This window comes from Lolium rigidum, chromosome 6, assembly GCF_022539505.1.
Source record: "Lolium rigidum isolate FL_2022 chromosome 6, APGP_CSIRO_Lrig_0.1, whole genome shotgun sequence".
In the NCBI taxonomy this organism is placed as follows: domain Eukaryota; kingdom Viridiplantae; phylum Streptophyta; class Magnoliopsida; order Poales; family Poaceae; genus Lolium; species Lolium rigidum.
The window spans coordinates 120542546-120686724 of NC_061513.1; positions in this window are offsets into that span (position 1 = coordinate 120542546).

The window sequence follows — 144179 nt, forward strand, 5'->3', positions numbered from 1 at the left end:
GGACCATGGGCAAGTCGTGGCCCTACAAGAAGGTAAAGAAAAACCACGAGGCGGAGTCCTCATGGTCCGGCGACCCTCCTCGATGTAACCTCCAATACGTCCCCATGGATGTGGCGCGTTCGGGACATGAGAAGAGGCTCTTCGCTGGTTGGAGCGACGACAACCTCCTCTATGGCTGAAACCTCTACCTGCAGAGGGTGTCGGTACCGTCGGTTCCACTGGAAGGGAGTGAGCTACACGAGTAGGTTTGGTGTTGTCGGGCGCTCCTCCCGCCCGATCTGCATCCCGACCCTAGAAACGCCATCAAATTGTACGCATGGGACACCTTCGGGTACTGCGAATTGTTTTCATGGGCGGCGAGGACATCACAGGCGAGAAGACGAGGGATGATATCGAGGACTACCTCAGCCTCCTCGCGTGGGAGCACAAGAAACTCGCGGCCGTGAAGACGGAGGACGAACCCCCTTCTAGTTACCCGACGTCCTGTGCGAGGAGGCTCTCAAGCTCTCCATGGATGCATCGGAGCTAGACTACCTAGCCAAGTGGGACGGCCTCGCAAGGTAAGCGCAGTGGTCCGCGCTCGCGCAGGGGCTCCCTGCCATGCTGTCGGGGACTCCACAATGTCAGGCTGCACCGGTGTCGACATGGGCTCTCTGGCTCGTGCCTGGATCAGCCCCTCTAACGCCAGTCCTTTCAGTGGCAGCATCCCTAGTTCTGGCGAGCGCAAACCCTAGATAAGGTTTCTATCTAGTTATTTTTATTCTTAAGTTCTTTTTTGTTTTTACCTGCATAAAAGTTTTCAATATATTAAATCATATAGTAAGAATTATATCTTGCCACTGGCCTAATTTTAATCTGCGGATTGACTAAAAGGAACCAAATTTTGGAGATGGCATCGAGGATTGAGGGCATATCCAGGGGCCCGACGCAAACAGACGAAACCGCGCGGTACGAAAATGCGTCCGCACCTTGCCCAGCAGCCCGACGCATAATGATCGGCCTGTCCACGAGGACGCAAGCGCGACCCAAATATGCTTCGTGAATGCGTCTCCGCGGACGCTGCGCGAACGCAACTCGCGGCCTTGTATTCTTAGGTAGCCCCGCACGTCACGTTTTGCACCGGCGCGACTGATGTCTACGCACGCTTCTATTCTTGTAGACAGTGTTGGGCCTCCAAGTGCAGTGGTTTGTAGAACAACAACAAGTTACCCTTAAGTGGACCACCCAAGGTTTATCGAACTCAGGGAGGTAGAGGTCAAAGATATCCCTCTCAAGCAACCCTGCATTTACGATACAAGAAGTCTCTTGTGTCCCCAACACACCTAATACACTTGTCAGATGTATAGGTGCACTAGTTCGGCGAAGAGATAGTAAAATGCAAGTGCTATGGATGAATATGAGTGGTAATAACAATCTGAAAATAAATATGGCAACAAGTAAACATGCAATAAAACAGTAAATAAACGGTGATTCGATGTTTGGAAACAAGGCCTAGGGATCATACTTTCACTAGTGGTCACTCTCAACAATGATATCATAAAGGAATATAAATATAAACACTTCACTATGCTACTCTGAAAGACTCTCCGGCTGGATAACGAACTGTAAGGGTACATTGCTCCTATGTGGTTTTGGTAATTAATGACAACCCCTATGGACTAATGTTTTCATTGAGTTTATAAAATTGAAAGGAATATTCCATAGGTACTACTTGTAGTCCATGTGTTGGATTCATGTATTGATGCCATGAAGATAAAGATATACCTTGAGTATTGGCATCAAGATCATCGATCTGAAGGCATATATATGATATGATCAATAAGAAGAAATGAAGATGGAGTTCTTATGTGGAACTCAATATTAGCCATGCTCTAGCTTATGTGATAAGCAATGAATGATCATGATCTTGAGTGCTTGATTCCAAGTGAAGAATTCAAGTTATGGCTCTAAGTTGGTGTCATGATAGTCTCATGAGTTGAGCTATGGTTGACTAAGATTTAGAGCATGCAAGCAAATGAAGAATTCTTTATTCACCTCAAGATAGTATGATAGAGCATGAGAAGATACAAGGTTGACCAATACAAAGAGTGAAGAATAGATTCAAGTTTGGTCAACACATGAAGCATGAAGAATGTGCCACGAGAAGTCATGTGGTATGACAAGCCGTGTCAATTATGCTTTATGAACTAACCCATCATATATGTTCCCTTGTGTTTTCTATGTGGGTTAGGTATCTTTCCATGGGCATGCATCAGAAGTGAGATCTCATATAGCCCATGAGAGGATGACGTCAAGTGGTGATCGTCATCAAAAGGTTGAGTTGGGCAAGTTCAAGTTGAGCATTGATGCGTGCAATCGACACGTCCGTTGGGAACCCCAAGAGGAAGGTGTGATGCGTACAGTAGCAAGCTTTCCCTCAGAAAGAAACCAAGGTTTATCGAACCAGTAGGAGCCAAGAAGCACGTTGAAGGTTGATGGTGGCGGAATGTAGTGCGGCGCAACACCAGGGATTCCGGCGCCAACGTGGAACCTGCACAACACAATCATAGAACTTTGCCCCAACGTAACAGCGAGGTTGTCAATCTCACCGGCTTGCTGTAAACAAAGGATTAGATATATAGTGTGGATGATGATGGTTGTTTGCAAAGAACAGTAAAGAACAATTGCAGTAGATTGTATTTCGGATGTAAAGAATAGGACCGGGGTCCACAGTTCACTAGCGGTGTCTCTCCCATAAGATAGCAGATGTTGGGTGAACAAATTACAGCTTGGGCAATTGACAAATAAAGAAGGCATAACAATGCACATACATATATCATGATGAGTACTATGATATTTAATCAGGGCATTACGACAAAGTACATAGACCGCTATCCAAGCATGCATCTATGCCTAAAAAGTCCACCTTCAGAGTTATCATCCGAACCCCTTCCAGTATTAAGTTGTAAACAACAGACAATTGCATTAAGTATGGTGCGTAATGTAATCAACACAAATATCCTTAGACAAAGCATCGATGTTTTATCCCTAGTAGCAACAACACATCCACAACCTTAGAACTTTCTCGTCATCGTCCTGCATTTAATGGAGGCATGAACCCACTATCGAGCATAAATACCCCCTCTTGGAGTCACAAGTATCAACTTGGCCGCAGCCTCTACTAGCAACGGAGAGCATGCAAGAACATAAATAACATATATGATAGATTCATAATCAACTTGACATAGTATTCAATATTCATCGGATCCCAACAAACACAACATGTAGGATTACAAATAGATGATCTTGATCATGATAGGCAGCTCACAAGATCTAACATGATAGCACAATGAGGAGAAGACAACCCTCTAGCTACTTCTATGGACCCATAGTCCAGGGGTGGACTACTCACACATCGATCCGGAGGCGATCATGGCGATGAAGAGACCTCCGGGAGATGATTCCCCTCTCCGGCAAGGTGCCGGAGGCGATCTCCTGAATCCCCCGAGATGGGATTGGCGGTGGCGGCGTCTCTGGAAGGTTTTCCGTATCGTGGCTCTCGGTACTGGGGGTTTCGCGATGGAGGCTTTAAGTAGGCGGAAGGGCAGGTCAGGGGGCCACACGAGGGCCCCACACGCCAGGGCCGCGCGGCCAGCACCTGGGCTGCGCCGCCCTGTTGTGGCGGCGCCTCGTGGCCCCACTTCGTATGTCCTCCGGTCTTCTGGAAGCTTCGTGTAAAAATAGGCCCCTGGGCGTTGATTTCGTCCAATTCCGAGAATATTTCCTTACTAGGATTTCTGAAACCAAAAACAGCAGAAAACAGCAACTGGCTCTTCGGCATCTCGTCAATAGGTTAGTGCCGGAAAATGCATAATAATGACATATAATGTGTATAAAACATGTGAGTATCATCATAAAAGTAGCATGGAACATAAGAAATTATAGATACGTTTGGGACGTATCAAGCATCCCCAAGCTTAGTTCCTACTCGCCCTCGAGTAGGTAAACGATAACAAAGGTAATTTCTGAAGTGACATGCTATCATAATCTTGATCATACTATTGTAAAGCATATGAGATGAATGCAGCGATTCGAAGCAATGATGAAGATAATGAGTAAACAAATGAATCATATAGCAAAGACTTTTCATGAATAATACTTTCAAGACAAGCATCAATAAGACTTGCATAAGAGTTACTCATAAAGAAATACATTCAAAGTAAAGGCATTGAAGCAACATAAAGGAAGATATAAGTTTCAGCGGTTGCTTTCAACTTCAACATGTATATCTCATGGATAATTGTCAACATAAAGCAATATAACAGGTGCAATAGGTAAACATGTAGGAATCAATGCACACAGTTGATACAAGTGTTTGCTTCTGGGATAGAAAGAATAGGCAAACTGACTCAACAATAAAGATAGGCCCTTCGCAGAGGGAAGCATTGATTACTATTTTTGTGCTAGATCTTTTCATTTTAAAAACAAGATTTTTTTTGTCAACGGTAGTAATAAAGCATATGTGTTATGTATAAGACATCTTATAAGTTGCAAGCCTCATGCATAGTATACTAATAGTGCTCGCACCTTGTCCTAATTAGCTTGGATTAACACTGATTATCATTGCATAGCATATGTTTCAACCAAGTGTCACAAAGGGGTACCTCTATGCCGCCTCGTACAAAGGTCTAAGGAGAAAGCTCGCATTGGATTTCTCGCTTTTGATTATTCTCAACTTAGACATCCATACCGGGACAACATAGACAACAGATAATGGACTCCTCTTTAATGCATAAGCATTCAACAACAGATTAATATTCTCATAAGAGATTGAGGATTAATTGTCCACACTGAAACTTCCACCATGAATCATGGCTTTAGTTAGCGGCCCAATGTTCTTCTCTAACAGTATGCATACTCAAACCATTTGATTGTGAGAACCGCCCTTACTTCAGACAAGACGAACATGCATAGCAACTCACATGATATTCAACAAAGGTAAAAGAGTTGATGGCGTCCCCATAAAACATGGTTACCGCTCAACAAGCAACTTATTAAGAAATAAGACACATAAGTACATATTCTTCACCACGATAGTTTTTAAGGCTATTTGTCCCATGAGCTATATATTGTAAAGGCAAAGAATAGAAGTTTTAAAGGTAGCACTCAAGTAATTTACTTTGGAATGGCGGAAAAATACCATGTGGTAGGTAGGTATGGTGGACACAAATGGCATAGTTATTGGCTCAAGGATTTGGATGCACGAGAAGAATTCCTCTCAATACAAGGCTAGGCTAGCAAGGTTGTTTGAAGCAAACTCAAGTATAAAAGGTGCAGCAAAGCTCACATATGAACATATTGTAGCTATTATAAGACTTTACATTGTCTCCTTGTTGTTCAAACACCTCAACCGTAAAATATCTAGACTCTAGAGATCAATCATGCAAACCAAATTTTAACAAGCTCTATGTAGTTATTCATTAATGAGTACAAGGTACATGATGCAAGAGCTTAAACAAGATCTATATGAGCTCAACAATTGCCAAGTATCACATTATTCAAGACATTAAATCATTTACCACATGCGGCATTTTCCGTTTCCAACCATATAGCAATGAATGAAGTAGTGCAAGTTTCGCAATGAACATTAAAGATGAAGCTAAGAACATATGTGTTCATACGAAACAGCGGAGCGTGTCTCTCTCCCAAACAAAGAATGCTAGGATCCGAATTTATTCAAATAAAAAACAAAAATAAAAACAAACAGACGCTCCAAGTAAAGCACATAAGATGTGACGGAATAAAAATATAGTTTCACTAGAGGAACCTGATAAGTTGTCGATGAAGAAGGGATGCCTTGGGCATCCCCAAGCTTAGACGCTTGAGTCTTCTTAAAATATGCAGGGATGAACCACGGGGGCATCCCCAAGCTTTGACTTTTCACTCTTCTTGATCATATTGTATCATCCTCCTCTCTTGACCCTTGAAAACTTCCTCCACACCAAACTCGAAACAAACTCATTAGAGGGTCAGTGCATAATTCATATATTCAGAGGTGACATAATCATTCTTAACACTTCTGGACATTGCACAAAGCTACTGAAAGTTAATGGAACAAACAAATCCATCAAACATAGCAAAACATGCAATGCGAAATAAAAGGCAGAATCTGTCAAAACAGAACAGTTCGTAAAGACGAATTTTAAAGTGGCACCAGACTTGCTCAGATGAAAATGCCCAAATTGAATGAAAGTTGCGTACATATCTGAGGATCACGCACGTAAATTTGCAGATTTTTTTGATTTTTCTACAGAGACTACTGCTCAAATTCGTGACAGCAAGAAATCTGTTCCTGCGCAGCAATCCAAATCTAGTATTGGCTTTACTATCAAAGACTTTACTTGGCACAACAATGCAATAAAATAAAGATAAGGAGAGGTTGCTAAAGTAGTCAACAAATTGCAAGACTCAAATATAAAACAAAATGCAGAAGTAAAATAATGGGTTGTCTCCCATGAGCGCTTTTCTTTAACGCCTTTCAGCTAGGCGCAGAAAGTGTGTATCAAGTAACATCAAGAGACGAAGCATCAACATCATAAGTTGTTCTAATAATAGAATCATAAGGTAACTTCATTCTCTTTCTAGGGAAGTGTTCCATACCTTTCTTGAGACGAAATTGATATTTAATATTACCTTCCTTCATATCAATGGTGGCACCAACAGTTCGAAGAAAAGGTCTTCCCAATATAATGGGGCAAGATGCATTGCATTCAATATCCAAGTCAACAAAATCAACGGGGACGAGGTTATTGTTAACCATAATACGAACATTATCAATCCTCCCCAAAGGTTTCTTTATAGCATGATCAACAAGATTAACATCCAAATAACAATTCTTCAATGGTGGCAAGTCAAGCATATCATAAATTTTCTTAGGCATAACAGAAATACTTGCACCAAGATCACATAAAGCATTACAATCAAAATCATTGACCCTCATCTTAATGATAGGCTCCCAACCATCTTCTAACTTTCTAGGAATAGAGGTTTCAAGTTTTAGTTTCTCTTCTCTAGCTTTTATGAGAGCATTTGTAATATGTTTTGTAAAGGCCAAATTTATAGCACTAGCATTGGGACTTTTAGCAAGCTTTTGTAAGAACTTTATAACTTCAGAGATGTGACAATCATCAAAGTCTAAACCATTATGATCTACAGCAATGGGATCATTGTCCCCAATATTTTTAAAAAATTCAGCAGTTTTATCAATTCAGCAGTTTTAGCAGTTTCAGGCAATTTTGCACGCTTTGCACTAGGAGTAGTAACATTGCCAACACCAATTATTTTACCATTGATAGTAGGAGGTGTAGCAACATGTGAATCATTAACATTACTAGTGGTGGTAATAGTCCAAACTTTAGCTACATTATTCTCTTTAGCAAGTTTTTCATTTTCTTCTCTTTCCCACCTAGCATGCAATTCGGCCATCAATCTAATATTCTCATTAATTCGAAATTGGATGGCATTTGCTGTAGTAACAATATTATTATCAATATCCTTATTAGGCATAACTTTCAATTTTAAAAGATCAACATCAGAGGCAAGACTATCAACCTTAGAAGCAAGAATATCAATTTTATCAAGCTTTTCCTCAACAGATTTGTTAAAAGCAGGCTTTGTGTACTAATAAATTCTTTAAGCATGGCTTCAAGACCAGGGGGTACACTCCTATTATTTTTGTAAGAATTCCCATAAGAATTACCATAACTATTACCATTAGCAGAAGGATATGGCCTATAGTTGTTACCAGAATTATTCCTATAAGCATTGTTGTTGAAATTATTATTTTTAATAAAATTCACATCAACATGTTCTTCTTGGGCAACCAATGAAGCTAAAGGAACATTATTAGGATCAACATTAGATCTACCATTCACAAGCATAGACATAATAGCATCAATCTTATCACTCAAGGAGGAGGTTTCTTCAACAGAATTTACCTTCTTACCGTGTGGAGCTCTTTCCGTGTGCCATTCAGAGTAATTTGTCATCATATCATCAAGAAGCTTTGTTGCCGCCCCCAAATGATGGACATAAAGGTACCTCCAGCAGCTGAATCCAATAGGTTCCGCGAAGAAAAATTCAATCCTGCATAAAAGGTTTGGATGATCAACCAAGTAGTCAGTCCATGGGTTGGGCAATTCTTTACCAAAGATTTCATTCTCTCCCATGCTTGAGCAACATGTCCATTATCTAATTGCTTGAAATTCATTATGCTACTTCTCAAAGATATAATTTTAGCGGGAGGATAATATCTACCAATAAAAGCATCCTTACATTTAGTCCAAGAATCAATACTATTTCTAGACAGAGATAGCAACCAATGTTTAGCTCTTCCTCTTAAGGAGAAAGGAAACAATTTTAATTTTATAATGTCACCATCTACATCCTTATACTTTTGCATTTCACATAGTTCAACAAAATTATTAAGATGGGCAGCAGCATCATCAGAACTAACACCAGAAAATTGCTCTCTCATAACCAAGATTCAGTAAAGCAGGTTTAATTTCAAAGAATTCTGCTGTAGTAGCAGGTGGAGCAATAGGTGTGCATAGGAAATCATTATTATTTGTGCTAGTGAAGTCACACAACTTATTATTCTCAACAGTACCCATTTTAGCAGTAGTAAATAAAGCAAACTAAATAAAGTAAATGCAAGTAACTAATTTTTTTTTGTGTTTTTTATATGGAGAACAAGACAGTAAATAAAGTAAAACTAGCAACTAATTTTTTTGTGTTTTGATATAATGCAGCAAACAAAGCAGTAAATAAAGTAAAGTAAAGCAAGACAAAAAACAAAGTAAAGAGATTGGATGTGGGAGACTCTCCTTGCAGCGTGTCTTGATCTCCCCGGCAACGGCGCCAAAAAAAGAGCTTGATGCATGCAGTCAACACGTCCGTTGGGAACCCCAAGAGGAAGGTGTGATGCGTACAGTAGCAAGTTTTCCCTCAGAAAGAAACCAAGGTTTATCGAACCAGTAGGAGCCAAGAAGCACGTTGAAGGTTGATGGTGGCGGAATGTAGTGCGGCGCAACACCAGGGATTCCGGCGCCAACGTGGAACCTGCACAACACAATCACAGAACTTTGCCCCAACGTAACGTGTGAGGTTGTCAATCTCACCGGCTTGTCAGTAAACAAAGGATTAGATGTATAGTGTGGATGATGATGGTTGTTTGCAAAGAACAAGTAAAGAACAATTGCAGTAGATTGTATTTCAGATGTAAAGAATAGGACCGGGGTCCACAGTTCACTAGCGGTGTCTCTCCCATAAGATAGCAGATGTTGGGTGAACAAATTACAGTTGGGCAATTGACAAATAAAGAAGGCATAACAATGCACATACATATATCATGATGAGTACTATGAGATTTAATCAGGGCATTATGACAAAGTACATAGACCGCTATCCAGCATGCATCTATGCCTAAAAAGTCCACCTTCAGGTTATCATCCGAACCCCTTCCAGTATTAAGTTGTAAACAACAGACAATTGCATTAAGTATGGTGCGTAATGTAATCAACACAAATATCCTTAGACAAAGCATCGATGTTTTATCCCTAGTGGCAACAAGCACATCCACAACCTTAGAACTTTCTCGTCACTCTCCCGCATTTAATGGAGGCATGAACCCACTATCGAGCATAAATACTCCCTCTTGGAGTCACAAGTATCAACTTGGCCGGAGCCTCTACTAGCAACGGAGAGCATGCAAGAACATAAATAACATATATGATAGATTGATAATCAACTTGACATAGTATTCAATATTCATCGGATCCCAACAAACACAACATGTAGGATTACAAATAGATGATCTTGATCATGATAGGCAGCTCACAAGATCTAACATGATAGCACAATGAGGAGAAGACAACCATCTAGCTACTGCTATGGACCCATAGTCCAGGGGTGGACTACTCACACATCGATCCGGAGGCGATCATGGCGATGAAGAGACCTCCGGGAGATGATTCCCCTCTCCGGCAGTGGTGCCGGAGGCGATCTCCCGAATCCCCCGAGATGGGATTGGCGGCGGCGGCGTCTCTGGAAGGTTTTCCGTATCGTGGCTCTCGGTACTGGGGGTTTCGCGACGGAGGCTTTAAGTAGGCGGAAGGGCAGGTCAGGGGGCCACACGAGGGCCCCACACGCCAGGGCCGCGCGGCCAGGCCCGGGCCGCGCCGCCCTAGTTGTGCGCGTGCCACCTCGTGGCCCCACTTCGTCTGTCCTCCGGTCTTCCGGAAGCTTCGTGTAAAAATAGGACCCCGGGCGTTGATTTCGTCCAATTCCGAGAATATTTCCTTACTAGGATTTCTGAAACCAAAAACAGCAGAAAACAACGAATCGGCTCTTCGGCATCTCGTCAATAGGTTAGTGCCGGAAAATGCATAATAATGACATATAATGTGTATAAAACATGTGAGTATCATCATAAAAGTAGCATGGAACATAAGAAATTATAGATACGTTTGGGACGTATCAAGCATCCCTAGCTTAGTTCCTACTCGCCCTCGAGTAGGTAAACGATAACAAAGATAATTTCTGAAGTGACATGCTATCATAATCTTGATCATACTATTGTAAAGCATATGAGATGAATGCAGCGATTCGAAGCAATGATGAAGATAATGAGTAAACAAATGAATCATATAGCAAAGACTTTTCATGAATAATACTTTCAAGACAAGCATCAATAAGACTTGCATAAGAGTTACTCATAAAGCAATAAATTCAAAGTAAAGGCATTGAAGCAACACAAAGGAAGATATAAGTTTCAGCGGTTGCTTTCAACTTCAACATATTTATCTCATGGATAATTGTCAACATAAAGTAATATACCAAGTGCAATAGGTAAACTTGTAAGAATCAATGCACACAATTGATACAAGTGTTTGCTTCTGGGATAGAAAGAATAGGCAAACTGACTCAACAATAAAGTAAAAGATAGGCCCTTCACAGAGGGAAGCATTGATTACTATATTTGTGCTAGAGCTTTTCATTTTGAAAACAAGAAACAATTTTGTCAACGGTAGTAATAAAGCATATGTGTTATGTATAAGATATCTTATAAGTTGCAAGCCTCATGCATAGTATACTAATAGTGCTCGCACCTTGTCCTAATTAGCTTGGATTAACACGGATTATCATTGCATAGCATATGTTTCAACCAAGTGTCACAAAGGGGTACCTCTATGTCGGCTTGTACAAAGGTCTAAGGAGAAAGCTCGCATTGGATTTCTCGCTTTTGATTATTCTCAACTTAGACATCCATACCGGGACAACATAGACAACAGATAATGGACTCCTCTTTAATGCATAAGCATTCAACAACAGTTAATATTCTCATAAGAGATTGAGGATTGATTGTCCAAACTGAAACTTCCACCATGAATCATGGCTTTAGTTAGCGGCCCAATGTTCTTCTCTAACATTATGCATACTCAAACCATTTGATCATGAAAATCGCCCTTACTTCAGTACAAGACGAACATGCATAGCAACTCACATGATATTCAACAAAGGTAAAAGAGTTGATGGCGTCCCCGTAAACATGGTTACCGCTCAACAAGCAACTTATTAAGAAATAAGACACATAAGTACATATTCTTCACCACGATAGTTTTTAAGGCTATTTGTCCCATGAGCTATATATTGCAAAGGCAAAGAATAGAAATTTTAAAGGTAGCACTCAAGTAATGTACTTTGGAATGGCGGAGAAATACCATGTGGTAGGTAGGTATGGTGGACACAAATGGCATGGTTATTGGCTCAAGGATTTGGATGCACGAGAAGAATTCCTCTCAATACAAGGCTAGGCTAGCAAGGTTGTTTGAAGCAAACTCAAGTATAAAAGGTGCAGCAAAGCTCACATATGAACATATTGTAACTATTATAAGACTTTACATTGTCTCCTTGTTGTTCAAACACCTCAACTCGAGAAAATATCTAGACTCTAGAGATCAATCATGCAAACCAAATTTTAACAAACTCTATGTAGTTATTCATTAATGAGTACAAGGTACATGATGCAAGAGCTTAAACAAGATCTATATGAGCACAACAATTGCCAAGTATCACATTATTCAAGACATTAGACCATTTACCACATGCGGCATTTTCCGTTTCCAACCATATAACAATGAATGAAATAGTTCAAATTTCGCAATGAACATTAAAGATAAAGCTAAGAACATATTTGTTCATACGAAACAGCGGAGCGTGTCTCTCTCCCACACAAAGAATGCTAGGATCCGATTTTATTCAAACAAAAACAAAAACAAAAACAAACAGACGCTCCAAGTAAAGCACATAAGATGTGACAGAATAAAATATAGTTTCACTAGAGAAACCCGATAAGTTGTCGATGAAGAAGGGATGCCTTGGGCATCCCCAAGCTTAGACGCTTGAGTCTTCTTAAAATATGCAGGGATGAACCACGGGGACATCCCCAAGCTTTGACTTTTCACTCTTCTTGATCATATTGTATCATCCCCTCTCTTGACCCTTGAAAACTTCCTCCACACCAAACTCGAAACAAACTCATTAGAGGGTCAGTGCATAATTCATATATTCAGAGGTGACATAATCATTCTTAACACTTCTGGACATTTCACAAAGCTACTGAAATTTAATGGAACAAAGAAATCCATCAAATATAGCAAAACAGGCAATGCGAAATAAAAGGCAGAATCTATCAAAACAGAACAGTTCGTAAAGACGAATTTTAAAGTGGCACCAGACTTGCTCAAATGAAAATTCCCAAATTGAATGAAAGTTGCGTACATATCTGAGGATCACGCATGTAAATTGGCATATTTTTCTGAGCTATCTACAGAGAGGCAGGTCGAAATTCGTGACAGCAAGAAATCTGTTTCTGCGCAGCAATCCAAATCTAGTATTGGCTTTACTATCAAAGACTTTACTTGGCACAACAATGCATTAAAATAAAGATAAGGAGAGGTTGCTACAGTAGTAACAACTTCCAAGACACAAATATAAAACAAAATTGCTGTAGTAAAATAAAAACATGGGTTATCTCCCAAGAAGTGCTTTCTTTATAGCCATTAAGATGGGCTCAATGAGTTTTAATGATGCACTCCCAAGAAATAAGAGTTGAAGCAAAAGAGAGCATCAAGAAGCAAATTCAAAACAAATTTAAGCCTAACCCACTTCCTATGAAAAGGAATCTTGTAAATAAACAAGTCATGTAGGCATAATGCAACAAGCATAGGAAAACTAGACAAGCGCAACTTCAAGATTTTCAGCATATAGAGAGGTGTTTTAGTAACATGAAAACTTCTACAACCATATTTTCCTCTCTCATAATAACTTTCAGTAGCATCATGAACAAATTCAACAATATAACTATCACATAAAGCATTCTTATCATGAGTCTCATGCATAAAATGTTGGAGATATCCCCAAGAGGCAATAATAAAAGTGGTTATTATATATCTTTATGTTTATGATGAATGTTTATATACCATGCTATAATTGTATTAACCGAAACATTGATACATGTGTAATATGTAAACAACAAAGAGTCCCTAGTATGCCTCTTAACTAGCTTGTTGATTAATAGATGATTAGTTTCATAATCATGAACATTGGATGTTATTAATAACAAGGTTATATCATTATATGAATGATGTAATGGACACACCCAATTAAGCGTAGCATAAGATCACGTCATTAAGTTATTTGCTATAAGCTTTCGATACATAGTTACCTAGTCCTTTCGACCATGAGATCATGTAAATCACTTATACCGGAAAGGTACTTTGATTACATCAAACGCCACTGCGTAAATGGGTGGTTATAAAGGTGGGATTAAGTATCCGGAAAGTATGAGTTGAGGCATATGGATCAACAAGTGGGATTTGTCCATCCCGATGATGGATAGATATACTCGGGCCCTCTCGGTGGAATGTCGTCTAATGTCTTGCAAGCATATGAATAAGTTCATAAGAGGCCACATACCACGAGTACGAGTAAAGAGTACTTGTCAGGAGACGAGGTTGAACAAGGTATAGAGTGATACCGATGATCAAACCTCGGATAAGTAAAATATCGCGTGACAAAGGGAATTGGTATCGTATGTGAATGGTTCATTCGATCACTAAGTCATCGTTGAATATGTGGGAGCCATTATGGATCTCCAGATCCCGCTATTGGTTATTGGTCGGAGTGAGTACTCAATCATGTCCGCATAGTTCGCGAACCGTAGGGTGACACACTTAAAGTTGGATGTTGAAATGGTAGAACTTGAATATGGAATGGAGTTCGAATATTTGTTCGGAGTCCCGGATGAGATCCCGGACATCACGAGGAGTTCCGGAATGGTCCGGAGAATAAGATTCATATATAGGAAGTCATTTTATGTGATTTAAAATGATCCGGAAGGTTCTATGGAAGGTTCTAGAAAAGTCCGGAAGAAACCACTAAGGAAGGCGGAGTCCCGGAGGGACTCCACCTCCCATGGCCGGCCAACCCTAAGGGGAGGAGTCCCAAGTGGACTCCCCAAAGGGGGCCGGCCACCCCCCACATGGAAGGGGGGATCCCACCCCAAGTGGGATTCCCACCTTGGGTAGGTTTTCCTATCACATGGAAGGTTTTGGGTTCGGGTCTTATTCGGAGACTTGTAGTCCAACACTTGGGGCTTCCACCTATATAATGAGGGGCCAAGGGGAGGGGCCGGCCACCCAAACACCACAAGGTGGCCGCACCCCTAGATGGCCGGCGCCCCCCTCTCCCCAAACCCTAGCCGCCCCACTCCTCCTTCTTCCCCGCACGCTTAGCGAAGCTCCGCCGGGATTCTCCACCGCCACCGACACCACGCCGTCGTGCTGCCGGATTCAAGAGGAGCTACTACTTCCGCTGCCCGCTGGAACGGGGAGGTGGACGTCGTCTTCATCAACAACCGAACGTGTGACCGAGTACGGAGGTGCTGCCCGTTCGTGGCGCCGTGATCAAGATCTTCTACGCGCTTTTGCAAGCGGCAAGTGAACATCTACCGCAGCAACAAGAGCCTCATCTTGTAGGCTTTGGAATCTCTTCAAGGGTGAGACTCGATAATCCCCTCGTTGCTACCGTCTTCTAGATTGCATCTTGGCTTGGATTGCGTGTTCGCGGTAGGAAATTTTTTGTTTTCTATGCAACGTTATCCTACAAGGTGGTATCGCAGCCGTGTCTATGCATAGATGGTTGCACGAGTAGAACACAATGGTTTTGTGGGCGTTGATGCTTTTATTGTCTTTAGTTTGAGTACTTTGCATCTTTGTGGCATAGTGGGATGAAGCGGCTCGGGCTAACTTTACATGACCGCGTTCATGAGATTTGCTCCACGCTCGACATGCAACTTGTATTGCATAAGTGGCTTTGCGGGTGTCTCGTCTCTCCAACTATAGTGAAGATTCAATTTACTCTTCTATTGACAACACTAGTATCACCGTTGTGGTTCATGTTCGTAGGTAGATTGGATCTTACTCGAAAACCCTAAACCACGTAAAATATGCAAACCAAATTAGAGAACGTCTAACTTGTTTTTGCAGGGTTTGGTGATGTGATATGGCCATAATGTGATGATGACTATGTATGAGATGATCATTATTGTATTGTGGCAACCGGCAGGAGCCTTATGGTTGTCTTTAAATTTCATGTTGAGTAGTATTTCAAAGTAGTTGTAATAGTTGCTACATGGAGGACAATCATGAAGACGGCACCATTGACCTTGGTGCTTCGCCGACGATGATGGAGATCATGCCCGTTGATGATGGAGATCATGTCCGTGCTTTGGAGATGAAGATCAAAGGCGCAAAGACAAAAGGGCCATATCATATCACATATGAACTGCATGTGATGTTAATCCTTTTATGCATCTTATTTTGCTTAGATCGCGACGGTAGCATTATAAGATGATCCCTCTCACTAAAATATCAAGATAATAAAGTGTTCATCCTTAGTAGCACCGTTGCCAAGACTTGTCGTTTCGAAGCATCTCGTGATGATCGGGTGTGATAGAATCAACAAGTGCATACAACGGGTGCAAGCCAGTTTTGCACATGCGGATACTAAGGTGGCCTTGACGAGCCTAGCATGTACAGACATGGTCTCGGAACACGTGATACCGAAAGGTAGAGCATGAATCATATGATTGATATGATGAATACTTTGAGTGTTCGCCATTGAAGTTACATCTTGTCTCGTGATGATCGGACTTGGTGTGGTGGATTTGGTTCGTGTGATCACTAAGACAATTCGAGGGATATTGTTTTGAGTGGGAGTTCACCTAGTTTTTAATTTTGTTAAATTAAAATTTGAACTCAATTTGTCATAAACTTAGTCTAAACTATTGCAAATTATGTTGTAGATATGGCGTCCCCAATCAATTTTAACCAGTTCCTAGAGAAAGAAAAGCTTAAGAGCAACGGTAGCAACTTCACCGATCGGTTCCGTCATGTGAGGATCTTCCTCAATGGCGGAAATCTGCAATATGTGCTTGATGCACCGCTAGGTGACCCTCCTGCAGAAACTGAAACCGATGAAGTAAAGAATGTTTACGCGACTCGGAAAACTCGGTACTCTCAAGTTCGAGTGTGCCATCTCGTGCGATCCGGAAGCCGATCTTCAAAAACGTTTTGAGCACCACGATCCACATGAGTTAGTCAATGAGTTGAAAACTATCTTTGAGACTCATGCGGCCGTGGAATGCTATGAAGCATCGAAACACTTCTTCAGCTGCATGATGGAAGAAGGCAGCTCCGTTAGTGAGCACATGCTCGCCATGACCAGGGCATGCGAAGAAACTCAGTGATTTGGGAATAGTGATTCCTAACCGATCGGGGATTAATCGTGTCCTTCAATCACTGCCACCTAGTTACAAGAACTTTGTGATGAACTACAATATGCGAGAACATGAACAAAGAGTTACCTGAACTCTTCTCCATGCTAAAATCTGCTGAGATTGAGATCAAGAAAGAGCACCAAGTGTTGATGGTCAACAAGACCACCAGTTTCAAGAAACATGGCAAGTCTAAGGGAAAATTCAAGAAGGGTGGCAAGAAAGCTGCCACGCCTCCTGTGAAACCTAAGACTGGCCCTAAGCCTGATGCTGAGTGCTATTACTGCAAGGAGAAGGGACACTGGAAGCGTAATTGCTCCAAGTATTTGGCGGATCTGAAGAGCGGCCTTGTCAAGAAGAAGAAATAAGGTATATCTGATATACATGTTATAGATGTTTATCTTACTGGTTCTCGCACTAGTACCTGGGTATTTGATACTGGTTCGGTTGCTCATATTTGTAACTCGAAACAGGAACTAAAGAATAAACAAAGACTACTAAAGGATGAAGTGACCATGCGCGTTGGAAATGGATCCAAAGTCGATGTGATCGTCTGTCGGCACACTTCCTCTACATCTACCTTCGGGATTAGTTTTAAGCCTCAATAATTGTTATTTTGTACCCGCGTTGAGTATGAACATTATATCCGGATCTTGTTTAATGGAAGACGGTTATTCATTCAAGTCCGAGAATAATGGTTGTTCTATTTTTATGAATAATATCTTTTATGGTCGAGCACCTGAAAAGAATGGCTTATTTCTGTTAGATCTCGATAGTAGTGATACACATATACATAACATTGATGCTAAGCAAATTAAATTGAATGATAATTCTACTTATATGTGGCATTGTCGTCTTGGTCATATTGGAGTGAAACGCATGAAGAAACTCCATACCGATGGATTACTTGAATCACTTGACTTTGAGTCACTTGATAGATGCGAAGCATGTCTAATGGGAAAAATGACTAAGACTCCATTCTCTGGTATTATGGAGCGAGCTACAGACTTATTGGAAATCATACATACCGATGTGTGCGGACCAATGAGTGTAGCATCGCGCGGTGGATATCGTTATGTTCTAACCTTCACAGATGATCCGAGTAGATATGGGTATATCTATTTCATGAAACATAAATCCGAAACTTTCGAGAAGTTTAAGGAATTCCAAAGTGAAGTAGAAAATCAACGTAACAAGAAGATTAAATTTCTACGATCCGATCGTGGAGGTGAATATCTGAGTTATGAGTTTGGCATGCATTTAAAGAAATGCGGAATACTTTCACAATTGACACCGCTGGGAACACCACAACGAAACGGTGTGTCCGAACGTCGTAATCGAACTCTCTTAGATATGGTTCGTTCTATGATGTCTCTTACTGATTTGCCGTTATCATTTTGGAGTTATGCATTAGAGATAGCCGCATTCACTTTAAATAGAGCACCATCAAAATCCGTTGAAACGACGCCGTATGAATTATGGTTTAATAAGAAACCTAAGCTGTCGTTCCTTAAAGTTTGGGGTTGCGAAGCCTATGTAAAAAAAAGTTACAACCGGACAAGCTAGAACCCAAAGCGGAGAAATGCGTCTTCATAGGATACCGTAAGGAAACTATAGGGTACACTTTCTATCACAGATCCGAAGGCAAGATCTTTGTTGCTAAGAACGGAACCTTTCTTGAGAAAGAATTTCTCACTAAAGAAGTGACTGGAAGAAAAGTAGAACTCGATGAGATTGAAGAATCTCTGCTCGTTGATCAGAGTAGCGCGATGCACGGAAGATGTTCCTGTGCCGCCTACACCGGCAACAGAGGAAGCTAATGATAATGATCATGAAACTTCAAATGAGATAGCTACTGAACCTCGCAGATCGACAAGGGAACGTGTGATACGCGTACAGCACGCGTCCGTTGGGAACCCCAAGAGGAAGGTGTGATGCGTACAACGGCAAGTTTTCCCTCAGAAAGAAACCAAGGTTTATCGAACCAGGAGGAGCCAAGAAGCACGTTGAAGGTTGATGGCGGCGGGATGTAGTGCGGCGCAACACCGGGGATTCCGGCGCCAACGTGGAACCTGCACAACACAACCAAAGTACTTTGCCCCAACGAAACAGCGAGGTTGTCAATCTCACCGACTTGCTGTAACAAAGGATTAGATGTATAGTGTGGATGATGATTGTTTGCGAGAAAATAGTAAAACAAATATTGCGAGTAGATTGTATTCGATGTAAAGAATGGACCGGGGTCCACAGTTCACTAGAGGTGTCTCTCCCATAAGATAAATAGCATGTTGGGTGAACAAATTACAGTCGGGCAATTGACAAATAGAGAGGGCATGACAATGCACATACATGATATGATAAGTATAGTGAGATTTAATTGGGCATTACGACAAAGTACATAGACCGCTATCCAGACATGCATCTATGCCTAAAAAGTCCACCTTCGGGTTATCATCCGAACCCCTTCCGAGTATTAAGTTGTAAACAATAGACAATTGCATTAAGTATGGTGCGTAATGTAATCAATAACTACATCCTCGGACATAGCATCAATGTTTTATCCCTAGTGGCAACAGACACATCCACAACCTTAGAACTTTCTGTCATCGTCCCAGATTTAATGGAGGCATGAACCCACTATCGAGCATAAATACTCCCTCTTGGAGTTAAGAGCAAAAACTTGGCCGCAGCCTCTACTAATAACGGAGAGCATGCAAGATCATAAACAACACAAAGGTAATATATTGATAATCAACATAACATAGTATTCTCTATCCATCGGATCCCGACAAACACAACATATAGCATTACAGATAGATGATCTTGATCATGTTAGGCAGCTCACAAGATCCAACAATGAAGCACATAAGGAGAAGACAACCATCTAGCTACTGCTATGGACCCATAGTCCGAGGGGTGAACTACTCACTCATCACTCCGGAGGCGACCATGGCGGTGAAGAGTCCTCCGGGAGATGATTCCCCTCTCCGGCAGGGTGCCGGAGGCGATCTCCTGAATCCCCCGAGATGGGATTGGCGGCGGCGGCGTCTCAGTAAGGTTTTCCCCGTATCGTGGCATCTCCTGAATCCCCGTATCGTGGCTCTCGGTACTGGGGGTTTCGCGACGAAGGCTTTAAGTAGGCGGAAGGGCAGGTCAAGAGGCGACGCGAGGGGCCCACACACCAGGCCGGCGCGGCCAGGGCCTGTGCCGCGCCGCCCTGGCATCTGGCCACCTCGTGGCCCCACTTCGTCTATCCCTCGGTCTTCTGGAAGCTTCGTGCAAAAATAGGACCCTGGGCGTTGATTTCGTCCAATTCCGAGAATATTTCCTTACTAGGATTTCTGAAACCAAAAACAGCAGAAAACAACAACTTGCTCTTCGGCATCTCGTTAATAGGTTAGTGCCGGAAAATGCATAAATATGACATAAAGTATGTATAAAACATGTAGATATCATCAATAATGTGGCATGGAACATAAGAAATTATCGATACGTCGGAGACGTATCAACGTGCCACTCCAGATTGGTATGATCCTTGTCTAAATGTCATGATTGTGGACAACAATGATGAAGACCCTGCGATGTATGAAGAAGCGATGATGAGCCCAGATTCCAACAAATGGCAAGAAGCCATGAAATCCGAAATGGGATCCATGTATGATAACAAAGTGTGGACTTTGGTAGACTTACCTGATAGCCGCAAGGCTGTCGAGAATAAATGGATCTTCAAGAGAAAAACAGATGCTCGATGGTAATATTACTGTTTATAAAGCTCGACTTGTCGCAAAGGGTTTCCGACAAATTCAAGGTGTTGACTACGATGAGACTTTCTCACCTGTAGCGAAGCTAAAATCGGTGAGGATTTTGTTAGCAATAGCTGCATTTTTCCATTATGAGATTTGGCAGATGGATGTCAAAACGGCGTTCCTTAATGGAGACATTGAGGAAGAGTTGTATATGGTACAACCCAAAGGTTTTGTCAATCCTAAAAATGCTAACAAAGTATGCAAACTTCAGCGTTCAATTTATGGACTGAAGCAAGCATCGAGAAGTTGGAACCGACACTTTGATAAGGTGATCAAAGACTTCGGGTTTATACAGTGTCATGGAGAGGCCTGTATTTACAAGAAAGTGAGTGGGAGCTCTGTAGCATTCCTGATATTATATGTAGATGACATATTATTGATTGGGAATGATATAGAACTATTAAGCGAGTGTAAAGGGTTATTTGAATAATAGTTTTTCAATGAAAGACCTTGGTGAAGCATCGTATATATTAGGCATCAAGATTTATAGAGATAGATCAAGACGTCTAATAGGGCTATCACAGAGTACATACTCGGACAAGATTCTAAAGAAGTTTAGAATTGACGAAAGTAAGAAAGGATTCTTACCTATGTTACTGTGCAAGGTCTTGAGTAAGACTCAAGGTCCGAGCTACGGCAGAAGAAAGAGAAAGGATGAGTCGGATCCCCTATGCCTCGGCAGTAGACTCTATCATGTATGCCATGCTATGTACTAGACCGGATATAGCACATGTTGTTAGTTTGACTAGCAGATATCAAAGTGATCCAGGAATGGAACACTGGACAACGGTCAAAAATATCCCGAAGTACTTGAAAAGAACTAAGGATATGTTTCTTTGTTATGGAGGTGACCAAAAGCTCGTTGTAACCAGTTACACCGATGCAAGTTGGAACACTGATCCTGATGACTCTAAGTCACGATCGGGTACGTGTTTATATTGAATGGTGCTGCGATAAGCTGGGCAAGCTCGAAGCGGTGCACGGTGGCGAAATCCTCAACGAGAATCGGAGTACATAGCGGCTTCGGAGGCTTCATCAGAAGCGGTATGGATGAAGAGGTTCATTGTAGAGCTCGGTGTGGTTCCTAGTGCATTGGACCCACTAGTCATCTACTGTGACAACATGGGTGCCATCGCCAATGCACAAGAACCAAGGTCACACAAGAGGCTGAAGCATATCAAGCTGCGTTATCATTCGATTCGCGAGTACATCGAAGATGGAGAAGTAAAGATTTGCAAAGTACACACTGATCTGAATGTAGCAGATCCGTTGACTAAAGATCTCCCTAGGGCAAAGCATGACCAACACCAGAATGCCATGGGTGTTAGGTACCTTACAATGTAATCTAGATTATTGACTCTAGTGCAAGTGGGAGACTCGTTGGAGATATGCCCAAGAGGCAATAATAAAAGTGGTTATTATATATCTTTATGTTTATGATGAATGTTTATATACCATGCTATAATTGTATTAACCGAAACATTGATACATGTGTGATATGTAAACAACAAAGAGTCCCTAGTATGCCTCTTAACTAGCTTGTTGATTAATAGATGATTAGTTTCATAATCATGAACATTGGATGTTATTAATAACAAGGTTATATCATTATATGAATGATGTAATGGACACACCCAATTAAGCATAGCATAAGATCACGTCATTAAGTTATTTGCTATAAGCTTTCGATACATAGTTACCTAGTCCTTTCGACCATGAGATCATGTAAATCACTTATACTGGAAAGGTACTTTGATTACATCAAACGCCACTGCGTAAATGGGTGGTTATAAAGGTGGGATTAAGTATCCGGAAAGTATGAGTTGAGGCATATGGATCAACAGTGGGATTTGTCCATCCCGATGACGGATAGATATACTCTGGGCCCTCTCGGTGGAATGTCGTCTAATGTCTTGCAAGCATATGAATAAGTTCATAAGAGACCACATACCATAGTACGAGTAAAGAGTACTTGTCAGGAGACGAGGTTGAACAAGGTATAGAGTGATACCGATGATCAAACCTCGGACAAGTAAAATATCGCGTGACAAAGGGAATTGGTATCGTATGTGAATGGTTCATTCGATCACTAAGTCATCGTTGAATATGTGGGAGCCATTATGGATCTCCAGATCCTGCTATTGGTTATTGGTCGAAGTGAGTACTCAACCATGTCCGCATAGTTCGCGAACCGTAGGGTGACACACTTAAAGTTGGATGTTGAAATGGTAGAACTTGAATATGGAATGGAGTTCGAATATTTGTTCGGAGTCCAGGATGAGATCCCGGACATCACGAGGAGTTCCGGAATGGTCCGGAGAATAAGATTCATATATAGGAAGTCATTTTATGTGATTTAAAATGATCCGGAAGGTTCTATGGAAGGTTCTAGAAAAGTCCGGAAGAAACCACTAAGGAAGGCGGAGTCCCGGAGGGACTCCACCTCCCATGGCCGGCCAACCCTAAGGGGGAGGAGTCCCAAGTGGACTCCCCGAAGGGGGCTGGCCACCCCCCATGGAAGGGGGAATCCCACCCCAAGTGGGATTCCCACCTTGGGTAGGTTTTCCTATCACATGGAAGGTTTTGGGTTCGGGTCTTATTCGGAGACTTGTAGTCCAACACTTGGGGCTTCCACCTATATAATGAGGGGCCAAGGGGAGGGGCCGGCCACCCAAACACCACAAGGTGGCCGCACCCCTAGATGGCCGGCGCCCCCTCTCCCCAAACCCTAGCCGCCCCACTCCTCCTTCTTCCCCGCACGCTTAGCGAAGCTCCGCCGGGATTCTCCACCGCCACCGACACCACGCCGTCGTGCTGTCGGATTCAAGAGGAGCTACTACTTCCGCTGCCCGGCTGGAACGGGGAGGTGGACGTCGTCTTCATCAACAACCGAACGTGTGACCGAGTACGGAGGTGCTTGCCCGTTCGTGGCGGCTGTGATCAAGATCTTCTACGCGTTTTGCAAGCGGCAAGTGAACATCTACCGCAGCAACAAGAGCCTCATCTTGTAGGCTTTGGAATCTCTTCAAGGGTGAGACTCGATAATCCCCTCGTTGCTACCGTCTTCTAGATTGCATCTTGGCTTGGATTGCGTGTTCGCGATAGGAAATTTTTTGTTTTCTATGCAACGTTATCCTACATAAAATTATTACTCTCCACATAAGCATAGTCAATTTTATTAGTTGTAGTGGGAGCAAATTCAACAAAGTAGCTATCATTATTATTCTCATCAAGTGTAGGAGGCATAGTATCATCATAATAAACTTTATCCTCCATAGTAGGCGGCACCAAAAGACCACTATCATTATAATCATCATATATGGGAGGCATATCATAATCAACATAAACTTTCTCCTCAATACCCGGAGGGCCTAAAGAGATCATTTTCATCAAAACCGACCTCCCCAAGCTTAGAATTTTCCATAGCATTAGCAACAATGGTGTTCAAAGCATTCATATTAATAACATTCCCATTAGCATGCATATAAAGTTCCATGGGTTTTTTAATTCTCTCTTCAAACACATGATGTCCTAATTCAAGATAAAGTTCATAAAGATCTCTCATATTTTTGTTGTTTTCCATTATGCCTTACTAGTGTAAACAAGAAACAAAAAGATGCAATTGCAGGATCTAAAGGAAATAGCTTCGAACACACACACAACGGCAACAGAAAAGTACTTAGTTACCTAGGACCGGAGTATGAGTGCCTTTTACCTTTCCTCCCCGGCAACGGCGCCAGAAAAGTATGCTTGATTGCGCGTAGTTAACACGTCCGTTGGGAACCCCAAGAGGAAGGTATGATGCGCACAGCAGCAAGTTTTCCCTTAGTAAGAAACCAAGGTTATCGAACCAGTAGGAGCCAAGAAGCACGTTGAAGGTTGATGGCGGCGGAGTGTGGTGCGGCGCAACACCAGGGATTCCGGCACCAACGTGGAACCTGCACAACACAATCACAGAACTTTGCCCCAACGTAACAGCGAGGTTGTCAATCTCACCGGCTTGCTGATACGTCCAAAACGTATCTACTTTCCCGAACACTTTTGCTATTGTTTTGCCTCTAATTTGTGTATTTTGGATGCAACTAACACGGACTAACGCTGTTTTCGGCAGAACTGCTCCGGTGTCTCGTTTTTGTGCGAAATCCAACTTTCGGGAAAATCCTCGGAATTTATGCGAAGGCCCTATTTTCCCGGAATAATGACAGAGCCGGAAGGACAATTAAGGTGGAGGCCCGAGGGCCCCACACCATAGGGCGGCGCGGCCCGGGGGCCCGCGCGGCCTCGTGGTGTGGCCCCCTCGGCCGGCCTCCGACGCCCTCCTTCGGACTATTTATCGGCCTCGACCTAAAAACGCACGGAGAGAAGTCGAAGTGGCCGGAAACCCTCCGAACGCCGCCACATCGCGAAACTCCGTCGCGGGAGCCGAAGTCTCCATTCGGCACTCCGCCGGGACGGGGAATTGGAGGAGATCATCGCCGCCATCACCGCCAACGCCTCTACATCAACCAGCCATGTTTCCCCCATCCATGTGTGAGTAATTCCCCGCTGTAGGCCGAAGGGGATGGTAGGGATTGGATGAGATTGGTCATGTAATAGCATAAGATTGTTAGGGCATAGTGCCTAGTGTCCGTAATTGGTACTTTGATGATATTGTTGCAACTTGTTATGCTTAATGCTTGTCACTAGGGCCCGAGTGCCATGATCTCAGATCTGAACATGTTATTGCTTCATCAAGATATTCATTGTTTATGGTCTTACCTATAAGTTGTATACACATGTCGCTGTCCGGAACCAATGGCCCCGAAGTGACAGAAATCGGGACAACCGGAGGGAATGGTAGCGATGTGAGGATCACATGTGTTCACGGAGTGTTAATGCTTTGCTCCGGTACTCTATTAAAAGGAGTACCTTAATATCCGAATAGTTTCCCTTGAGGCCCGGCTGCCACCGGCTGGTAGGACAAAAGATGTTGTGCAAGTTTCTCATTGCGAGCACGCACGACTATATATGGAACACATGCCTATTGATTGCTTTGTACTTGGACACCGTTTTATTATTATCTGCAAATGCCCTGCTATGATTGTTACATGAGTTTCTCTCATCCATGCAACGCCCGTCATCCGTCCCCGTGCCTACGGTATTTTAATCCTCGCTGTTTACTAAAATCACTACTGCTGTCTCTGTTACTCACTCATCGTTATTTCACTACTGCTACTCGCTATAAAACTCATTACTATCGATAAACCCTTGCGAGCAAGTTCGTTTCCAGGTGCAGCTGAATTGACAACTCCGTCGTTAAGGCTTCCAAGTGTTCTTTGTCTCCCCTTGTGTCGAATCAATAAATTGGGTTTTACTTCCCTCGAAGACTCGTTGCGATCCCCTATACTTGTGGGTCATCAAGACTATTTTCTACGGCGCCGTTGCCGGGGAGCATAGCTTTATTTGGAAGTTCACTTGGATTAATATTGTTCGCTGCAAATTCTCCATCATGGGTAAACCTCGCGATACTAAGATCGCCATATTACCATCCACTACAAGAAAAGGTACAATTCCGAATACCTCTCGCTGCTCTTGATTCACCATCCGTGATTGATAAACTTGTTTCACCGCCACATGCTTCGCATGCGGGTACTTCATCTGAATCTGAAAACTCTCATAATATTGATAATGTTTCTGCTGTGCTTGATGATAGTGGTTCATTGGGATCTTTTCTAGATGCTACAATTGCTAGGTCTAGACAAATTGAAAATACTCGAAACTCCTAATGCTACTACACCTGTTAGTTCACTCGAACTTGATTATTTTAGTGATGATCCCGATGAAGATTATGTGGAGCTTAATGATGATTTTATTGAAAAATGCAATGCTACTACTGATGCAAGAAAAATTAAAAAGTTGCTTGCGGAACATCGTCGTTAGATATAAACTGTCTCCTGATCCTAAGTTTGCCACATCTCCCATAAACATTAGGGATAAAGATTATGATTTTTCTCCTGATCTATCTCATATAGCTATTGTTGAGAAAACACCCTTTTGTGGTACTGAAAAAGAAAGTGCTGTTGAACACATGACTGAGTTATCTACTTTGAGTAGCTTGTTTTCTGATGATGTCAAGATGCGTACTTACTTTGTTGCTAAAATCTTTCCATTCTCATTAAAGGATGACGCTAAAACTTGGTATAATAATTTGCCACCTAGTTCTATTAAAAGTCCAAAAGAATTGCTTGATGTTTTCTTCCGCAAATACTTTCCTGCTAGTGCTCAACATATTGCTTTGCAGAGAATTTATAATTTTGACCAGGGAGATGAAGATAAATTGCCTGAGGCTTGGGCGAGATTTTGCTCTCTTATTAGAGCTCGGCCTGAGCATGATCTGGAAAAGCATGATTTACTTGATATATTTTATAGTGGACTAACCATTGAGTCTAGGGCATACCTGGATAGTTGTGCTGGTTGTGTTTTCAGGAAAAGAACTCCGGATGACGCTGAAGAATTATTGGCTAAAATAAGCCGGAATCATGATGATTGGACTACGCCTGAACCAACTCCAACGCCAATATTGAAGAAGAGGGGTTTAATTAAATTGAATGATGAAGATATGAGGGAAGCCAAGAAGTCTCTCAAGGAGAAAGGTATTAAATCTGAAGATGTGAAGAATCTACCTCCTATAGAAGATATATGTGAGATAATTCCCCCTTCATCCATGATTGAGGTAAACTCCCTTCAACGCTTTACTAGGGAAGATATTCCGTATTCGAAACCTCCCGCACAATGCTTAGATGAGTTTGATAATTATATTGTTAAGCAAGAAAATTTTAATATGAGAGTAGAGAATCATTTAATGGAAAATTCTCGAGCTATTAGTGAATTGCATGATATTGTGGAGAGAACCTCCAATGATGTTAAGATGCTTGTTAAACATTTTCATATGATTCAAACTCAAATTGATCAACTCACTAAAGTGCAAAATGACTTGTTAGGGAATAATTCTAAAGAGAAACATGCTTATGAGGTAACAACTAGAGGTGGTGTCTCTACCCAGGATCCTCTATATCCTGAAGGGCATCCCAAAAGAATTGAACAAGATTCTCAACGCATTGAACCTAGTGCTCATTCTAAGAAGAAAAAGAAGAAGAAACATAAAAATGTTGTAGAATCCTCCGAACCCGTTAATGATCCTAATAGTATTTCTATTTCGATGCGGAAACTGAAAGTGGTAATGAACATGATAATGATAAAGATAATGATAAGAATGATACTCTCGATAAAGAAGAGGTTGAAGAAGAACCTGAAAAGCATGCTAAAAATAAAAAGTATACTAAAGAAGATTTTATTGCTGAGAAACATGGTAATGAAAGTGAACCTTGGGTGCAAAAGCAAATGCCTTTTCCTGCTAAGAAACTAAAATCAAAGGAAGAAGAACACTATAATAAATTTTGCGATTGGATGAAACCTTTATTCTTGCAAATCCCTTTGATTGATGCTATTAAATTGCCTCCTTATTCAAAGTATATGAAAGATATTGTTACTAACAAAAGGAAAATCCCCAATGAGGAAATTTCCACTATGCTTGCTAATTACTCTTTCAATGGCAAAATACCAAAGAAGTTGGGCGACCCGGTATACCTACTATTCCTTGTTCTATTAAGAATAATTATGTTAAAACTGCTCTATGTGACTTGGGAGCCGGTGTTAGTGTTATGCCTTTTTCTCTTTATAAGAGACTTTACTTAGATAAGTTGATACCTACTGATATATCTTTGCAAATGGCTGATAAATCCACTGCTATTCCTGTTGGTATATGTGAGAATGTTCCTGTTCAAGTTACTACTAACTGCTTAATATTAACTGATTTTGTTGTGTTGGAAATGCATGAGGATGATAATATGTCTATTATTCTTGGGAGACCTTTTCTTAACACCGCAGGGGCTGTTATTGATTGCAATAAAGGAAAAGTTACTTTCAATGTTGATGATAGGGAGCATACCGTTTATTTTCCCGAGAGGATTGAGAAAGCGTGTGGAGTTAATACTATTTCTAATGTGAGGACTATCAAAGTGGGAACTATTGATTGTCCTATATATGAGCCTAAAGAAGAATATCAAACTCTCGTGATTGGATCCATATCAATACAATTCAAGGTAACATGATTGATTTGAGGTTTATTTCTTCTTATGCTATGTAAAATTTATTTGGTGGCAAGACTTGATCAACCTTGTTAACGAATACCTTTTATATGCATAGAGGAGGTAAACAACATATCTTTCTTCCTCCACTTGCTCTAGTTGCTGTAGCATTTTTAATTTGCAAAGTTCCTTAGTTATTTGAAGATTTCAAAATTTTTCCTGGCCAGTAATAATAAACTAAATACCCAGAAATGTGCGTTTTTCAAAGTTTTCAAAAATTCACAAAAATTATACCGTTGGTCCTATTTTTCGACGAGGCACCTGGGAGCACCAGAGGATGACCTGTGGGGCACCAGAGGGCGCCAAACCACAGGCCGGCGCGGCCAAGGAGGTGGCCGCGCCACCATGTGGTGTGGGCCCCCCTTTGCCCCACTTTGTCATCTCTTTCTCCCAGCACCTTCTCTCTCCCGAAAAAACTCGTACCAAGTTCCTCTCTCTCGCGTTTTTGCTCCAGAGCTCCATATTTCTCGATCTCTTTGCTCAGCCCAGATTTCTGTCTGAAATTTGGCACATTTGCTCTTCGGTATGTGACTCCTCCACCCATCCAAGTAGAATTTTGTTTGGTTGAGTATATCTTGAATATTTTGCTGCTGTAGGTAACATGTTTAGTGAGCTTGCATGCTTGTTCTAAGTGGTAGAAACTAGTTTTGATGCATGATTAGTACTCTAGCAAGTTCCTATGGTAGTTTCCCTCAATTATATGTCACCAAATCAAATTTTTATATTGTTTGTTGAAATTTCAGAAAATGGAGTGGAATAGATATCACTTGAACCAGCAAGAATTGGAAGTCCAACAAGTTATGATAGTCAATCGTGAAGAGGGAGTATACCCCTCTTACTACCCGTGCGCGGATTTCATGAGAAGCGCGGGGATATTTGAAGATGTTCAAACTCTAATTTCTCGTGCAGGGCTGAGTGACTTTGTTGAAGGAGAGCCAAGACAATATGTAAAATTAACTATGTCTTTTGTGCAGGACTTCAAGTTCAATTGGTCGCGATCTAACCCCACGGTCCAGTATAAAATTTACAATAAAGCTGTCAACTTGCCATTTAATGCTTTTTGTGCAGCAATTAGAGTACCGCAATGGGGGTCATGCGAGAAGATAAGGGGATCGCCGCAAGAACTCTCGGATCTCTACAAGATGATTTGTGATGGAAGGAGTTTCTCAGGTGATAGTGGTAAAATCACTAGTATTCAGCTCCCGGCTATCCGCTACTTTGCTTATTTTATTACCAAATGCGTTCTTGCTAAAAGGATTGGTGGTAAACTTTCTATCCCGGATTTGGCTTTTCTAGCTGCGGCACTGCAAAATAGTAGGACTTATAATTTGGGGGCATTGATAGCCTATAGACTTGCTACTAACCGTGAGAAAGGTGGAATTTGTGGAGGTCTCATCGCCTCTCGTTTACTATCTTTTCATAATGTAGAACCTCATCATTTTGATATTCCATTCTCCATAGAAAGACTTGACATAGCCTCTATGATTAAACATGAATTTGTTTCTGATTCCTCCAACTTGGGTAACCTGTATTACAAGATGGTATTTTATAAGAAAGTCTGGAGAATAACTAAGAAAACTGAGAAACTAGTAAGATTGCCTGCGCCTGTTTTGTCTAACCTTTATTCCAGGGGAGATTGGTCGGTCACAGAAGGTGCACTGGATGCACATATAGAGAGAGGAGGTCAACATGCAGGAGACGACACGGAGGTCGAGGAGCACCTCGACTCATCATCCGATGCAGCAAGTTCCTCGCATCAACATGGTGGATATGCGGAGCCTCCACGCTTTTCTTCTGCACAGGAGCTTTACTATGACTACTCCATGGACTACCCACCGGCGAGGAACAACGACCCTCGTTGGGGTTGAACTCCACTTAGGCCAAAAGCCTAAGCTTGGGGGAGGTATACCGGCATCACTCATTCTTTGCATATTATGGTTGCTGGATACTTGCACATACTTGTTTTGTTCATTTGAGTGGTTTTCTAATGAGAGGAAGATAATATTTGGGGAAGTGCTGCCTGAAAACAGATTCTGGAACGTTACCGTAAAAATTCTCAAAAATAGCCAGAGCGTCATTTTGAGCTGCCAATTTTTGTGCAGGTTCCCCAGGTTGTTATCTAACTTTCATTAGTTGAACACTTTTTGATCTGAGCAACGTAAGATTTTTGTAAAAATCGATTTCTGTACTGCTGTCAGGTTTTGGCAGATTTCTGCCATCTCGCTTTTCTGTGTTTCTTTTAGTTTGCTATTTCTTGTTTTCGCTTTGTTTCCTTCCCAAAACGAAAAAAGACCAAAAATATTTCTGTTGTTTCTCTTCACCATTTGTTTGCTTTGGTTTCTTGCATTTTTTTCACTTTATTTGCTATTGCTAGTTTGCTATAAGAAAACCCAAAAAGATTTTGCTTTGTTTGCTTGTTTCCTTTTGTTCTTGTTTGCAATTTGAAAACACCAAAAATATTTGCTGTTCTTCTTTGGTTTGTAAAGTTCTTTATGAGTTCAATGGTCTTCGGTGGCTGGAGCGTGGTTTTCATTTCATATTATCCAAGCTACACAAGTGAAAAGGCAATAATGACGATCTACAACAAGTGGATTGTGGTGAGAGGCTGGTATGAATCCTATTTGTTTTCATTTTTGTACATATACTCATCCATGTGAGCATGCTTAGTTGGTTCATGTGAGGTATATGTTATTTGAGAAAGTCTAGTAGTTCATGATCTCTCATGTTTGGCTCCAATTTATTAATATGAGTAGCATGTCATGTATGTTTGTTTGCATTGTTTTATTCATAAGTAAGTATGGCATTGTGGTATCCTCCTCTGAATTATTCATTTATATCGACTTGGCACATGCTCACGCATGCATATGACTGAACAAAAAAGTCAATTAAGCCTCGATGATTTATATTGCTTCAGAGTTCTTGTATCACTTTTATGCCTCCGTTAATTTATTTTGCCGCAAGCATGATTATGACAAGCTGCTCTCTTGATTTGTCGCTCCCTAGTCTATTGCTAGCCTTCACTTGTACTGAGCGGGAACGCTGCTCGTGCTTCCAAACACCTGAAAACCAAGTTGTTCCAAAGTGTCCACCATAAATACCTATGCATGGCATTTCAAACCATTCCAAGTAAATTCTCATGCGTTATCTTTAAAACTTTCAAAATGCTTCTCAATTTGTGTTTATGTTTCATAGCTCATGAGGAAGTATGTGGTGTTTAGCTTTCAACCTTGTCATTTACTTTTGACGGACTCTCATATGGACTAGTGGCACATCCGCTTATCCAATAATTTTGCAAAAAGAGCTGGCAATGGGATTCCCAGATCCCAAATTAATTAACTTAAATAGACACTCCTCCATGGTTTGTGATTGATGGACGGCACCCGAAGGATTCGGTTAGCCATGGCTTGTGTAAGCAAAGGTTGGGGGAGTGTCATCATCATAATAAAACTAAAATAAAAAGGCACTCCTTCATGGTATGAGATTGTTGGCAGTGCACCGAGGATTCGGTTAGCCATGGTTTGTGCAAGAAAGGTTGGAAGGAGTGCCAAATAAATATGCAATAATTCATGGGAGCCGCTCTTGAAAGTCCGGTTGGCGAGGTAGTTAGTGTACCCATTACCATTCGTTGACAACAACAAACACCTCTCAAAATAATTTTACTCCTGTCTTTATAAAAATAAAAAGCTCTAGCGCATGTTAATCCCTGCTTCCCTCTGCGAAGGGTCAATCTTTTACTTTTATGTTGTGTCTCCATTATTTCTTTGAGCACTATCTTGAGAGCACAACTGTCATTCTTAGTATAATATGCTTGTCTCAAAATATGATTGATTGTGGTATAACTTTGATGCATTTATCTTTGACAATCACTACTTCTAGTCTTTCTATGAACTCCAAAAATGCCCGGGCATTTATGTTTTGCCAACCAAATACAGGCAAGCGAGATACCACTTTATCATACTCTCTTATGAACATTGCAATCTTGCTTATATACATGATTCATGATGCTTCTTATTAATTGTTGGTACCTCTCCATGGTTGACATAGCTGTTAGATGATCTTATTTGCATGTATCTCATTATGAACTGCTTAAGTATTAGCCATTGCATGAGAATATATACATCATATGAGCAAATGTGTTCGTGAAAGTTCTTTTATCGCTCAGTTGTTAACTGAATTGCTTGAGGACAAGCAATAAGCTAAGCTTGGGGGAGTTGATACGTCCAAAACGTATCTACTTTCCCGAACACTTTTGCTATTGTTTTGCCTCTAATTTGTGTATTTTGGATGCAACTAACACGGACTAACGCTGTTTTCAGCTAGAACCGCTCTCGGTGTCTCGTTTTTGTGCAGTAAATCCAACTTTCGGGAAAATCCTCGGAATTTATGCAGAAGGCCCTATTTTCCCGTAATAATGACGGAGCCGAAGGACAATTAAGGTGGAGGCCCGAGGGCCCCACACCATAGGGCGGCGCGGCCCGTGGGGGCCCGCGCGGCCCCGTGGTGTGGCCCCTCGGCCGGCCTCCGACGCCCTCCTTCGGACTATTTATCGGCCTCGACCTAAAAACGCACGGAGAGAAGTCGAAGTGGCCGAAACCCTCCGAACGCCGCCACATCGCGAAACTCCGTCGCGGGAGCCGAAGTCTCCGTTCGGCACTCCGCCGGACGGGGAATTGGAGGAGATCATCGCCGCCATCACCGCCAACGCCTCTACATCAACCAGCCATGTTTCCCCCATCCATGTGTGAGTAATTCCCCCGCTGTAGGCTGAAGGGGATGGTAGGGATTGGATGAGATTGGTCATGTAATAGCATAAGATTGTTAGGGCATAGTGCCTAGTGTCCGTAATTGGTACTTTGATGATATTGTTGCAACTTGTTATGCTTAATGCTTGTCACTAGGGCCCGAGTGCCATGATCTCAGATCCGAACATGTTATTGCTTCATCAAGATATTCATTGTTTATGGTCTTACCTATAAGTTGTATACACATGTCGCTGTCCGGAACCAATGGCCCCGAAGTGACGAAATCGGGACAACCGGAGGGAATGGTAGCGATGTGAGGATCACATGTGTTCACGGAGTGTTAATGCTTTGCTCCGGTACTCTATTAAAAGGAGTACCTTAATATCCAAGTAGTTTCCCTTGAGGCCCGGCTGCCACCGGCTGGTAGGACAAAAGATGTTGCGCAAGTTTCTCATTGCGAGCACGCACGACTATATATGGAACACATGCCTATTGATTGCTTTGTACTTGGACACCGTTTTATTATTATCTCGCAAATGCCCCGCTATGATTGTTACATGAGTTTCTCTCATCCATGCAACGCCCGTCATCCGTCCCCGTGCCTACGGTATTTTAATCCTGCTCGTTTACTAAAATCACTACTGCTGTCTCTTGTTACTCGCTACTCGTTATTTCACTATCGCTATCGCTATAAAACCGTTACTATCGATAAACCCTTGCGAGCAAGTCTCGTTTCCGAGTGCAGCTGAATTGACAACTCCGCTGTTAAGGCTTCCAAGTGTTCTTTGTCTCCCCTTGTGTCGAATCAATAAATTGGGTTTTACTTCCCTCGAAGACTGTTGCGATCCCCTATACTTGTGGGTCATCACTTGCTGTAAACAAAGGATTAGATGTATAGTGTGGATGATGATGGTTGTTTGCGAAGAACAGTAAAGAATAATTGCAGTAGATTGTATTTCAGATGTAAAGAACAGGACCGGGGTCCACAGTTCACTAGCGGTGTCTCTCCCATAAGATAGCAGATGTTGGGTGAACAAATTACAGTTGGGCAATTGACAAATAAAGAAGGCATAACAATGCACATACATATATCATGATCAGTACTATGAGATCTAATCGGGGCATTACGACAAAGTACATAGACTGCTATCCGAGCATGCATCTATGCCTAAAAAGTCCACCTTCGAGGTTATCATCCGAACCCCTCCGGTATTAAGTTGTAAACAACGAGACAATTGCATTAAGTATGGTGCGTAATGTAATCAAAACAAATATCCTTAGACAAAGCATCGATGTTTTATCCCTAATGGCAACGAGACATCCACAACCTTAGAACTTTTCGTCACTCGTCCCAGATTTAATGGAGGCATGAACCCACTATCGAGCATAAATACTCCCTCTTGGAGTCACAAGTATCAACTTGGCCAGAGCCTCTACTAGCAACGGAGAGCATGCAAGAACATAAATAACATATATGATAGATTGATAATCAACTTGACATAGTATTCAATATTCATCGGATCCCAACAAACACAACATGAAGGATTACAAATAGATGATCTTGATCATGATAGGCAGCTCACAAGATCTAACATGATAGCACAATGGGGAGAAGACGACCATCTAGCTACCGCTATGGACCCATAGTCCAGGGGTGAACTACTCACACATCGATCGGGAGGCGATCATGGCGATGAAGAGACCTCCGGGAGATGATTCCCCTCTCCGGCGAGGTGCCGGAGGCGATCTCCCGAATCCCCCGAGATGGGATTGGCGGCGGCGGCGTCTCGGCAAGGTTTTCCGTATCGTGGCTCTCGGTACTGGGGGTTTCGCGACGGAGGCTTTAAGTAGGCGGAAGGGCAGGTCAGGGGGCCACACGAGGGCCCCACACAACAGGTCGGCGCGGCCAAGGCCCAGGCCGCGCCGCCCTAGTGTCTGGCCACCTCGTGGCCCCACTTCGTCTCTCCTTCGGACTTCTGGAAGCTTCGTGCAAAAATAGGACCCTGGGCGTTGATTTCATCCAATTCCGAGAATATTTCCTTTGTAGGATTTCTGAAACCAAAAACAGCGAGAAAACGACAGAATCGGCTCTTCGGCATCTCGTCAATAGGTTAGTGCCGGAAAATGCACAATAATGACATATAATGTGTATAAAACATGTGAGTATCATCATAAAAGTAGCATGGAACATAAGAAATTATAGATACGTTTGGGACGTATCAGCAGCTTCTAGTGAACCTTCTTTCCAGAGACTGCAATAAGGGTACAGTTCTTTTCTTTCTTCTACCCATTGGTGTAACAACAGAAATGTTCCCCTCCAAAGCAGATGGCCCAGCAGAAGTAAGCACATTATCCTGAGACAGGGTGATCTCATCACAGATAACCACATTATCCCCACCCTTGACTACACATAGACCAGAAGAAATTGATTTGCCCCATATGTCTGTAGACACATTGCTCAACCTATCAAAATACAGATAGGGCACCTTCTCTTTTACCAATTGTACATATAATGAGGGTATCACATAGTTAAGAAATCGCTTCCTTTGCATGTCAGGAGGTGGAGGAGGACCAATAAATAAAGTGACAACCCCAACATGCAGTACATTGTGAGCCGTCCCTTGCATTTGCTGATTTGCCCCATTAAACTCCATCATATTCACTGAAAAGCTAGAGCTATCAGACAGATTGAGAATCATAGACTCAGGTGCCTCTTGCCCCTCTTCTTCCATGTCCTCATGTTCATTCTGCCCCTCATTAGGCATATTGCCACCACCATGCTGCCCAAGATCAGCCTCCTGCTGCACTGCATCCCATCCAACCTCTGGAAACAGTGGATTAGCAAAAAGATTATGATTCTGCAGCACATGACCAGGAAGAGGATGTGGATTCCCATCTGGTGGCATCTGATCCTCATCAGCAAGCAAAATATCAGCAAAATCAGCAGTCAAGATGTATAAAGTGGCTATCCAAGACTCCTTCACTCCTCCTACCGAAGAAAACTTCCCAAACACCACATCCCTAGGCACAAGTTGTGGAGAAGGAAAAGATGCATACACAAGTACTCTTTCTAGCACTGGATCATTATTATTCCAGGTATGATACTGGCCAAAAGTAGCCACTGCACTTGCAATATCAAGATCGTTGCGTTAATCAGGTGCATCCCTAGAAACATCAGCCACCCTCTTCGAAAACCCAACACCGCTCGATGATTCTGCGGCGCCTCGCCGACCTGCAAGAACCTTACTATGCGATTCTGAAGCTGAAACTGTCCATGTTGAACAAGCGCACTGGCCGAGTTGGGGCTACTCATCTCAAACATGCCTACGCCAAACAAACTAGGCTTCGATGATACGACATTGCGCTGCAAAGGCCCTACCAAGAAGTTATGCACCTGATCTCTCCAAAGAGCAGCAGCTTGCGGCGGTGGCGGAGACTCCACCGTGGCGATGCAGAAAGCTTGATGACGAGCAGGTGGGTCTTGCGCCGAGTAATAGAAAGTACGTGGAAGGCGTGTAGGGCTGCCATCGATGACCTGATGCCCCCATGGCAGCCAGGGCAGTGGATCAGCTTCGAACACCGCCATCATCTCGGAGGAAGAAGGTGGAGCGGCAGGGTCTGGTGGTTGCTTAGGGTTAATGCGCTGCTTATTTTGTCCTGACTCTAGGGGATTTCGCAATAAAGAAGTAGGAGAGGAAACGGCGAACTCCTTTGTTTCCTTAACGACTATGGAATTTGCACTTTGTTTGGGAATCCATGTCTGAGACGACTTTCTCTGATTTATCAAACAATTTTCCCTTATGTGCCCATAATTAAAGCAAACTCTGCATCTTATATCATTGGTACAATCAGATGTGGCATGGCCCATGTTTAAGCACCGCTCACAGGCCCAAACTTTATATTCCATGCCATCTATCATCTTATGAAAGGCCTCATCTCCCTTAGGTACTTCCACCGGCCCAACACTTGCATTGTCCTTCAAATTTGCTTCCTTCCGCAATTTCAATTGAGTAGCCGACTCAACAGGTGCCTCTGACACAACAAAAGGTTTACTATATCCCAAACATGCTTCATAACTAATATCTGTAGCAAACTTCAAATTTCTTTGCAGTAGCATGGGATTTAGCAATATTGGACTGTGATGCTTTTTTCTGCAAGGCAGCTAATCCCTTCTGAACCACACCTCTTGAAGGACTAACCAAAGTTCAATCTGCTTCACATTGTAAATTCCAATGTCTATACTCCCATCTCCAATTGGGCCCACCTCTAACCCACAGGTGAAAGAAACATTGAACTGAGCACAAGCAAACCTCCTCAACTTCAGTATATGAAAACCCACCTCCTTGGTAGAGACACAAAAATAGAACACCCTATCCTTGATTAAAGCCACTTTTAATTCACCACAGAAACCACCAATCACTGACTCCAGAGCAATGCTAATTAAATCCTCTTCCATGCAAAAATTAGCTCTTCCAAAAGAATCCACCATTAAGAAATGTCCAACCTGAGGGGAAGGATGTACGTCAACATTGAATTTACTTCTAACATCCTTTGCAAAATTGATGCCATGAGAGAAATTGAGTCCCATAAACAAAGATGCATGTACAGAGTTAGCAAAGGAACTTGAACCAGAGGAAGAATCAAACTCAGCTGCCATAGGAGTTAGGGGTTCCTCCACTAAAGAAGAGGATGAAGAGATATTAGCCTCCTTAACACATATGTTTCCATCCGTTTTCGTTTCATTTCCAACCTACGCCACCGTTGCCGGCTCAGGCTTCTCTCCACGTCGACATCCTCGTGGCTCTAACGTCGGCACCGTGTTCCCTTTCTACTTTGGGCTATTCGGGATTACCCGAACCTGAACTCAAAATTGAAGGTACCCGAATTGTCGGGTAGTGATATGTCTCAAACGTATCTATAATTTCTTATGTTCCATGCTAGTTATATGACAATACTCACATGTTTTATATACACTTTATATCATTTTGATGCATTTTCCGGCACTAACCTATTAACAAGATGCCGAAGTGCCAGTTCCTGTTTTCTGCTGTTTTTGGTTTCAGAAATCTTACACAGGAAATATTCTCGGAATTGGACGAAATAAAAGCCCACGGTCTTATTTTCCACGGAGCCTTCCAGAACACCGAAGGAAAGACGGAGAGGGGCCAAGGGGGCCCCACACCACCTGGCGGCGCGGCCAAGAGGGGGGGCGCGCCCACCTATGGGGTGGGCCCCTCGAGCGCCTCCCGACTCCGCCCCTTCGCCTATATATTCTCTCCGTCGCGAAAACCCTATGACCGAGAGCCACGAGAAAAGTTACTGAGATGCCGCCGCCGCCAATCCCATCTCGGGGGGTTCTGAAGATCGCCTCCGGCACCCTGCCGGAGAGGGGAATCATCACCGGAGGGCTCTACATCACCATGCCCGCCTCCGGATTGATGCGTGAGTAGTTCATCCTTGGACTATGGGTCCATAGCGGTAGCTAGATGGTTGTCTTCTCCTCTTGTGCTATCATGTTTAGATCTTGTGAGCTGCCTATCATGATCAAGATCATCTATTTGTAATGCTACATGTTGTGTTTGTTGGGATCCGATGAATATGGAATACTATGTCAAGTTGATTATTGATCTATCATATATGTGTTGTTTATATTCTTGCATGCTCTCCGTTGCTAGTAGAGGCACTGGCCAAGTTGATACTTGTGACTCCAAGAGGGAGTATTTATGCTCGATAGTGGGTTCATGCCTCCATTGAATGCGGGACGATGTGAGAAAGTTCTAAGGTTGTGGATGTGCTTTGTTGCCACTACGGATAAAACATCAATGCTTTGTCTAAGGATATTTGTGTTGATTACATTATGCACCATACTTAATGCAATTGTCCATTGTTTGCAACTTAATACTGGAAGGGGTGCGGATGCTAACCCGAAGGTGGACTTTTTAGGCATAGATGCATGCTTGGATAGCGGTCTATGTTCTTTGTCGTAATGCCCTAAGTAAATCTCATAGTAGTCATCATGATGTGTATGTGCACTTGTTATGCCCTCTCTATTTGTCAATTGTCCAAGCTGTAATTTGTTCACCCAACATGCTATTTATCTTATTGGAGAGACACCACTAGTAAGCTGTGGACCCCGGTCCATTCTTTTACATCCGAAATACAATCTCATCGCAAACTCGTTCTCTGCTCGTTCTTTGCAAGAAAACATCATTCTCCACACCATACGTTTAATCCTTTGTTTACAGACAAGCCGGTGAGATTGACAACCTCACTGTTAAGTTGGGGCAAAGTATTTTGATTGTGTTGTGCAGGTTCCACGTTGGCGCCGGAATCCCTGGTGTTGCGCCGCACTACACTCCTCCACCAACAACCTTCACGTGGCCTTCATCTCCTACTGGTTCGACATCCAATCTCTTTACTTTGTTTATTGTCTTGCTTTACTTTACTTTATTTTCTGTCTTGTTTGCTTTCTTTATATCAAAAACACAAAAAAATTAGTTACTTGCATTTACTTTATTTAATTCAGTTTGCTTTACTTATTTTTATTACTGTTAAAATGAATACTCCTGAGAATACTAAGTTGTGTGATTTCACTAGCACCAATAATAATGATTTTATATGCACTCCTATTGCTCCACCTGCTACTACAGCAGAATTTTATGAAATTAAACCTGCTTTACTAAATCTTGTTATGAGAGAGCAATTTTCTGGTGTTAGTTCGATGATGCTTGCTGCCCATCTTAATAATTTTGTTGAACTTTGTGAAATGCAAAAGTATAAGGATGTAGATGGAGATATTATAAAACTGAAATTGTTTCCTTTCTCCTTAAGAGGAAGAGCTAAAGATTGGTTGCTATCTTTGCCTAAAAATAGTATTGATTCATGGACTAAATGTAAAGATGCTTTCATTGGTAGATATTATCCTCCTGCTAAAATTATATCTTTGAGAAGTAGCATTATGAATTTTAAACAATTGGATAATGAACATGTTGCCCAAGCATGGGAAAGAATGAAATCTTTGGTAAAGAATTGCCCTACCCATGGACTAACTACTTGGATGATCATCCAAACCTTCTATGCAGGATTAAAATTTTCTTCGAGGAACCTATTGGATTCAGCTGCTGGAGGTACTTTTATGTTCATCACTTTGGGTGCTGCAACAAAGCTTCTTGATAATATGATGATCAACTACTCTGAATGGCACACTGAAAGGACACCTCAAGGTAAGAAGGTAAATTCTGTTGAAGAAACCTCCTCCTTGAGTGATAAGATCGATGTTATTATGTCTATGCTTGTTAATGGTAAATCTAATGTTGATCCTAATAATGTTCCTTTAGCTTCAATGGTTGCTCAAGAAGAACATGTTGATGTGAACTTCATTAAAAATAATAATTTCAACAACAATGCTTATAGGAATAATTTTGGTAACAACTATAGGCCATATCCTTCTAATAATGGTAATGGTTATGGTAATTCTTATGGTAATTCTTACAACAATAGTAGGAGTGTACCCTCTGGTCTTGAAGTCATGCTTAAAGAATTCATTAGTACACAAACTGCTTTTAATAAATCTGTTGAGGAAAAGCTTGGTAAAATTGATATTCTTGCTTCTAAGATTGATAATCTTGCTGCTGATGTTGATCTTTTAAAATTGAAAGTTATGCCTAATGAAGATAAAGATATTAAGTCATTTGCTACAGCAAACACTATCCAAGTTCGAATTAATGAAAATATTAGATTGATGGCTGAATTGCATGCTAGGTGGGAAAGAGAAGAAAAACTAGCTAAAGAGAATAGTGTAGCTAAAGTTTGGACTACAACCACCACTAGTAATGTTGATGCTTCACATGTTGCTAAAACTCCTACTATCAATGGTAAAATAATTGGTGTTGGCAATGTTTCTACTCCTAGTACAAAACGTGCAAAATTGTCTGAAACTGCTGAAACTGTTTGTGATAAAAGTGCTGAAATTTTTCAGAATATTGGGGACGTTGATCTCATTGCTTTAGATCATAATGGTTTTGATTTTAATAATTTTCATATCTCTGAAGTTATTAAGTTCTTGCAAAAACTTGCTAGAAGTCCTAATGCTAGTGCTATAAACTTGTCCTTTACAAAGCACATTACAAATGCTCTCATTCAAGCTAGAGAAGAGAAATTAAAACTTGAAACTTCTATTCCTAGGAAGTTAGAAGATGGTTGGGAGCCCATCATTAAAATGAAGGTCAATGATTTTGATTGTAATGCTTTATGTGATCTTGGTGCAAGTATTTCTGTTATGCCTAAGAAACTCTATGATATGCTTGACTTGCCACCATTGAAAAATTGTTATTTGGATGTTAATCTTGCTGATAATTCTATAAAGAAACCTTTGGGAAGGATTGATAATGTTCACATTAAGGTTAACAATAACCTTGTCCCCGTTGATTTTGTTGTCTTGGATATTGAATGCAATGCATCTTGTCCTATTATTTTGGGAAGACCCTTTCTTCGAACTGTTGGTGCTATTATTGATATGAAAGAAGAGAATATTAAATATCAATTCCCTCTCAAGAAAGGTATGGAACACTTCCCTAGAAAGAGAATGAATGCACCTTTTGATTCTATTATTAGAACAAATTATGATGTTGATGCTTCTTCTCTTGACGTTACTTGATTTACACTTTCTGCGCCTAGCTGAAAGGCGTTAAAGAAAAGCGCTTATGGGAGACAACCCATTATTTTATTTCTGCAATTTTTGTTTTATATTTGTGTCTTGGAAGTTGTTACTACTGTAGACCTCTCCTTATCTTTACTTTATTGCATTGTTGTGCCAAGTAAAGTCTTTGATAGTAAGGTTGATACTAGATTTGGATTTCTGCGCAGAAACAGATTTCTAGCTGTCACGAATTTGAGTAGATCTCTCTGTAGGAAACTCAGAAAAATCTGCGAAACTTCATGAGTGATCCTCAGATATGTACACAACTTTCATTCAATTTGAGCTTCTTCATCTGAGCATGTTAAGTGCCTCTAAAAAATTCGTCTTTACGGACTGTTCTGTTTTGACAGATTCTGCCTTTTATTTCACATTGCCTCCTTTACTGTGTTTGAATGGATTTCTTTGTTCCATTAACTTTCAGTAGCTTTGGGTAATGTCCATAAGTGTTAGGAATGATTGTGTCCTCTCCGAACATGTGAATTTTTGATTATGCACTAACCCTCTAATGAGTTTGTTTTGAGTTTGGTGTGGAGTAAGTTTTCAAGGGTCAAGAGAGGAGGATGATATAATATGATCAAGAAGAGTGAAAAGTCTAAGCTTGGGGATGCCCCCGTGGTTCATCCCTGCATATTTCAAGAAGACTCAAGCATCTAAGCTTGGGGATGCCCAAGGCATCCCCTTCTTCATCAACAACTTATCAGGTCACCTCTAGTGAAACTATATTTTTATTCCGTCACATCTTATGTGCTTTACTTGGAGCGTCTGTATGTTTTTATTTTTGTTTTTGCTTGAATAAATTTGGATCCTAGCATTCCTTGTGTGGGAGAAAGACACGCTCCGCTGTTTCATATGAACACTGGTGTTCTTAGCTTTACTTTTTGTGTTCATGGCGAGGTTGATTCGCTTCGTTTATTGCTATTTGGTTGGAAACAGAAAATGCTTCATGTGGTAATTGGTATATGGTCTTGAATAATTTGATACTTGGCAATTGTTTTGAGTTCTCAAGTAGATCATGTTTAAGCTCTTGCATCATGTAGTTTAAACCTATTAGTGAAGAACTATCATAGAGCTTGTTGAAATTTGGTTTGCATGATTGGTCTCTCTAAAAGTCTAGATATTTTCTGGTAAAAGTGTTTGAACAACAAGGAGACAGTGTAGAGTCTTATAATGCTTGCAATATGTTCTTATGTAAGTTTTGCTGTAGCGGTTCATACTTGTGTTAGCTTCAAACAACCTTGCTAGCCAAAGCCTTGTACTGAGAGGGAATGCTTCTCGTGCATCCAAAACCTTGAGCCAAAACCCATGCCATTTGTGTCCACCATATCTACCTACTATGTGGTATTTCTCTGCCATTCCAACGTAAATTGCTTGCGTGCTACCTTTAAAATTTCATTCCTTGTCTTTGCAATACATAGCTCATGGGAAATAGCTTTAAAACTATTGTGGTATTGAATATGTCGCTTATGTATCTTATTTCTTATAAGTTGCTTGTTGAGCGGTAACCATGTTTCTGGGGACGCCATCAACTGTTACACCTTTGTTTAATATCATGTGAGTTACTATGCATGTTCGTCTTGTCTGAAGTAAGGGTGATTTATCATGATCAAATGGTTTGAGTATGCATATTGTTAGAGAAGAACATTGGGCCGCCAACCAAAGCCATGTATCATGGTGGAAGTTTCAGTTTGGACACTAATCCTCAATCTCTTATGAGAATATTATCTGTTGTTGAATGCTTATGCATTAAAGAGGAGTCCATTATCTGTTTTCTATGTTGTCCCGGTATGGATGTCCTCAAGTTGAGATTTATCAAAAACGAGAAATCAAATGCGATCTATCTCCTTGGACCTTTGTACAGGTGACATAGAGGTACCCCTTTGTGACACTTGGTTGAAACATATGTAATGCAATGATAATCCATGGAAGTCCGAGCTAATTAGGACAAGGTGCGAGCACTATTGGTATTCGATGCATGAGGCTTGCAACTTATAGGATGTTTTATGCATAACACATATGAATTATTACTACCGTTGACAAAATTGTTTCTATGTTTTCAAAATAAAAAGCTCTAGCACAAGAGTAATCCATGCTTCCCTCTGCGAAGGGCCTTTCTTTTACTTTATGTTGAGTCAGTTTACCTACTTCTTTCTATCTTAGAAGCAAACACTTGTGACAACTATGTGCATTGATTCTTACATACTTTCTTATTTGCACTCATCATATTACTTTGTATTGACAATTATCCATGAGATAAACATGTTGAAAGTTGAAAGCAACTGCTGAAACTTAAATCTTCCTTTGTGCTGCTTCAAAACTTCTATTAAGAATCTATTGCTTTATGAGTTAACTCTTATGCAAGACTTATTGATACTTGTCTTGAAAGTACTATTTATGAAAAGCTTTGCTATATGATTCAGTTGTTTAGTCATTATCTTTACCATTGCTTTGAATCACTTCATTCATCTCATATGCTTTACAATAGTATTGATCAAGATTATGATAGTAGCATGTCACTTCAGAAATTATCCTTGTAATCGTTTACCTACTCGAGGGCGAGTAGGAACTAAGCTTGGGGATGCTTGATACGTCTCAAACGTATTTATAATTTCTTATGTTCCATGCTAGTTATATGACAATACCCACATGTTTTATATACACTTTATATCATTTTGATGTATTTTCCAGCACTAACCTATTAACAAGATGCCGAAGCGCCAGTTCCTGTTTTCTGCTGTTTTTGGTTTCAGAAATCTTACACGGGAAATATTCTCGGAATTGGACGAAACAAAAGCCCACGATCTTATTTTCCACGGAGCCTTCCAGAACACCGAAGGAGAGACAGAGAGGGGCCAAGGGGGCCCCACACCACCTGGCGGCGCGGCTAAGAGGGGGGGCGCGCCCACCTATGGGGTGGGCCCCTCGAGCGCCTCCCGACTCTGCCCCTTCGCCTATATATTCTCTCCGTCGCGAAAACCCTATGACCGAGAGCCACGATACGAGAAAAGTTACTGAGACGCCGCCGCCGCCAATCCCATCTCGGGGGGTTCTGAAGATCGCCTCCGGCACCCTGCCGGAGAGGGGAATCATCACCGGAGGGCTCTACATTACCATGCCCGCCTCCGGATTGATGCGTGAGTAGTTCATCCTTGGACTATGGGTCCATAGCAGTAGCTAGATGGTTGTCTTCTCCTCTTGTGCTATCATGTTTAGATCTTGTGAGCTGCCTATCATGATCAAGATCATCTATTTGTAATGCTACATGTTGTGTTTGTTGGGATCCGATGAATATGAAATACTATGTCAAGTTGATTATTGATCTATCATATATGTGTTGTTTATGTTCTTGCATGCTCTCTGTTGCTAGTAGAGGCTCTGGCCAAGTTGATACTTGTGACTCCAAGAGGGAGTATTTATGCTCGATAGTGGGTTCATGCCTCCATTGAATCTAGGACAGTGACAGAAAGTTCTAAGGTTGTGGATGTGTTGTTGCCACTAGGGATAAAACATCAATGCTTTGTCTAAGGATATTTGTGTTGATTACATTACGCACCATACTTAATGCAATTATCTGTTGTTTGCAACTTAATACTGGAAGGGGTGCGGATGCTAACCCGAAGGTGGACTTTTTAGGCATAGATGCATGCTAGATAGCGGTCTATGTTTTTTGTCGTAATGCCCTAAGTAAATCTCATAGTAGTCATCATGATATGTATGTGCATTGTTATGCCCTCTCTATTTGTCAATTGCCCAACTGTAATTTGTTCACTCAACATGCTATTTATCTTATTGGAGAGACACCACTAGTGAACTGTGGACCCCGGTCCATTCTTTTACATCTGAAATACAATCTACTGCAAACTCTGTCCTCTGCTGTTCTTTGCAAGCAAACATCATTCTCCACATCATACGTTTAATCCTTTGTTTACGGCAAGCCGGTGAGATTGACAACCTCACTGTTAAGTTGGGGCAAAGTATTTTGATTGTGTTGTGCAGGTTCCACGTTGGCGCCGGAATCCCTGGTGTTGCGCCGCACTACACTCCTCCACCAACAACCTTCACGTGGCCTTCATCTCCTACTGGTTCGATAACCTTGGTTTCTTACTGAGGGAAAACTTGCTGTTGTACGCATCACACCTTCCTCTTGGGGTTCCCAACGGACGTGTGCTTCACGCGTTATCAGGTAGCAAAAAAAATCAATGAATTTCAGGTGTTAGTTTGTAAAACCCAAATTTAATTTAACTCAAAATATCTGACCCGAAATTTCAGGTAAACCGGAACGCCAAGCATGAAACTGAACCATAGCCATCCTAATCCGTTCATCCAACACAACACATTCTCTCAAGGTGAATAAAACATGTAACTTTAATGTTGTTTTCACCAGAAATCAAGACATGGTTTTTTTAAATCCCCAACTTGGTTGCTCCTACCCAAATAGTAAAAATTAATAAATAGCAAATAAAATCAAAGAATTTTTCGTACAATGAACATGAACATGTGTTTTAGCAACGCTCCAAAATTCTCCGAGAAAAGATGCATGGAGTGGTATGTCCAAGAAAAGAAAAATATGAGTGGTGTAAACAAGAAATCTCAATGCTCCAAACAAGACCACTTTTAATTTTTTGCATGAACCAACAAACATGTCTTTTCTATGCAAAATGGTGAAACTAGTTAGAACTCATTCTCATGCTCATTGTCATAAAAAATCAGATTCTTTTATTTATTTATTTTGTAAACCTTTTTTAAAATATTTTTATAGAAGCAGGAGTGTATGAGCTTGGGTTCAAATGTGAGTTTTCGTGGTTAAACTGTGTTTTGTTTGAGCCAAATTTTGTTTCACATAAGAAAATATATTCCACCAATATGTCAAACCAACTCACAACACAAAACTGGTGGACCAATCCACATTTTTTCCTCTCTTCAAGTGGGTCTCGATCCCCCTCAAAACTTCACTTATCACTCACCCCTGAACCCTAAATCGCAGACACTCTATCATTCAAGGCGAGAGGAACCTCATATGGACGACTAAGCCCTATCAAAGGAACAAGGTAACATGCTAAAGGACCATTATAAATTTTGATATTAATATATTCTCTTTATCGAAAAACTTTGACATCGCCATGAATCCGTTTGGGAATTTACCATGCTAGTTTTGTTATTTCGCAATCAAAGCTTCCTTTGCCCTTTGCCGCTTCAACCCTCCTCAACCACCCTGCACCATCACTCAATTACCACCCTTCTCTGATAATCAACCTGAAGTAATACAACCAAAGACCATCAATATTTCCACATCCTCTTCTTGCTCCAATTTTCAACCATGTACTCTCGTCCATGATGTTGCCAACTGAGGAGGGAGGAGGTTGAACCTCTTCCAAGTCTGAAATAAATGTGGACTACTCCCTTCGTTCCACAAAGTTGTCTAAGATTTGTTAAAATTTAGATATATATATAGACACTAAATAGCGAAAATGCAAATCTGATCTTAGGTGCATATGCTCCCTTTATCTAAAAATAAATTTGAAATTGTTCAAAAATCCAGAGATTTTTTTTGGCATGTATATGCACACATTCTATGTGGGCATGCAAAGTTCTGCTGAAAATTGATATTTTTGTGCCATGTGTAAAAAAATGACAAAAAATGTCTCGACAAATGTTTTATTTTAGCACCAAAATTTATCCTTTTTACACCGGTTGCACATGCGACATTTTATTTTATATTTTTTAAATTTGTTCCAGATGCATTTCAAAAAAAGGGAGCATATGCATATGGGAGTAAAAAAAGAGCCATCGGGATGTCTCGCCTGCACCTCCGTCACCATTAAAGCAAAGCTGCGACGCTTCGATCGTGTGTCAATCAAGCGTCGGACCCGCCACTCTCCACCTCGCTTTGCGCTCTGCCCGGCGCGTCCAAAGTCCCCTGTGGAGAGGGGACGGGCTCGAGGCGCCAGATAGCATATTGGGCCGCGCCGGTCGAAAATGTCTTTGGGGCACGAGACTGGGGCCGATAAGAGCATCTCCACCGGCGCCCCCCATAGCGTCCCCGATAGCATTTTGGGGGCCGACAGCGAAAATGGGCTCACACCGGTGCGCCCCAAACGGCGCCGGCTAATTTTGGAGCCCAATAGAATCGCCGGCAACTCCGTGCTGGCCCCTTCTCCAAAGGCGCGAATCGGGCACGCCGGCACCTCGCGGCACGTCGGAAAACGAGCGTGGACTCCGCCTGGCAGCCAGACACACCGATTTCCCACCTCCTACACACACCCGAGCCGACTCCCACCCCTCTAGATCGCCACCGTCACCGTCGTCGCCACGCTCCCTGCTTGCAATAGACACCGCTGACTGTCTAGGAACCGCCGTCTATCCATACGGCCGCCACCCCCTCGACCAGCGACCGCTGTTTCGCCCGAAACAGAGCTCGCCGCCACCGCGATAGTATCGCCCCGCCCGCAAGGTGTTCATCCGATTTCCGCAATGGACATCGACGATGAGATGATGGTGCAGTTGTTCACGGAGGAGCAGAACGCTCAGGCTATTCGGCGGCAACAGCAGCAGCTGATTCTGACGAACATGCTGCGCGTTTTCCAACCTTTCTTCGTCGTGCCTCGGTGCGGCGGCTCAAAGCCAGGCAAGAGGAGGAACATCAACCGGCATCGTGAAGCCGATGCAATGCTGCTTGACGCCGACTACTTCAATGACAACGCGACTCATTCGCCAAAGGAATTTTGACGCCGGTTTAGGATGAACAAGGAGTTGTTCTTGAAGATTGTCCACGGCGTCGGGGAGTACGATGAGTACTTCATGGCCAAGAAATATTGCACAGGTTTGTGGGGCTTCACCTCAATTCAGAAGTGCACTGCCGCAATGCGCTGTCTTGCATACGGAGCTCCTCCAGATACAACCAATGACTACCTACGGATGGCAGAGTCGACATGTACAGAGACTCTCTACAGGTTCTGCCGAGCTGTCATAGCGGTGTTTGCTAAAAACTATTTGAGATCACCAAGACAAGATGATACAGCTCATATCCTATAAAATAATGCAGCAAGAGGGTTTCCTGGGATGCTCGGAAGCATTGACTGTATGCATCGGGGCTAGAAGAATTGCCCTTTTGCTTGGCAGGGGATCTACAAGGGGCATACTGGTGAGTGCAGTGTCATTCTTGAGGCGGTGGAAGACCATGACCTTTGGATTTGGCATGCATTGTTTGGCATGGCACGAACAAATAATGATATCAACGTGCTGCAGCGCTCTCCCATATTTGTCAGGCTAGCTGAGGGTCAAGCTCCTGCTGTGAACTTTGAGGTAAACGCCACGCATACAACAAGGGGTAATATCTAGCTGATGGTATCTACCCGAAGTATGCTACAAGCAGCGTTTCGCCATTGTCAGGTACCCTGCTCTCACTTGGTCTGAGGCTCAGATGTGGGAGGTGATGAACGCATGTCTGATCATCCACAATATGATCATTGAGAGTGAGCGCGACGCACCTATGCAGGATGATCATCCATTTGATTATCAAGGGCCACTAGCTGAGGTAGAGCATGTACCCCAAGAATTTGCTGCTTTTCTTCCTATGCACAATGAAATTTGAGATGCAGGTGTCCATGCAGAGCTGAAGGCGGATCTAGCTGTGCATTTGTGGGCGAGGAGAGGAGCCGCCAACAATGCATGATTTTATTTCTATTTGTTTGCATGTATGAATAATTTAAGTACTATTTGTTTGATTGATTGTATGAATAATTTAATTATATTTATGTGATTGTATGAATAAAATGTGATTGATATGTTGTTTCAAAATATTGTAAAAAGAAAAAAAATTGGGGGCCGCCGTTTGGGAACAACGTCCCCAAATGGAGGATGCAGTGCCGGCGCCCCCCATACATCAGTGTCGGCGCCGCTGTCGGCGACTATTTGGGGGCCGCCGGTGGAGATGCTCTAAAATATCCGGCCCGCCCCAAAAACCTTTGGGAGCCGCTTTGGGGAACGCGACTGGAGATGCTCTTAGTTCTCTCTCATCTTTTACGAGTCTCCACCCTATTAACTGAAGGAGATGAATGATGATTGGTGTTTGAGGTGGATGAGAGAAATGGGGATTGGAGGATGGAGCTTGGGAGTGATTTACGGATAATAATTGCATTAACTAACAATATTGTAGTGTAGATGCACACTTTTTTGGAGATTAATGTTGACCTAGAAGTACACTTATTCGATACACTTATTCGGGAATGGAGGGAGTAAGTAACGGAGGGAGTAAGTGCATTGATGTATCACACATTGGTACCTATTTTTCCAAGGTGAAAACTCTTTATCTGGCTTTTACTGTTTAGCGTCATCCTATTCTTGAAAGCATTATCTAGGGAGATAATGACTTTCTCATGGGTAATGATATTGGTTGGAGTGTTGGACATTACTTGTTATACCTTGCGGAGTTAACGATTTTGGTTTGACATTCATTTGTTATACCTTTATTATTTTGGCAGATTTTTTTTTGGCAAACCACTTGTTAACCTATGGTTCCCATTGTAAGCAGCATTTTTTGACTTCCCATTTCTTCATTGCTATAGTTTGGTTTCTCCGGGATTGATCATATTTGCTCAACATATTTCGCGAACGTACCCGAACAATCCAAGCAATAATGTGTGTCCATCGTCTGCTTCTCCCGCGAGCCACGGCGCTGTGGCCGGGTGGACCGACGTGGGAGTGCAGACGTGAGACCGCCCGAGACGGCCGGCCACGCCTACCGCCTACCGGAGTACCGGTACGTGCATTGCACGTCGCTCCGCCGAACGTTCCATCCGCGACGGACGGCCATGGCCGCGGCTTTCGGCGCGCTCGACTCGTTGATCGGCACGCGGGGCCTCCGGCGGCGCGCGCTGCGTCCGAGATTTTTTTATTTTGTAATTGTTTAGCCTCCTCTTTTTTAAAAAAAATAGTGGAACCAGTAATTAGCTTTGCGCATGGGCAGACGCACGTAACAGCTCCCCTTCACCAACCCTACCTAGCATACTTTTGCAGTACTGTAGTCTGTAGGCTGCAGTGGGTGTGGGCAGCCCGGCCCGAACGGCCTATCCGGGCCAAGTTTGCACGTTGGGCTAGGCTTGGGCCTAAAATCTTGGCCCGGTAGTCGGGTCATGGACCTGCAAAATATGCATTTTACCGAAGATCGGGCCGGGCAGCCTGGGCCGGACTTTTTCGAGCTTCGGTCTAGGCTCGGGCCTAGACTTTTAGTTTCGGGCTTTTTAGGCCTAGCCTGGCCAAAAAAATGCCTAAGTATAGGCTAAAGACACGAACCGAAACCTACCGCGTGTAGAGTTTAGGGCTTATTTGGATCGCAGGATTTAAAAAGCACGAGAATAGGTAAAATGCAGAAGTCGATATGATTGCGAGTGTAAAACAAATGATTGTAAAATAAAGGATACCTTTAGAGTAGTCATTTAAATAGAACACATGAAAATTGTCTCGATCCTACGCGAAGGAGAGTAAGAAAGAGATAACGGTGGAGGTTAAAATTGCTATTGGATTGAGATGTAGAAATGCATTCCATATATCAATTAGTGTCATTCCATTGATCCAAATGGCTTCCTAAGAAAAAAAAACATATGGATTGGATTTCTCGAAAATTCCTTTGAAGTCCATCATTCTGAAGGGGCTCTTAGAGGTTGCTTTTCCCCTCTCCCCTTCTTGTTCTCCATCGCCCCTTGATTTGCCAGAGAAGGTCCGACTCACATCCTACTTCTCTCTAGTTGTACTGTCAACCGGCGTGCAGATGGATGCCTAGCACGGGATGTACATAGTAGATGTAGGCTTAGGTGTAGGGTTAGGTCGTCTAGGGTTAGGATTTAGTTTACGTTTGCTCTTGTGGTGTTTGGCGCGATATAGTTATAGAGCTCGTCCTTGGCGTCAACAAGAGGTGTTAAGACATAGAAGATCTAGTCCCTAGTCGATGTCCGTGGTGGGCGGTGGGGAAATCAAGTCTGGCCAGAGCTCCTCCTGCCAATAAGCTCGCGGTCTGGTGTGAGATGGGTCGTCCATGATCCGCGACTCTCTCTTCTCAGGAGAGGATAACCAAAGCAGAAATGTGCGGCAGTCTACACAATAGGGAAGTTCGCCCGCTGCACATTTTCAGGAGTGTATCCTCAACGACACTTTAACAACCTTGTGATTTTCTGCCGTCAACTCTTATGGCTGAATGGCACTGCTCTGAACTTGGTGTATGCAGTAGATCTTCGGATCATTTGCCGGCTCAACTCTCATCCTACCTCCCGCATAGTGTGACTTAGGGGCGGCATGACTAAGGGGAGGCTCTTCTTTGGTTTCGCCAAAAGTGGTTTTGTCCCTCGTGGCGGAGTAGCTGGCTGCGATTGGAAGCTTCGACATGATTGCTTTCTGATCTTTGTTGTAGGGTCATGCTTGCAATAGTTAATGGCTTGGTTGTAATTATGTACTGTAAAATGTAACACCGCTACTCTTACTTAATGCAGCATTTGGATCCTTTGAGGCCCTTCTTTGTTAAAAAGGAGAAACCTACTATGTCCGTGGCAAAAGTGGAATTGCGTATATGAACGAAACAGTCTCTACATGCGTCGAAGGAAACCGGGCAGGGAATGAAGATCATACTTCTATCTTGGAAGGAGGCTCCTCATATTTATCCCTTCTTCGATGTTCTGAACAAGACAAATTCTTTAATTAACACGCCATATGGAGATTATTAATTATTCTATCTCCCTCCCAACTGAACTCCATAGGGCTTACAGAAAGCTGTTGTGCTGGACTCGGGCATCATTATGCAATCACAATATCTTGATGAATCGATGTCATAAACAAGAGTGCTCAAAGGTGATCGTGAACATGCGTGCTTATGTCACTACAGGAACGGCCGGAGACGCCGACGGCCGGCTGCCCTCGGCCTAGCCACGCCTGGCCCTCGGCGTAGGCTACGCCGACGGCAGCCCTCGGCGTATGCCCTCGGCGTCTAGGTCCCTCGGCGTAGGCTTCCATGCCGTCGGCGTAGGCCCGGCCGTCGGCGTACGCCGCCTACGCCGACGGCCCTCCTCACCGTCGGTGTAGCCGCCGTCGGCGTACGTTCCCGGCGTGCCGTCGCCGTTAGCGGCGAGCGTGAAGACGCCGAGGGCATTGCCCTCGGCATATGATGCGACGTGGCAAGCCGAGGGAAGTCTGACAGCTCCCATACGCCGAGGGCAACCCCCTCGGCATAGACTTTTAAATTTTTTCAAAATTTTCAAATTTTTATTTTTTTACACCATTTTTTTCTTTTTTTTTACTTATTTATCTTTCACCCTATACACTTTTAACTCTAAGTACAATTAATCTTGGGTCAAATTACAATCATGGTTAAACTTCCCAGTCGGTCACCCATCCTCACACTACTCCAGCCTCAGCACGCTTAACTTCTTGGTTCCATTCGGATGAGCTTTCATTAATGAATTGACACCTCTTGCTGATAATAATAGCATATCAACCATATTAACCCTTGAACCGTGATGCACACCTCTTTATTTTTGAATTCCAAACAATTGCTTAAGTAAACAATGGTGAAACAATGAATATATAAGTAATAATAATATTGAATTCAAATAACAATAAAATGATTTTATTTTTTGTCTTTTTCTATTTAATATGGAATAATTAATATCGGAAAATCGGAATATCGAAATTCCACAAATAATATGTCTAAATCGATCAGAAAAATGAGAGGAATCTAAATATAACATCAATATCATTATTTGAACCTAAAAAATTAGAGGAATCCAAATATGACGCCTAGTTTGCCATCTGGCCAAAATGGCCCCCTCGGGAGATGCGAAATGGCCGTACCTGGCGTGTTGGTGCACCGTTAGTCAACACGCTAAACGGACAAAAATTAGCACATAAAGTGATGTGTTATAGACCTAAAAACATTTTTCGCGGAATTTATTGAGCGACGGAAAGTGTGGCCCTAGTTCAAATCCGGTCAGTTTCCAACGGATTCGGCGGGACACCGCAGGAAGCCGAGGGGATTCCCAGATGGCTAGCGCGCGCATATGGCATGCGATAGGTGGTGCGTAGGAGGTATCCTACCACTGCGCGGAGGTCTCGCGCAATTTTAACATGCACACCATGTAGCCGCTTTACAAAAAAAGGCCGTTCCGGCACCCCGAAAATGGAAACACCGTCGCCCGTGGGTCGGATTGGAAATCCGCGACCGGGGCCTTGCTTCCCATCCTAAGACCCACGCACGTGCCAAATATGGCCTCGTTCCGACAAACTATGTGGTGCCACGGGCCGTTTCCTACTCATTTTCCCTAAAAGCCATAGAACTCCGGACGTGATAGCCCTATTCGTGAAGGGTTTTTCAGGATAATTGCCGTATCACAATTCCGTCTTTTGCAGTGGTTACTAGGACACATAAAATGAAGCCACGCGGCTCCGCGTGACTTTTTGACTTCGTTTACTTTGCCAACTGTGCAAAACGGGGCCGCCGGGACATGCGATACGGCCGTACCGGACGAGCGGGTGCACCCGTCCGCCAACGCGCTAAACGGAAAACATTTAGCACATAAAATGACGCGTCGTAGACCTAAAAACATTTTTCGCGGAATTTATTGAGCGACGGAAAGTGTGGCCCTAGTTCAAATCCGGTCAATTTCCAGCGGATTCGGCGGGACACCGCAGGAAGCGGGGGGATTCCCAGATGGCTAGCGCACACATATGGTATGCGATAGGTGGTGTGTGATGGCGTGTAACTCACACGTTCGTTGGGAACCCCAAGAGGAAGGTATGATGCGCACAGCAGCAAGTTTTCCCTCAGAAAGAAACCAAGGTTTATCGAACCAGGAGGAGCCAAGAAGCACGTTGAAGGTTGATGGCGGCGGGATGTAGTGCGGCGCAACACCGGGGATTCCGGCGCCAACGTGGAACCTGCACAACACAACCAAAGTACTTTGCCCCAACGAAACAGGTGAGGTTGTCAATCTCACCGGCTTGCTGTAACAAAGGATTAACCGTATTGTGTGGAAGATGATTGTTTGCGAAAAAACAGTAGAAACAAGTATTGCGGTAGATTGTATTTCGGTATAGAGAATTCGACCGGGATCCACGAGTTCACTAGAGGTGTCTCTCCCATAAGATAAACGAGCATGTTGGGTGAACAAATTACAGTTGGGCAATTGACAAATAAAGAGGGCATGACCATGCACATACATATTATGATGAGTATTGTGAGATTTAATTGGGCATTACGACAAAGTACATAGACCGCTATCCAGCATGCATCTATGCCTAAAAAGTCCACCTTCGAGGTTATCATCCGAACCCCCTCCGGTATTAAGTTGCTAACAACGAGACAATTGCATTAAGTATTGCGCGTAATGTAATCAGTGACTATATCCTTGAACATAGCACTAATGTTTTATCCCTAGTGGCAACAGACACATCCATAATCTTAGAGATTTCGTCACTTCCCAGATTCACGGAGACATGAACCCACTATCGAGCATAAATACTCCCTCTTGGAGTTACAAGCATCTACTTGGCCGGAGCATCTACTAGTAACGGAGAGCATGCAAGATCATAAACAACACATAGACATAACTTTGATAATCAACATAACAAGTATTCTCTATTCATCGGATCCCAACAAACGCAACATATAGAATTACGGATAGATGATCTTGATCATGTTAGGCAGCTCACAAGATCCGACAATGAAGCACAATGGGGAGAAGACAACCATCTAGCTACTGCTATGGACCCATAGTCCGGGGGTAGACTACTCACTCATCACTCCGGAGGCGACCATGGCGGCGTAGAGTCCTCCGGGAGATGATTCCCCTCTCCGGCGGGAGTGCCGGAGGCGATCTCCTGAATCCCCGAGATGGGATCGGCGGCGGCGGCGTCTGCGGAAGGTTTTCCGTATCGTGGCTCTCGGTACTGGGGGTTTCGCGACGGAGGCTTTAAGTAGGCGGAAGGGCAGGTCAGGAGGCGGCACGAGGGGCCCACACCATAGGGCCGCGCGGCCAAGGGGGGGGGGGCGCCGCCCTAGGGTTTGGCCACCTCGTGGCCCCACTTCGTCTCCTCTTCGGTCTTCTGGAAGCTTCGTGGCAAAATAGGACCCTGGGCGTTGATTTCGTCCAATTCCGAGAATATTTCGTTACTAGGATTTCGAAATCAAAAACAGAGAACATGACAAGCGGCACTTCGGCATCTTGTTAATAGGTTAGTTCCGAGAAAATGCACGAATATGACATAAAGTGTGCATAAAACATGTAGATAACATCAATAATGTGGCATGGAACATAAGAAATTATCGATACGTTGGAGACGTATCGGCATCCCCAAGCTTAGTTCTGCTCGTCCCGAGCAAGGTAAAACGATAACAAAGATAATTTCTGGAGTGACATGCCATCATAACCTTGATCATACTATTTGTAAAACATATGTAGTGAATGCAGCGATCAAAACAATGTATATGACATGAGTAAACAAGTGAATCATATAGCAAAGACTTTTCATGAATAGTACTTCAAGACAAGCATCAATAAGTCTTGCATAAGAGTTAACTCATAAAGCAATAATTCAAAGTAAAAGCATTGAAGCAAAACAAAGGAAGATTAAGTTTCAGCGGTTGCTTTCAACTTATAACATGTATATCTCATGGATATTGTCATCATAGAGTAATATAATAAGTGCAATATGCAAGTATGTAGGAATCAATACACAGTTCACACAAGTGTTTGCTTCTTGAGGTGGAGAGAAATAGGTGAGCTGACTCAACAATGAAAGTAAAAGAATGGTCCTCCATAGAGGAAAAGCATCGATTGCTATATTTGTGCTAGAGCTTTGATTTTGAAAACATGAAACAATTTTGTCAACGGTAGTAATAAAGCATATGTATCATGTAAATTATATCTTACAAGTTGCAAGCCTCATGCATAGTATACTAATAGTGCCCGCACCTTGTCCTAATTAGTTTGGACTACCGGATCATCACAATGCACATGTTTTAACCAAGTGTCACAAAGGGTACCTCTATGCCGCTTGTACAAAGGTCTAAGGAGAAAGCTCGCATTGGATTTTTCGCTATTGATTATTCTCAACTTAGACATCCATACCGGGACAACATAGACAACGAGATAATGGACTCCTCTTTTATGCATAAGCATGTAACAACAATTAATAATTTTCTCATATGAGATTGAGGATGTATGTCCAAAACTGAAACTTCCACCATGGATCATGGCTTTAGTTAGCGGCCCAATGTTCTTCTCTAACAATATGCATGCTTAACCATAAGGTGGTAGATCGCTCTTACTTCAGACAAGACGAACATGCATAGCAACTCACATGAAATTCAACAAAGAGTAGTTGATGGCGTCCCCGAGTAAACATGGTTATCGCACAACAAGCAACTTAATAAGAGATAAAGTGCATAATTACATATTCAATACCACAATAGTTTTTAAGCTATTTGTCCCATGAGCTATATATTGCAAAGGTGAATGATGGAATTTTAAAGGTAGCACTCAAGCAATTTACTTTGGAATGGCGGAAAATACCATGTAGTAGGTAGGTATGGTGGACACAAATGGCATAGTGGTTGGCTCAAGTATTTTGGATGCATGAGAAGTATTCCCTCTCGATACAAGGTTTAGGCTAGCAAGGTTATTTGAAACAAACACAAGGATGAACCGGTGCAGCAAAACTCACATAAAAGACATATTGTAAACATTATAAGAATCTACACCGTCTTCCTTGTTGTTCAAACTTAATACTAGAAATTATCTAGACCTTAGAGAAACCAAATATGCAAACCAAATTTTAACATGCTCTATGTATTTCTTCATTAATAGGTGCAAAGCATATGATGCAAGAGCTTAAACATGAGCACAACAATTGCCAAGTATCACATTACCCAAGACATTTATAGCAATTACTACATGTATCATTTTCCAATTCCAACCATATAACAATTTAACGAAGAAGAAACTTCGCCATGAATACTATGAGTAGAAACTAAGGACATACTTGTCCATATGCTACAGCGGAGCGTGTCTCTCTCCCATAAAGTGAATGCTAGGATCCATTTTATTCAAACAAAACAAAAAACAAAAACAAACCGACGCTCCAAGCAAAGCACATAAGATGTGATGGAATAAAAATATAGTTTCACGGGAGGAACCTGATAATGTTGTCGATGAAGAAGGGGATGCCTTGGGCATCCCTAAGCTTAGACGCTTGAGTCTTCTTAGAATATGCAGGGGTGAACCACCGGGGCATCCCCAAAGCTTAGAGCTTTCACTCTCCTTGATCATGTTGCATCATACTCCTCTCTTGATCCTTGAAAACTTCCTCCACACCAAACTTAGAACAACTCATTAGAGGGTTAGCGACAATAAAAATTAACATGTTCAGAGGTGACACAATCATTATTAACACTTCTGGACATTGCATAAAGCTACTGGACATTAATGGATCAAAGAAATTCATCCAACATAGCAAAAGAGGCAATGCGAAATAAAAGGCAGAATCTGTCAAAACAGAACAGTTCGTATTGACGAATTTTATCGAGGCACCAGACTTGCTCAAATGAAAATGCTCAAATTTAATGAAAGTTGCGTACATATCTGAGGATCACTCACGTAAATTGGCATAATTTTCTGAGTTACCTACAGAGAAAACAGCCCAGATTCGTGACAGCAAAGAAATCTGTTTCTGCGCAGTAATCCAAATCTAGTATGAACTTTTCTATCAACGACTTTACTTGGCACAACAAAACACTAAACTAAGATAAGGAGAGGTTGCTACAGTAGTGAACAACTTCCAAGACACAAAATAAAAACAAAGTACTGTAGGTAAAAACATGGGTTGTCTCCCATAAGCGCTTTTCTTTAACGCCTTTCAGCTAGGCACAGAAAGTGTGTATCAAGTATTATCAGAGGGTGGTGCATCATTATTATGAGCTCCCCCATCCGTAGTGGCACTAAGGGCTTTGTCAATTTTAGGCCTATAATAATACTTCTTTGGTTTAGGCACTTTAGAGACATACATAAACTTTTGCTCCTTACCCACATAAGCTTTCTCCTTATATTTAAGAGAAGAAAATGTTGAACCTAAGGTTCCCATAGCTTTTTCAAGTTCGTCAATCCTATTGCTTTGATCGTCATGGACAACACAAGTTCCTAGGATACTAATTCTTTCATCAATTCCTCCTAAGGATTTGTCAAGTTCATCAGTTTTATCAAGTAACATTTCCAATTTAGCTTCAATACTTGGAAAAATTTTCTCTAAGGTTTCCAATTTTTTCATAACATCTTCAAGAGAGGTTTCAGTTTTAACTTCATCAACAGGGGGTATTCCAAATAGACTCTCAATAATGCAGCTAGCTTCTAATGCAGGAGTACTTAGGAAGTTACCTTTTGCGAGACTATCAAGAACATACCTATTCCAGCTAGAGATACCAACATAAAAATTCCTGAGTAAAATAGTGGTGGAGTGTTTCTTAATGCACCTATTATGGGCATCACTAATTCTATACCAAGCATCTCTTAAACATTCCCCCCCTCGTTGCTTAAACGTACGAAGTTCAACTTCAGGATTACTCATTTTAGCAGTAGTAAATAAAGCAAATTAGATAAAGTAAATGCAAGTAACTAATTTTTTTGTGTTTTTGTTATAGTAAACAAGATAGCAAATAAAGTAAAACTAGCAACTAATTTTTTTGTATTGTGATTTAGTGCAGCAAACAAAGTAGTAAATAAAACTAAGCAAGACAAAAACAAAGTAAAGAGATTGGGATGTGAAGACTCCCCTTGCAGCGTGTCTTGATCTCCCCGACAACGGCGCCAGAAAAAGAGCTTGATGGCGTGTAACTCACACGTTCGTTGGGAACCCCAAGAGGAAGGTATGATGCGCACAGCAGCAAGTTTTCCCTCGGAAAGAAACCAAGGTTTATCGAACCGGGAGGAGCCAAGAAGCACGTTGAAGGTTGATGGCGGCGGGATGTAGTGCGGCGCAACACCAGGGATTCGGCGCCAACGTGGAATCTGCACAACACAACCAAAGTACTTTGCCCCAACGAAACAGTGAGGTTGTCAATCTCACCGGCTTGCTTTGTAACAAAGGATTAACCGTATTATGTGGAATATGATTGTTTGCGGAAAAACAGGTAGAACAAGTATTGCGAGTAGATTGTATTTCGAGTATAGAGAATTGGACCGGGATCCACAGTTCACTAGAGGTGTCTCTCCCATAAGATAAACAACATGTTGGGTGAACAAATTACAGTTGGGCAATTGACAAATAAAGAGGGCATGACCATGCACATACATATTATGATGAGTATTGTGAGATTTAATTGGGCATTACGACAAAGTACATAGACCGCTATCCAGACATGCATCTATGCCTAAAAAGTCCACCTTCGGGTTATCATCCAAACCCCCTCCGGTATTAAGTTGCTAACAACGAGACAATTGCATTAAGTATTGCGCGTAATGTAATCGGTGACTATATCCTTGAACATAGCACTAATGTTTTATCCCTAGTGGCAACGAGCACATCCATAATCTTAGAGATTTTGTCACTTCCCCAGATTCACGGAGACATGAACCCACTATCGAGCATAAATACTCCCTCTTGGAGTTACAAGCATCTACTTGGCCAGAGCATCTACTAGTAACGGAGAGCATGCAAGATCATAAATAACACATAGACATAACTTTGATAAACTTTGATAATCAACATAACAAGTATTCTCTATTCATCGGATCCCAACAAACGCAACATATAGAATTACAGATAGATGATCTTGATCATGTTAGGCAGCTCACAAGATCCGATAATGAAGCACAATGGGGAGAAGACAACCATCTAGCTACGCTATGGACCCATAGTCCGGGGGTAGACTACTCACTCATCACTCCGGAGGCGACCATGGCGGCGTAGAGTCCTCCGGGAGATGATTCCCCTCTCCGGCGGGGTGCGGAGGCGATCTCCTGAATCCCCCGAGATGGGATCGGCGGCGGCGGCGTCTCGGAAGGTTTTCCGTATCGTGGCTCTCGGTGCGGGGGTTTCGCGACGGAGGCTTTAAGTAGGCGGAAGGGCAGGTCGGGGAGGCGGCACGAGGGGCCCACACCATAGGGCCGCGCGGCCAAGGGGGGCGCGCCGCCCTAGGGTTTGGCCACCTCGTGGCCCCACTTCGTCTCCTCTTCGGTCTTACGGAAGCTTCGTGGCAAAATAGGACCCCGGGCGTTGATTTCGTCCAATTCCGAGAATATTTCGTTACTAGGATTTCCGAAACCAAAAACACCGGAAAACGAGCAAGCGGCACTTCGGCATCTTGTTAATAGGTTAGTTCCGGAAAATGCACGAATATGACATAAAGTGTGCATAAAACATGTAGATAACATCAATAATGTGGCATGGAACATAAGAAATTATCGATACGTTGGAGACGTATCAGCATCCCCAAGCTTAGTTACTGCTCGTCCCGAGCGGAGTAAAACGATAACAAAGATAATTTACGGAGTGACATGCCATCATAACCTTGATCATACTATTTGTAAAGCATATGTAGTGAATGCAGCGATCAAAACAATGTATATGACATGAGTAAACAAGTGAATCATATAGCAAAGACTTTTCATGAATAGTACTTCAAGACAAGCATCAATAAGTCTTGCATAAGAGTTAACTCATAAAGCAATAATTCAAAGTAAAAGCATTGAAGCAACACAAAGGAAGATTAAGTTTCAGCGGTTGCTTTCAACTTATAACATGTATATCTCATGGATATTGTCATCATAGAGTAATATAATAAGTGCAATATGCAAGTATGTAGGAATCAATACACAGTTCACACAAGTGTTTGCTTCTTGAGGTGGAGAGAAATAGGTGAACTGACTCAACAATGAAAGTAAAAGAATGGTCCTCCATAGAGGAAAAGCATCGATTGCTATATTTGTGCTAGAGCTTTGATTTTGAAAACATGAAACAATTTTGTCAACGGTAGTAATAAAGCATATGTATCATGTAAATTATATCTTACAAGTTGCAAGCCTCATGCATAGTATACTAATAGTGCCCGCACCTTGTCCTAATTAGTTTGGACTACCGGATCATCACAATGCACATGTTTTAACCAAGTGTCACAAAGGGGTACCTCTATGCGCTTTGTACAAAGGTCTAAGGAGAAAGCTCGCATTGGATTTCTCGCTATTGATTATTCTCAACTTAGACATCCATACCGGGACAACATAGACAACGAGATAATGGACTCCTCTTTTATGCATAAGCATGTAACAACAATTAATAATTTTCTCATATGAGATTGAGGATGTATGTCCAAAACTGAAACTTCCACCATGGATCATGGCTTTAGTTAGCGGCCCAATGTTCTTCTCTAACAATATGCATGCTTAACCATAAGGTGGTAGATCGCTCTTACTTCGGACAAGACGAACATGCATAGCAACTCACATGAAATTCAACAAAGAGTAGTTGATGGCGTCCCCAGTGAACATGGTTATCGCACAACAAGCAACTTAATAAGAGATAAAGTGCATAATTACATATTCAATACCACAATAGTTTTTAAGCTATTTGTCCCATGAGCTATATATTGCAAAGGTGAATGATGGAATTTTAAAGGTAGCACTCAAGCAATTTACTTTGGAATGGCGGAAAATACCATGTAGTAGGTAGGTATGGTGGACACAAATGGCATAGTGGTTGGCTCAAGTATTTTGGATGCATGAGAAGTATTCCCTCTCGATACAAGGTTTAGGCTAGCAAGGTTATTTGAAACAAACACAAGGATGAACCGGTGCAGCAAAACTCACATAAAAGACATATTGTAAACATTATAAGAATCTACATCGTCTTCCTTGTTGTTCAAACTCAATACTAGAAATTATCTAGACCTTAGAGAAACCAAATATGCAAACCAAATTTTAACATGCTCTATGTATTTCTTCATTAATAGGTGCAAAGCATATGATGCAAGAGCTTAAACATGAGCACAACAATTGCCAAGTATCACATTACCCAAGACATTTATAGCAATTACTACATGTATCATTTTCCAATTCCAACCATATAACAATTTAATGAAGAAGAAACTTCGCCATGAATACTATGAGTAGAAACTAAGGACATACTTGTCCATATGCTACAGCGGAGCGTGTCTCTCTCCCATAAAGTGAATGCTAGGATCCATTTTATTCAAACAAAACAAAAAACAAAAACAAACCGACGCTCCAAGCAAAGCACATAAGATGTGATGGAATAAAAATATAGTTTCGGGGAGGAACTCTGATAATGTTATCGATGAAGAAGGGGATGCCTTGGGCATCCCTAAGCTTAGACGCTTGAGTCTTCTTAGAATATGCAGGGGTGAACCACCGGGGCATCCCCAAGCTTAGAGCTTTCACTCTCCTTGATCATGTTGCATCATACTCCTCTCTTGATCCTTGAAAACTTCCTCCACACCAAATTTAGAACAACTCATTAGAGGGTTAGCGACAATAAAAATTAACATGTTCAGAGGTGACACAATCATTCTTAACACTTCTGGACATTGCATAAAGCTACTTGGACATTAATGGATCAAAGAAATTCATCCAACATAGCAAAAGAGGCAATGCGAAATAAAAGGCAGAATCTGTCAAAACAGAACAGTTTGTATTGACGAATTTTATCGAGGCACCAGACTTGCTCAAATGAAAATGCTCAAATTGAATGAAAGTTGCGTACATATCTGAGGATCACTCACGTAAATTGGCATAATTTTCTGAGTTACCTACAGAGAAAACAGCCCAGATTCGTGACAGCAAAGAAATCTGTTTCTGCGCAGTAATCCAAATCTAGTATGAACTTTTCTATCAACGACTTTACTTGGCACAACAAAACACTAAACTAATATAAGGAGAGGTTGCTACGGTAATAAACAACTTCCAAGACACAAAATAAAAACAAAGTACTGTAGGTAAAAACATGGGTTGTCTCCCATAAGCGCTTTTCTTTAACGCCTTTCAGCTAGGCGCAGAAAGTGTGTATCAAGTATTATCAGAGGGTGGTGCATCATTATTATGAGCTCCCCATCCGTAGTGGCACTAAGGGCTTTGTCAATTTTAGGCCTATAATAATACTTCTTTGGTTTAGGCACTTTAGAGACATACATAAACTTTTGCTCCTTACCCACATAAGCTTTCTCCTTATATTTAAGAGAAGAAAATGTTGAACCCAAGGTTCCTATAGCTTTTTCAAGTTCGTCAATCCTATTGCTTTGATCGTCATGGACAACACAAGTTCCTAGGATACTAATTCTTTCATCAATTCCTCCTAAGGATTTGTCAAGTTCATCAGTTTTATCAAGTAACATTTCCAATTTAGCTTCAATACTTGGAAATTTTTTCTCTAAGGTTTCCAATTTTTTCATAACATCTTCAAGAGAGGTTTCAGTTTTAACTTCATCAACAGGGGGTATTCCAAATAGACTCTCAATAATGCAGCTAGCTTCTAATGCAGGAGTACTTAGGAAGTTACCTTTTGCGAGACTATCAAGAACATACCTATTCCAGCTAGAGATACCAACATAAAAATTCCTGAGTAAAATAGTGGTGGAGTGTTTCTTAATGCACCTATTATGGGCATCACTAATTCTATACCAAGCATCTCTTAAACATTCTCCCCCTCGTTGCTTAAACGTACGAACTTCAACTTCGAGGATTACTCATTTTAGCAGTAGTAAATAAAGCAAATTAGATAAAGTAAATGCAAGTAACTAATTTTTTTGTGTTTTTGTTATAGTAAACAAGATAGCAAATAAAGTAAAACTAGCAACTAATTTTTTTGTATTTTGATTTAGTGCAGCAAACAAAGTAGTAAATAAAACTAAGCAAGACAAAAACAAAGTAAAGAGATTGGGATGTGAAGACTCCCCTTGCGAGCGTGTCTTGATCTCCCGGCAACGGCGCCGGAAAAAGAGCTTGATGGCGTGTAACTCACACGTTCGTTGGGAACCCCAAGAGGAAGGTATGATGCGTACAGCGGCAAGTTTTCCCTCGAAAAGAAACCAAGGTTTATCGAACCGGGAGGAGCCAAGAAGCACGTTGAAGGTTGATGGCGGCGGGATGTAGTGCGGCGCAACACCGGGGATTCGGCGCCAACGTGGAATCTGCACAACACAACCAAAGTACTTTGCCCCAACGAAACAGTGAGGTTGTCAATCTCACCGGCTTGCTGTAACAAAGGATTAACCGTATTATGTGGAAGATGATTGTTTGCGAGAAAAACGAGTAGAACGAGTATTGCGGTAGATTGTATTTCGAGTATAGAGAATTGGACCGGGATCCACGAGTTCACTAGAGGTGTCTCTCCCATAAGATAAACAACATGTTGGGTGAACAAATTACAGTTGGGCAATTGACAAATAAAGAGGGCATGACCATGCACATACATATTATGATGAGTATTGTGAGATTTAATTGGGCATTACGACAAAGTACATAGACCGCTATCCAGCATGCATCTATGCCTAAAAAGTCCACCTTCGAGGTTATCATCCGAACCCCTCCAGTATTAAGTTGCTAACAACAGACAATTGCATTAAGTATTGCGCGTAATGTAATCAGTGACTATATCCTTGAACATAGCACTAATGTTTTATCCCTAGTGGCAACAGCACATCCATAATCTTAGAGATTTCTGTCACTTCCCCAGATTCACGGAGACATGAACCCACTATCGAGAATAAATACTCCCTCTTGGAGTTACAAGCATCTACTTGGCCAGAGCATCTACTAGTAACGGAGAGCATGCAAGATCATAAACAACACATAGACATAACTTTGATAATCAACATAACAAGTATTCTCTATTCATCGGATCCCAACAAACGCAACATATAGAATTACAGATAGATGATCTTGATCATGTTAGGCAGCTCACAAGATCCGATAATGAAGCACAATGGGGAGAAGACAACCATCTAGCTACTGCTATGGACCCATAGTCCAGGGGTAGACTACTCACTCATCACTACGAAGGCGACCATGGCGGCGTAGAGTCCTCCGGGAGATGATTCCCCTCTCTGGCAGGGTGCCGGAGGCGATCTCCTGAATCCCCCGAGATGGGATCGGCGGCGGCGGCGTCTCTGGAAGGTTTTCCGTATCGTGGCTCTCGGCATCGGGGGTTTCGCGACGGAGGCTTTAAGTAGGCGGAAGGGTAGGTCGGGAGGCAGCACGAGGGCCCACACCATAGGGCCGCGCGGCCAAGGGGGGCCGCGCCGCCCTAGGGTTTGGCCACCTCGTGGCCCCACTTCGTCTCCTCTTCGGTCTTACGGAAGCTTCGTGGCAAAATAGGACCACGGGCGTTGATTTCGTCCAATTCGAGAATATTTCGTTACTAGGATTTACGAAACCAAAAACACCGAAAACGACGAAGCGGCACTTCGGCATCTTGTTAATAGGTTAGTTCCGAGAAAATGCACGAATATGACATAAAGTGTGCATAAAACATGTAGATAACATCAATAATGTGGCATGGAACATAAGAAATTATCGATACGTTGGAGACGTATCAGCATCCCCAAGCTTAGTTCCGCTCGTCCCGAGCGAGGTAAAACGATAACAAAGATAATTTCTGGAGTGACATGCCATCATAACCTTGATCATACTATTTGTAAAGCATATGTAGTGAATGCAGACGATCAAAACAATGTATATGACATGAGTAAACAAGTGAATCATATAGCAAAGACTTTTCATGAATAGTACTTCAAGACAAGCATCAATAAGTCTTGCATAAGAGTTAACTCATAAAGCAATAATTCAAAGTAAAAGCATTGAAGCAACACAAAGGAAGATTAAGTTTCAGCGGTTGCTTTCAACTTATAACATGTATATCTCATGGATATTGTCATCATAGAGTAATATAATAAGTGCAATATGCAAGTATGTAGGAATCAATACACAGTTCACACAAGTGTTTGCTTCTTGAGGTGGAGAGAAATAGGTGAGCTGACTCAACAATGAAAGTAAAAGAATGGTCCTCCATAGAGGAAAAGCATCGATTGCTATATTTGTGCTAGAGCTTTGATTTTGAAAACATGAAACAATTTTGTCAACGGTAGTAATAAAGCATATGTATCATGTAAATTATATCTTACAAGTTGCAAGCCTCATGCATAGTATACTAATAGTGCCCGCACCTTGTCCTAATTAGCTTGGACTACCGGATCATCACAATGCACATGTTTTAACCAAGTGTCACAAAGGGGTACCTCTATGCCGCTCGTACAAAGGTCTAAGGAGAAAGCTCGCATTGGATTTCTCGCTATTGATTATTCTCAACTTAGACATCCATACCGGGACAACATAGACAACGGATAATGGACTCCTCTTTTATGCATAAGCATGTAACAACAATTAATAATTTTCTCATATGAGATTGAGGATGTATGTCCAAAAGCTGAAACTTCCACCATGGATCATGGCTTTAGTTAGCGGCCCAATGTTCTTCTCTAACAATATGCATGCTTAACCATAAGGTGGTAGATCGCTCTTACTTCAGACAAGACGAACATGCATAGCAACTCACATGAAATTCAACAAAGAGTAGTTGATGGCGTCCCCAGTGAACATGATTATCGCACAACAAGCAACTTAATAAGAGATAAAGTGCATAATTACATATTCAATACCACAATAGTTTTTAAGCTATTTGTCCCATGAGCTATATATTGCAAAGGTGAATGATGGAATTTTAAAGGTAGCACTCAAGCAATTTACTTTGGAATGGCGGAAAATACCATGTAGTAGGTAGGTATGGTGGACACAAATGGCATAGTGGTTGGCTCAAGTATTTTGGATGCATGAGAAGTATTCCCTCTCGATACAAGGTTTAGGCTAGCAAGGTTATTTGAAACAAACACAAGGATGAACCGGTGTAGCAAAACTCACATAAAAGACATATTGTAAACATTATAAGAATCTACATCGTCTTCCTTGTTGTTCAAACTCAATACTAGAAATTATCTAGACCTTAGAGAAACCAAATATGCAAACCAAATTTTAACATGCTCTATGTATTTCTTCATTAATAGGTGCAAAGCATATGATGCAAGAGCTTAAACATGAGCACAACAATTGCCAAGTATCACATTACCCAAGACATTTATAGCAATTACTACATGTATCATTTTCCAATTCCAACCATATAACAATTTAATGAAGAAGAAACTTCGCCATGAATACTATGAGTAGAAACTAAGGACATACTTGTCCATATGCTACAGCGGAGCGTGTCTCTCTCCCATAAAGTGAATGCTAGGATCCATTTTATTCAAACAAAACAAAAAACAAAAACAAACCGACGCTCCAAGCAAAGCACATAAGATGTGATGGAATAAAAATATAGTTTCAGGGGAGGAACCTGATAATGTTGTCGATGAAGAAGGGGATGCCTTGGGCATCCCTAAGCTTAGACGCTTGAGTCTTCTTAGAATATGCAGGGGTGAACCACCGGGGCATCCCCAAGCTTAGAGCTTTCACTCTCCTTGATCATGTTGCATCGTACTCCTCTCTTGATCCTTGAAAACTTCCTCCACACCAAACTTAGAACAACTAATTAGAGGGTTAGCGACAATAAAAATTAACATGTTCAGAGGTGACACAATCATTCTTAACACTTCTGGACATTGCATAAAGCTACTGGATATTAATGGATCAAAGAAATTCATCCAACATAGCAAAAGAGGCAATGCGAAATAAAAGGCAGAATCTGTCAAAACAGAACAGTTCGTATTGACGAATTTTATCGAGGCACCAGACTTGCTCAAATGAAAATGCTCAAATTTAATGAAAGTTGCGTACATATCTGAGGATCACTCACGTAAATTGGCATAATTTTCTGAGTTACCTACAGAGAAAACAGCCCAGATTCGTGACAGCAAAGAAATCTGTTTCTGCGCAGTAATCCAAATCTAGTATGAACTTTTCTATCAACGACTTTACTTGGCACAACAAAACACTAAACTAAGATAAGGAGAGGTTGCTACAGTAGTAAACAACTTCCAAGACACAAAATAAAAACAAAGTACTGTAGGTAAAAACATGGGTTGTCTCCCATAAGCGCTTTTCTTTAACGCCTTTCAGCTAGCGCAGAAAGTGTGTATCAAGTATTATCAGAGGGTGGTGCATCATTATTATGAGCTCCCCCATCCGTAGTGGCACTAAGGGCTTTGTCAATTTTAGACCTATAATAATACTTCTTTGGTTTAGGCACTTTAGAGACATACATAAACTTTTGCTCCTTACCCACATAAGCTTTCTCCTTATATTTAAGAGAAGAAAATGTTGAACCCAAGGTTCCCATAGCTTTTTCAAGTTCGTCAATCCTATTGCTTTGATCGTCATGGACAACACAAGTTCCTAGGATACTAATTCTTTCATCAATTCCTCCTAAGGATTTGTCAAGTTCATCAGTTTTATCAAGTAACATTTCCAATTTAGCTTCAATACTTGGAAAATTTTTCTCTAAGGTTTCCAATTTTTTCATAACATCTTCAAGAGAGGTTTCAGTTTTAACTTCATCAATAGGGGGTATTCCAAATAGACTCTCAATAATGCAGCTAGCTTCTAATGCAGGAGTACTTAGGAAGTTACCTTTTGCGAGACTATCAAGAACATACCTATTCCAGCTAGAGATATCAACATAAAAATTCCTGAGTAAAATAGTGGTGGAGTGTTTCTTAATGCACCTATTATGGGCATCACTAATTCTATACCAAGCATCTCTTAAACATTCTCCCCCTCGTTGCTTAAACGTACGAACTTCAACTTCAGGATTACTCATTTTAGCAGTAGTAAATAAAGCAAATTAGATAAAGTAAATGCAAGTAACTAATTTTTTTGTGTTTTTGTTATAGTAAACAAGATAGCAAATAAAGTAAAACTAGCAACTAATTTTTTTTGTATTTTGATTTAGTGCAGCAAACAAAGTAGTAAATAAAACTAAGCAAGACAAAAACAAAGTAAAGAGATTGGGATGTGAAGACTCCCCTTGCAGCGTGTCTTGATCTCCCCGGCAACGGCGCCAGAAAAAGAGCTTGATGGCGTGTAACTCACACGTTCGTTGGGAACCCCAAGAGGAAGGTATGATGCGCACAGCAGCAAGTTTACCCTCAGAAAGAAACCAAGGTTTATCGAACCAGGAGGAGCCAAGAAGCACGTTGAAGGTTGATGGCGGCGGGATGTAGTGCGGCGCAACACCGAGGATTCCGGCGCCAACGTGGAACCTGCACAACACAACCAAAGTACTTTGCCCCAACGAAACAGTGAGGTTGTCAATCTCACCGGCTTGCTGTAACAAAGGATTAACCGTATTATGTGGAATATGATTGTTTGCAGAAAAACAGTAGAACAGTATTGCAGTAGATTGTATTTCAGTATAGAGAATTGGACCGGGATCCACAGTTCACTAGAGGTGTCTCTCCCATAAGATAAACAACATGTTGGGTGAACAAATTACAGTTGGGCAATTGACAAATAAAGAGGGCATGACCATGCACATACATATTATGATGAGTATTGTGAGATTTAATTGGGCATTACGACAAAGTACATAGACCGCTATCCAAGCATGCATCTATGCCTAAAAAGTCCACCTTCGAGGTTATCATCCGAACCCCCTCCGAGTATTAAGTTGCTAACAACGGACAATTGCATTAAGTATTGCGCGTAATGTAATCGGTGACTATATCCTTGAACATAGCACTAATGTTTTATCCCTAGTGGCAACAAGACATCCATAATCTTAGAGATTTCGTCACTTCCCTGCATTCACGGAGACATGAACCCACTATCGAGCATAAATACTCCCTCTTGGAGTTACAAGCATCTACTTGGCCAGAGCATCTACTAGTAACGGAGAGCATGCAAGATCATAAACAACACATAGACATAACTTTGATAAACTTTGATAATCAACATAACAAGTATTCTCTATTCATCGGATCCCAACAAACGCAACATATAGAATTACAGATAGATGATCTTGATCATGTTAGGCAGCTCACAAGATCCGATAATGAAGCACAATGGGGAGAAGACAACCATCTAGCTACCGCTATGGACCCATAGTCCAGGGGTAGACTACTCACTCATCACTCCGGAGGCGACCATGGCGGCGTAGAGTCCTCCGGGAGATGATTCCCCTCTCCGGCGGGGTGCCGGAGGCGATCTCCCGAATCCCCGAGATGGGATCGGCGGCGGCGGCGTCTCTGGAAGGTTTTCCGTATCGTGGCTCTCGGTACTGGGGGTATCGCGACGGAGGCTTTAAGTAGGCGGAAGGGCAGGTCAGGAGGCGGCACGAGGGGCCCACACCATAGGGCCGCGCGGCCAAGGGGGGGCCGCGCCGCCCTAGGGTTTGGCCACCTCGTGGCCCCACTTCGTCTCCTCTTCGGTCTTCTGGAAGCTTCGTGGCAAAATAGGACCCCGGGCGTTGATTTCGTCCAATTCCGAGAATATTTCGTTACTAGGATTTCGAAACCAAAAACAGCAGAAAACAGAATCGGCACTTCGGCATCTTGTGAATAGGTTAGTTCCAGAAAATGCACGAATATGACATAAAGTGTGCATAAAACATGTAGATAACATCAATAATGTGGCATGGAACATAAGAAATTATCGATACGTTGGAGACGTATCAGTCTGTAGGAGTTATCCTACCACTGCGCGGAGGTCTCGCGCAATACTAACATGCACACCATGTAGCTGCTTCACAAAAAAAGGCCGTTCCGGCACCCCGAAAATGGAAACACCGTCGCCCGTGGGTCGGATTGGAAATCCGCGACAGTGGCCTTGCTTCCCATCCTAAGGCCCACGCACGTGCCAAATATGGCCTCGTTCCGACAAACTATGTGGTGCCACGGACCGTTTCCTACTCATTTCCCCTAAAAGCCATAGAACTCCGGACGTGATAGCCCTATTCGTGAAGGGTTTTTCAGGATAATTGTCGTATCCCAATTCTCTCTTTTACAGTGGTTACTAGGACACATAAAATGAAGCCACGCGGCTCCGCGTGACTTTTTGACTTCGTTTACTTTGCCAACTGTGCAAAACGGGGCCGCCGGGACATGCGATACGGCCGTACCGGACGAGCGGGTGCACCCGTCCGCCAACGCGCTAAACGGAAAATATTTAGCACATAAAATGACGCGTTGTAGACCTAAAAACATTTTTCGCGGAATTTATTGAGCGACGGAAAGTGTGGCCCTAGTTCAAATCCGGTCAATTTCCAGCGGATTCGGCGGGACACCGCAGGAAGCGGGGGGGATTCCCAGATGGCTAGCGCACACATATGGCATGCGATAGAACCATTTTTTACATAATTCATACTAGTAAATAAATAATACAAACATAATATAAAGTAATATGAGAGAGGAAAAATAAATAAAAAAACCATATGCCGAGGGTGGCCGTCGGCATAGGAGGGGCATGCCCTATGCCGAGGGTGGCCCTCGGCGTATGGACTGATGCCGTGAGCGCCGTGATGACTCATGCGCGAGGGGTGACGATGCCGACGCTACGCCGAGGGCCAGGTAGACGCCGAGGGCTGCCCTCGGCGTAGCCACCTTTACGCCGACGGCATGGGTACGCCGACGGTCGACGTTCGGCGATGCCCTGGCGAGGTCGTACGCCGACGGCCCCGACATTTGGCCGTCGGCGTACACTTTGGCCCTCGGCGTCTACTGCCATTCCTGTAGTGTGTAGTACATGGTGAGTACAAGGACTAGTGATGAAAGATTTAGTTCACAAGGTATATTTCAAATTTTATGTGATCGATCCTTCTAATAATCCTTGCAATCGGGCATCATTATGCAATCTCAGGTAAACGACTACGTAGTATTATTTTATGGGAGCAACTTTAGAACCCATAGCACACGAACGAACTTCTAATCAATTTTCCTACTGACCGAGCGATGTCCTAAACTAATCCCCACTTAACCACCGTGTCCACATGCTTTGCCAACTTTCTTATTTTGGTCAACATACAAATCCCCAATATCAAATGGCCAAGTGCACCGTGAGTCACGGGAATTCGAAGTATCGTCGACGACTGGAAATAATAAAGTGTGAATAAGACTACCCACAATGGGAGTATTATAGGTAGTATCATGCATTCCATGCATGCAAAATGCTGATGTGGCAGTGCAATTAAGGATGAGAGAGAGGGTACTAGTATCATAGGTAGATACTGTATCATAGCACATAGTACTAGAAAAATTAATGTCAAGTAAATCTTGTACATATATTTGCATTGAGATTCTACAAAATAATTAATATATAGAGACTATGATACTAGTATATGATACCATGCATTGTGGAGATTGTAACATGTAGTAGTATCATACGCATGATACTTCTATATGATACTATGCATTGTGACTAGTCTAAGGCTCCCTTTTGACGAAATTGGATCTTGAAGTGACAGCAGGCATGCGCGCACCCTTGTTTTATCCACATGATTATTGGTTCAAGTAGTGGGGGGAAAACCAATCCCAGGGCCTTATTTTAAGAGATGGTTCAGCTCATATCACAAGTTCCAGCTAAGTTCCAGGCCAGCCATGCATGCATCGAGTTTTTTTAGTACGGCTGCCGAATTATAAAGACTTCTAGACTTCTGTCCGTTGTTGATGGGTTACTCTGAATCTGGATTTGCTCGCTGATGACAGCTGCTTCCCTGTATGGTTCAGTCTTTGGATCGAGAAGAAGATGATCGATGCATTGTCAAATCATGTCTTCCGCATTTTCCTTGTCTGGTCTATGGCTCTTGAGCTACGTTAGGGGATGACGGCAATTTGTTGAGCAGGCATTATGTTACTTAGTGTGATTACCTAAATACCTATACGTTGTTATGCAGGTATATATAGTGTCATATTATTTTGTGAATTTGCAGGCATGTGTGGGCCATGACAAGCATCCTCAAAATCAGATCAAATGTACCGTGCAAAGTTTAATCAAATGTATGATGTAAAATTCAAATTAATGTTATGTCGGTGCGGAGAGCTAAAAATCTTTCGACGACTAGGGAGGCGTCACCCGAGGCCGATTCCAGTGGATCACTATAGAATCTTCTAGAAGCAAGCCTGGTTCTCCGGGCACTATGGTAGGACGTGGATCGATCATGACGAGAATGGACTTCTCCGTCATGTAATGGTTTAGAAGAGTCACGGTCCTGTTCCCCGCCGGGCTTTTTCCCTTCTCGACTAGACGACGGAAATGTTTATTCCATTCCCTGGTGTTCTGGCATGGATATTCGGTCCACACCATAATTCCATTCATTTTGCAAACATAACTTGATTTACTCAATTAACAAGACTCCTTTCCCGCTTCTAAAGGAGAGCAACAAAATAAATCAAATAATTGTTTTTTTCGTCAGCGCCCTTTTTGTTCGTTTCGAGGCTGGGCCTAGGGAAAAAAGTCGTGTCGATCGACCGGGAGAAGCACAATGAAATCCGGATTTGAAAAATAGGGTTCCAATGAATCTGAGGAAAAAATTACATTATTTCCATGACCAGTTAAAGATCATGATTTGTGGTCCTTCCTGATACGTCTCCAACGTATCTATAATTTCTGATGTTCCATGCTAGTTTTATGACAATACCTACATGTTTTGCTCACACTTTATAATGTTTTTATGTATTTTCCGGGACTAACCTATTAACAAGATGCCGAAGTGTCAGTTCCTGTTTTCTGCTGTTTTTGGTTCCAGGAAAGCTGTTCGGGCAATATTCTCGGAATTCGACGAAACAAAAGCCAAACCTCCTATTTTACCGAGACGGACCCAGAACACCGAAGGAGAGACGGGGAGGGGCCAAGGGGGCCCCACACCACCTGGCGGCGCGGCCAAGAGGGGGGGCGCGCCCAGCTATGGGGTGGGCCCCCCATGCACCCCCTCGCGCCGCCCTTTCACCTATATATTCCCTCGCGACGAAAAACCCTACAACAATCGATCATACTCCAGGAAGACTCCCGGAGCGCCGCCGCCATCGCGAAACCTACTTTCGGGGGTCAGAAGTTCCTGTTTCGGCACCCTGCCGGGACAGGTATCGACCCCCGGAGCCTTCTCCATCGACGCCACCGCCTCCATCATGCTCCGTGAGTAGTCCCCCCATGGACTACGGGTTCTAGCAGTAGCTAGTTGGTACTCTCTCTCCCATGTACTTCAATACAATGATCTCATGAGCTGCCTTACATGATCGAGATCCATCTGATGTAATCGGTGTTGTGTTTGCTGGGATCCGATGAATTGTTACATTATGATCGGTCTATCTATATAAGTTTGTGAAGTTATTGTTGCTCGCAACCTTGTTGTGTTTAATGCTTGTCACTAGTGCACGAGTGGCATGATCTTAGATTTGAGGTCTATAATTATTGCTTAGATTGTATCTACAAGTTGTTTGCACATGTCTATGTCCGGAACCCGAGGCCCCGCAGTGACAAGCAATCGGGATAACTGGAGGGGATGGCTTAGATATGAGGATCACATGTTTTCACCAAGTGTTAATGCTTTGCTCCGGTGCCCTATTAAAAGGAGTACCTTAATTACCAGTAGATTCCCTTGAGACCCGGCTGCCACCGGCTGGTAAGACAAAAGATGTTGTGCAAGTTTCTCATTGCGAGCACGTATGACTATATATGGAAAACATGCCTACGTATAATTAAAAGACTGGATGTTTTGTCTTAATGCTATTTCAATCCTATCAATTGCCAACTGTAATTTGTTCACCCAACACTTGTTATTGGAGAGTTACCACTAGTGTAGATAGCTGGGAACCCGGGTCCATCTGTCATCATCAAATACTCACTCGGTCCTATATGCCATTAGAAGTAGTATCAACTATTTTCTGGTGTCATTGCCTTTGTGTTACTGTTACTATTGCTCTCATATTACTGCTGCTTTCACATCATCCCAGTTACTAGTGCTTTTCTAGGTGCAGCTGAATTGACAACTCAGTTGTTAAGGCTTATAAGTATTCTTTGTCTCCCCTTGTGTCGAATCAATAAATTTGGGTTTTACTTCCCTCGAAGACTGTTGCGATCCCCTATACTTGTGGGTTATCAAGACTATTTTCTAGCACCGTTGCCGGGGAGGCATAACTCTACTCATAAGTTCACCTGGGGAGTACACTCTACCTCTCTCTGTTTTTATTTTATTTTGTTTTGCTTAGTTTACTTTTGTCTAGTTTGTTTTTATTTTGTTTTATTTTTCTTATATACCCGAAAATCCATAAAAAATTGAAAAAACGAAAAATTAAAAACTGTTGTTATGGAAGAACCTACAACCTATATGGAGCTTATTGAATTATATATGAATTATAAAGAATCAAGAAAAGGTAAAGTCATGAGTGCCGTGTTAGAAAAATTGAATGCAATTGCTAAAATCTTGCTTAAACGCCATGATATAAATTGTTGCTCTAAACAGGATACTAAACACCTTAAATTCCAATGTGGCTTTAGTGAAGAAGTTTTAATTATGAACTATCATTGGAATAACTATATTCATCTTGGGTTCGAAGAAGTAGAACAATTTGTTTTATTTATGGGAGCTTCTGAAATAGAATCCTCCATGTCTAAAAATTATGAAACATGTGTTGCTTGTAAGGACCTTAAAGATTATGTCTCTTCTATCCTTGATTTTTGCATAGAATATTACAACAATGATCCTTATATCATTGATTATAAAGAGAGACTCATTCATGCACAAGAATGCACTCACAATTTGCAGGAACCTATGGAAGAAGAAATTGATGAACCTGAAAGCTCATTAGATGAAAAAGAGGAGGAGAGTGATGAACAAAAGGAGGAAGAATGGATTAGCTACCCATGCCAACCTTCTAATGAGAGTAACTCTTTATCTCTTACACTATTTGATTGTCCTCCATGCTTACCAAAGGAGGATGAATGTTATGTTCATGTGGATTCTCTTGAAATATTCCCTATGAGTAAAACTTGTGAGACTAATTATGCTACTGTTATCTATGATAATCCATGCTATTTTGATAAATCTTATGATAATGCTTTGTTTGTGCCTGATATCAAAATGCATGGTACTAAAGAGTTTTGCTTAGCAAATGTTTATGATAAAGCTCTAGATGATGGTCCTACGTTACTTGATAATATTAATTGTACTACTAATGAAAATGGGATTGGAAAGGTCTTGACTTTATCGAGGAGTCCCATATCTCTTGAGAATGATCAATCATCTTGTTATAGATTATTAAAAAGTGGGTTTGAAAGTTTTGATCCCACTATTTTTGAGCTTGATAAAAATTATGTGTTTGTAGATCATGAAAAGCATGCTGTATGTGATAGTTATATTGTTGAGTTTATTCATGAAGCTACTGAAAATTATTATGAGAGAGGAAAATATGGTCGTAGAAATTTTCATGGTACTAAAACACCTCTCTACATGCTAAAAATTTTGAAGTTACTCGTGTTTTATCTTCCTATGCTTGTCACTTTGTTCTTCATGAATTTATTTGTGTACAAGATTCCTATGCATAGGAAGTGGGTTAGGCTTAAATGTGTTTTGAATTTACTTCTTGATGCTCCTTTTGCTTCATCTTCTATTTTCATGTGAGCACCATTAAAATCTTCTGCGCCTAGCTGAAAGGCGTTAAAGAAAAGCGCTTATGGGAGACAACCCATTGCTTTATTTCTGTAATTTTTATTTTATTTTTGAGTCAAAGTGCTGTTTACTTCTGTAGCAATGCTTTTGTATCTTTATTTTATCGCATTGTTGTGCCAAGTAAAGTCTCTAATAGAAAGTTGATGCTAGATTTGGATTCCTGCGCAGTAACAGATTTTTAGCTGTCACGAATTTGAGTTGATCTCTCTGTAGGAAACTCGTAAAATTCTGAAAAAATTCATGCGTGATCCTCAGATATGTACGCAACTTTCATTAGTTTTGAGTTTTCTGATTTGAGCAACGGAAGTACCTCGAAAAAATTCATGTTTACTGGCTGTTTTGTTTTGACAGATTCTGTCTCTGTTTTTTGCATTGTCTCTTGTGGACTTTAAGTAAGGCTTTCTAGATGTGGAGAGCTGTAGCTAATATTTTATTGAGTTCTTGCAATGTGTCACTACAGAACTAAAGTGGATTAAAGTTTTTTGAGTACTAACCCCTCTAATGAAGTTTATGAGAAGTTTGGTGTGGCAGAAGTTTTCAAGGGTCAAGAGAGAAGGGTGATATAATGTGATCAAGAAGAGTGAAGAGCCTAAGCTTGGGGATGCCTCCGTGGTTCATCCCTGCATATTTCAAGAAGACTCAAGCGTCTAAGCTTGGGGATGCCTAAGGCATCCCCTTCTTCATCAACTTATCAGGTCATCTCTAGTGAAACTATATTTTTATTCCGTCACATCTTATGTGCTTTACTTGGAGCGTCTGTTTATTTTTATTTTTGTTTATATTTGAATAAATTCGGATCCTAGCAATCCTTGTGTGGGAGAGAGACACGCTCCGCTTTTTCATATGAACACTGGTGTTCTTCGTTTTATTTTTCATGTTCATAGCGAAGCTGAGAGCCGCATCACTTATTGATATTTGGTTGGAAACAGAAAATGCTTCATAGTGTCTTGAATAATTTCATACTTGGCAATTGTTTTGAGCTCTTAAGTAGATCATGTTTAAGCTCTTGCATCATGTATTTTAAACCTATTAGTGGAGAACTACCGTAGAGCTTGTTGAAATTTGGTTTGCGTGATTGGTCTCTCTAAGGTCTAGATATTTTCTGGTAAAAGTGTTTGAGTAACAAGGAAGACAGTGTAGAGTCTTATAATGCGTGCAATATGTTCTTATGTAAGTTTTGATGTACTGGTTCATACTTGTGTTTGCTTCAAACAACCTTGTTAGCCAAAGCCTTGTACTAAGAGGGAATGCTTCTCGTGCATCCAAAACCTTGAGCCAAAACCTATGCCATCTGTGTCCACCATATCTACCTACTATGTGGTATTTTCTGCCATTCCAAGTAAATACTTCATGTGCTACCTTTAAACAATTCATAAGTCATTATCTCTTATTTGTGTTAATGTTTTATAGCTCATGAGGAAGTATGTGGTGTTTATCTTTCAACCTTGTCATTTACTTCTGACAGACTTTCACCAATGGACTAGTGGCATATACATCCGCTTATCCAATAATTTTTCAAAAAGAGCCGGCAACGGGGTGCCCAGTCCCAATTAATTAACTTGCATTAATAATTCTCTTCACATGTTTTGCCCTGATCTATCAGTAAGCAACTTAATTTTGCAAATAGACACTCCTCCATGGTATGTGAATGTTGGAAGGCACCCGAGGATTCGGTTAGCCATGGCTTGTGTAAGCAAAAGGTTGGGAAGAGTGTCATCAATAATGAAACTAAAATACATGTGTAAACAAAAGAGAAGAGGGATGATCTACCTTCCTGGTAGAGATAACGTCCTTCATGGGAGCCGCTCTTGAAAGCCTGGTTGATAAGGTAGTTAGAGTACTCGCTACCATTCGTTGATAACAACAAACACCTCTCAAAACTTTACTTTTATGCTCTCTATATGATTTCAAAACTTAAAAAGCTCTAGCACATGATTTAATCCCTGCTTCCCTCTGCGAAGGGCCTTTCTTTTACTTTATGTTGAGTCAGTTTACCTACTTCTTTCCATCTTAGAAGCAAATAGTTGTGTCAACTGTGCATTGATTCTTACATGCTTGCTTATTACACTTATTATGTTACTTTGCGTTGACAATTATCCATGAGATATGCATGTTGAAAGTTGAAAGCAATTGCTGAAACTTAAATCTTCCTTTGTGTTGCTTCAAAACCTCTTATTAAGAATCTATTGCTTTATGAGTTAACTCTTATGCAAGACTTTTTGATGCTTGTCTTGAAAGTACTATTCAAGAAAAGTTTTTGCTATATGTTATCTATTTTTTAGCAAGCTATAGATCATTGCCTTGAGTCACTTCATTCATCTCATATGCTTTACAATAGTATGATCAAGATTATGTTAGTAGCATGTCACTTCAGAAATTATTCTTTTTATCGTTTACCTACTCGAGGGCGAGTAGGAACTAAGCTTGGGGATGCTTGATAGGTCTCCAACGTATCTATAATTTCCGATGTTCCATGCTAGTTTTATGACAATACCTACATGTTTTGCTCACACTTTATAATGTTTTTATGCATTTTCCGGGACTAACCTATTAACAAGATGCCGAAGTGCCGGTTCTCGTTTTCTGCTGTTTTTGGTTCCAGAAAAGCTGTTCGGGCAATATTCTCGGAATTCGACGAAACAAAAGCCAAACCTCCTATTTTACCGAGACGGACCCAGAACACCGAAGGAGAGACGGGGAGGGGCCAAGGGGGCCCCACACCACCTGGCGGCGCGGCCAAGAGGGGGGCGCGCCTAGCTATGGGGTGGGCCCCCCAGGCACCCCCTCGCGCCGCCCTTTCGCCTATATATTCCCTCGCGACGGAAAACCCTACAACAATCGATCATACTCCAGAAAGACTCCCGGAGCGCCGTCGCCATCGCGAAACCTAATTTCGGGGGTCAGAAGTTCCTGTTTCGGCACCCTGCCGGGACGGGTATCGACCCCCCGGAGCCTTCTCCATCGACGCCACCGCCTCCATCATGCTCCGTGAGTAGCTCCCCCATGGACTACGGGTTCTAGCAGTAGCTAGTTGGTACTCTCTCTCTCTCATGTACTTCAATACAATGATCTCATGAGCTGCCTTACATGATCGAGATCCATCCGATGTAATCGGTGGTGTGTTTGTCGGGATCCGATGAATTGTTACATTATGATCAGTCTATCTATATAAGTTTGTGAAGTTATTGTTGCTGCAACCTTGTTGTGTTTAATGCTTGTCACTAGTGCACGAGTGGCATGATCTTAGATTTGAGCTCTATAATTATTGCTTAGATTGTATCTACAAGTTGTTTGCACATGTCTATATATCCGGAACCCGAGGCCCCAGAGTGACAGCAATTGGGATAACTGGAGGGGATGGCTTAGATATGAGGATCACATGTTTTCACCAAGTGTTAATGCTTTGCTCCGGTGCTCTATTAAAAGGAGTACCTTAATTACCAGTAGATTTCCTTGAGGCCCGGTGATACGTCCCCGACGTATCGATAATTTCTTATGTTCCATGCCACATTATTGATGTTATCTACATGTTTTATGCACACTTTATGTCATATTCGTGCATTTTCTGGAACTAACCTATTAACAAGATGCCGAAGTGCAGTTCTCGTTTTCTGCTGTTTTTGGTTTCGTAAATCCTAGTAACGAAATATTCTCGGAATCGGACGAAATCAACGCCCAGGTTCCTATTTTGCCCGGAAGCATCCAGAACACCCGAGAGCCGCCAGAGAGGGGGCACAGGCCCACCAAACCACAGGCCGGCGCGGCCAGGGGGGGCCCGCGCCACCCTATGGTGTGGGCACCCCTTCGACCCTCTGGCGCCGCCTCTTCGCCTATTTAAAGCCTCCGTCGCGAAAACCCTGATACGATTGACGAAAACCACAGAAACCTTCCAGAGCCGCCGCCATCGCGAGGCCAAGATCTGGGGGACAGGAGTCTCTGTTCCGGCACGCTGCCGGAGCGGGGAAGTGCCCCCGGAAGGCTCCTCCATCGACACCGCTGCCATCTCCACCGCCATCTTCATCACCGCTGCTGCTCCCATGAGGAGGGAGTAGTTCTCCATCGAGGCTCGGGGCTGTACCGGTAGCTATGTGGTTCATCTCTCTCCTATGTACCTCAATACAATAATCTCATGAGCTGCTTTACATGATTGAGATTCATATGAGTTTGTATCACAATTTATCTATGTGCTACTCTAGCAAAGTTATTAAAGTAGTTCTATTCCTCCCGCACGTGTGTAAAGGTGACGAGTGTGTGCACCGTGTTAGTACTTGGTTTATGCTATGATCATGATCTCCTATAGATTATGAAGTTAACTATTGCTATGATAATATTGATGTGATCTATTCCTCCTACATATGCATGAAGGTGATAGTGTGCATGCTATGTTAGTACTTGGTTTAGTTGTATTGATCTATCTTACACTATAAGGTTACTTAAATATGAACAAATTGTGGAGCTTGTTAACTCCGGCATTGAGGGTTCGTGTAATCCTACGCAATGCGTTCATCATCCAACAAGAGTGTAGAGTATGCATTTATCTCGTTTTGTTATGTGATCAATGTTGAGAGTGTCCACTAGTGAAAGTCTAATCCCTAGGCCTTGTTCCTAAATACCGCTGCGTTACTACCGCTTGTTTACTGTTTTACTCGTGTTACTACTACTCGCAATACTACCACCATCAACTACACGCCGACAAGCTATTTTCCGGCACCGTTGCTACCTGCTCATATATATTCATACCACCCGTATTTCACTATCTCTTCGCCGAACTAGTGCACCTATTAGGTGTGTTGGGGACACAAGAGACTTCTTGCTTTGTGGTTGCAGGGTTGCATGAGAGGGATATCTTTGACCTCTTCCTCCCTGAGTTCGATAAACCTTGGGTGATCCACTTAAGAGAAAACTTGCTGCTGTTCTACAAACCTCTGCTCTTGGAGGCTCAACACTGTCTACAGGAAAAGGAGGGGGAAGTAGACATCAAGCTATTTTTCTGGCGCCGTTGCCGGGGAGGAAAGGTAAAAGGTACTCACATTCCGGACCTCGGCTACCAAGCTATTTTCCGGCGCCGTTGTAAGTACTCGAAGCTATTTCCTTTAGATCCTGCAATTGCAACTTTTTGTTTCTTGTTTACACTAGTTTGGCATAATGGACAAGAATGAGCTTCTATTTCTGTTTCCTGATTTAAAACATGGATTGTTTGATGCGAAAATTAAAAAACCTATGGAATCTTATTTGCATGCTCGGTAGTAATATTAGTATGAACGCTTTGAACACCATTGTTGATAATAATATAGAAAGTTCTAAGCTTGGGGAAGCTGGTTTTGATGAGCATGATATTTTTAGTCCCCCAAGCATTGAGGAGGAAATTTTCTTTGATGATACTTTGCCTCCTATTTATGATGATTATAATGATAGTGGTCTTTTGGTGCCACCTACTATGGAGAGTAAATTTTGTTGTGATTATACTATGCCTCCAACACTTGATGAGAATAATAATGATAGCTACTTTGATGAATTTGCTCCCACTATTACTAATAAAATTGATTATGCTTATGTGGAGAGTAATAATTTTATGCATGAGACTCATGATAAGAATGCTTTGTGTGATAGTTACATTGTTGAGTTTGCTCATGATGCTACTGAAAGTTATTATGAGAGAGGAAAATATGGTTGTAGAAATTTTCATGTTACTAAAATACCTCTCTATGTGCTGAAATTTTTCAAGCTATACTTGTTTTATCTTCCTATGCTTGTTACTTTGCTCTTCATGAACTTGTTTATTTACAAGATTCCTATGCATAGGAAGCATGTTAGACTTAAATGTGTTTTGAATTTGCCTCTGGATGCTCTCTTTTTGCTTCAAATACTATTTCTTGCGAGTGCATCATTAAAACTCGCTGAGCCCATCTTAATGGCTAAAAAGAAAGAACTTCTTGGGAGATAACCCATGTGTTATTTTGCTACAGTACTTTGTTTTTATTTTGTGTCTTGGAAGTTGTTTACTACTGTAGCAACCTCTCCTTATCTTAGTTTTGTGTTTTGTTGTGCCAAGTAAAGTCGTTGATAGAAAAGTAAGTACTAGATTTGGATTACTGCGCTAGTTCCAGATTTCTTTGTCTGTCACGAATCTGGGTCTACCTCCCTGTAGGTAGCTCAGAAAATTAAGCCAATTTACGTGCATGATCCTCAGATATGTACTCAACTTTCATTCAATTTGAGAATTTTCATTTGAGCAAGTCTGGTGCCATTTTAAAATTCGTCAATACGAACTGTTCTGCTTTGACAGATTCTGCCTTTTATTTCGCATTGCCTCTTTTGCTATGTTGGATGAATTTCTTTGATCCATTAATGTCCAGTAGCTTTATGCAATGTCCAGAAGTGTTAAGAATGATTGTGTCACCTCTGAATATGTTAATTTTTATTGTGCACTAACCCTCTAATGAGTTGTTTCGAGTTTGGTGTGGAGGAAGTTTTCAAGGATCAAGAGAGGAGTATGATGCAACATGATCAAGGAGAGTGAAAGCTCTAAGCTTGGGGATGCCCGGTGGTTCACCCCTGCATATTCTAAGAAGACTCAAGCGTCTAAGCTTGGGGATGCCCAAGGCATCCCCTTCTTCATCGACAACATTATCGAGTTCCTCCCCGAAACTATATTTTTATTCCATCACATCTTATGTGCTTTGCTTGGAGCGTCGGTTTGTTTTTGTTTTTTGTTTTGTTTGAATAAATTGGATTACATCATGCTTGTGTGGGAGAGAGACACGCTCCGCTGGTTCATATGAACACATGTGTTCTTAGCTTTTAATTTTCATGGCGAAGTTTCTTCTTCGTTAAATTGTTATATGGTTGAAATTGGAAAATAATACATGTAGTAATTGCTATAATGTCTTGGGTAATGTGATACTTGGCAATTGTTGTGCTCATGTTTAAGCTCTTGCATCATATGCTTTGCACCCATTAATGAAGAAATACATAGAGCTTGCTAAAATTTGGTTTGCATAATTGGTCTCTCTAAGGTCTAGATAATTTCTAGTATTGAGTTTGAACAACAAGGAAGACGGTGTAGAGTCTTATAATGTTTACAATATGTCTTTTATGTGAGTTTTGCTGCACCGGTTCATCCTTGTGTTTGTTTCAAACAACCTTGCTAGCCTAAGCCTTGTATCGAGAGGGAATACTTCTCATGCATCCAAATACTTGAGCCAACCACTATGCCATTTGTGTCCACCATACCTACCCACTACATGGTATTTCTCCGCCATTCCAAAGTAAATTGCTTGAGTGCTACCTTTAAACAATTCAAAATTTATCACCTCTGATTTGTGTCAATGTTTTATAGCTCATGAGGAAGTATGTGGTGTTTATCTTTCAATCTTGTTGGGCAACTTTCACCAATGGACTAGTGGCTTCATCCGCTTATCCAATAATTTTGCAAAAAGAGTCGGCAATGGGATTCCCAGTCCCAAATTAATTAACAAAAATAGACACTCCTCCATGGTATGTGATTGTTGGACGGCACCCGAAGGATTCGGTTAGCCATGGCTTGTGAAAGCAAAGGTGGGGAGGAGTGTCATCATAATAAAATTAAAATAAAAAGGCACTCCTTCATGGTATGAGATTGTTGGCAGGCACCCGAGGATTCGGTTAGCCATGGTTTGTGCAAGAAAGGTTGGAAGGAGTGCCACACAAAAATAAAATAAAATGGGAGCCGCTCTTTGAAGTTTTGTCTAGCAAGGGGGTTAGAGTGCCCACTACCATTCGTTGACAACAACAAACACCTCTCAAAATTTTACTTTTATGCTCTCTATATGTTTTCAAAATCAAAGCTCTAGCACAAATATAGCAATCAATGCTTCCCTCTGCGAAGGGCCATTCTTTTACTTTTATTGTTGAGTCAGTTCACCTATTTCTCTCCATCCCAAGAAGCAAACACTTGTGTGAACTGTGCATTGATTCCAACATACTTGCATATTGCACTTGTTATATTGCTTTGCATTGACAACTATCCATAAGATATACATGTTATAAGTTGAAAGCAACCGCTGAAACTTCATCTTCCTTTGTGTTGCTTCAATGCCTCTACTTTGAATTATTGCTTTATGAGTTAAGTCTTATGCAAGACTTATTGATGCTTGTCTCGAAGTACTATTCATGAAAAGTCTTTGCTTTATGATTCAGTTGTTTACTCATGTCATTACCATTGTCTTGGATTGCTGCATTCATTACATATGTTTACAATATGATCAAGTTTATGATGGCATGTCACTCCAGAAATTATCTTTGTTATCGTTTTACCTGCTCGGGACGAGCAGAACTAAGCTTGGGGATGCTGATACGTCCCCGACGTATCGATAATTTCTTATGTTCCATGCCACATTATTGATGTTATCTACATGTTTTATGCACACTTTATGTCATATTCGTGCATTTTCTGGAACTAACCTATTAACAAGATGCCGAAGTGCCGCTTCCGTTTTCTCGCTGTTTTTGGTTTCGAAATCCTAGTAACGAAATATTCTCGGAATCGGACGAAATCAACGCCCGGGTTCCTATTTTGCCCGGAAGCATCCGGAACACCCGAGAGCCGCCGGAGAGGGGGCACAGGCCCACCAAACCACGGGCCGACGTAGCCGGGGGGCCCGCGCCACCCTATGGTGTGGGCACCCCTTCGACCCTCCGGCGCCGCCTCTTCGCCTATTTAAAGCCTCCGTCGCGAAAACCCCGATACGATTGACGAAAACCACGAAACCTTCCGAGCCGCCGCCATCGCGAGGCCAAGATCCGGGGGACAGGAGTCTCTGTCCCGGCACGCTGCCGGAGCGGGGAAGTGCCCCCGAAGGCTCCTCCATCGACACCGCTGCCATCTCCACCGCCATCTTCATCACCGCCGCTGCTCCCATGAGGAGGGAGTAGTTCTCCATCGAGGCTCGGGGCTGTACCGGTAGCTATGTGGTTCATCTCTCTCCTATGTACCTCAATACAATAATCTCATGAGCTGCTTTACATGATTGAGATTCATATGAGTTTGTATCATAATTTATCTATGTGCTACTCTAGCAAAGTTATTAAAGTAGTTCTATTCCTCCCGCACGTGTGTAAAGGTGACGAGTGTGTGCACCGTGTTAGTACTTGGTTTATGCTATGATCATGATCTCCTGTAGATTATGAAGTTAACTATTGCTATGATAATATTGATGTGATCTATTCCTCCTACATATGCATGAAGGTGACGAGTGTGCATGCTATGTTAGTACTTGGTTTAGTTGTATTGATCTATCTTACACTATAAGGTTACTTAAATATGAACAAATTGTGGAGCTTGTTAACTCCGGCATTGAGGGTTCGTGTAATCCTACGCAATGCGTTCATCATCCAACAAGAGTGTAGAGTATGCATTTATCTCGTTACGTTATGTGATCAATGTTGAGAGTGTCCACTAGTGAAAGTCTAATCCCTAGGCCTTGTTCCTAAATACTGCTGCGTTATTATCGCTTGTTTATCGTTTTACTCGTGTTACTACCGTCGCAATACTACCACCATCAACTACACGTCGGCAAGCTATTTTCTCGGCACCGTTGCTACTGCTCATATATATTCATACCACCTCGTATTTCACTATCTCTTCGCCGAACTAGTGCACCTATTAGGTGTGTTGGGGACACAAGAGACTTCTTGCTTTGTGGTTGCAGGGTTGCATGAGAGGGATATCTTTGACCTCTTCCTCCCTGAGTTCGATAAACCTTGGGTGATCCACTTAAGGGAAAACTTGCTGCTGTTCTACAAACCTCTGCTCTTGGAGGCCCAACACTGTCTACAGGAAAAGGAGGGGGAAGTAGACATCACCCGGCTGCCACCGGCTGGTAGGACAAAAGATGTTGTGCAAGTTTCTCATTGTGAGCACGTATGACTATATATGGAAAACATGCCTACGTATAATTAATAGACTGGATGTTTTGTCTTAATGCTATTTCAATCCTATCAATTGCCCAACTGTAATTTGTTCACCCAACACTTGTTATTGGAGAGTTACCACTAGTGTAGATAGCTGGGAACCCCGGTCCATCTATCATCATCAAATACTCACTCGGTCCTATATGCCATTAGAAGTAGTATCAACTATTTTCCGGTGCCATTGCCTCCGTGTTACTCGTTACTATTGCTCTCATATTACTCGCTGCTTTCACATCACCCCCGTTACTAGTGCTTTTCCGAGTGCAGCTGAATTGACAACTCAGTTGTTAAGGCTTATAAGTATTCTTTGTCTCCCCTTGTGTCGAATCAATAAATTTGGGTTTTACTTCCCTCGAAGACTGTTGCGATCCCCTATACTTTTGGGTTATCACTTCCTCATTATAGTCCTCCTAGAATCCAAGACATTTCATAGGAATACAACCCGTATTTTTGAGAATAGCTTCAAGGAAGACATATCTAGCGGAAAAGAAACACAGACACATGCAAAAGTGGCGTAAGGATTTACGTGGAAAACATTCTCAGCGTGAGGAGGGAAAAACCACTGGTGTGAACCAACCGGTCCATGCAAGCTTCAACGTGAACAACCTAGGTATAGAGCCTTCTCTAGAAGATCTAAAAATTGCAACACACTTCACTTCGTTGACCACCAGCAACAACAACAACCACAAGATGGATCTAAAAAAACACAAGCTGCAAGATACAACAAAGAAACAAACATCACAGCTCTTGTCCACTTCGGTAATCAGCAACTGCGCTTAAACCACAGATCCAATCAACACAAAATTTGGTAGACAAGCATACACATGAGTTTCTGACATGCTAACCAAAAATCAGCTCAATCGGACAACATTTGTCTGCCGAAAATGTTCGTCTCCCAAATATGCCTTATGTCAATAGTTCGAACTAACAAATCGCTCTTAAATCTGATTCTCCACTGACTCAGATCTCAAACCATCTAACCAGATCGAAGTGGTCAAAATAAGTAACAAACTCTCCAATCTTCTAAAGACCATCTTGAAGACAAACCCGTTAGATCTGGACGTAAATCACATTCATTCTTCTTCCTCCTTTTCTATATGATTGTTGTGTTCTAGTGTGTTCTCTCACACTCTCAAAACAGTGTTGCTAGGGTTACTAGAGTTTTCTACTTATCATCTCCCAGGGTTCCTAGGGTTTTCTACTTATCATCTCTCAGTGAGGCAGCTCAGACATTGAATGTGAACCTCGATCAACGGTTCATACGTGTTAAACTTTCTGGACTTATGTTCGGTAGTTCTATGCAGGGCTGGCCCATAAGGCAGGGCAAAGGGGCGACCGCCCTGGGCCCTCGCGAGGCAGGGGCCCCGGCCCAGATTGCAGTCCAGTACAAGGATATCTGTGTATTATAGTATCAGGCCCAAGAAAAACAAGAGAAAAAAATAGAAGAGGAGAAACATGGCCTAAAACCACCGCGTAGCTAGACGAAAAGGACCAAATCAATGAATCTCCTATGTACTCCCGCGTTGTCAACTCGTCTTCTTCCCATCTAAAAAAAAAAAAAGACTCGCCTCCTCCCCAGCTCGCCCGAATTCTCCATTCCCACAAGAGAACATCGCTGCTGCCTGCCTGCCATTCCAAATCCAAGTTCGTTGGCTCGCTGCAACCAATAATGGAGATCAACGGTGGTACTATATTATTCCCAAATCATCTCTCTGGTCGTTCTACATGTTAGAGACATTGTCGCATTAGATCTCTCTCCCTCACCTTATACTACCTCATCGCTGTTAAATAACACAATTCCCTGTATCTGATCGCTCCAAATCTCCAATTTTCCATGCCTAGGTTTATTATTGAGTTCTTCCTAATTGGATCTAAGCGTGAGTAGTGAGCACATTCGAGAAGAAGAGGGGACAATTGACTGTTGCAGGCTACAGCTGCTTTTGTTCCCCGATTCAACAAATCGACACCAAGCCATATCCATATCCAGGTTCTTTTACAGTTTTATGCAAATTTTTGTTAATCTGGCAATGAGAAAAGGAGGAAAAAAATAGAGATGAACCGATAGAATCCTAGAGAGTTTAATAGACAGGTTTTTTAGGTTATGATTTAGGTACCAACGAGGTTGATAATAATTTTAGTTGACATGAAAACCTAGTTACAAAATAAAAAACAATTTGGTGTGAGTTTTGTAGTTCAAAGACAATCAATATATGCTATGTTAGGTCTATTTTAAAATAGAATGCATTTTTAAACTTTTTTGTTAACAAGGGCCCTTTTTCGTTGTCTTGTCCTGGGCCCAGAATATGTATGGACCGGCCTTTTATGGTTGCTTGAAAACTCACATTTTTTTCTTTTGAATCCTAAAACCGGATTGGCAACATCTCTCTAGGAGACGGTCCAAGTGAGCCGTTGGGCGTGACAAGTAAAAGTGTGTTGTGTTGCGCTGTCCAAGACTGAACTCAGGTGTAAGTAGAGATTCAGCGATAGCTTGAAAGACCTCCCACGAAAACTACTTCCAATCGAGACGGCGACGAAGAGAAAAATGCCACGCAAAGTTAACTGAAGACAGCTGGTCGAGTTTCCAACTGCAAGCAAAGTCTAGTCGACGGAGGAAAGATCATTAACCCCAATTAGTCGGGGCTCACTCATATAGCAGCAGTCAGCAAAAGAGCAATACAGCAAGGGACGATCACTTCTGTCAACGGAACGCGGTGCGACGTTGCAATCACACCCAACCGTGCGGGCAACAAGGCGTGCGGGCCACCGCAACATGGCCGGATTCCATCGCTGGCTCAGTTTCGCTGGTGTCGCCACTGGTAGCTGGTCGACGTGAGAGCGGTGCACGCTCTTGGCCGCCTGTCGGGGGTAGTACTAGTATATGACAGTCGCCATCAGCATTCAGCGGGCTTCTCTCATCGTGCGAGCCAAGTGGCCTGCACAGCACAACAGTTCCGTCCAACTCCAAGTGTCACCCCTGTCCTATGCTTCGTCTTCCTCATTCTCAGATTTCCTGGAGAAAACCTAGCTAGCAGGGCAAGAAAAAGAGATGCCGTTTCCGTATACCACGTACTACTCCACTAGCAAGTACACAAACGAAACAAAACCCTAAAACAACGAGCGATGGGGTCACGTATCTCATGGAGTAGATGCTACGGGAAGTGGACGCCGTACACAGAGCAGCAGCGAGCATAAATTCTTGGCTTCAGGTGCTCTGCCTACCTGACACGATGAGTGGCCGAGTGGGGTCGCCTCTCTGCAACATCTCCACCTCCCTGATGTGACTAGACATAGACATCGAGCCTAGACAAAGAGAAATGCAACCATTTTTGTTTTTGTTTCCTGACCTAATCATGCAGAGATCATATCGTACACAATGAAGATGCCCTACAAAATTATCTTTCTCCCGCTCGAACGCAAGCATCTCGAGCTGGCCGATCATTTCTAGACTTAAGGCCCGAGCAATTTTAAATACCAAATGTATCTGGTTTAATAAGTTTGGTCGGTTTTTAAGATAACATTTCAATTAATAAAAACATAATTTACATAGGGTAAAAAAGTAAACCCTAGCTAGCAAGGGTTTGCGCTGGCTGCATCGCCTAGATGATGAAGACCGGCGGCTCCCACGGCCATGGCCATTTGGCTCCAAGCGGCCAAGGAGCATGAGTAGGCGCACTAGGCCAATTGAGGTGCCACCCTTGAAGTCTGCCAATGCGAGCACGCAATGACCACGGGGACGTACTGGCGGTTTCGCTCGCGATGGCCGCTGAAGCGTGAGGACCCTCGACTTGTGGTTGTTCTTGATCTTCTTCCACAACCACGACTTGCCCATGGCGATGGCTGCTGCTGCAGTCAAATGTCTAGGGGCGAGATGCCCTGGATGTGGTAATGGCTTGGCATGTGTGTGCTGCCATGAATGGTTGTTCGCCTTAAAAAGAATGGGCACGTGGCTGCTATCAATGTTGGCGCTGAGGCGTAGCGGCCGTGGCATTGATACCGTCGTAGAAGGCAAAGTAGATGACATTGATAGCACGCAGAAGGCGAAGTGTCCATTTAGACGCTGCAAAGTGGGCCCGGGGAGGATGCGCGTACGGTCTATGGCGTGTCTGCACATACGTATTCCAAGCACAAATTTGGACTGAGATGGGCCAGTACGCACATGTCGCTTTGTTTGCGTCTAGCCATTGGGTTTCTTTTACCGTGATTGCGTGGATGAAAACGGACCGCATCGATCCGCTTATGTCTCATCGCTCAAGATGTCTTTAAAGCGTTTGAAATGGTCCGTTTGGCTGCCCTACGAATAGGCCCCCAGACAGGCCACCCATCGACAACGTAGGCACATGCACAACACCACGCGGGTACTCCACTGGAACCATGGCTGGACTGGAGCTGGTTGGCGGGCGATGGTTTCGGCCAACCTTTAATGCACCAATAACTGTTCCTCCTTATTTCGTTCCGCCATATTTCCAACCCAAATTTAGGCTAAAAATAGGGCCTCGCGATAAACGAAGGAGCCCTAGACCGACACGATCCAGTTATTTTGAAGCACATTAAAATCTGAATTTGTGCCGATCGATGTCTAGGATCGATCGGAATTTATCCATTGCAAGTGGAGAACCGAGGGCCGCACGTCCAATCTTTGGCACTACCTTTATACTACTAACAATTTATTATTTATCCACAAAACAGCAAACATTGGACACAATACATAGATGCAGTGCTATCATTCGTTAGGGGAAAGTACAAACCATGATGTGTTAGTTACATAATACATGGTTCCACTAATCCGTAGACTATGCACGCATGTAGTTCTGAAAGCGAACCCAGTCCACTAATATGATTGACGTGCATGATTAATGGGTGCTCTAAAGAATTATTAAGTAATGCTGCTTCTTTCTTAATTACAACTATATTTTGAGGAACCTGATTTTGAATTGTATCGTACCGCCATGACCCTAGCTTCTTTGTGAGTGGGTGTGTGTGTGGGTTCGTGGTGTTAGAAAATTCAGTCACAAGAGACAAACAGGTATGGGCTAAGAATGGGGGACAATATATTACGCACACAGCAAGACAATAACCAATGTTTAAGCACCAGTCCCTTCCTCTTCCCTTTACCCTTTAGGGCATTTGAAACTTTTCACCATCATAAGCCATAATTAGCTAGGTCCTAATATATTCCGCACTAAGCTATCTCATGTTCTCCGGAGATAATATAGTGGTGGTATAGCGCACAAGACAAATTAACCTGCCTACCATGTGGATTCAGCACAATTAGTTAATTATCCAAGTGCCTTTTGCCCTCTCAGGATTGGTCCTTGGCTATATTTTGGGACGATAATTCTAGCAAAGCTATCCACGTACGTTTTGTCCGATAAATTTTCCCACGACAAACTGAAAGCTCAAAATTTCTGAAAGATCATCTGCTGCTACACTAGATATGGTGGTCCAACGAGAGGGACCAAACTCTCACCCGGAGGCAGAAACATATATCCGTGTAGTGTACCCACCCACTTGACAGTTCCGTGGTCTAATACGCTAGCTCTTACGATGTCTGCAAAGGCCCTGATGGATCATGAAACCTTCGTGAAACATGAAGAGCAAGACCGATATATACACCTGATCAATCATGCATTACAGTGCGCAATTGATCTGACGCCCGTTCTTTCCGTTGGGGCAGCTTCACATCGCGATCATGTATGTATAGCTGGGACAGAGCCATCGCCAACGTCGCCGTCGAGGCCGGGCTCGGGATGGAGCAGAGGGGGCGCACGCGGCCCCGCCGGAAAGCGCCGCTGCCGCCGTCTCCCCGCGCAGCGGTCTCCGTCGCGCGCGTACGTGCATGTGCAGAGACAGCGGTGTCGCCGGCGCAATCGGAGCGGCCGTGTCACTGCTCACGGCGACCGGCTGCAGTGCGCGGCGAGCGATCTGTGTCTGACCGCCGTGTGCGTGCGTGGACGGGGCGAAGGTGTGACCGCCGGCCAGGACCAAATCATTATCGTGCATGCTTACTGATTTAATTAGCGTTTGGCGTCGTTCGTAATGAATGAATGATCTGCCGCGCGCGCGTGCTCGTGCGCACGCATGCGCGCCCGTGCGTGGTTAGTAGTCCCTGTCGATCGCGGCGGTACGAGGCGAGGAAGAACAAGGCAGGGTGATGGCCTGATGGGTCTGGCTTTGTCTTGATTGCCACCCTAATTGATGTACGTACAGGGGCGCTGCTGTAGGCACGAGCTTTGCCACCTGCAGCTTCCTTCAGATCAGGGATGGATACATCGGTAGACGACGGATGACAGGGCGACGGAATGGCTCGTTCACAGGCATCTGACCTACTGCATGCTAGGGGTTGTTGTGAGGTCAAATCAGGTGATATGTTTATTTCGTCTCTGCATGCTCAAACCCTAAAGATTGTTAAACTAAGAGAATACTGTTTTTTCTTAACCTCAACAGTCGCGCAATTGCCAGATGGAGTGCTTTTGCCTTTTGGGCCTCCATCAAACCAGGAAATTGCACGATCCACTAGTTTCCGATCTCTCTTTCGCACAAACCACCAGCTTTCGGTACGGTCCGGAATTCCGTTTTCGTTTCTATTCCCTTTCCGCGCGGGGTAAAAATACAATGGCCTTTCACAGATTCGAACCCAGCACCTCACCTCTCGGGTTCATGCAAGCACATCGCAGCTAACCAACTGAGCAACGAACCTTTCTTGTCCAGAAAAGAAGATCCGACTCATTTAGTCTATATAATTTACGGGATACCTACAACTAAATAATAAAAATCATTCAATACACTTACGAATCATTGAGTTCACTTAAATTGTACGGCGGCAAGGTTTAGCGATTCGGTCACTGATTCCGACCGCTAAAAAGAAAATTAGATAATTTGTTAGCTCATAATTTATCAACCCATATGTTTGTTATTTAGCAATGATAAATGTGAAGTGTTATCAACCCGAAAAAATAACTTTATTTAAAATATTTTAGAATTATTTTAGCTCATAATTTATCAACCGCTCCGCCAATTATGTATCAATGGTAAATGTGAAAAGTTATCGAACCAAAAAGCTAATTTTATTTAGAATATTTTTAGGAACATTATTAGCTCACAATTTATCAACCGCTATGTTCGTTATTTAGCAATGGTAAATATGAAGAGTTATCAACCCGAAAAGCTACTTTTATTGAGAATATATTAGAAACATGTTAGCTCATAATTTATCAACCTCTCCATCCGTTATTTATCAATGGTAATGTGAAAAGTTATCGACCCGGAACTAATTTTATTTAGAATATTTTGGGAAAAAAATTAGCTCACAATTTATCAATCCCTCTACGCACTATTTATCAATGGTAAATGTGAAAAATTATCGATCTGATAAGCTAATTTTATTTAGAATAATTTGGGAACATTTTTAGATCACAATTTATGAACCCGTACACCCATTACTTATCAACGGTAAATGTGAAATGTTATCGACCCAAATTTTTAATACATTTAGCGATTTTTTAGCTTACAATTTATCAACCCCTCTTCTCGTTATTTATCAACGGTAAATGTGAAAAAATATCAACCCGACAAGCTAATTTTATTTAGAATATTTTGCGATTTTTTTAGCTCAAACTTATCAACCTTCTTCTCGTCATTTATCAACGGTAAAATGTGAAAAGTTACCGACCTAGAAAGCTAACTATTTAAAATTTATATTTATTTAAATTGCAAGTGGTAGTTCTTTTGAGTTACAAGTGGTTTTCCCCACCCGTTATTTCCCCTCTAAAAAACCACTAGCCCGAAAAAGGAAATTTTAAAAAATAGTCCAAATAACATGAATTTTTATACAAAGTAGAAACAAAAATGAAAAAAATGAAAGGGAATTGAATAAAGGGAATTGAGTAAAAAGGGAATTGTAAAAAAGAGAATAAAAAAAAGTAAGCCCAAATAATAAGACTTTTGATAAACAAAGAACAAGAGAAAAATAGAAAATGATAAAAATAATTAATAAAAGGGAATTGTAGCGGAGTTATATAAAAAAATTGTTGCAACAATAATAGGAGATCGAGTGAATTAATCGATTCCGCGCGTGGATCAGTACGTGAGCTTGCAGGAAGATTCAATCCATAATCCGTCTGATGTATGCATTCAAAACAAGACGAGAGCAAATTAGCAAGGCGGCAGAAAATTAATTATAATACGGTACCATCCATTTCTAGCTGCAGCGATCCCACTAGCTAGCAATGCATTATCTTTAAACCTTGCGTGTTACATCAGCCAAACATGCATGCATTCAAAGAACGAAAAAGCAGCAACGGCTGCCACGACAGCATGACAGCGACAGCACGCATGATGGGCCACGGCCAGCTCTGCCACAGGTATGCACCCAGCTAGCAAACACGCGCATGCATGAAAGAGGTCTGGTTGGTCAACGCGTCGCCGGAGCGCTTCGCGCGGAAGAGTCGAGCGCGCGCGCGGTCGACTGCCAGGAAGGGATTTCGCTTTTTTGCGCATTACACCAGTTGTTGGTCTAATCCATTGCCACTTCCTGCAGTTGGTCATCTAATCGATGATTCGAGCTCATTAACAGCAAAACTTACAAGTGAGCATTCAATATCAATGCTCTAATTAATTTATACACAATGGTTTTACAACGCTTAAAATTTCATTTAAAATATTATGTATGCAAAAAAGATGCACCCTAGCAGATCTACCCCATTTTATATGAAACATAAATGGTTTATGTATTTTAGCATATTAAATAGTGGACACACTAATTAAATCATACTAAAATAATTGACTATTTATTCAATTTCTATATTGTTAGTTTATGTTGAAAAATTGGTACATTACAATTCATTGAGCACTCATCGATTTTTTCATAATTTTGGGCGGACAGTAATTTTCTATGATTTATTTGTGGCAGAAGTTTTTTTTTGCAAGTAACGTGACCAACTCGTTTATAAGAAAATATTGAAATTTCTTATAAAATAAGTCAACGCTATCCTACAGTGCATCCACAATTTTCTAAATATCTCTTTTATTAATAATTATATTTTACGAATTTTTAGGATTCTAAATTTGCTGTACATAAATTAGTACATTAACATTTTGAGCACACCTTTCATATTTTTTTGCACTCAACCAAGCTAAACGTTAATAAGATGGCAAACTAGAGGAAGTTGAAATATATTAGACTAATAAGTGGTTAATCGTGTAAAAAATATGTCTGGCTAGTGGTTTGTGCTAAAAAAAGAAAAACAGGTGAAATATGCAATTTCCACCCATCAAGCATGCATGACTACTTCCAAAGGTGAAGGAACGTTATTTTAGTCCTTGATCAAGATTAGTGGTGGCGTCAATCCATGGTCAGTGATCTCGAAGAGAAAGGCCGAAGCAATTGTGCCCTTCCATCTCGGCGAAGGGGCCACAAGGCCACCGAAGGCTAATCTCAAGCGTGATGCTTTCACACTTGCATTGAGCGAGATTTTAAAGGGGTTGATGGCCAAGAAGGAGGAGACACTTGCCAAGATGGACGAGAAGCCGGGCTAGGAGAAAAATTCCACGTGTGCTAGCTTCACGAACCTCAAAAAGAGAGCTCTGCGAACCCAACCGATTGATGCGGAGGCCAAATTGCTTGCCGAGGAGAACCAAATGATGTTCCTTGACTTGAGCTTCTGTTATCACCAGATTTTGGTCGAATCCAGAGGTGGGCCGTAAGAGAGATGGGCTTGGAAGATTACACGTGGAAGATCTTTGAAGCGGCCTTGCACGGAGAATTTGGGCTAGTTTGCCCGTGTATCTTTAATTATAGTAGATTATATCTTAGATCAAAAGTTAGAGTTTGTATCGTGCACGGTGGGATATTCCCACGTTAGAAAGTCCGCTGGACTATAAATATGTATCTAGGGTTTATGAAATAAACAACAACACAACGTTCACCCCAAAAACAAACCAATCTCGGCGCATCGCCAACTCCTTCGTCTCGAGGGTTTCAATCAGGTAAGCGACATGCTGCCTAGATCGCATCTTGCGATCTAGGCAGCACAAGCTCCACGTTGTTCATGCGTTGCCCGTCATCGAAGCGTCTTTGATGGCGGGCAACGTAGTTATCATAGATGTGTTAGGGTTAGCATAGTTCTTCGTATAACATGCTTATGTAGTGCAACCCTTGCATGTCTAGCCGCCCTCACGCCTATCTCAGGTGTGGGGGCGGCACCCTGCTTGTTCATCATTTAGTAGATCTGATCTGTTACGATTGCTCCTTGTTATGCAAGGATTAGTTTAATATCTGCAATAGTTAGGCCTTACAAAGGGGGGGAGGATCCAGCGGCACGTAGGGTGGCGTTCGCAAGTCCTAAACAGGATGTTCCGCGGATCAACAACATTGTTGGTTCTTTGGCCTTGTTTAGGATCGGCTTATGAGCACCGTGCGTGGCCGCGAGGCCCAACCTGGAGTAGGATGATCCGATTATGCGGTGAAAACCCTAAATCGTCGTAGATCTCATTAGCTTTATCTTGATCAAGCGAGATCACCAAGTATTCGTGCACCCCGTACGAATCATGGGTGGATCGGCTCTTTGAGCCGATTCACAGGATAACCCGAGAGCCGATCGAGGCTCGTATTTAATGTTTACGTGTATGCCATGCGGGAACTAAGCGAGGCATCCCCATCACCTTCCCGACCAGGTATAGGTCAGGTGGCACGCCCTTGCACTTCGCATCGCCGCGTGTGACCGTAAGAGCATTGCGGGCCGTCGCTCGGAGGGGTCTCAGCCAGCCGCAGCTCTAGGCTCTTCCCGGCTCTACCGTGCTGACAGGCCGCTGCCCGCCGGTGGGTTTTGGCGATCAACACATTCTCGGCACGCCCGGTGGGACAATCATCTACATCAACCACATCGCCATCTACATCCGAGATGGCGACGGACGGCACGCCGCTCACCTACGAGGAGCTGCTCGCTGAGCTCAAGAAGAAACATGACGAGATCAAGGCCACCCTCGAAGCCGACCTCATCGGCTCTTTTCGGAGAACCCGTTCCCATGGCATCGATGGAAGGGATTCTCACCGCAAGGTGCACTCGATGGGATAGATCTCTCCGCCCGTCGGAGGAACGCACCGAGGGCCTACGGCAGGAGATCAACTACTTGGTGGCTCACTCGCTACACCGCCACTCGAAAACTTGGTCAACGTGTTGGAGCGTCTTGCTCGCGCGTGATCCAGGAGATCATGAGCCACCGCACTCGCCGTCGGGACCAGCTCTCGGGACGCATCAAGGAGAGTTGCCACTCCGAGTCCCGTCCACCGCTGCCATATGCATTGGCAGCACCACTCGAAGTGCCGGCTACACCGGCATTCGTCGTCTACAAGATCGGTGGTGACCCTAGTGACTACCGGCTCTTGGCCGAGGCGCCTAAGGAGATCCCTCAAGGATACGCGTGCACGTATGTGCCAGATTGTGGCAACTGGGCACTCTCAAACCAGGCCACAGCGTCAGGGACTCCGGCGCAGACAGGAGGGACGTCAGCGACAGAGCTTGAGAAGCAGACGTGGCCAACTAAGTACGCCACCCCGACGAAACTCCGCAGCCCGGCTCCCTGCAGTTGGCTCGTAGCTGGAAAAGCAAACATGGCTGGCTAAGCACGCCACCCCGGCGAATCTTCGAGTGCATCTCCCTGCAGCCAGCACGGCGGATCGGATCGGTACCATACCGAGAGACCCGGTTCGGCATTATGCCGAAAAGGAGGGCAATCGGCTATTCCAAGCCGTACCCCGACGAGTACGAGATGATCCCGCTGCCACCTAAATATCGGCTCCCCGACTTCTCCAAATTCGGTGGATCGGATGGCTCCAGCTCCATCGAGCACATCGGCCGATATTTGGCGCAACTAGGACCGGCTTCGTTGTCGGATCAGCTACGCGTGAGGCTCTTTTCACAGTCCCTCACGGGATCGGCTTTTGGATGGTATACCTCTTTGCCGACAAACTCCATCCAGTCTTGGAAGCAATTGGAAGAACAGTTCCATATGCAATACCATTCAGAAGCTTCCGAGTCTAGCATTGCCGATCTAGCACAACTACGCCAGAAGCGCGGGGAAACGGTGATAGAGTACATCCAGCGTTTCAGGAATCTTAGGAACCGATGTTATTCGGTTCGTATAACTGAAAAGGAAGCAGTCGAGTTGGCAGTAGCTGGCCTTGCAACACGGCTCAAGGACATGGCCTCCCAAGCGAGATTATCCCTCGCCGGCGCACATGGTTCGAAACTATCGGCATATGAACAAGCGCCACCCGGACACTGTACCAAGACAAGTTCAAGCGTGCGTAGTCATGGTCGATACGAGAGGAAGGTGAAGTGCTCGCGGGAGACCAAGAAGTAGCGAGTGGCTGAATGGACTCGGGGAGGAACCCCTGTGTCCCGCAAATGGGTAAAGCCACCGGGGCCGCCCGGGGATTTGATTTTGACGTGACCAAGACCGAACAAATCTTCGACCTCCTCGCTCAAGGAGAAACAGCTTGACGATTCCTGAAGGTCTCAAGTTCCCTACGGCGCAAGAGCTAAACGGAAAGCCATACCGCAAGTTCCACAACTCGCTTTCCCATGCCACCAACGACCGCAGGGTGTGGCGTCGGCACATCCAAGCGGCGATAGAGAAGGGGCGTTTAATTTTCAACCAAGTACGCCATGAAGGTAGACACCCAGCCCTTCCCCGCCGTTAACATGGTAGAAGTCATCTACCCTGAGGGTTGCCAGCCAGGTCCCACGTTCAGCATCAACATGGTAGGACCTGGGAACCACTCTGGCAAAGATGGAGATGAGGGCAGCTGCTCTCATAGCAAGAATACAGAGGCCGCTCCACGCGATCGGCTCCATCATGATGGCAAGCGCTACGTTACAGAGGGAGAAGTGAAGAACATAAGATATCAACGACCTCTCTCTGATCACCTCCTCAACAAATATGTGAGACAGTATGACCAACGCCGACGGTCCAACTATGATGATGAAGGAGATCGTCTGGCTAGAGAAGCCAGAAGACATCGTCGGCAGGATCGCGATGAGGAGGAGCACGAGCGCCGTGCCACGGACACATCAAGGGAGCAAGATGACAACGCCAGACACTGGGACTGCCCTTTCTTCAGACAACCGCTGGGATTCAGGAATGAGCCGATTGCCCACAATCGGCAATTGCCCGAATGCAACAAGAAGAAGAAGGAGGCAGCCAACGTGTCCGTGTTTGAGCGCTTAGGGCCTCTCCCACCACCAAGCAAACGTGCTTCGAGTCACTTCGTTGGGCAAATTTTGAGGATTCCGAAGACGAAGGACTTGAAGAAGAAGAAGACAAGTGCCACCGTCCGAGGTGGTGCCCCGACGGACTCAGCCGTTCACAAAAACGCAGGGTTCAGCGGTTGCGCGGCCCGGAGGAAGCCGAAAGGTTATACCCGCATACGCTAAGGAAGGCACGGCCCGATCCGGCCGCAAAGGTTCGGCCGAGCCCTGGATGAAGAGGGTCGTCCACGGAGAATGGAGTGGCGTCCCAAGCAAAAGAAAGCCGATGATGAAACATCGGGCCGGCACAAACATGGTGCTTGTCTTGCCGACGAGCTTAGTGCTCCACGATTGTACGATGCACTCAAGGTGGACGACGACAGGCGCATCAAGTCGAAGTTGGGTTGGTCTTATCCAGCCTAACCTAGTAGCAAGATTAAACCAATGAGCAAACCGTGCGAGGCTGATCCTTGTGATCGGCCCCGAAAAGCTTATGGAGGGACATTACAAAACCTTCATCGAACAAGCAAGTGTGGAGGCCGATTCCAAGCAATCGGCCAAAATTATCTTCTCGCACATATTCTCGTTTATGGTCGCAACGATCTATTGGGCAGCGGCCACGTCGGCGGATGAAAGTCGGCAAGTGCAGCGCCACGACTAACCATGAAAGCCGATATCTGCAGTCATTTGACAGATTCGGCTCGGGGGGCATATAGTCAGATAAACATGTGCAGGTAACACGTGCAGGCGTGCGTGCAGTGGAACATTGGGGGGGCCGATTAAGAAAAATCGGCCAAACAAAAAAAAAATTTCGCAAGAAGCAAAGCCGATGCGCAGCCATCGACTTTAGTACAGTTACGCAAGATCACGACCTACTGACTATGTACTCAAGGTTTGCATCAACGTCGACGTTCAGTAGAAGAAAGATGGTCAGCGACCTGTGCATCCTTGCCGGTGTTCTTGCCTTAATTAAGGCTCTGGGGGCAGCTCACCCCGAAGGTTCTCTCTGCTCGGAGAGCCGATTTTGCTGAAATCGGCCGGTTCCGCATCATGACTTGGAAACCAATGGCGACACATTTGGTCGGTCCACCGATATGTTCGCCTTGATAAAGGCTCGGGGGCAACCGATGGCGCGAGTTTGCCGTTCTTAAGAAGCCGATTGAGATTTCATCGAGCTGAAAACCCGAGTGGTATCGACTTCGGGATCAAGTCGTTTTCGGCAGCAATTCTGGGGCTCTCGTGAGAACGACGATTTGCATAGTTGTCCGCCAGAGCTCAAAGGGGTGGGGCATTGAGATACTGGTGCGTTGTTATCGGCTCGTTGGGCATTGGCTAAGTGACGATCGGCAGGGTCAGCGGAAGAGGGAATCGGCTCGATTAAACTCCGAAGAAATCGGCAAACTCAAATTGGGGAAAAGTTCTTCATTGATAAACCAGATTTCTTACATAGAAGAGCTGATTGCTCTCAAAAGGGAGTACTAAGGGGATACATTGCCCCGTCTACTGTTGTCGATCCTATTCTAGAGGACCTATTCTACGGGCCGTCATCGCCTCGTCGTCGCCATCGTCGGCGGCGTCGGCGCCGCTCCCCGGCGAGCTCGTCGTCGGCTCGCCGTAGCGGCCGCCGGCGGGACCTTCGTTGTCCTCGTCCTCCACGTCGTCGTCGTCGTCGTCGCTATCATAATCACCGAGATTCCCCGGCCGGGGGCAATGGCGCTTGGCCGGCGGCTCGTCGGAGAGGCTGTCGTCGTCGTCCTCCTCTTCCTCTTCCTCTTCCTTCACCTCGGAGGAGGTAAAGTCATCCCGGGAGAAGCGATCGTCATCGCTCTCCTCTTCCGATTCCCCGTTGGCGAGGAAGCGGAGGTCGCTCTCCCCGTCCGTCGAGGATTGGTCGTCCTCGGACCGGATGGAGAAGTCATGGTCCGACTCCTCCCGGCCTCAATGGCGCGGCGGATGTTGGCCGCATGGACTTCTTGTGGGCTCGGTGTCGGCATCGGCTCGGGAGAAGAGGACTCGAAGGAAAGTCCCGACGAGGCGGAGGAAGAAGAGGACATGGTGCGCGAAGGGTTTTTGGAGTGCCGATGGTCTGGAACGAGAGGAAGGGGATAAAGATGACTATTCGGTCGGCACGGTTAAATAATGAGAAACCTGGTGGGAATTACTGCCATCACGGTTCCGAAGGGGTAATGTCGGAGCTGTCAAATTTTGCCAGAGAAGCTGAAAGGACAGGGCATAATGATGACGGAGGCTGCAAATGGCTCTGTTCTGCCACGACATGACCCTTCGAGAGGAAAATATAATGATTTTGGAAAAATTATTTCCAAAACCAGGGGGCATGTGTTATCACCAGATTTTGGTCGAATCCAGAGGTGGGCCGTAAGAGAGATGGGCTTGGAAGATTACACGTGGAAGATCTTTGAAGCGGCCTTGCACGGAGAATTTGGGCTAGTTTGCCCGTGTATCTTTAATTATAGTAGATTATATCTTAGATCAAAAGTTAGAGTTTGTATCGTGCACGGTGGGATATTCCCACGTTAGAAAGTCCGCTGGACTATAAATATGTATCTAGGGTTTATGAAATAAACAACAACACAACGTTCACCCCAAAAACAAACCAATCTCGGCGCATCGCCAACTCCTTCGTCTCGAGGGTTTCAATCAGGTAGCGACATGCCGCCTAGATCGCATCTTGCGATCTAGGCAGCACAAGCTCCACGTTGTTCATGCGTTGCCCGTACTCGAAGCGTCTTTGATGGCGGGCAACGTAGTTATCATAGATGTGTTAGGGTTAGCATAGTTCTTCGTATAACATGCTTATGTAGTGCAACCCTTGCATGTCTAGCCGCCCTCACGCCTATCTCGGTGTGGGGGCGGCACCCTGCTTGTTCATCATTTAGTAGATCCGATCCGTTACGATTGCTCCTTGTTATGCAAGGATTAGTTTAATATCTCGCAATAGTTAGGCCTTACAAAGGGGGGGAGGATCCAGCGGCACGTAGGGTGGCGTTCGCAAGTCCTAAACAGGATGTTCCGCGGATCAACATCATTGTTGGTTCTTTGGCCTTGTTTAGGATCGGCTTATGAGCACCGTGCGTGGCCGCGAGGCCCAACCTGGAGTAGGATGATCCGATTATGCGGTGAAAACCCTAAATCGTCGTAGATCTCATTAGCTTTATCTTGATCAAGCGAGATCACCAAGTATTCGTGCACCCCGTACGAATCATGGGTGGATCGGCTCTTTGAGCCGATTCACAGGATAACCTGAGAGCCGATCGAGGCTCGTATTTAATGTTTACGTGTATGCCATGCAGGAACTAAGCGAGGCATCCCCATCACCTTCCTGACCGGGTATAGGTCGGTGGCACGCCCTGCACTTCGCATCGCCGCGTGTGACCAGAAGAGCATTGCGGGCCGTCGCTCGGAGGGGTCTCAGCCAGCCGCAGCTCTAGGCTCTTCCCGGCTCTACCGTGTTGACAGGCCGCTGCCCGCCGGTGGGTTTTGGCGATCAACAGCTTCATGTAGCTGGTATGAGGGCTAGGTTCGAGAAGAAATAAGTCATCATCCGCAATGCTATGCGAGATCGCACATGTCTATCTTTATTTTGTCTAGGACCTATGAAACTTGTGTCGTTTTGCATTTTAACCATGTGATTCCCTAATTAGTGATAATAAACTAGCACTATACTCAGCTTGTGTGGCCTCATATTTCGGTGAAATAGTGAAAAAATAATGCAACTGTTTAACGTGGACCAAAATGCGTTGGGCCGTTTGGCTGCTCCTCGTCCCAAATATGCAAAGAATGCCATATGACTAATATTTTTAGTCGCGGCCCAAGGTAAACAAACCAAACAAACATATTTGATGTCTAAAATGAACATTCTTACTGTGGCAATAACGGAATTACAAAAATGGCAGCATCACGTAGACACAAGAGATACCTCAATTATAACATTCGACCTAGGCCATTTCTGGCCCCACACGTGCCAGCGTACCTGCGTATGTGGCTTGCATCACAGAGACAGGTGCCTGCACGCACGCTACGCCTACTCACGGCAGCTATACGGAAGCTAGATCCTACTCCAGACGGTAGACACATTACTCATCTCATGATCTGATTCCCATGAACGAAAAGGACGATTCCAAGAAGATACACGTCGTACATGGCTGACGATATTGAAAACTCGCTGATCTGATCAGCACGCACAAGAAGGAGAAGCCCGGCCCAGGTAGTGCCCGGAGCCGGACTGGCCGCCTCACAATCCGCGCCGTCTCACATGGCGTGTCGCACGCGCCCAGCTGTGCGCGTGCACCGGCGGCCTCGATCCGCTTCCAGTTCAGCCTGGCCTTCCGAGTCCTGCAACTTGTTAATTCTCGCCCCTGTCAGGGACTACGGTATACTCCTATACTCTCTGCTTCACGTGACACGCTCGCATGTTAGCTCTACACTCACACGCACTTCCTAGTTTCTTTTTGTCAAGTTGAGCTGTCGTTTTGGTCTTTCACGACGCCCACCTCCCGGTGAGCACCGAAACCATTTTAAAGAGGGCGTCGCTCGGAACTGCCGATGAGTGAGTCTCGCACTGTAATTTTCGAATTAGTTTTCTCCTTTTCTGCGTGTCAGCCAGATGTGACATGCCATATCTTGTTAGCTCCATCCGTTCCCCTCACGGTGCTTCACGCGGGTCAGAAGCTAATTCACCTCGTAACATTGATCTGGAAGCCAACTCTGCGGGACACATCAAGGGTGTGGTCTCGCACCTCATTCCATGGGGAGTGACCCATCTTCAATACGCCGATGACACGATGATCCTTATTGACCCATCTGAGTTGAGGGTGACCAACCTCAAATTCCTACTTCTTTGCTTTGAAAATATGTCGGGTTTAAAGATTAACTTCGACAAGAGCGAGGCCATTATGACAGGGGTTCCGGTGGAGGAGAAGCGGAGGATTTCCAACAGACTCAACTGTAAGTTGGGTAGCTTCCCAATCAAGTACCTAGGCCTACCGATCAGCGATAGGGCCCTCTCGGTGGCTGATTGGGGCTTCCTGCCAGAGAAGATAGGTCATAGGGTTGACCCATGGCAGGGGATGTTCCTAGCCTCGGTGGGTAGGCTAGAGTTGACCAACACATGTCTATCTAGTCTGCCGATGTTCGCAATGGGGGTCTACCTCCTTCACGAGGCCACCCATAAGGGTATGGATACGCCTAGGGCTCGGTTCCTTTGGGAAGGGACCGACATGAAACACAAATATCACATGGTCGATTGGGCCACGGTGTGCAAACCAAAGGAGCTGGGGGACTGGGAGTCCTCAACACCAGACACATCAACATCGCTTTTATGGTTAAATGGATCTAGAAACTCTACCAGGACACAGACGAGCTGTGGGATGATCTCATCAGGGCCAAATACCTTGTGGGCCGGGATCTGTTTGCCAGGGAGGCAAACGTGCGAGGCTCCCAATTTTGGAATTCCATACAAAAGATTAAGTGGTACTTTAAATTGGGAGCGAAGCATGTGGTTCATTCAGGGGAAAGGACCTATTTGTGGTTGGATTGGTGGGTGGGCTCGGGCCCCCTCCGCACCAGATTTCCTCGCCTTTTTAGCTGCTGTGCTGACCCCTTCATCACGGTCCACAGCAGTCGAGTGGGCGACGGACCTCCAGGGGCATGGAGGATTCGGTTCCGGAGACAGTTTGGCCTCGCAGAAATGGTTGAATGGGATAACATGTGCCGCGAGATTCCCCTTGTTCCGGACGATCTTACGAACGATGAGGTGACTTGGGCGCTCGAACCATTTGGAAACTTTACCACCAGATCCGTATACCGGAGTCTGTCGCAGGGCGCGACAGTCAGCCACTTCAAGGAGGTCTGGCGCGCAAGGGTGCGGCCTAAGATTAAGGTTTTCCTGTGGCAACTCATTAGGAACCGGCTTCCCACCTCGGAGCAGGTGGCGAGATGGAGGGGACCGGCCATAGGCTTCTGCACCCTATGTGGGGAGCATGAAGAGTGCAACCATATCTTCTTTGCTTGCCCTATGGCGCGGTTCGCCTGGGCAGGAGTGAGGGAACTCCTGAATTGCGATTGGAATCCAGCGGGGGCTGGGGACTTCATCTCCCTCGCCAACAATGTTACGGGCTCCCTCCGTAGGATAGTTTGGTTTACCTTCGCGACGCTTTATTGGACGCTTGGGAACACACGCAATAAACTAACTATCGAGGGAAAAATGATCGGCAACCCTGCTGATATCTTCTACCGGATGTCGGGTTCTGGTCAGACCGAAGGACCGGGCGTTGCTGGACAAGGCCATGCGGGAGGTGAGGAGACTGCACGTGAGGACTAGAGCTTGAGCCTTCCTGTCTGAGGAGTTCTTTGTGTTAGCCCTTCCTGTTACCGATGTAATCCAGGGTGGATGTATGTTGGTTTCAGACTCTTTACCTGAGATGTTGGCTTATATGGCTTAGATGCTTTGTTCGTGTGTGTGTGGTGTGGTGTTGTATCGAACCTTGTGACTTACTGCCGTGTGGGGCTTTATTTATAAAGCCGGGCATGAGACCTTATATTTTAAGAACATTGATCTGGAAGCTACTAGCGCGTCGTTGATCAGAACCGCACTATGTGCCGTCGACGAGGCTGGATGATGACCCACAAGTATAGGGGGTGTATCGTAGTATCTTCGATAAGTAAGAATGTCGATCCCAACGAGGAGCAGAAGGTGTTGACAAGCAGTTTCGATGAAGGATTCACTGTAAATGCTCACAAACAAGTATTCAGGGGTTTTGATGTAACAGATGAATAAAGTACAAGTAAGTAAAATGCGAGAGAAATAATTGCAGCGAGTGGCCCAATCCTTTTTAGCACAAAGGACAAGCCGGTTTGTTTACTTATAATGACCAAACGTTCTCGAGGACACACGGGATTTTAGTCTAGTGCTTTCGCTACATACAGCTGATTAATCTTCATTGTTTTGATAAGTGTTGTGTGGGTGAACCTATGCTAATGTATCGCCCTTCCTAGGACTAATACATACTTGTGATTATACCCCTTGCAAGCATCCGCAACTATAAGAAAGTAATTAAGATAAATATAACCACAGCCTTAAACTCTGAGATCCTGCGATCCCTCCCGCATCGATATACCAACGGGGGCTCGGGTTTCGTCACTCCGGCAACCCCGCAATTGGCAAACGAGTACAAGATGTATTCCCCTAGGCCCATAAATGGTGAAGTATCGTGTAGTCGACGTTCACACGACACCACTAGAAGAATGACACCACAACTTAAATATCATAACATTGAATATTACTCAACCATAATTCACTACTAACATTTAGACTTCACCCATGTCCTCAAGAACTAAACGAACTACTCACGAGACATCATATGGAACATGATCAGAGGTGATATGATGATGAATAACAATCTGAACATAAACCTTGGTTCAACGGTTTCACTCAATAGCATCAATAACAAGTAGAAATCAACACCGGGAGAGTTTCCCCTATCAAACAATCAAGATCAAACCCAAATTGCTACAGCGGTGACGAGGTGCTGCGGTGGAGATGGCGGTGATGATGATGAAGATGATGGCGATGGCGATGGAGATGATGTCCAGCTCGATGGCGGTGACGATGGCGTCGATTTCCCCCTCCGGGAGGGAATTTCCCCGGCGGATTCCTGCCCGCCGGAGAGCTCTTTTCTCTCTGGTGTTCTCCGCCCCACAGAGGCGGCTGTGGCTCTTCGCGACGTACCCTCTCTGGCTTAGGTTTTCGGGACGAAGGGTTTCGCGAAGAAAAGGAGGCGAAAGGGGCTGTGGGGCCCCCACACCACAAGGTGGCGCGGCCAGGCCATGGGCCGCGCCGGCCTGTGGTCTGGGCCCACCTTGGGTCCAGCTGGCTCCCCCTTCGGGCTTCCTTCGTCATCCGGAAAAATAGGATTTTTGGTATAATTTCCTTCCACAGTTGATCTTCCGAAATATTGCATCCCGACGGTGCTTTTTCTAGCGTAATCCCGGCTCCGGTGCGCGATCTCCAAATAATCATGAAACATGCAAAATAGATGAAATAACATAAGTATTGTGTCCTAATATGAAATATATCAATGAATAACAAGCAAATTATGATATAAAATAGTGATGCAAATTGGACGTATCAACTCCCCCAAGCTTAGACTTCGCTTGTCCCCAAGCGAAACTGAACTCGGTAAACAGGACCACATGTTTATGGAGTGAAGAGTCGATAAATAAAATACGGACAAGAAGCATCATATTCATTCACACAAGACATTATAGTAAACAACTTCCTCATATAACTCAATCTTGAAACAAGTATAAGGTAATCACAAATAAAGGTGCATAAGAAATCATAATTGGTGATGGCAAACTTTGTTCTTGGTCAGAGAACAGTTAACGATTATACTTATCTATTGAGCAGCGCTCTCATATTAAAGCTTATGGTAAACTTGCATACTCAATCATATTAATCATTGATGACTTTCAAAGCTAAATTCATTCAGGTAAAACTTGTACTAAACAAGGAAGAGTAAAGACATGATGAAGCAAATCACAATATAATAGTTTGATCACAACAACTAAAATGCTTGCTTGAGATGGAGGGAAATAGGTTTATCGACTCAACATAAAATAAAAGACAGGCCCTTCGCAGAGGAAGCAGGGATTAAATCATGTGCTAGAGCTTTTCAGTTTTGAAATCATATAAAGAGAATAAAAGTAAAGTTTTGAGAGGTGTTTGTCGTTGTCAACGATCGGTAGCGAGTACTCTAACCCCCTTGCCAAACAGTACCTCCAAAGAGCGGCTCCCATGAAGGACGTTATCTCCACCAGCAAGGTAGATCATCCCTCTTCCCTTTTGTTTACACATGTATTTTAGTTTATTTAAGGATGACACTCCCCCAACCTTTGCTTACACAAGCCATGGCTAACCGAATCCTCGGGTGCCTTCCAACAATCTCATACCATGGAGGAGTGTCTATTGCAAAATTAAGTTGCTTACTGATGAATCAGGGCAAAACATGTGAAGAGAATTATTAATGAAAGTTGATTAATTGGGGCTGGGAACCGCGTTGCCAGCTCTTATTGCAAAATTATAGGATAAGCGGATGAAGCCACTAGTCCATTAGTGGAGGCTGCCTAACAAGACTAAAAGATAAAACACCACATACTTCCTCATGAGCTATAAAACATTGACACAAATAAGAAGTAATAAATTTTGAATTGTTTAAAGGTAGCACATGAAGTATTTACTTGGAGTGGCAGAAAATACCATGCAGTAGGTAGATATGGTGGACACAAATGGCATAGGTTTGGGCTAAGGTTTGGATGCACGAGAAGTATTCCCTCTCAGTACAGGTCTTTGGCTAGCAAGGTTAAATAGCAAGCTTAAGAGTTGAGGGAAACAAACAAATATACATGTGATAGAAACAATCATGCATCTTACTTGTAAGCACAAACAATCTTAACTTCATAATAATAAGCTATGAGCTAACAAGAAAGGAAGACAATGAAACAACTATATGTATTTCTCTTTTCTACTTAAACCTCAAGGTGTTGTTGCTATTGACCAATGTTAAGTTTGCCAAAACCAAATAGATTTACTCAATGCTCCCAAAGTGGTACCAATACTAAAATCAAGATCAATCATATAGTAGAAATGGCAAAGTAAAATAAGGTGTGCAATATGTAAATGATAAGACTTCTCATTAATATTTCGTAACGATAACTCACACCAAGGGATACATAGACAAACTAAAGGAGAGATACTTCCACACTGCAACCCATCTTATACGATAACTTCCCTACTCATGATATGACACTACTTGATAGTAAAAAGTAAAAGGTAGTGATGATGTGATACTGTTGCGGTCAGAAACCCATTGGCGAGCAGCGACGGGCAACACAGTAGAGCCGGGAACAACTTAGGGCTGCGGATGGCCCTGGTCCCTCCGAGCGACGGCCCGCAAAGCCTTCGGCACGCACGTCCGATGCTGATGCAAGGGCGTGCCACCTGACCTATACCTGGTCAGGAAAGTGATGGAGATGCCTCGCTTAGTTTCCTGCATGGCATACACGTAAACATTAAATACGAGCCTCGATCGGCTCTCAGGTTGTCCTGTGAATCGGCTCAAGGAGCCGATCCACCCATGATTCGCACGAGGTGTACGAATATATGGTGGTCCTGCTTGATCAAGATAAAGCTAAAACGATCTACAACGATTTGGGGTTTTCACCGCATAATCGGATCATCCTACTCACGATTGGGCCTCGCGGCCACGCACGGTGATCGTAAGCCGATCCTAGATAGGGCCTAAAAACCAACACGAGGTTGATCCTCGGAACATCCTGTCTAGGACTAGCAAACGACACCCTACGCGCCGCTGGATCCTCCAACCCTTTGTAAGGCCTAACTATTGCAGATATTAAACTAATCCTTGAAGAACAAGGAGCAACCGTAACGGATCGGATCTACTAAATAATGATCAAGCGGGGTGCCGCCCCTACACCTAAGATAGGTGTAAGGGCGGCTAGATGCGTAAGGGTTGCACTACGACAGCATATGATATGAAGAACAATGCTAACCCTAACTCATCTAAGATAACTACGTTGCTCGCCATCAAAAAGGTTTCAGTACGAGCAACGCATGAACAACAAAGAAGCTTGTGCTGCCTAGATCGCAAGATGCGATCTAGGCAACATGATGCTTACCGGATGAAACCCTCGAGACGAAGGAGTTGGCGATGCGCCGAGATTGATTTGTGGTGAACGTTGGTTGTTGTTTATTTCATAAACCCTAGATACATATTTATAGTCCGTAGACTTTCTAACGTGGGAATAATCCCAACCGTGCACGAGATAAACTCTAACTAACCGACACGTATCCTACTATATTACAGACACACGGGCCAACTAGCCCAAACTTTGCATATAAAGGCCGATTCATGTATTTCTTCCATGTATATTCTTCAAGTCCATCTTGATCGCGGCCCACCTCTGACTCGGTCAAATTCTGGTGATAACACATGCCCCCCTGGTTTTGGAATTGATAATTCCAAAATCACTCTGCTTTTCCTTCGTCGGGTCATGTCGTGGCAGAGCAGAACCGTTGCAGTATCCTTCATCATGATACCTTGTCTTCTCAACTTCTCTGCAAAATTTGATAGCTTTAGCATCACTTCCTCGGAAACTGCAATGGCATTAAATCTCCACTAGGCTCCTCATTATTTAACCGTGCCGATTGATTAGCCCTCTTCATCCCCTTCCTCTGTTCTAGCTATCGACACCAAAAAACCCTCTTTCCCTGTAGCAATGTCTTCCTCTTCCTCCGTCTCCTCCGGCCTCTCCCTCCAGTCTTTCTCCTCAAGCGAGCCGGAGTGGAACTTCGACCATGTGCCAGACGGTCCACCCGAAGCATTCGTCGGGTTAGACGGCGACCTGCCTCTGACCGATGGGGAAGACGACCTCAAGTTCCTCATCGAAGGGGAGCTGATAAGCGAAAGCGAAGACGACCTCCATCCCTGGGTGAAACCCACCTCCTCCGACGGGAAGGAGGAAGAAGAAGAAGTAGAGGAAGAAGAGGAAAAGGAGGAGGATGATCCCTCCTCCCCCGCGAAGCATCCGCTGGCAAAGCGACTCCGCGCTTGGGCGGACAGCGAGGACGACGATGATGACGAGGAGGAAGAGGAGGAGGATGAATCCTCCTCCTCCGTCGGATATCCGCCGACAAAGCGCTTCCGCTCTTGGGCGGACAGCGAGGATGATGATGATGACGAGGAAGAAGAAGCTCCGGCCAAGGGCTGGGGCAGCAGCGACGAGGAACTCCCTGGGAGCAGCGCCGATGGCAGCTACAACGGCGGTGATGAGGACAGCGACGACTAGTAGAGTAGGACTAGTAGTAGCAGTGCACTAGGCATCAGATCCCCCTTTTGAGAGCCATCGGCTCTTTCCTGTAAAGCCGCTCCTTTGAATTAATAAGAATTGTTCTTCCAATTTGTCTTTCAATTAATCCAATTTCAAGCCTTCCGCTCGCCACACCAAGACCGATAGCAATGTATCGGCTTTTTTCTTTAGACGCCCATGAAGCCAGACTCAGATATCGATTAGACCGTCAATCAAGCACTTCTCAAATTCAGACTGTGATTTGATTCCTGACCATGATATTTCGCAATCCTATAGCCGATGACTGTTCATCGGCTATTTTGAGAATCCAGTCTCCTTCCTTTTCTTGCAGCAACAGGACGGTCCAAACCCTGTAAAAGACGACGGCTTCCCCTCCCGGCTCCTCTTTTAGCAGTCTTCTTCTGCAAACAGCTCACCGCTTTCGGAGAAGGTCATGATGCAAGGTCAGCCGATGCAACTCCAATCGGCTCGCAAACATAGAGCATCTACCAAGTTAGTTGCCCCCCGAGCCTTAATCAAGGCGAGAATATCGGCGAGGATGCACAGATCAAACAAAAAGGCTTTGACCTTAGGTAATCTGGTAATCTGAGACAGCCACCAGGAAGAGTTAGCCAAACTTGCCCCATTGATCAGCTTTCTTCCACTGAACGCCGATGTTGTAGATGACACACCAACAGCTTAATGAGAAATAGGCTGCCTTGCATGCCAAATTGATGTTACCGCTGAACTGGCGCAAAGGGTTGTCGGCTCATTGCAGCCGAGGCTGCTCTCATTGTACATTCCCTCCAAGGAAACAGAAGCTCTTGAAGCCGAACTGAAAACCATCTTGGCGAAAATCTGAGCCTTGAGCACATAGCCGGTAGGTCTTGTGTAATTGTACTAGAGTCGATGACTGTGCATCGGCTTTGCTCCTTAGTTCTAAAGCCGATGTCCTTTCATCGGCTGTATATCGTGATGCTGATTTTTTTTTACTGGCCGATTTTTCTTATCGGCCTCTAATCTTTCACTGCACACATGTTCGTCTGCACATGTTCATCTGACTAGGTGCCCCCCGAGCCGAATCTGCCAGGTGACTGCAGATATCGGCTTTGTGGTTAGCCAAGGCCCTGTATTTGTACGTCGTCTCCGTTAGGATTCGTGTTGACTCTCATCCGCCGACGTAACCGCTGCCCAGTTGATCGATGCTGAACACAAGCAGAACATGTGGTGAAGATAATTTTGGCCGATTGCTGGAATCGGCCTCCATATTGATTGAAGCGCTCAATGAAGGTTTTGTGATGTTCCTTCATAGATCTTTGGGGCCGATCCCAAGGATCGGCCTCGCCACGTTTGCTCATCGGTTTGTTCTTGCTACATGGTCAGGCCGGTGGATAAGACCAGCCTAACCCTGCCCTTCGTCACGTCGATGCGCTCGCAGTCGTCCAAATTGATGCCTGAGAGTGTGATGTCTACGTTCCCCCTCCTTTCCTGTAGACGGTGTTGGGCCTCCAAGAGCAGAGGTTTGTAGAACAGCAGCAAGTTTTCCCTTAAGTGGATCACCCAAGGTTTATCGAACTCAGGGAGGAAGAGGTCAAAGATATCCCTCTCATGCAACCCCGCAACCACAAAGCAAGAAGTCTCTTGTGTCCCCAACACACCAAATAGGTGCACTAGTTCGGCGAAGAGATAGTGAAATACAGGTGGTATGAATATATATGAGCAGTAGCAACGGTGCCGTAAAATAGCTTGTCGGCGTGTAGATGATGGTGGTAGTATTGCAGCAGTAGTAACGCAGTAAAACAATGAAACAAGCAAGTAGAAACGCAGCAGTATTTAGGAACAAGGCCTAGGGATTACACTTTCACTAGTGGACACTCTCAACATTGATCACATAACAGAATAGATAAATGCATACTCTACACTCTTGTTGGATGATGAACGCATTGCGTAGGATTACACGAACCCTCAATGCCGGAGTTAACAAGCTCCACAATTTGTTCATATTTAAGTAACCTTATAGTGCAAGATAGATCAACATAACCAGATAGATCACATCAATACCATCATAATGATAATTAACTCCACAATCTACAAGAGATCATGATCATAGCCTACGACAAGAACCACACGGTGCACACACTAGTCACCTTTACACACGTGCGGGAGGAATAGAACTACTTTAATAACATCACTAGAGTAGCACATAGATGAATTGTGATACAAAACTCATATGAATCTCAATCATGTAAAGCAGCTCATGAGATCATTGTATTGAAGTACATGGAGAGAGATTAACCACATAGCTACCGGTACAGCCCCGAGCCTCGATGGAGAACTACTCCCTCCTCATGGGAGCAGCAGCGGTGATGAAGATGGCGGTGGAGATGGCAGCGGTGTCGATGGAGAAGCCTTCCGGGGCACTTCCCCGTCCGGCAGCGTGCCGGAACGGAGACTCTCGTCCCCCGGATCTTGGCCTCGCGATGGCGGCGGCTCCGGAAGGTTTCCGTGGTTTTCGTCGAACGCATCGTGGTTTCGATCCGGGGGCTTTATATAGGCGAAGAGGCGGCGCAGAGGGCCGACGGGGGGCCAAACTATAGGGCGGCGCGGCCCCCTCTCGGCCGCGCCGGCTGTAGTTTGGTGGGCCTCGTGGCCCCCCTCGACCTCTCCGGTGTGTTCCGGATGCTTCCGGGGATTCTAAGATCTTTGGCGTTGATTTCGTCCGATTCCGAGAATATTTCGTTACTAGGATTTCGAAACCAAAAACAGCGAGAAAACGGAACCGGCACTTCGGCATCTTGTTAATAGGTTAGTTCCGGAAAATGCACGAATATGACATAAAGTGTGCATAAAACATGTAGATAACATCAATAATGTGGCATGGAACATAAGAAATTATCGATACGTCGGAGACGTATCGCATCCCCAAGCTTAGTTCTGCTCGTCCCGAGCAGGTAAAACGATAACACAGATAATTTCTGGAGTGACATGCCATCATAATCTTGATCATACTATTTGTAAAGCATATGTAGTGAATGCAGCAATCCAAGACAATGGTAATGACATGAGTAAACAACTGAATCATAAAGCAAAGACTTTTCATGAATAGCACTTCAAGACAAGCAGCAATAAGTCTTGCATAAGAGTTAACTCATAAAGCAATAATTCAAAGTAAAGGCATTGAAGCAACACAATGGAAGATTAAGTTTCAGCGGTTGCTTTCAACTTGTAACATGTATATCTCATGGATAGTTGTCAATGCAAAGCAATATAACAAATGCAATAAGCAAGTATATAAGAATCAATGCACAGTTCACACAAGTGTTTGCTTCTTGAGGTGGAGAGAAATAGGTGAACTGACTCAACATTGAAAAGTAGAAGAATGGTCCTCCATAGAGGAAAAGCATCGATTGCTATATTTGTGCTAGAGCTTTGATTTTGAAAACATGAAACAATTTTGTCAACGGTAGTAATAAAGCATATGCATCATGTAAATTATATCTTATAAGTTGCAAGCCTCATGCATAGTGTACCAATAGTGCCCGCACCTTGTCCTAATTAGCTTGGACTACCGGATCAACACAATGCACATGTTTTAACCAAGTGTCACAAAGGGGTACCTCTATGCCGCCTCGTACAAAGGTCTAAGGAGAAAGCTCGCATTGGATTTCTCGCTATTGATTATTCTTCAACTTAGACATCCATACCGGGACAACATAGACAACGAGATAATGGACTCCTCTTTTATGCATAAGCATGTAACAACAATTAATAATTTTCTCATTTGAGATTGAGGATATATGTCCAAAACTGAAACTTCCACCATGGATCATGGCTTTAGTTAGCGGCCCAATGTTCTTCTCTAACAATATGCATGCTTAACCATAAGGTGGTAGATCGCTCTTACTTCGGACAAGACGAACATGCATAGCAACTCACATGAAATTCAACAATGAATAGTTGATGGCGTCCCCAGTGAACATGGTTATCGCACAACAAGCAACTTAATAAGAGATAAAGTGCATAATTACATATTCAATACCACAATAGTTTTTAAGCTATTTGTCCCATGAGCTATATATTGCAAAGGTGAATGATGGAATTTTAAAGGTAGCACTCAAGCAATATACTTTGGAATGGCGGAAAATACCATGTAGTAGGTAGGTATGGTGGACACAAATGGCATAGTGTTGTTTGGCTCAAGGATTTGGATGCATGAGAAGTATTCCCTCTCGATACAAGGTTTAGGCTAGCAAAGCTTATTTGAAACAAACACAAGGATGAACCGGTGCAGCAAAACTCACATAAAAGACATATTGAAAACATTATAAGACTCTACACCGTCTTCCTTGTTGTTCAAACTCAATACTAGAAATTATCTAGACCTTAGAGAAACCAAATATGCAAACCAAATTTTAGCAAGCTCTATGTATTTCTTCATTAATGGGTGCAAAGTATATGATGCAAGAGCTTAAACATGAGCACAACAATTGCCAAGTATCACATTACCCAAGACATTATAGCAAATTACTACATGTATCATTTTCCAATTCCAACCATATAACAATTTAACGAAGAAGAAACTTCGCCATGAATATTAAAAGCTAAGAACACATGTGTTCATACGAACCAGCGGAGCGTGTCTCTCTCCCACACAAGCATGATGTAATCCAATTTATTCAAACACAAACAAAAACAAAAACAAACCGACGCTCCAAGCAAAGCACATAAGATGTGACGGAATAAAAATATAGTTTCAGGGGAGGAACCTGATAAGTTGTCGATGAAGAAGGGGATGCCTTGGGCATCCCCAAGCTTAGACGCTTGAGTCTTCTTGAAATATGCAGGGATGAACCACCGGGGCATCCCCAAGCTTAGAATTTTCACTCTTCTTGATCATAGTATATCATCCTCCTCTCTTGACCCTTGAAAACTTCCTCCACACCAAACTCGAAACAACTCATTAGAGGGTTAGTGCATAATAAAAATTCACATGTTCAGAGGTGACACAATCATTCTTAACACTTCTGGACATTGCATAAAGCTACTGGACATTAATGGATCAAAGAAATTCATCCAACATAGCAAAAGAGGCAATGCGAAATAAAAGGCAGAATCTGTCAAAACAGAACAGTTCGTATTGACGAATTTTAAAATGGCACCAGACTTGCTCAAATGAAAATGCTCAAATTGAATGAAAGTTGCGTACATATCTGAGGATCATGCACGTAAATTGGCTTAATTTTCTGAGCTACCTACAGGGAGGTGGACCCAGATTCGTGACAGCAAAGAAATCTGGAACTGCGCAGTAATCCAAATCTAGTACTTACTTTACTATCAAAGACTTTACTTGGCACAACAAAACACAAAACTAAGATAAGGAGAGGTTGCTACAGTAGTAAACAACTTCCAAGACACAAATATAAAACAAATTACTGTAGCAAAATAACACATGGGTTATCTCCCAAGAAGTTCTTTCTTTATAGCCATTAAGATGGGCTCAGCAGTTTTAATGATGCACTCATAAGAAATAGTATTTGAAGCAAAAGAGAGCATCAAGAGGCAAATTCAAAACACATTTAAGTCTAACATGCTTCCTATGCAAAGGAATCTTGTAAATAAACAAGTTCATGAAGAGCAAAGTAACAAGCATAGGAAGATAAAACAAGTGTAGCTTCAAAAATTTCAGCACATAGAGAGGTGTTTTAGTAACATGAAAATTTCTACAACCAAATTTTCCTCTCTCATAATAACTTTCAGTAGCATCATGAGCAAACTCAACAATATAACTATCACATAAATCATGAGTCTCATGCATAAAATTATTACTCTCCACATAGGCATAATCAATTTTATTAGTGGTAGTGGGAGCAAATTCAACAAAGTAGCTATCATTATTATTCTCATCAAGTGTAGGAGGCATAGAATAATCACAACAAAATTTACTCTCCATAGTAGGTGGCACCAAAAGACCACTATCATTATAATCATCATAAATAGGAGGCAAAGTATCATCAAAGAAAATTTTCTCCTCAATGCTTGGTGGACTAAAAATATCATGCTCATCAAAGCCAGCTTCCCCAAGCTTAGAATTTTCCATATCATTAGCAACAATGGTATTCAAAGTGTTCATACTAACATGTTTCATGGGTTTTTTAATTTTCGGATCAAACCATCCATGTCTTAAATCAGGAAATAGAGTAAGAAGCTCATTGTTGTCCATTATGCCAAACTAGTGTAAACAAGAAACAAAAAGATGCAATTGCAGGATCTAAAGGAAATAGCTTTGAGCACAAACACAATGGCACCAGAAAAGTACTTTACCTAGAACCGAAGTATGAGTGCCTTTTACCTTTCCTCCCCGGCAACGGCGCCAGAAAAGTGCTTGATGTCTACGTTCCCCCTCCTTTCCTGTAGACGGTGTTGGGCCTCCAAGAGCGAGAGGTTTGTAGAACAGCGAGCAAGTTTTCCCTTAAGTGGATCACCCAAGGTTTATCGAACTCAGGGAGGAAGAGGTCAAAGATATCCCTCTCATGCAACCCTGCAACCACAAAGCAAGAAGTCTCTTGTGTCCCCAACACACCAAATAAGTGCACTAGTTCGGCGAAGAGATAGTGAAATACAGGTGGTATGAATATATATGAGCAGTAGCAACGGTGCCGAAAAATAGCTTGCTGGCGTGTAGATGATGGTGGTAGTATTGCAGCGAGTAGTAACGCATAGAAACGATGAAACAAGCAGTAGTAACGCAGCAGTATTTAGGAACAAGGCCTAGGGATTACACTTTCACTAGTGGACACTCTCAACATTGATCACATAACAGAATAGATAAATGCATACTCTACACTCTTGTTGGATGATGAACGCATTGCGTAGGATTACACGAACCCTCAATGCCGGAGTTAACAAGCTCCACAATTTGTTCATATTTAAGTAACCTTATAGTGCAAGATAGATCAACATAACCAGATAGATCACATCAATACCATCATAATGATAATTAACTCCACAATCTACAAGAGATCATGATCATAGCCTACGACAAGAACCACACGGTGCACACACTAGTCACCTTTACACACGTGCAGGAGGAATAGAACTACTTTAATAACATCACTAGAGTAGCACATAGATGAATTGTGATACAAAACTCATATGAATCTCAATCATGTAAAGCAGCTCATGAGATCATTGTATTGAAGTACATGGAGAGAGATTAACCACATAGCTACCGGTACAGCCCCGAGCCTCGATGGAGAACTACTCCCTCCTCATGGGAGCAGCAGCGGTGATGAAGATGGCGGTGGAGATGGCAGCGGTGTCGATGGAGAAGCCTTCCGGGGGCACTTCCCCGTTCCGGCAGCGTGCCGGAACGAGAGACTCCTCGTCCCCCGGATCTTGGCCTCGCGATGGCGGCGGCTCGCGGAAGGTTTCCGTGGTTTTCGTCGAACGCATCGGGGTTTCGATCCGGGGGCTTTATATAGGCGAAGAGGCGGCGCGGGAGGGCTGACAGGGGGGCCAAACTATAGGGCGGCGCGGCCCCCCTCGGCCGCGCCAGCCTGTAGTTTGGTGGGCCTGTGGCCCCCCTCTGACCTCTCTGGTGTGTTCTGGATGCTTCCGGGGATTCTAAGATCTTTGGCGTTGATTTCGTCCGATTCCGAGAATATTTCGTTACTAGGATTTCTGAAACCAAAAACAGCAGAAAACGAGAACCGGCACTTCGGCATCTTGTTAATAGGTTAGTTCCAGAAAATGCACGAATATGACATAAAGTGTGCATAAAACATGTAGATAACATCAATAATGTGGCATGGAACATAAGAAATTATCGATACGTCGGAGACGTATCAGAGTGGCTCTTGACCTGCTGTCTCCCATGCGTTCGTGCCAGCCGTTGAAATCTCGGCTGAGTCATCAGCCTGGACGACTTCTACCTCATCTCCATCCCACTGTATTACGCATTGGTGCATCGTGGAGGGAATGCAACAGTTGGCGTGGATCCAATCTCTTCCTAGCAGAACAGCATAGGTGCTCTTGCTATCGACGATGAAAAACGTCGTAGGGATAGTTTTCCTTCCTACGGTCAGATCCACGTTCAGAACACCTTGCGCGTCAGACGCTTGGCCGTTGAAATCACTCAATGTCACGTTGGTCTTGATCAGATCCGAGCTAGAGCGTCCTAACCGACGTAGCATAGAGTATGGCATAATGTTGACTGCCGCTCCGGTGTCCACCAGCATCTTATTGACAGGCCTCCCATCGATATAACCTCACAAGTACAGGGCCTTCAGATGTCTGTAGCTTCTTTCTCGTGGCTTCTCAAAGATAACCGGCCGTGGGCCGCAGTCAAGTTGTGCCACAGGTGCCTCGTCTAATCCTGGAGCACTGAACTCCGAAGGAAGGATGGACACCATGTTTGTGCCAGCCGATGTTTCATCATCGGCTTTCCTTTGCTTGGGGCGCCACTCCATTTTCTGTGGTCGACCCTCTTCATCCAGGGTTCGCTGAATTTTCGCGGCCAGATCAGGCCGCGCCTTCCTTAGCGTGTGCAAGTATAACCTTTCGGCTTCCTCCAAGCCGCGAAGTTGCTGAACCCTACGTTTTTGGGAACGGCTGAGTCCATCAGGGCACCACCTTGGCCGGTGGTACCTGTCTTCTTCTTCTTCTTCCAAATCCTCGAGATCTTCTACTCGAGGGGACTCAGCATGCTTGTTCCGAGGCGGGAGAGGCCCTAGGCGTTGGAACACGGACACGTCAGCTGCCTCCTTCTTCTTCTGGTTACATTCTGGGCAATTGCCGATTGTAGGCAATCGGCTCATTCCTGAATCCCAGCAGTGTCTGAAGAAGGGACAGTCCCAGTGCCTATCCTCGTCGTCTCGCTCCCTTGACTTTCCCTTGGCACGGCGCTCGTACCCCTCCTCATCGCGATCATGCCGACGATGTCTCCTAGCTTCTCTAGCCAGACGATCTCTTTCATCATCATCGCTGGATCGTCGGCGTTGGTCATACTGACTCACATACTTGTTGAGGAGGTGATCAGAGAGAGGTCGCTGATATCTTACGTTCCTTACTTCTCCCTCTGTGATGTAGCGCTTGCCATCGTGCCGGAGCCGATCGCGTGGAGCGGCCTCCTCCGTGTCCTTGCTACGAGAGCAGCTGCCCTCGTCTCCATCCTTGCCGGCGCGGTGTCCGGGTCCTACCATGTTGATGCTGAACGAGGATCCTGGCTGGCAACCTTCGGGATAAGTGCACTCCACCATGTTAACGGCGGGGAAGGGGTGGGTGTCGACCTTCATGGCGTACCGGTTAAAAATCGGACGTCCTTGTTCTATCGCCATTTGGATCTCGCCGACGCCACACCCTGCAGTCGTTGGTGGCATGGGAGACCGAGTTATGCCATTTGCGGTATGGCTTTCCGTTCAGCTCCCGTACCGTGGGGATTTTGAGGCCTTCGGGTATCTTCAACCGCTTCTCCTTGAGTAGGAGGTCGAAGATTTGCTCAGTTTTGGTCACGTCAAAATCAAACCCTCTGGGCGGACCTGGTGGCTTAACCCATTTGCAGGACACGGGGGTTGCCCCCCGAGTCCATTCAGCCACTGCTACTTCTTGATCTCCCGCAGAGCCTTCATCTTCATCGGCTTCGACCAGGACTACCGCACGCTTGAATTTGTCCTAGTACAAGTCCGGGTGGCGCTGTTCATATGCCGACAATTTCTGAACCATGTGCGCCAGTGAAGGGTAGTCTGCTTGGGAGGCCATGTCCTTGATTGGTGATGCAAGGCCCACCACTGCCAACTCGACTGCTTCTTTTCAGTTACACGAGCCGAATAACATCGGTTCCTTAGATTTCTGAAGCGCTGGATGTATTCTGCCACAGTTTCTCCACGCTTCTAACGTATCTGTGCTAGATCGGCAATGCCGGCCTCGGAAGCTTCTGAGTGAAACTGCATGTGGAACTGTTCTTCCAACTGCTTCCAAGTCCGGATCGAGTCCGGTGGCAACGACGTGTACCACCCGAAAGCCGATCCCGTGAGGGACTGTGCGAAGAACCTCACGCGTAGTGGATCCGACGCCGAGGCCGTTCCTAACCGTGCCAAATATCGGCTCACATGCTCGATGGAGCTGGAGCCATCCGATCCACCGAATTTGGAGAAATCGAGGAGCCGATATTTGGGTGGTAGCGGGATCAACTCGTACTCGTCGGGGTACGGCTTGGAATAGCCGATTGTCCTCCTATTCGGCACCATGCCGAACCGGTCTCTCGCATGGTACTCGATTTGATCCGCGGTGCTGGCTGCAGGAGTCGAACTCCGAAGATTCGCCGGGGTGGCATACTTAGCCAGCCATGCTTGCTTTTCCAGCTCTGAGCCAACTGCAGGAGCTGAGCTCTGGAGGTTCGTCGGAGTGGCATACTTAGCTAGCCACGTCTGCCTCTCAAGATCTGTCGCTGACGTTCCTCCTGCTTTCCCAGAAGTCCCTGATGTTGCGGCCTGGTTTGTGAGCGCCCAGTTACCGCAGTCTGGCACGTATGTGCACATGTACCCGTGAGGGATCTCCTTAGGCGCCTCATGCAAGAACTGGCAGTCACTAGGGTCACCACCGATCTTGTAGACGACGAATGCCGGTGAATTCGGCACTTCCGGTGCTGCCAACGCAAATGGCAGCGGTGGACGGGACTGGAGTGGCATCTCTCCTTGGTGTGTCCCGAGAGCTGGTCCTGACGGGGAGTACTGGTGCCTCATGATCTCCTGGATCACCCGGAGAGCGACACGCTCCAAAGTGTTTACCAGGTTCTCAGAGTGGCGGTGCAGCGAGTGAGCCACCATGTAGTTGATCTCCTGACGCAGGGACCTGGTGCGCTCTTCTGACGGGGCGGACAGGTCTATTCCATCGAGCGCACCGTCAGGCGAGAACCCTTTCCACCTGATGCCATGTGAACGGATTCTATGAAAAGAGCCGATGAGATCGGCCTCGAGGATAGCTTTGACCTCGTCATACTTCTTCTTGAGCTCGTCGGTCAGATCCTCGTACGTGACTGGGGTGCCGTCCGCCATCTCAGATGTAGATGGCGATGTGGTTGATGTCGAAGCTTGTCCCACCGGGCGTGCCAGAATGTGTTGCGGTCGAAACCCACCGGCGAGCAGCGACGGGCAACACAGTAGAGCCGGGAACAACTTAGGGCTGCGGCTAGCCCTGGTCCCTCCGAGCGACGGCCCGCAAAGCCTCTGGGCACGCACGTCCGATGCCGATGCAAGGGTGTGCCACCCGACCTATACCTGGTCGGGAAGGTGATGGAGATGCCTCGCTTAGTTTCTCGCATGGCATACACGTAAACATTAAATACGAGCCTCGATCGGCTGTCAGGTTGTCCTATGAATCGGCTCAAGGAGCCGATCCACCCATGATTCGCACGAGGTGTACGAATATATGGTAGTCCTGCTTGATCAAGATAAAGCTAAAACGATCTACAACGATTTGGGGTTTTCACCGCATAATCGGATCATCCTACTCACGATTGGGCCTCGCGGCCACGCACGGTGATCGTAAGCCGATCCTAGATAGGGCCTAAAAACCAACACGAGGTTGATCCTCGGAACATCCTGTCTAGGACTAGCAAACGACACCCTACGCGCCGCTGGATCCTCCAACCCTTTGTAAGGCCTAACTATTGCAGATATTAAACTAATCCTTGAAGAACAAGGAGCAACCGTAACGGATCGGATCTACTAAATAATGATCAAGCGGGGTGCCGCCCCTACACCTAAGATAGGTGTAAGGGCGGCTAGATGCGTAAGGGTTGCACTACGACAGCATATGATACGAAGAACAATGCTACCCCTAACACATCTAAGATAACTACGTTGCTCGCCATCAAAAAGGCTTCAGTACGAGCAACGCATGAACAACAAAGAAGCTTGTGCTGCCTAGATCGCAAGATGCGATCTAGGCAACATGATGCTTACCGGATGAAACCCTCGAGACGAAGGAGTTGGCGATGCGCCGAGATTGATTTGTGGTGAGCGTTGGTTGTTGTTTATTTCATAAACCCTAGATACATATTTATAGTCCGTAGACTTTCTAACGTGGGAATAATCCCAACCGTGCACGAGATAAACTCTAACTAACCGACACGTATCCTACTATATTACAGACACACGGGCCAACTAGCCCAAACTTTGCATATAAAGGCTGATTCATGTATTTCTTCCATGTATATTCTTCAAGTCCATCTTGATCACGGCCCACCTCTGACTCGGTCAAATTCTGGTGATAACAGATACCGCGGCACTCCCCCAAGCTTGGAACAAACCAAGGGGATGCCAATACCGATGATGAATCAATCCTTTGGCGATGGTGGTGATGAATTCCTCACGAGCTTCTCTACAAGCTCCTGAAGCTCATCAATCTTGTACATGAGGTTGCGGATCATCTCCGAATTGTGCTCGACGCGATTAAGAAGTATGTCCGACGGCGAGTCCCAATTCTTGGAGTTATTTCCCCACCCTTCAGCTTCAGGCTTCGTCCTTCCTGCAGTTGTTAGAACGATCTATATTCCAATTGCTAGGCAATGCTGCCTTGGGAGTCCTTTCAATTTGATTATTGTAGATTAGATTGCGGAAGGGATGGTAAGTGCCTGAAGAAGATGTCTTTGGAGCTAGGTAATGACGTGGAACTCCTCCTCCGGTGCTAATCTGTGCGCTCTTCTTGGCGTTGAACGGGTTTGACACCACTCCGACGCTTGCAATGGTGGTGCGCGGGCGTACTTGTGGAACTTCTTCGACTTCCTCTTCATCCTCCTTCACTTCTTCCTTCAACTCGGGGACTTGAATTCCTTCCTCCGAAGGCTCCTTGTCCTTGTTATGGGCGACCATGGCGCTTCTAGATCAAAGACAAATCCTGGCAGAAACAGCTCGAAACAAAACACGTCGAGAAAACGATATACGGACCTCCAGGGGTCCGGGGGATTATATAGTAACAATTTTCAGAACAAACGGAAAGTACCGAGTCGAACCAGAGTCGGAAAGGGGCGACGAGGCGGCCAGACCATAGGGCGGCGCGGGCCCAGGCCAGGCCGCGCCGGCCTATGGTGGCACGCCCTCGTGCGTCTTTTCCACTCCGTTTCGATCTCGTAATTTTTCATATTTTCCAAAAATAGCAAAAACATTGTTCGGAAAGTAAATTGCGAACTTTTCATTACTAGTACTGTTACCTATTCAAAGTCGAGTTCTGGCGGACTGTCAATTTGTCCTTTGATGAAAGCCTCCGGTGTTTCCACTCGAATAATATCAACATCAACATTATAAGAATCACCCGAGATATAATGCTTGAGTCTTTGTCCATTCACCACTTGCGTAGCATTGCCTTGGAGAGAGCTAATTTTAATTACTCCTGAATGATACACCTCCTCAACAACATATGGTCCTTCCCATTTCGAGAGTAATTTCCCTGCAAAGAATCTGAGACGAGACCGATACAATAGGACTTTATCCCCAACATTAAACTCTCTTTTGATGATCCTTCTATCATGCCATTTCTTAACTTTCTCTTTAAAGAGTTTAGCATTTTCATAAGCTTCACTTCTCCATTCATCTAGAGAACTTAATTGCAGCAACCTCTTATTACCAGCTAGTTTAGGATCTTTATTTAGTTCTCTAACAGCCCAATAAGCTTTGTGCTCTAGTTCTAAAGGTAAATGACAAGCTTTTCCGTAAACCATTTTATAAGGTGACATTCCCATGGGGTTTTTTATAAGCAGTTCTATAAGCCCATAGTGCTTCCTTCAATTTACTAGCCCAATTCTTTCTAGATTTATTAACGGTCTTTCCCAAAATAGATTTAATCTCTCTATTTGATAATTCTACTTGACCACTAGTTTGAGGGTGATAAGCGGAAGCAATTCTATGATTAATACCATACCTAGCAAGAGTTTTTCTAAAACCTCCATGAATAAAATGAGAACCTACATCAGTCATAATATATCTAGGTACTCCAAATCTAGGAAAAATAATATCTAAAAGCATTTTTAAAGAAGTTTCACCATCAAGCACTTTTTGTAGGTATGGCTTCCACCCATTTAGTAACATAATCAACAAGCAACAAGTATATGAGTGTTACCTTTTGAAGACGGAAAAGGTCCCATGAAGTCAAATCCCCAACAATCAAATGGTTCAATAACAAGAGTATAATTCATAGGCATTTCATTACGTCTGGAGATATTACCAACCCTTTGGTATTCATCACAAGATAAAATAAACTTTCTCGCATCCTTGAAGAGAGTTGGCCAATAAAAACCTGATTGTAGAACCTTTTGCGCGGTTCTTTCTCCGACGTGATGTCCTCCATAAGCACTACCATGACATTTACTCAATATCTCTTGTTGTTCATATTCGGGAACACACCTTCGCAGAATACCATCCACTCCTTCTTTATATAAGTGTGGGTCATCCCGGAAATAATGCCTCAAGTCATAAAAGAATTTCCTCCTTTGCTAAGCTGAAAAGGTTGGAGGCAAGTACTTGGAAACAATAAAGTTAGCATAATCGAGCATACCAAGAACTCGTCTCGCGAGCTCACCTTTATTACAGCCAATTGTTCATTTCGAAAACTATCATTAACGAGAACAGGATCATAAGCAATATTTTCCAATCTAGACAAATTATCAGCAACAGGATTATCAGCACCTTTCCTATCTACAATATGTAAATCAAATTCTTGCAAAAGAAGTACCCATCTAATAAGCCTCGGCTTAGCATCTTTCTTTGTCATAAGGTATCTAATTGCAAGCATGATCGGTATGAATCGTAACTTTTGAATCAACAATATAAGATCTAAATTTATCACAAGCAAAGACTACAGACTAATAATTCTTTTTCGAGTTGTAGCATAATTTCTTTGAGCAGCATCAAGAGTTTTACTAGCATAATGAATAACATTCAGCTTTTTATCTACTCGCTGTCCAAGAACAGCGCCTACAAAGAAAATCACTAGCATCACACATAATTTCAAAAGGCAAATTCCAATCGAGAGGTTCAACTACGGGAGCAGCTTGTTAAGGCTTTCTTTAGAGTTTCAAAAGCTTCTTTACAATCATCATCAAAAACAAAAGGTACGTCTTTTTGAAGAAGATTAGTAAGAGGCTTTGAAATCTTGGAGAAATCTTTAATAAATCTTCTATAAAACCCAGGATGACCAAGAACACTACGAATACCTTTAACATCCCTCGGATAGGGCATCTTCTCAATTGCTTCAACTTTAGCTCTATCAACTTCAATACCTCTCTCAGAAATTTTATGTCCCAATACAATTCCTTCATTAACCATAAAGTGGCATTTCTCCCAATTAAGAACAAGGTTAGTTTCTTTACATCTCTGCAAAACTTTATCAAGGTTTCGCAAGCAACTATCAAAAGAATTCCCATAGACGGAAAAATCATCCATGAATACTTCCACAATACTCTCACAAAAGCCATGAAAAATAGCAGACATGCATCTTTGAAAAGTAGCAGGAGTATTACATAAACCAAAAGGCATACGCCTATAAGCATAAGTTTCATAGGGACAAGTAAAAGTGGTTTTCTCTTGATCTTTAGTTTTAACAAGCAATTTGTGAAAACCTGCAATAACCATCAAGAAAGCAAAAATGAGTATTTTTAGACAATCTTTCTAGCATTTGATCAATAAATGGTAAAAGGTAATGATCTTTCTTAGTAACTTTATTAACTTTTCGAAAATCAATGCACATTCTATACCCTACAACTACTCTTTGAGGGATGAGCTCATCATTATCATTAGGCACAATAGTCATTCCTCCTTTCTTAGGAACGCAATGCACAGGACTAATCCATCTACTATCAGCAATAGGATATATAATACCAGCTTCAAGAAGTTTTAATACCTCATTCCTTACCACCTCCTTCATCTTCGGAATTAGACGACGCTGATGTTTAACAACAGGCTTTGCATCATCTTCCATATTAATAGCATGTTGGCATATAGAAGGAGAAATCCCCTTCAAATCATCAAGAGTGTAGCCAATAGCTCCTCGGTGTTTCTTCAATATTTCCAATAACCTTTCTTCCTCAATTTCTGAAAGCTTAGAACTAATAATAACAGGATATATTTTCTTATCATCAATATGAGCATATTTAAGATTATCAGGTAAAGGCTTTAAATCAAAAACAGGATCTTCCTTTGGTGGCGGTGTTGTACCCAAATCTTCCACCGGTAAATCATGCTTGAGAATAGGTTGGCGAAGAAAAATTTCCTCAAGCTCATCTCTTTCTTTCCTAAAAACTTCACTCTCGCTATTCTCCAAATGTTGCTGCAAAGGATTATTAGGAACAAGAACAATAGATGCACACTGCACCATTTTAATATCATCACTAGGCAAATCAGCTTTATAAGGAGTTTTGGTAAATTTGGAGAAGTTAAACTCATAAGATTCATTAGCAAATTTAGTCAAGATTTTCTCTTTCTTGCAATCTATAATAGCTCCACAAGTATTTAGAAAAGGTCTACCAAAAATGATAGGACAATAATCACTAGCCGCAGAACCAAGTACCAAAAAGTCAGCAGGATATTTAATCTTACCACATAGAACTTCCACATCTCGAACAATACCAATTGGAGAAATAGTTTCTCTATTAGCCAGCTGAATAACCACATCAATATCTTCAAGTTCACAAGAATCAATTTCGTGCATAATCTCCAGTGTAAAGCTCATAAGGAATAGCACTAACACTTGCACCAATATCACATAAACCATAATAGCAATGATCACCAATTCTAACGAGATAGCATAGGAACACTAACTTGTTTGGGTTTATTAGGATGTGAAACAATATTAGAAGCATCTTCACGTAAAATAATATGACCATCCTCCACATTTTCAGTCACAAGATCTTTAACTATTGCAACAAGCAGGTTCAATTTTTATTTGTTCTTCGAGTTCTATAGGTTTCTTTTCACTTTTATGAACCGCACTATTTATAACAGAGTACTCCTTCATTTTAGCGGGGAAAGGAGTTTTTTCAATATAAGCTTCAGGAATAACATGATCAGCAGTTTCAACTACAACACATTTATTAATAGATGAATCAATTTTATCTTTATACGGTTCATGATACTTGTCAAAATTCTTCTTAGGCAATTCATAATGAGAGGCAAAAGCTTTATAAAGATTTGCAGCAACTTGAGAATCAAGACCATATGTAGCACTCATATTACAAAATTTATCAGTATCCATAAAAGCTTCAATGCATTTATAATCATAAATTATACCTGATTCTCTATCCTTGTCGTTCTCCCAACCTTCAGTATTTTCTTGGATCCGATCAAGAAGGTCCCTTTTAAACTCTTCTTTGTTGCGTGTAAATGATCCAGAACAAGAAGTATCCGGCAAGGTCTTGTCTTGAAAAGAAAGTCTTGCATAGAAATTATCAATAATAACATTACCGGGAAGCTCATGAATGGGGCATTTGAGCATTAAAGACTTCAATCTCCCCCAAGCTTGGGCAATACTTTCTCCATCATGAGGCCAGAAATTATATATGCGGTTACGATCTTTGTGAATTTCACTTGGAGGATAGAATTTGGAATAAAATAAAGGCACAATGTCCTCCCAATCAAGAGAATCACCATTCTTCAACAATTTATACCAATGCGCCGCTTTACCAGACAGCGATATAGAGAATAGTTTCTTTCTAACTTCATTCATAGCAATACCTGCATATTTGAATAACCCGCATAATTCATGCAAAAACAGTAAATGATCACCAGGATGGACAGTTCCATCCCCTTCATAGCGGTTATCCATAACACGTTCAATAATTTTCATAGGTATTTTATATGGTATCACTTCCTCACCTGGCGCCTCATCCACTACCGTTGCAGTAGTAGTAGATTTCCCAAATAGAAATTGAAGAGAAAATCTCTCCATAATGACTTATAGCGACGAGCAGAATTAAAATCAGCACAAACAGTAAAGGTTTTCCTTACCAATTCCACTTACCAATAGCGCTTAGTTCCCGGCAACGGCGCCGTGAAAATAGTCTTGATGACCCACAAGTATAGGGGGTGTATCGTAGTATCTTCGATAAGTAAGAATGTCGATCCCAACGAGGAGCGGAAGGTGTTGACAAGCGGTTTCGATGAAGGATTCGTTGTAAATGCTCACGAGACAAGTATTCGGGGGTTTTGATGTAACGAGATGAATAAAGTACAAGTAAGTAAAATGCGAGAGAAATAATTGCAGCGAGTGGCCCAATCCTTTTTAGCACAAAGGACAAGCCGGTTTGTTTACTTATAATGACCAAACGTTCTCGAGGACACACGGGATTTTAGTCTAGTGCTTTCGCTACATACGACTGATTAATCTTCATTGTTTTGATAAGTGTTGTGTGGGTGAACCTATGCTAATGTATCGCCCTTCCTAGGACTAATACATACTTGTGATTATACCCCTTGCAAGCATCCACAACTACAAGAAAGTAATTAAGATAAATCTAACCACAGCCTTAAACTCGAGATCCTGCGATCCCTCCCGCATCGATATACCAACGGGGGCTCGGGTTTCGTCACTCCGGCAACCCCGCAATTGGAAAACGAGTACAAGATGTATTCCCCTAGGCCCATAAATGGTGAAGTATCGTGTAGTCGACGTTCACACGACACCACTAGAAGAATGACACCACAACTTAAATATCATAACATTGAATATTACTCAACCATAATTCACTACTAACATTTAGACTTCACCCATGTCCTCAAGAACTAAACGAACTACTCACGAGACATCATATGGAACATGATCAGAGGTGATATGATGATGAATAATAATCTGAACATAAACCTTGGTTCAACGGTTTCACTCAATAGCATCAATAACAAGTAGAAATCAACACCGGGAGAGTTTCCCTATCAAACAATCAAGATCAAACCCAAATTGCTACAGCGGTGATGAGGTGCTGCGGTGGAGATGGCGGTGATGATGATGAAGATGATGGCGATGGCGATGGAGATGATGTCCAGCTCGATGGCGGTGACGATGGCGTCGATTTCCCCCTCCGGGAGGGAATTTCCCCGGCGGATTCCTGCCCGCCGGAGAGCTCTTTTCTCTCTGGTGTTCTCCGCCCCGCAGAGGCGGCCGTGGCTCTTCGCGACGTACCCTCTCCGGCTTAGGTTTTCGGGACGAAGGGTTTCGCGAAGAAAAGGAGGCGAAAGGGGCTGTGGGGCCCCCACACCACAAGGTGGCGCGGCCGAGCCATGGGCCGCGCCGGCCCGTGGTCCGGGCCCACCTGGGTCCAGCTGGCTCCCCTTCCGGCTTCCTTCGTCATCCGGAAAAATAGGATTTTTGGTATAATTTCCTTCCACAGCTTGATCTTCCGAAATATTGCATCCCGACGGTGCTTTTTCCAGCGAGAATCCCGGCTCCGGTGCGCGATCTCCAAATAATCATGAAACATGCAAAATAGATGAAATAACATAAGTATTGTGTCCCAATATGAAATATATCAATGAATAACAGCAAATTATGATATAAAATAGTGATGCAAATTGGACGTATCACCGGACATCTGTAGGAGACCGGGGCGAGCGTGGTTTGGCCTAAGGGCATCTCCAGCGGCACGACGCAAACGGACGCTGAGCGACCGTTTGTGTCCGCCATGACGGAAAATGCGTCGTGCACCCTCTCCAGCGGCGCGACGCAAAGTGACCGGGCCGTCCGCAGAGACGCAAACCTGGCCCAAATATGCGCCAGGTTTGCGTCTCGGCGGACGCTGCGCGGACGCGCAAAGTGACCGCTTGGTCCCGGCACGGGCCCGCCCGGCGGCGTCATAACCGCTTCGTCTTCGGCGGCAATACTTGCGGGCGGCGCGCCGCAGCCTTTGCGGTGGCCGCGTTAATGGCGTGCCTCGGCTTCCGCGAGCGTGCGCAGCCAGCGCGACGCAGCGTCGATGCGTCTTCTCCGCCGCATCGCGCGGCCGAGGCGTCGCTCGGCGGCTCGCGGCCGCCTCGCGTGCCGCGCGTAGTAATGGCGATGCCCCGCGTGGCGCGGCCGTCGCCCCGCCTCCGACCTATATAAACAGGGGCGCCAAGCATCTCATCTCCTCCGCACTAACCCTAGCCGCCGCCGCCGTAGCGCCACTCGGCAGATCCACCATGAGCGGCGCCGGACGCGGCCGAGATGCCGCGCCTCCACCTCCACCTTCACCTCCCACTCCACCTCCCCGGCCTCGAGCTCCGACGACGGGTTCGACTCCGACGACAGCACCGACCTCCTCCACCCCGGTCGGGGACGCCGCGGACCCGGCCGAAGCGGAGAAGGAAGCAGAGGAGGAGCGGGCGGCCCATGCGGGCCGTCGACGCCGAGCCGGAACAGCGCAGGCCGGCGGCCGCCGCCGCAGCCCGAGGACTCGACTCGGAGATTTCATGGTCATCCGATGACCCCGATGCGCCGACGCCGGAGGAGAAGGCGGCGGAGCGGCCGGGCCCTCGTCGAGTCTTTCGAGACACTCAATGACGAGGCCGCCAACGCGAGGCCGGAGCGAGCACCGCAAGAGGACGCGGCGGCGCACCGAGCCATAGCGGCCGCGCGGGAGGCGGCGGAGAAGCGAGGCCACGGAAGCGACGTAACGACGGTGGCCGGCCCGTCAGGAACCAAGTAGTCTAGGTCTTGTATAGTTTTTATGTACTTTCTATGTTTGGTTTTCATATGTAATCAATCGCTCGTGGTAGAAAACCAAAGGAATTGTATGAAGATCAAACTATGTTGCAATTCAAAAATGGGTCGCCCCGGTGGGAGCACACCCAGACGCAAACGGACGCGCGGTCAAAATATGTCCGCTGGGCGACGCAAACGGACGCTGCCGACCACTTTTGGGCGTCCGAAATGCGTGGCGCCGCTGGAGATGCCCTAACGTCAGCCCACCAACAGGGTGGGACATGAACTCACGGAGGGTGTCAGTACAACCCGTGCCATGGGGGAGGCTAGCACGACGCAATTAGATTTGCCAGCAGCGGGCCGTCCTCCCGTCCAATCTGTGGAGCGACCCTGTGTTCGCGCCGAACTCGTACGCCGGGGACACGTTTGGATTGTGGGAGTTCAATCCGCGACACTGCACTGCATACCTAGCGACACCAAGTGATTAGGCGGCCACAACGAAAGTGGCAACGACGACAATAGCGGGATGACGGTCAGAGCGAGCTAGAGGAACTAGACAAGTGGGAGGGCCTCACCGTCCAAATACGGGAATCCATGATTCCGCATGAGAGTTCGGTCACGCCTCTAGTAACCCCGCCGCCACAGCAATTGTCTGCATCTGCACCGGCGCCGACGACAACGTCACATCCTCTAGCGCCAGCACCAACACCTCCGTCACAAGTCTGGCCATGGGAGCCACCAGGCTTCATCGACCTGGCCAACAAGGATTACGAGCTCATAGCCCAAATCCTAATTAGATAGTTTTTTTTAGTTTGGTTTTAGTTTTTATCACTTTTTGGCCCTAGGTAAATATAAATTTATTGTTTATAAAATGTTACCGAAGAAATTATAGGTCTAACCGCCGGGTCTATCCCCTATTTTAACGGACGAGGACACAACTAAATTTATGTCCACAATCCGATTCAAACGACCAAAATACATTTGGTATATTCAAAATAAGGCCGCTTGGCATGCTGAACACAGGAAAGAGCTCAATCCTTGAGCATAACAGAAGTACTGCATAGTCCGGCGCGCCGGAAGGTGGTCTCACGCTTTCAGCATCTCCGAATGTAGGAGAAGCAGACATCTACTACAAGCATCATAACAAAAATCGCACTAGTCAGCACATGCATGCACGGATGGATCTGCTGCCTCTGAGACCTTAAACCTCTGGTCAAATCCCGCAACCACTAACAGCTTGCTGACAGCCCAGGAAATAGAGAAAAAATATTCCACCACCCTCTCCGGCACAGCAAAGCAAAACACCGATGACGACGCAAGCGCGGATGCATGAATTATCTTGTATACTTTACGGGCCTGATTTCCTTAAAACTCCTGCTAGATGCGTTTAGTGGCCAATGAGCGTGTCTTGTAGGAGTATACTTTAGTGACCAACGCTCGTTTTTTCTGGTCAAAAGGATGCATCCATTATCTTTTGTCATCTCAGAGTACAGGGTTGGGGATGGTTTGCGCAGCCAGATCAGCGGTAGTGCGCCTCTGATTCACCCTTAGTTAGTGCGGTTTTCTGTTAGCTAGATCATCTTTGATTCAAAGAATGTATATAGGAAATTTGCAGGATTAAATCCCATAAGAAAGTTTTCTACGATGGCTGTTGATTCGTATGAGTGATACTCGTAGATTATTTTAAGTAATCTTTTGCACCAGATTTTAGAGGGAAAACCCTAAAATCACATAAGAATGTACGATCAAATAGGCCCTTAGATGACATACACCGAATTAAGAGCATCTCCACTCGTCTCCCCGACGAGGCCCCCGAACGACGTTTTTTCCATCCGGACGGCGAAATTCGGCCCAGTCGCGCCCCCGGTTCCTCGATTTCGTCCGGATTTGGGCCTAAATTCATCCGGCGATCACACGCCATCCCCGGCCCCCGGGAGCCGTCGGGGACTCCGGACGAAACAAAAGCGCGCGAAAGGGCGAGGAAACTTCCGCGCGTCCGGTGGCCCCAACTTGTCGGCGAGAGACACCGATCGTCGTCCTCATCGCATCGCCTTCCGCGCGCTGTAAAAGTCTGCCGCCGGTCAGCATTCGCCGGCCGCGTAGCTTCCACGCGGCGAGTTAATGCCGTCGCATCGTCTTCCGCGCACGCATCGTCTTCCACGCGGCATTAATCGCCGGCCTATTTAAAGCCACTCCGCTCGCCGCGACGCCCCTGCTCCACTCTTCCTCCATCTCACCCTCCACCTCCACCTCCAGCGATGGCGTTCTACGACGACGACGGCGCATCCAATAACGGGTTCCCCCGCTGATCTCTCCACACGTGGGAGGGGCACCCCTCCACCAGCGGGGTACCCCCGCCCGCCGGACACGAGGCCCCCGGCGGCGGGTGGCGGCTAGCGCCGCGGCGTGCCAATCCCGCCGCCGCCCCGTGGCCACGCCCTCGACGTCGCCATCGAGGAGGCGCGGATGGGGATGACGGAGGAAGAACGCGCCGACCCGCGCCACCACCCCGAGAACTACACTCGGTGGAATTCGTTCTTTCTCCGGCGGTGGCAGCGCGAACTGGCGTCCTACGACGGCCCGCCACCTCCGCCTCCGCGCAACAACGCCGCGGGTCGCCGGCGTTGGTGGAGCGCGCCGGATAGGACGCTCCACAACGTCCTCGAGCACATCGAGGGCGGCAACTCGCCGAGGGCATCGAACAGTTGGCAGCCACGGCGTATGGCTGCCAGTTCCTCGTCGTCCGGTTCGGCGGCGAGGTCGATCTCCAGGTCGGCGCCATCCTTGGCGCCGGTGAAAAAGGAGCCGGCTTCCCGCCGAGCCACCGCACGCGCGGCGGCGGCATCGTCATCCGCGAACCATCGACGGCACAAGGACGGCGCCGCCCAAGCGCGACCACGATACCTCCGGCGGCGGAAGCCGGCGAAGGCGAAGGTCGAGGAGGAAGAAACCGCCGAGGACGCCGCCATCCTCGGAGCCGTCATCGCGAGGTCCCTCCGGGACCTCGTACCCGCCGACAACGCCATGCCGCTCGACCGGGCCTGCGCCTCGGTCGAGGGAGCAGTGGGAGAAGGAGGAAGCGGAGTGGCGTGCGAGGCACCTCCGAGATCGCGCCGCTTCCGGCGCCCTGCGACTCCTCCATCCGGCGCCGCCGTCCCCGTCGCCGACCTCGAAGGCTCCGACGACGAAGCTGTACAAGCCATCGCCGTCCCCGCCTCGCACCAGCGGCCGGTGGGGAGACGCCGGCCAAGGCAGCAGCCAGGCGGCTTCGGCGCCGCCACAGTTCGACGACGACAGCTCCGACGACGATGGCGGCGACGGCGACTACACGGTGTTCTACCTCCATTTCGGCATGTAGAGCGCCGTGTTTTAAAATTTACAGTTGTATTCCCCTAGCTGAATTCGAAATATAGTCGAATTCGGCCTCTATGTATGAACTTCGCCTCTATATAGTAAATATCATTAAATTTAGTCTAAATTCGATCGTTTTATGCCGTAGTTTGTCAAGTTTCCGTTTTTCAAATTTAGATCGCCGTCTTCGCCTGAGATCGCGGCTGGGAAACTACTCCTCCCCACGCCAAATTTACGTCCAATCCGAACGAAAATTTCCCCGAATTTCGGCGTGGGGAGGCCAAATGAGTGGAGATGCTCTAACGGTGGCAGTTAGTTAGGGTTTCATGTCAAGCCCCGACCTGACGGGGACCCAAACCGAACCTCCATCCGACAGGCAACCTGGTGTCGCACGTGCAGGATGAGACATGCGACGTGACTTGCTGTACGAGGGGGTAGCCACACGTGCGGGCGTGCATGGATCGGGGTGATGACGATGATGATCCACGCACCCGAGCTCATCGGAATCTCGATCGCAAGCCGCCGGGTAGTGCGCTGGCGTTCTGCGTGCACGCATCGCATGCCGCTGCTTGCATCCATGATCGCCTTACGGTAACACGTGATAGTACGTATGGCGATGGATGAATCCGGCATGCTTGGGAGGACGACTGGTCACTAGCGGGCAAGCAGGTTCGTACGTCATTCAACCGGCGGAGTGGCGAGCCCAAACCTGACGAAACAGAGCAGGGCTAAGCGGGGCCTCTAGAAGGCAGGCAGGTCAGATGTATAGAGAAATTTTCTGAAAAACAACCATCCACATGCTTTGCCAACTTTCTTATTTTGGTCAACATACAAATCCCCATTATCATATGGCCAAGTACTGACCTTTTGACGAAGTTGGATCTTTAAGAGACAGCAGGCATGCAAGCAACCCCCTTGTTTGCAACGGGTATTATCCAATGGCTTTATTTCAGGAGGAGATTCGGATCGTATCACTAGTTCCAGCGAAGCTCCAGGCCAGCCATGCATGCATCCAGTTTTTCTTAGTACGGCTGCCGAATTATAAAGACTTCTGGACTTCTGTCCATTTTTACTTACTCTGAATCTGGATCTACTTGATCGTGACAGGTTCTTCCCTGTATGGTTCAGTATTTGGTTGGAGAAGAGGATGATCGATGCGTTGCAAATCATGCATTCCGCATTTTCCGTGTCTGCTCTATTGCTCTTGGGCTGAGCTACATTAGGATGGCGGCAATTTGTTGCGCAGGCATAATGTAATTTAGATACAGGAGGTGCAGGGCAACAAAGACTCCATCTGCTGGAACTTCACATCAGGTGGTGAATATTAGGCGTTCGACGCAATGGTGGCATCTCCATCCGCTCTTTACTATGGAAAATCGGTGTCATCCAAATACAAATTCTTTTGCCCCCTTACAAGCGGTGCGGGTGTCATCTTCGCTTCAAGTGCCCCTACTTTCAATCATTCAATGGGTTTGTAGATTGGTGAAATATTGGCTTCGCTTGGTTCACATATGTACATCAAAATTAGGAGAATGTGGCAACGATTCGAGAATCGAGATTGGTGGATGACTACCCCTCCACGGAGGGTAGGATTTTATATTAGCTGAGGCTTTCGTGTTTTTAGTCTTGTACGTCGTCCTTTAAAAAAAGTGACTCGAATTTGTCTAATTTTTTAAAGCTTCTACACACGTAAACAACTTGTGAATGTACATTAATCCGATTCACTTATTTCCGGATGGAGGGAGTAATACTCTTTCCTAAGGGCCTATTTAGTTCAAAGGATTGTCAAAAAAAAAAATTGGATTACAATCCCTATTCTTTTTTCCATAGAGACTTTTCAGTTTAAATTCCAAAATTTATATGGATTGATTTCATAGACTATATATCCGTAGTTCCTGCATTTTTCCTATTTCTGTGTTTTTCAAATCATGCGAATCAGAGGCCCTAAGAGATCGACAAATTTTCAGTCGACAGAGAATTAACTTAATTCCTAGTCAGATGACGTTGTCGAATACTAGCTACAACCCTTGCGTCGTCGAATACTAGCCACAACCCATATTGTAATACTATTCAAAGGAATGTTCTAGAGGGGGCATTTTCAACTAGATTCTCGATATTTAATAAAATGGAATAAATTATTAATGATTTCTAGAGTTCCAGGATTACTTCATTGGTATCTATTTTCGCCTAAGCATGGCCTCTAGGTTAGTTCAAAGTGGTAGAGGAAAGCTAAAGCTTTAAGAGCACCCTGTCACTACACCAACAAAAATGAAACTTATCCAAGACTCAACTCAAAAGAGCAACTATGTGGATAAGTCTCGCTAGCTTTGAACTTGTTTGTACCGGTAATCAAACCCACAATCTTATTTCCCTGGAGTACTTCACTAAATTTCCTCCGCTATCTTCTCTCTATGTTTTGCTCAAACCGGCAACGTAAAGTTTGTCTTTTTTTTTCAATTTCTTGGGTAGTTTTCTCAAAGTTCTGTTCAGTCTAACATAGAAGCCAGTTCGATAACATTGGGAGTGGAATCTCTTTCTTTGGTGGCATTACTTTAGCACATAGGTTTTCATATATACACATTAACGACACACTAAGCATCCCGAAGATTAGACGGCCCAGAGTCGAAGCGATCATTCCAACAAGTTACTCATTTTGAGTTTTTGAGTTACAAATAGCTGAAAAAAGCTTTGTAGCTATCTCTAGAGGTAATCCTGCAACTGCTCTCTCTCTGTCTCTCTTGCAGCTCTTTGGTAGCGGACATAATTAAGAAAAAAGAGATAAGGAAAGAGCCATTTCCCAACCAAATAAAACTAGAAAGCATGGGGTTGGAAGCCCTTTCTCATTTCGAATTTCATCATAGTATTGGTAATGCCCCACCCAAAAGTATTTTTAAGAAACCTCTTTAAGCAAGGCGATTCATGAAGGATTCCTCTCCTGTGCTAGGTCCAATAAACAGGCATACCCATAAAGGAAAGGCAAGCAAAAAATGGACGGCCATATGACTGGCACAAATCACGAAATAATCCAATGGGTCAAAGTGTTTTCTCAGTTGCAACCACATAAGTTCCGCACGAAACGCTAAGGTCATCTTCTTCCAGAATGGCCACCAGGGGTCAAGCAGAGGCACCATTAGCAGAAATAACATGCTCACATCACTTTGAAATAAGCGAATGGCGACCAACTCATGGTCGTTGTCTCCGAAGATGTATGCCTAGGTTCGAAGAGCGCCGCACCATCACCTGACGGAGAGGTTCCCCAAGAACACGCTAGAGCAGAGTCAACCCAATGGCCACGTAAGAGAGCCGGCGACAGCTCAACTTGCCACACCTCACGCTTGCTGCCACCCTGCCGTCCGCACGATCGGAAAAGCAGGCCGTCACTCGTTGCCACCTCTCGCCACAGAGTCGGCGCCATCCACAACCCCGGAGCTGCTGCCCCAGCGTCCAGGGTCCACCGCAGGCGACGGCACAACGAGGACCTCGCGCCCTCGCCTCCGTCTTCATCAGCGCCGCGCGGGCTTGCCCGACAGTCGCTTCCGTGATAGCGAGGGAGAGGGGAGAGAGGAGGAGTGGTGTGGTGTGGTGGTGGGCTTGAGGGAGCGGTCCATTTGCCAACACTCTTTGTCAATCATGAATTTCAATCAATCGGCGCTCACGGAAGAAATAAAACAAGAAACAGGAGAGATTCATCATTCTCACGTCTGTCAACGGAACGGTGCGACGTTGCAATCACACCCAACCGTGCGGGCATCAAGGCGTGCGGGCCACCGCAACCCCGCGCACGCACTCTACCCTCAGGACATGGACGCGCATCCCGCCACGACTGGCGCGTGCGGGTACACGGAACGCGACGGCCGCTCAGTTTTGCTGGTGCGGCCAATTGCTGCCTGACGTGAGAGCGGCGCACGCTTTTGGCTGCCTATGGGGCAAGCTAGGGTTCTGAAAATCGCCTGGCGAACAAGTGGCCTGCACCGCCGTTCCGTCCATGTCCAACCCCAAGTGGGGCGTGTCTCAGCCCTGTGACGCTGTCCTATGCTTCGTCTTCCTCCTAGGACCCTCAACGCTATGCCGTTGAGTTTCGACTGCATATCAGTAGGCCAAGAAAAGCAGATGCCATTTCCGCACAGAAAGTACCGAGTACAATAAACCGTAGAGCATCGAGCGATGGGGTCATCACTCATCACAAATCTCATGGAGTGGATGCTACGGGACGGGACGTGGACGACGTACACGGAGCAGCGAGCATAGATTCTGGCTTCAGGTGCTCTGACTACCTGACACCATGAGTGGCCGAGTGGGGTCGCCTCTCTGCAACATCTCCAGCTCCAGACGAGACTAGACAACGACCCTAGGACACCGCATGATGCGCTCGTTTTCATTTTCTTTTCTTTTCTTGGCAGTGTACGTACATGATCGAAAACGTAATTTATCCATTGAAATGGAGAACTAAGCGTCGTACGCTCCAACCTTTGGCACTGCCTTTTTAATTTATCCACAAAACAACAATACATGTGCATATAAACCTACCAGAAAATAAATAATTTTTAAAACGTAGAAATATTCTGAACAATTTTTTTTGCATGTACATTTTATGTTTGCACACAAGTTTTCGCGAGAAAAAATATTTTATGTGACATGTGCAAAAACATAAAAAAATCACTAGAATAATTATGTTGGAGCATCGAAATTTACCTTTTTTACATGAGATATAAAAATGTTTTTTTTCCAAAAATTCGTGTGTGAACTTACAATGTTCAGATGTATATGGGGAAAAAATCTGACCTTTTCATATTTTGAAATGTGCTTCAAACAATATCATACGGATGGCAACACGAATTGATTTCCGAACACGGCAAAGAAGTCTTTATGGCACGAAATTACACGATAAAGAAAAAAAGGCATGGCAAAGAATGAAGAAAACGCACGACAAAGATCTCTCGACAGCAAAGACCCCTCAGGGTGCACGGCAAAGAAAATGTCGATGGCAAAGTCGTATCAAGGTGCACGACAAAGCACAAAAGGCATCGCCGTGCACACCTTTTCCTTGTGTTTTAAAAAAACGCACGACAAAGAAGTCTTTACCTAGTGTAATCGCACGGAAAAGATGTGAAAACTGGATTTCTTCTCAGCTCAAAAGACGTGGCGTGGTATAGTTATCAACAAATGAACACTTAGCCCAGTGGCAAGGTTGCACGCTTTCTCTACTCTGCGCCCTAGGTTTAAATCCCAGACCGGCCAATTTGGGACTTTTTTTTTAGATAAAACATGTTTGGCACACGGCAAAAAAGCGACCTTTGCCGTGCGCCGTCGCACGGCAAAGCCTTTACCGTGAACGTTGACGAGTCGTACGGCAAAAAATCCTTTGATGTCAATGACATTGCCGTGCGACGTTGCACGGTAAGAACTTTACCGTACATATAGGGTCATTTACCGTGCAAATAGTTGCACGGCAAAATCTTATTTTTCAGTAGTGTATGGTTCCACTCATCCGTAGAGTATGTGTGCATGTAGTTCTAAAAGCGAATCCAGTCCACTAAGGGGCACTTCTTTTGGGCTTATGCTTATGCATAAGCTGGCTTATGGCAAACTGTGGGAAGAAACAGTGGTGGGGAGAAGCTTGTAGAATTTGTTTGGATACTTCTTTTAGGCTTCTAGAAATTTGGCTTATTTCATATGTTGAGTTGTGAAATATCTGTACTGCCCTTAAATTCACTTCTCAGTGCAATTGGAATCCCAAGTTCCCAACTTGCTTTCACATGTTTTGGATTTTCCATCTAAATGTATGTGAACAAGCATTATATTCCAGAATCAGTGCATCAATTAAAATAACAACGAACAAGCAGTGTTACGCACAAGAAACAACAAGCACATTATTCCATACATCAACAAGCACAACTTTGCACAAGTACTTTTTCATGATCAGTACGAATTCATATAAACTAGCACAAAATTACAACTAAATGGAGGTAGAAAATGGGAGTACCGTTGGCACCGGCGTGGACATCAAGCTTGACGGCGGCCACATCCCATTGCTGCGGAACGGGCAGGGGAGGCTCCGGCGAGGCCGCTGCGGGGAGGCGCCGGCGGCGAGGGCGGGGGCGGCGGTGATGGCGAGGTCGGCGGCGGACCTGCGGGGTTGGCGCTCCAGATGGAGAGGCGCCGGTGGCAAGGGCGGGGGAGGCGGCGGACCTGCGGGGTTGGCGCTCCAGATGGACGCGGGCGGGGAAGGCGCCGACGCCGGCGGAGAGGTCGAGGGCGGGGGAGGCTCCAGCGAGGTTGAGGGCGGGGGAGGCCCCAACGAGTTCTCTGACTGGGGAGGCGCTGGCGGGGGCGGCGCCGGTGGCAAGGTCGGGGGAAGTGCGGGCAGGAATCCAATCCAGAGTCCATCCTCGACTCGATGGGGGTGGCATTTGCCGTAATTTGCATTGATAAAGAAGGGCACCTGCTTGTACCTGTTCGCGGAGCGGAGCCAGAAGCTCGGGAAACACCTCCGGCCCAGTTTCTCGAAATGCACTACGCTAGGCTTCTCGGCACAAATAAGCACGGTTGGCATTGGAGACTTCTTTTGGGCTTCTCTGTTTTGGTACCTATAAGCAGCTCCATAAGCCCAAAAGAAGTCCCCCTAATATGGTTGACGTGCATGATTAAAGGGTGCCCTCAGGAATTATTAAGTAATGTAATGCTGCTTCTTTCCTAATTGTATCGTACCACCGTGACCCCATCTTCTTTTGTGAGTGGGCGTGGCAGTGTGTGGTGTTTAGGAAATCCAGTCACAACTCACAAGAGACAAACCGTCATGGGCTAAAAACGGGGGCAATATATATATCACGCACACACAACAAGACAATAACCAGTGTTTACGCACCAATCCCTTTCTCTTTCTTTACCCTTAAGCTCATTTGGAACTTTTCACCATCATAAGCCATAATTAGCTAGGCCTAATATAATCTGCACTAGCTAAGCTATCTCATGTTCTCCCGAGATAATAATTAATGGTGTTTTCTTTTCTAGACTTATACACTAATAGTAATATAGAAGAAAGGTTAAGACAGCAAGTACATCGTCCAAGAAAGCTACAACTTCACACACT